Below are 144,179 nucleotides of genomic sequence, written 5' to 3' on the forward strand. Positions count from 1 at the left end.
TTGTGGATGACTACAAAAAGGTTGTCATAATCAATGTTTGGGACAACAGAGACATCCTTAAAAAGGGTCTCAGTCAGACAGATGTGGTGTCAAAATTATGGCCTTGAGCTACAGTCATACAAATACCACATAGGTGCCAACACCCTAAATATGGAGGTAATAATAAGGGATCTATGGACACATGTGGATAGTCATCTCTACTTTCAGAAACACATTCACAAAGTGGTTAGAAAATCATGCTATATGTTCCCACAAATTGCCAAAGTATTTGCATGTAGGTCAAAGGAGGTTCCCTCTACTCATCAGTCATCAGACCCATCAGAGAGTACCACAACACACTTGCGATGAATCTGACTAGGCACCTTCAGCAGCTGGAAAGACCACTGAAGTACCTCAACAAGAGGATTACTGGCCTCAAACAGTTGCCCCATGCAACAAGACTGAAGTAACTCAATCTGTACTCTGTTGCATACTGTCTACTCAGGCGATCTCTGCTCAACAGACAAGTCCATGTCCAATGCAGAACTGATGTACATGCTCTATCTGAAGTAAACCCAAGCTCACTGTGCCACATGCTCTAGGGATATAATCATCACAACAATAAATAGAACATGTTGGAGGGCTACATTACTAACTCACAGACATCCTTTGCTTTGGAACAGGCTTCCAACCTACATTAAGCTGAGTCCCTCACTGACACTCTTCCAGAGGAGCCTTGATGAGTGTATGTGAAACTGAACTGTCTCACCATGGATCACTTCATCAGCTCTACTACACCGAGGCATAGGGAACTAACCCCATGTGTGGTGATAGCTGCACACTCTGGCCATACTAATATATGCCTTCAGGCAGATAGCCTATTACCTACCTATGTACCAATATATGTAGGGGGAACACAGTATAATAAGCCAAAGATGGATGGGCAGAGATGTGTGTAAGAGGGTGGCCATGACAGGGAGCCATCCAGGACTGTCCCACCCAGCACACATCCCAATGGCACAAAAGACATGAGGTGCACATCTCACCCACTGTACATAATAGCCACCAGTATCTGTAAGCATTACAGTGTATGTGGTGCATGTGCCTGCTGTACAACATGACTGTACAGTGAAGTACACATCTACTATCTGTAGACATGTACCTGTCACACAAGTTCATAGGTATGTAGTAGACTATCTTCATGAAAGCATATATTAGCCTAGGCAAGTTGTGCAGCTTTCACCACCCCATTGGTTAGTCTCCTAAGCCCTAGTTCTAATAGTTAGTACCATAAGCCCCTTTCTAGTTGGGCTGCTGATGTGATGCCTGGCGTGAATTGTCTGTTTCCCATCCACTCATCAAGGTTCCTATTGAGGAGTGTCAGCGAGGGGCTCTGTCTGATGTACATTGGGACTCTGTTCCACACTAAGGCAAGTCTCTGGGATGGTACTCTATCCCACCAGCATGTTGTATTCATTGCTGTGATGAGGTTCATATCCCTGGAGTGTGTAGTGCGACTCAATTTTGTTATCCTTAGATGGAGCATGTTCAACGGTTATGTGTTGGACATGGCTCTGTATGTTAGGCAGAGTGTGCCTCTGAGTAGGCGGTATTCAACGGAGAACAGATTTAGTTTTACCAGTTGTGTTGCATAACACAACTGTTTGAGGCCAGTAATCCTCTTGGTGAGGTACCTCTGTGGTCTCTCCAGCTGCTGGATATGCTTAGTCGAGTACATCCAAAATGGTGCATTGTACTCAAGGATGGGTCTGATTACTTAAGAGTAGAGGGCCACCACTACCTCTTTTGATCCTGATGCAAACCCTTTGTTGATTAGGTGGGCCATATAGGATTTCCTAATCACTTTGGCAACATGGTTGTCAAAGGAAAGATGACTATCTACTTTTGTCCCCAGATTCCTTATTACCTTGTCAGTTTTTAGGGGGTAACACCTATGTGGTAGTTTGTGGGTACTTTGTTTTCCCCAAAGGGGATTACTATGCATTCTTTCACATTGAGCTTGAAACCATGATTCTGACACCACACATCTGTCTCATAGAGTCCCTTCTGGAGAATATTTGTGTCATCCGGGGAATCCGTTATGGCAAACACTTTACATTTCCCAGAAAACTTAGTCAACCACACCCCTCCTGTGTTGCCATGTACTTCTGAGAAGTCTATACCAAACAGGAGGGGCCTCAGGACTGAACCCTGTGAGATACCAGTTGTTACCAGTTTAGAGTCTGACATGTAGCCAGCAACTCTTAATTTGTGGGATCTATCTGTGAGCCAGTTTGCAATCCATCTTGTGATGTATGGATTTATGCCCAGGTTGGTGAGTTCATCTATGATACCTGACTGGGGAATGGTGTCAAAGGGCTTAGTGAGGTATAGGTAGGCTGTGTGGAGCTCCTTTCAATCATCTGTAGCCTGGATAACTGTCTCAAAGAAATCCACTCAGTTCAGGAGGCATGATCTGCATTTGACAAAGCCAAACTGGGTGTGCTCAACTGTGTGAAGGCTCCCAATGTCTTTATTGTTGACTTCCATTATGATAGGCTCCATTGCCTTGCAGATCAGACTCGTCAGGCTCATAGAGCAGGAATGCCAAGGGTCTTTTGTGGCCCTACCCCTGTGGAGTGGGAAGAACATTGCTGTGCAACATTCTATGGGTACATATCTTGTAGAGAGGATGTAGAGAGAGGTGTAGGTATCCTTGATGAATATGGATACATCCCCAGCTATATGCTATGATCCAGGTTCTGATGCTGGAAGGTATGGAATGAGTAGTATCCTGGTAGTGCTGGTGTGCTCTCTGGAGCCTTGAACTAGGTTACAGATACTGCACAGATATCAGTATTCTCCATACTGAGAAGTGCCTCGAGTGTGTGCATTTGGAGGCTGAGACTTCCGGCGATGAGTAGCATTTAGCTCACTTTGTGGTTATTTGTGCTGGTTACGGGGTTTGGTTTGTCCTGAGTGACTGGTGTTCCACACCTGAAGTCAACGCCTCATCGGTCCGATCCAACCATAAGCTAATTACCGTACATATCCACATTCTGCCCCCACCCCCCATTTAGGAAACCATGTTAAAAAATTTCTTCAAAGCCAGCTTCATGCTTCTTAAGACAGAAGTGGTGAACATCATGACACCCATGCAGATGGGCAATACAGTTATGACTACTGAATCCTACACAATTGCACTTTATAAGCACTTACATGAGTGCATGGATTGTGCTATCCCAAACAGAACCAAGACGCTATCCTCCAAATAAAGGAAGCCAATCTGGTGGTCCCCTGCCATAAACAAACTGTACAACAGAAGGAAGAAACTGTTGCAAAAGAGAGTAAAATCCCATGAGTGGAGGAGCTCCCTGGTCAGCCTCAGTAAGAAGCTGTGATCCCTGATAAAATCCTCCAAAGCTAGTTATGAAAACAAAATCACCACTGATTCTAAAGACAAACACAAAGCATTCTATAGCTATGTCAAGAATCTCAATGGCAACACTCAGATCTGCTCCGAGTTACAGCACAATGGCACTAAATATACAGACCCAACTGATATTGCCAACATCCTGGCAGATCGGTTCAGTGCTAACTTTACCCCCCTCTCAACCATTAAAGAGCCCATCTCTATACCGGAAGAATGCAAAGTTCCTGTAATCACGGCTGCACAAGTAAAAACCACACTCTCCAAAGCCAGGAACACAGCATCCATGGGACCAGACAACATCCCAGGCTGCATTCTACATGAGCTACAGAATGAACTGGCACCACACCTAAGTACCATGTTCAATCATAGCCTCACCTCAGGCTTTGTGCCTGCTGAATGGCACACAGTGACGGTTATCCCACTACACAAGGGGGGAGCCACCACTGACCCCGGGAACTAGCGCCCCATTAGCCTGATGAGCCTGGTCTGCAAGGCCATGGAATGCATCATCATGGAACTTATAAACAAAGACATTGGTAATCTCCAAGCTCTGGACCCCAACCAGTTCGGGTTTGTAAAAGGCATATCATGTCTCCTAAACCTAATAGACTTCTTTGAAGCAGTCACCAAAGCCGTAGATAAGGGTAAGGTGGTTCACACAGCCTATCTAGATCTTGCCAAGGCTTTCAACACCATCCCTCACTCTGGAATTATAGATAAACTCACTAAACTAGGTATAAATCCCTATGTCACAAGATGGGTTGCCAACTGGCTCACTGACAGAACCCACACTGTGAAAGTAGCAGACTCCAAATCCGACTTCAGACCAGTGACAAGTGGAGTACCACAGGGTTCAGTCCTGGGTCCTGTCTTGTTTGGTATCTACTTCTCTGAAGTACAGGCTAACACAGAAGGTCTTTGGCTAATGAAGTTCACAGATGACTGCAAACTAGGAGACATAATCGAAACTACTAATGATGTGGATATCCTACAAAAGGGCCTCACTGAGACAGATGCCTGGTGTCAAAGCCATGGCTTCAAGCTCAATGCCAAAAAGTGCATTGTCATCCCCTTTGGTAAAAACTCTGTACCCACGAAGTACAATATAGATGGTAGTATACTTAACACCGAAAGTGTGATAAGAGACCTTGGGACACAGGTGGACAGTAGTCTCTCCTTTGATAATCACATCACCACAGTAGTCAGGAAATCCTTCTACATGGCACACCTCATCACAAAAGGTTTCTCATGCAGAAAAAAAGAGGTAATTGTTCCCTTCTACTCATCACTCATTAGATCCATTATAGAGTACAATGCCCCTTTTGGTATGTACCTCACAAGACATCTACAACAACTGGAAAGGCCGCAGAAATACCTCACAAAGAGGATTACCAGCCTCAAACATGCCCTACACAGACCGTCTCAAAAAACTCCAGCTTTACTCTGTTGCATATCGCCTACACAGAGGTGATCTCTGCCTAACATACAAAGCTATGTCAAACCCAGAGCTGTTGGACATGCTCCACTTAAAGAAATCCCAATCCCTCAGAGCTACATGCTCTAGGGACCTAAACCTTGTCACCACAATAAACAGAACATGCCGGAGGGATAGATTTCTGTCCCAGAGACTTCCCATGCTCTGGAATAAACTACCTATCTATATCAAACAAAGCTCCTCATTAGCACTCTTCAAGAAAAATCTTGATGATTGGATGGGAAATAGGAAATTCACCCCTGGGATCACTTCTGTGTCTCTGCTCGACAGTGGTACAGGAAAATAAATTTCTTGGGTGGCAAAAGCCAGGGTACCTTTTTGGCTGGGCTTGTATAGGCCACTGGGCCGATAACCTAGTACCTACCTATGAACCTATGAACCTTTGAGCCTTGCTAAAAAAGGTAATATGGGGACAGCAAGAGCCTTGGCCAGTATTCAGAAGCATAGGGGTGACAGTTGCAAACCATCTCTAGTGAAGCAACGAGGCTTGTCTATCATGTCATCACAGGCAGACAGAGACTGGATTCCCTTTGAATGACACCAGAAGCTCAGCCAATTGTTGAAGTTTATCATCTTTCTGTTATATTGTAGTATCATATAGGTGAAGGTAAGATGCTACTCAGGGTCAGGGTCATACCAGCCTGGGCTACATGATCATAGAGCTGCTATATATCTCTTGCCATGTTGTCCTGGGAGGTATGTCTTAGATCATTCGCACTGACATATACAAAGAACACGTCATATATGTACCTATTCTGGAGTGATGTAAGTGCTTGTGTTATGTAGAGGATCATAGCACCTGACAGAAAACTGACAGTAACCTTCCCCTTGTCCAGCCGAGTGAGTGGAACATATGTGTGCCTGACTATGGAGTCACCTATTGCTAGTTTGTTGGGTAAGTTGTTTTGCCTTAGGGCCTGTTGTGAGGCACACTGCTTTGGTGTATTATGTGCTTTCTGGCGTGTGCTTGGAGGTGCATGTTGCTTGCTTGTCTGCTTAGTAGGACACTCTCTCTTTTTCAGATTAATATTTGTATTCTCCGAGTATGGTAATGTGTATTTATGTGTGTGTTTTGCTGGTGCTTATATTGTAGGTCTATGTGAGACTGTTGGTGCTGTGGTTGTATGACCCTACTCCTCTTGACTGTATTGTCCAGTATTGGGTTGACAGAGCTTAGCCACCGGTTTTACCCTGTGTGTGCCAGCATGTGGTGCATCAACCCATATATGATATGATCATGGCCTATGCCTACAATATACTCACAATACACCCAGTATGATAAGACTGCTGAGGTTAGCAAATGTAAAAAAACCTTTGGGCAAACTGTCAGCAAGTAATGTCTGAATTGCACCCTGTAACTCCATATTGTTTGCTGAAGTGTAAAGACATACTTAGTTTGGATTAAGAACCCTGCACTTGCCAACTGTGTGTGTGTGTGTGTCTCTCCCTGGGGAGAGAGCAACCTTTATGGAGACTGCTCACACCCCTTAAAAGTGATATACTCATCTTTGTCAAGTCTGATGGTGTCACCATCCTACAAATATACCTGTGGAAAGATAAAATCCTGCTAATGTGTATAGTGCGTTGTGTAAATGTGTATTGCTGTAGTATCATAATGTAGTTAGATAGGGGTTTGAATCCTGCACTTGCCAAGTGTGTGTGTCTCCCTCGGGAGGAGAAACCTTTTTGGAGACTACTCACACCCCTTAAAAGTGGTATACTCATCTTTGTCAAGTCTGATGATGTCACCATCCTACAAATATACCTGTGGAAAGGTTAAATCTCAGTAATGTGTATAGTGTGTTGTGTAAATGTGTACTGCTGTAGTATCATAATGTAGTTAGATAGGGGTTTGAATCCTGCACTTGCCAAGTGTGTGTGTCTCCCTCGGGAGGAGAAACCTTTTTGGAGACTACTCACACCCCTTAAAAGTGGTATACTCATCTTTGTCAAGTCTGATAATGTCACCATCCTACAAAAATACCTGTGGAAAGGTAAAATTCCAGTAATGTGTATAGCATGTTGTGTAAATGCATACTGCTGTAGTATCATAATGTAGTTAGGGAGGGGTTTGATTCCTGCACTTGCCAACTGTGAGTGTGTGTCGTTCTGGGGAGAAGCAACCTTTTTGGAGACTACTCACACCCCTTAAAAGTGGTATACTTATCTTTGTCGTCTGATGATGTCACCATCCTACAAATATACCTGTGGGAAGGTGAAATCCCATTAATGTGTATAGCGTGTCGTGTGAATGCATACTGCTGCATTATCATAATGTAGTTAGGAAGGAGTTTGAATCTTGCACTTGCTGACTGTGTGTGACACCATTGGTCAATGTTGAATGGGTTTTGATTTTTCTAGTGTATGACATATCACAATGACAACTGTATATGCATTACACATGTAAGGTAGCTGTGGGGCAAAGCCATATACATAAATGTGACCTCAATTATTTTATAGGTGGGTACTCTGCTTTCTCCATGAAAGCATCTGTTATATTTGCCAGAGCATGCTGGCGCTTTCCAGACCTTAGGTCACTTCTGTATGCTTGTGACAAGCTTAGCCACTGCAGTGATCCCTGGGCTACGTCTTCTGTTTCACATCCCCTCATCACGGTTTCTATTGAAGAGTGTGAGTGAGGGTTTATGCTTGAGGTATATTCGAATCCTGTTCCAAAGCAAGCAAAGTCTGATAAAGATGACTAATCATTATAGGTGTGCAACAACCTCTGTGGATCTGCATGCAAACCCTTTATTGCTTATGTGCTCCACAGAGGGATTTCCAAAACCCTTTGGTAATGTGATTATCAAAGGAGAGATGACTAAACACATGGCTCTATGTATACATTGGTACCAGTTCCACATTTTGGGGGCTACTACCTATGTGGAACTCTGGGGATTCTTTGTTTTCTAAAAGTGGATAACTATGCTTTCTTTGGCTTATAGCTTTACAGCATGAGTTTGACACCAGGTATCTGTCTCTGATACCCTTTTGGAGGATGTGTGTGTCATCTGGAGAATAAAGTATAGCCCACAGTATGCATTTTCACCAAACGTGGGCAGACATATCCCTACTGTGTTTGCTTGTACCTAAGAAAGCTATATGCCAAACAGGAGTGGTCGCAGGACTGAGTGCAGGTGAATATCACATGTTACTGGCATAGAATTGTACATGGAGGCTGCAAATGTTACTGTGTGTCCTACATCTGTGTGTCAGTTGTCAATCCATCATCTAACAATCGTTTATGGTCAGTCTGTTGAGGTTATGTATAATACCAGAATGTGGGATGGGTATGAATTGCTGGTGAGCTATAGCTTGGCTGTGTGGTTTCCCCTCCCTCACCTATAGCCTTGTTAACTGGCTTGAAGTCTACTAGGTGTAGGAGCCATGATCTGGCCTTTAGAGAACCTAAGTGGGTATGGTGCAGTGTTTGCAGGTTCATAATGTCTCTGTTAATGAGTTCCATAATGCTGTGCTCCATAGCCTTCCAGATAACATTTGTCTGGCATATAGGGTGAGAGTTTCCAGGATCTGTTGTAGTTCTACCCTTAATCAATTTTTGTTAACATTTGCAATGGGTGTGACGAGGGTGGACAGGATTAGGAATAAGTATATTAGAGGGTCAGCCCAGGTTTGAAGGTTAGTAGACCAAGCCAGATAGGCAGGATTAAGTTGGTTTGTACATGTGCTGAGGAGGGATGCAGAGTATATTGTGAAATAGATGCTAAGGATGAAGTCGCCAGGTAACAGGAAAAGAGGAATGCCTAAGATGAGGTTTATGGCTGTGGTGAGAGAGGACATGCAGGTGGATGGTGTGACAGCGCAAGATGCAGAGGGCAGGAAGAAATGGAAACAGATGATCTACTGTGGTGATCCCTAATGGGAGCATCCAAAAGGAGAAGAAGACGTTGTAGCTCAACCCTTGTGGGCTGTGAACACCATTACCATGCGTCATTCCACAAGTATGTAACCTGTATAGAGGCTGCATCTGGACAGAGTGTTTAGGTGAGTGGTGACTTCATATGTCAGCTTGTGTATGACACAGCCAGGCTCACTGTCCAGTACCATTGCCACTGTGGTTTGGACTTTGGTAAAGAGATGTTTTAACTAGTGTGTCTGTGAATCATCAGGTTTTACATTCTTCAGGTCTGAAAATGTGGCCCTTGTGTAACCACGGGGTGGTGAAATCCGCATTCTTACTGTCTGACAAGAAATTGATAATGTCAGTCAGATAAGTGTACTTTGTGACCATTTACATTAACTGTGACCTGATCTGAGATATCCCCTGTAGAGTATAAACAACACTAAAGAAAGCTTTAGTGTTGTCTTTAGAATCCTTGCCATTTTGTATTTTGAAGCTTGACTTGTATGTTTAATGAGGGCTTGTATTTTCCCAATGATACTGACCAGAGAGGTTATCCCTTCTTGGTATGTAACTCTTTTTTGGTACAACTTCATACCTTCTATTATATATTTAGTTTATGGCAGGGGTCCATGAGACTAATGCGCTTTTACTGTATAAGTGAGAATTTCTTGTGTTTGTGATAGCACGGTCCATGCAACCCTGTAGGTGAACAGTGTGCATTACTAAAGGATTATGCAGCTGGGACAGTGTTAACCTTAGTAATGTAAACCAATGACAGATAGCAACAACAGCATCATCCACAGCACAGTGGCAACCCGTGTCATACACACACATGCGTACTCAAGTTCCAAAATGTGTGTAGTACAATGCATACTGGCCACCAATAGAAACTATGGAGTGTTAACACTGGCAAATACAGGGCATGTCACCCTGCCCGTGTGTCCAATATGCATGTACATGCAGACAGTGGACCTCCACCATGTTAACAAATGGACACCTGCAAACTTGTGTTGCACACACCCCACACTTACTGTCCACTGTATAATGCATGCTGACACAACTATACACATCAGCCAAGTGACACATGGGCAAACAAAACACAATTGGAATAAACACTGGTGAAAACAATACAACATTGCTAATTACAGCTTTAATGCATCATGCTTGCTCAGCTACAACTTCAAGGATATCATTACACTTTACTGCTGACAACATGTACACATCCAACCATTGCTATACTTTATTAAAGTCACCCTTTGCATCAACACCATGTTAGCCTGTTCCTGCATCAATGTTACAGATGACAGGAGGTGGCACAGGTTTCATCATATGCACAGGGTGTGTTGTTGGTTTGCCAGAGGCATACACTGAGCCATACAACTGACATGTGTGTGTGAGTGTGTGTGTGTGTGTGTGTGTGTGTGTGAGGGCCATGAGTACTGTTATGGGCCAATGTTGATGTCACGTGTGCGGGTATGTGTTTGCCCTAGGTTTCTGGTTTATGTGTGTGTGTCTGCATGCACACAGTTCCACCATGTGGCTGCCATATACGGGGATTTGTGAGACAGCTACAGACTGTACCTGGCAGGCTTTACAGATCACCGTCTCTGGCCATGGATATGGAACCTGTGCCTGGCACGGGTGCTACAGACAGTATCAGGTACTAATCCAGATTGGGTACTATCCGAAGATGTTGACAAATGTCCACTGGATCCAGGTCCCTGCTGGGACTGGCCAGAGCCACATGCACGTGGCCTGCCAGGATGGTCTATGGACAGCTCCACAACATTACTAGGGCTGGTACTGGCACTATGGGAGTGGCTGTGACTTGCTGGACGTCCATGGTGACCTCCAGCTGGTGATATTGCTGGCATACATCCACGTCAACATCTCAACCATCCTGTACTGTCCTGACACATGGACATGACATTGTGGAGGACATCCAATGTCTCACAACAACGTCTATCAATGACCTCAGTGTAGTTACGTATGGCACCTGCTAGGTCACGGATACTGTCATTTACAAAGGTGTAATGAGCCCTCTGTGCCCTTAGCCTCTGTCTGGTGTACCGCTCCATTCGTGTCTGTGCCTCCATGACAGCCTGGAACATGCGTGTGGTAGAAAGAGGTGTGGCATGTCTGCCAGGGACATGATGACCAGCAGTGCTCTGACGAGAACCCCTGGGCATCTGCCTATGTGCTACCATTCCAGACATCTGGCTATGGCTGCTGTGTCCTGACACATGTGCCATAGATACCACACTGTCCTGGCCAGTGCCAACCGTACACTGTCTCTCAGCTAAAGGCAATGGTGATGATGGATGTACAGGCAGTATGACTGTGTGCATGGATGGGGTGGAGACTTGTGTACTGTCAATTGATGGCCCAACAACAGACCCCAACAAACTTGCCTGTGCCTCAACACACCTATCCTCATGATCACTGTCTGTCTCAGTGACATCAGGTTCCCTGCTGTACTGAACCAGTCCCACCTCGCCACATGTGAGAGGAAAACAGAAAACACACTTTAAGACCCGAACATGACTTCAGACCACATGCACACATGCACACATGCGTACATGTGCACATGCACACATGCACACATGCACACATGCACATATGCGCACATGTGCACATGCACACATGCACATATGCACACATGTGCACATGCACACATGCAGACATGCACACATGCACACACACAAAACTACACTCCTCCCGAAAGCAGACACACACAACACCAGCAATCACAGAACATACACAATAGCAGGTGATGGTGGGGAACATTATCACAAGCAAAACAGTCATATCACACATGTCAGCATGCAGGACATGTGTTGCTCAACAGCATGCAGTGAAAGTGTAGTCAGTCCTTGTTACTAACAGTATACATGGCTTTGATGCATGTGTTTTGTTATTAGGTAATGGCCCTCCCCCTGGAACACAATGCATACATGGACACAACATTGCTGTGCAGGTATTCATAACACTGTGATGTACTGCTCACCAGAACTCACAGGTGTACATACCATTGCTGGATGTGTAACTGTGTGTCAGATAGGTATCCAATGCTGATTACAGCCTCTGTGTCTTTAGCAAATAATTGTGGACACATTTTTAGCACATGCATGATGAGTATTTACACAACATCATCAGTGGTGCATGGATAATTGATGGAATACCATTTAGCCACATACCCAATGTACGGTACTTATGGTGAGTGTAGATCATATTGTGGGCATACCAGTCTCATCCATGACATGGCATGCTAAAACACAACTGCATATTTAAATACTACACATACCTAATATGTGTCATATGACCTAGCCACTCAATAACATCACAAAACATATATGTGTCAGTTGTGCAAATGGTAATTGGCATGCATACTGTTTAGAGGTGCATATGTGTGCACACACGCATCATTATGGTGTGTAGCAATGACAGCTATGTGTAGAACTGGGGTTACAATAACTGGATGGGGTATAGTACCGTAGGCCATCATCATGAAGCATCAGATGGTCACTCAAGGCTACAAATGTTTCACAAACCAGCACTAATCATGCTGTGCCGGAACTGTACTACCTTGGCTAGATTCACCATTTCACAACCAGTTATTACGTGAGTTTGTAAGGAGGCCAATAAGGAGCATTCCCTGACATGAATGTGTAGTGTGTTGCAGAGTGTTTAAATGCCCCAGGATAGGCCTCTACCCCTCAGGTATATTATGTGTAATGTATGGATGAGATTTTGGATACTGGAGTGTGTCTTTACAGAAGGTTTGGGAATCCTTTATGTGCAGCATGTTAAAATGCTCTGTGTATGACATAGATGTGCATGTTATGTGCATGTTGAGTATCAACTGTGCCTACCCAATGGTCACTACAGTCTAGCCACATTTGGTTGAGATGGTCTGGGTATTGCATGTGTTTGAGGCAGCTAATCACATTAGTGAGATGTGCGTGCTCTTACATGAAACATGCACAGCATGCATTATGGGTAGATGTGTTACATGTGTACATGGCCTACACCTTAACTATGATATGCACTTTTTATTTTATTTATTTATTTTACATTTGTTGACCGGGTTAGTCTAGCTGGATACATGTCCTTTTTCAGTAGAGGCCCGGGGAGATAAGCTCCAAGACATGGTCTAAATACAATAGTACAAGTTAAAAACAACACAGAAAACAAATATCAATATACTAATAAAAATAGCAACTTTAAAAAGGAAATAAAACTCATCAACAATGGTATTAAGTAATTAACAGTACAGAGTTTGTAACAGAATATATTATTGAGGAAAAAAATCATAAAACAGTGAAATTTCAAATATGGAGACATATCAGGTTAGGTCATAGTTAAACAAAGGAAGTTAGGTGAGTAGTAATGTAGCAAAGGAGTTACTTAAGAAGAGAAAGTAAAAAGAGGATATAAAAAAAAGAAAAGGGGTAGATAAGAAAAGTATGATAAGATGGAAAAACAAAAGTAGCAGAGGCTAGTAAGGACTGGATAGGTTAGATAACGTAGAGGTAGATGACTAGTCTGGTTTTGAACAGGGGCACAGCCAGTGAGTTTTGAGGAGAAGTTTAAGTCTGTTTTTAAAGAGAGATAATGAGGTGAGTGAGGAGAGGTCACAAGGGAGAAGATTCCAGGATTTACCTACAGAATTAGAGAAAAGAGAATCCCCAGCTCTGTTGTTAGGTTTAGTGGTGTGGACTAGTAGTTTGTGAGATGAGCGTAAGGACTTCAGATTTGTGTAGGGGGTGATTAGGGTAGATAAACTTGGAGTATTAGAAGGTTTATAAAGGATGTTGTGGGCAAGGGTGAGTTGGTGAAATTTAATCAGGTGTTGTAGTTCTAACCATCCTAGCTGTTTTAGGTTAATGCAATGATGGGTTCTGAATGGGTTGCCTGTAGCAAATTGTGCTATGTTATTATAAGCCATTTCCAATTTGTTGAGGTTATTCTTGGAGAGATTAGTAAAAATGGGAGAGGCATAAAGGAGTGTTGAGATCAAGTGTGTGTGGGCAACTGTAATTTTAGCAGTGGGGGAAAGGAAGGGTTTTATCCTGTAGAGGGTACTGATTTTTTTATTAACAGTCTTTATGGTATTATTGATGTGGATGCCAAAGTTGAGATTATTGTCAATGGTGACACCGAGTAGTTTGGTGGTAGAGTCAGGAGATATAATAGTATCATTGGTAGATGTTACTGAGAATTGGAGAGGGGAGGATTTATGAGTAGGCGTGAAGAGGAGAAGTTTTTTTTTTTTAGGGTTTAAGAGGAGGCAATGCTGAGAGAACCATTGTTCAACTATGTTGAATACTTTTTGGGTGAGAGCATGAAGGTCATGGGATGATGTAGCTGAACATAATAGGGTTGAGTCATCAGCATATTGTATGCAGGTGGCTTGTGGGATAGCTAGATGAAGGTCATTAATAAATATAGAGAAAAGAAGAGGTCCAAGTATGGATCCCTGAGGGACTCCTAAGGTAACAGGTAGAAGGGTGTACAATAATAAATGTAGAACACACTCACCAGCATCTGTCTGCTGCCTTGATGTCACCCCAGAGGTACCTACATAGAGATGAGACAGTTTGTCTCACAACTGTGGCATTGCTACTGTGTGTTTGCAGTCTTACAGTACAACAACAGTTTACATTCACAGGGCTACAGATTATGTTCCAAATGATCAGTATTGCACAACAACAGGCTCCACATCTTTGAAAGACACACTCCACATCTCAAATATGCATGATCTACCAATACAGATAACAGTAGTCTACAGATATGCCATGTTACCTGCATGCTCTATGTGTGCTTGCTGGGTGGCTCTACACTCCATCATGGTGTATGTCTGCTGCTGTTGTTGGGCAGGTGCCACCAGGCTCATGAGCAGCTCCTCCACTCTGGTGAGGGGGGGGGTGGATATTAACACCACCCCCTGTTGCAAGCTGTTGACTACGCACATCAGTGGCACGCTGACGGACATGTCTGAGAAGATCATTGCAGTGGTGGCGTACCTGCTCATATGTGTGGTTATGCAGGCCTACCTCATTGACCCTGTGGACAAGATCTTGCCACATTGCAGTACACTCCTGCTGGTCCTGGCTGGTTTGTGAAAACATGAGACGGTAGTGCTGAATCATACTGCTAGTAATGATATCATCTTCAGCACTACTGTAGCTCGGGTTCCTGTGGCGGGCCATGATCCCTGGAAGACATAAATACAAAAATATGTCTGAGCAAGTCATATGGCACATTTAACATTATACAGTACAGATATCACTGAACTGCCATATATAGCAACCTATAAGCTAACCAAGAGTGAAACACTGTAACTGCCATTTATTACTGCTCACCCCACAACTGCTTGAAAGTGACTTGCTCACTCTATCTAATGAGCCATGTTCTGCACAGCAACAAAATAAAATCACTATATAAGACTATACAAGAGTACCTGGCACACTGTATGCAACACAATGCACCACCTAGCCACAGCAGATATACATCAAGCTGATGTGTAAAGAAATATATCATTCATCACAATCAGTGTAAGGTCCAGTAAATGTATTACTATTATATCACACAACTTGTTAATGCCAAACCCGTGGCCAAAATATGTGCACAATTGGGAATATAGGTCACATACTGCTGTAGTACACTATGAATGTTACTAGATACGCAGTTATATGTATTACCCCACATATGTCAAAGGACATGTTACAGACATACCCACACACACATCAGACATAATTACAGGACACAAAGGTATGACAACCCAGATAAGCTTTCAGTGTGTACTATACAGTACTGTGTGTCAGTACTTACACAACCTTAATCTTGAGAAATGTAATCTGTGATGAATACAGGGACCACACAAAACAGTGGATGCAAGCAATGTGGACATACACCATACTTTGCTGTACAGGCCCAGAGTTTCGATTAGTACTACAGTACACACAGGATTTGCATTCAACATCAGTACCAATCAATAATCATAGATGTAGTGCTTTAGCCTCCAATGACACACCCTAGTTAAAACCAAGGGACTTAATCACATTGTATGCAATAGCACTTGTTCTGCCTAGCAAAAGAATACACAGCTTTTGCTACAATCAAAGCAAGGACCAATAATACCATAACATAAACAGTTTCCCACTAAGCTATCCCACAGATACATATCTTTGATGTATTCACAAACATATTGACCATCACAGTCAGTCAACAGTACAGAGAATCTATTGCAACAAGTAGATGTAGGTGTGTATGAGTAAATATATATATATATATATATATATATATATATATATATATATATATATATATATATATATATACACATCCATTTGTCTACATATACACACACACATATATATATATATATATATATATATATATATATATATATATATATATATATAAGCACATATACATTTCACCTTTCATAGTGAGAATATCAATTATACAAAGGATGTAAGGTGTACAGTAATGTAATAAAATCGCACAGTCTTGGGATAAATGCATTGAAGGTGTTCACAGCCCAGGTAGCTTTAGCAGGCCTTACTGGCTTCAACATTGCAAACTGAACAAACCACCCACAGTGTTTAACCACCACATGTCATATACCAGCACTGTATGCTGTCTTGTTTGTCACACACTAATACCTACATACAAATATGTGCATACTAACATTCACCAACATATATATCTCCCCCCTTCGCAAACAGTTGCAATATGTCCCCTGCTCTATGCACATATACAGATGTGAATATATATGACACATATATATTTCTCCGTATGTGTGTGGCATACACGCACATGGTCCACACTGTTGTAAGTCCCTGGACCTCACAGCTGAACTGTTGGGCCTTGCTGCAACACAAACAGGTGTCACATATGAACACAGACTAACATTGGGGGGGTATATATGGCAACAGATGGTAGATAAGCATAATAGACTGCTACAACAGTTGTCAGTGCTAAGCTACACTTTAATATGACTATCATGCATGTGTTGTTCTGTCACACCCATGTTTATATAATGTCAGCGCTAATCCCCTCAACAGCCATTGGCCACACTACTGTACAGAACACAGATAACATGGATCAGATCTTTGACATTTAATGTTGAGCTTCACATTTCACAGGTATGTCCCACTGCCCACAAGTACACACAGTATTGTCCATAACAGTAGTTAAGCAGAACATCTGTGCATAAAGAAGTACTGCTGCCACATATGAATGTTTCACATTATGAAGACTATTCTTCAATAACATCTACTACATGCCAGTAAATACATATGCGTCACATACCTTTCCTTTGTATAATTTGGTAATATTTATTTTTCCTTCTCTCTCTCTCTCTAGGAATTTGTACATGAGCATGTGATAGCCTCTGCACCAATTAGTGGCCACCATTTGCTAATGGCATGCAGCCTGCTGTGTAGTAATTGCAGTAATCACTGTCATAGCAACCCAGGACTATAAATTGCTGTCTCATGTAGGCGTGGCCCTTTCAGCTTTCCAAGATGGAGATCATCCTTGTTTGGTGTGGACATCATTGTTTAAGACAGAAGGTTGGTATAGCTCTTATATCAGAAGTCAGGGGTGTAGCCAGAGATTTACATTTTGTACTCAGACCTAATGTTGCTGCTTCCAGTACCCACTTGTCAGTGTAGAAATGTACTCACCCCTCAAAATGCTACCCCAAGATACATGGAAAGATATACTTTCTTTTCAACTGTTACAATTAACTGCCATACAAAGCTAGTTATAGAGATGTATTCCTTTGGCACAAGAATTGTTTGTGACCTGCTATACTGTGAATATTCATTTACTCAGTTCTAAACAGTTTGTGCTTTTTTAGTGTTGACATTAGCACGAGCTGCTCAGAAAAAATGGACACATTTTAGTACGGTGAGTATGCTTACCTACATCCTTGGTAGACCCTGCACACACAGGTATATTCTACATTTGGGTAGGGTTGCAGAAGTACAGAGAGCATAAGTAGTATTGTGTGGATTTTATCTTGCTGGACTTACAGGGTTGCTGTGTACATGTTAGTTTATCAAGGCAAGTAGTCTGCTTAACTCCCAACTGTGGACCTATCCACATGATAGCCAGAGAATAGCCTGTTATTTTTTGTCTGTGCACCACACAGGTCTTTTCAGCAATAGAGCAATGGTATTCTTACAGTTGGTTGCTACCAGTACATGGCTACATCCTTTTGTATTTCAGTGTTGTATTCCTACATAAGGGTATGCTTCCGAAACTCCTTCCAAAGCTATTTGCACAGTGTGCAACAGCAGAAAGGCTAATATGCCTCTGTGTTTCTGCCCCTGCCAGACCTCTCAACCAGTCAGGTACATATTTGAACAGACTCAGGGAAAAGTCAAGAAAAAGTCAGGGACAATCAGGGACACCTTTAAAATAATAGTGCCATTAAGTTAAAACATTGCGAAAATCAGAGCATATGCATTAATACACCTTTTCTGAAGTAAAAGAAGTGTCTAATTCTTAATTATTGTCATTATTCATTAAATGTAATTCACCACATTTCTGCCCAAAGTCAGTAGTTTTAGGAGGGATTCAGAGGGACAGAGCTAAAATTTGTCAAAATCAGGGACATCCCTGAAAATTAGGGACAGTTGAGAGGTATGGCCTCTACCCTAAACAGATATGCCAGTGTTTGTCCTGCTGTGATACTGTGTGGGGTAGTAAAGTGATGGTGTAACATTATTTACTGCTAGAATGGCTGCTTCTCTTATCACAGTCATGTAATGTAATCTCACAACAACTGTTGGTCAGCATCCACAGAACAAGTTGTGTGGTATGGTATTCCTAATTTTCCTTTACATTCACTCATTCTGATGCATGATATAATTATTTAAGCAGCAACTTGATGTATATCTAATGTGGCTTAGTGGTTCTTCATGTTGTGTAGTGTATGCAAGGTCCGGGGTTCGAGACTTACAGAGGTGTTTTATTTTGTTCCTGAGCAGAACAAGGGCCCTCACATACAGAGTGACTAAGGCACTTTTAAGCAGTTGTAAGCGGGTTTGCATGGGTTTGCACATTGCTGTGCATTGCTTAGCCAAGCATAAACCTGCACAAACCCACTAACTACTGCTTAATAGTGCTTACTCCTGCTCACCTCCACGCTAATTTCTTTGAAAGAAAAGAAAAATGGGGAGATAGGAAAGTGGTGAAAAAGGGGCACAAAAAGGGAAAGACAATATGGAAAATAGCTCGGGATGTGCAGGACGGGTGTAGGGAAAGTCCATAGCTGCCCATTTCTTCGGCAGCAACAACAGCTGTGCATATGCAATAAATTTGGAGGTAGGTATGAACCCTTCAACACCTGAGAGAGAGGTGAGGACAACAAAGTATTTTGTAATGCCAATTAAATAACATTTCATGTGTCCAGTGGACATGTGTCCAAAATGGGCAGCTATGTATGGGGCGTAATTTTTTTTTGGGGAGCAGATTGCCCTTTTTTTTAGGTGAGAGTGGAATGTGGGGTAGGGGAAATAGGTATACTTGGGGAGGTAGGTTGGGGAGGTAAACAGACAAGACAAACAAGATGCATACAGGGGCAGTATATGACATGTGGTGGGTGAACACCTTTGATGGGGAGGGATGTTTGGAAATCACAAGCCCATGAGCCCCCAGATGGAAACAGTGGGACTGAGGTCCCCAACCATGGGCAGTCACCACTGTACCTTCATGACCCAGAGGGTGGCTGTGCTGAGGGCTGTGTAGGAGGGGCAAGCTGACCCAGGAGTTGTGCCACTTGGGCCTCAAGCTGGCATAGAGGTTCTGCAACAGAATGTTCAATCTCTCTACGCACCACAGCCTGGACCGTTCGAAGGATGCTAGGTACCCCTCCTCCCCACGCGGGCCCCATCCCATGCAGTGCATCCACCCAAAGGTGGCACAGGGCCAATGGAGGAGGAGGTCCCTGGCTGGGCACCAGATCTGCTGGTGCCAGGTGACATGGCCAGCTGTGGTGAAACAGGTGGGTCCGCTGGGACCGGCCTTCCCATACGAGCTATGTTTTGGAGAGTTTAATAAAGATATGGGTTAGTAACAGTCAACAGCATTCCCAATTAGTTATAACAGCATGCAGAATTATTCCCATTAAACCAACACACAAGATTTTCAACAGTTGAAAAGCAAGCATAACACATGCATATATAGAACAATAGCGTACATTACAACAGCATGCAGGTTGAACTGATGGCAACAGGCCACCAATACTGTGGTATTTTTACAGGGCACATGCATAGAAATAAATGCAAATATTTATAAACCAATAGGACATAGGTCCCAACAAATGTTTTGAGATTAGACATACCGATTGAGGTGTGGAATTGCATTTTTTATGCACATACAGTTGGGTGGGAAAAAATAGCTCAATTAACAACTTATATAGCCTTCTAGTTTTCACTACATTTCTATTAACTGCAGTTATATGTCCCTTACATGTATTATTACACTACCCAATGTCCTTATATTGTGCAAATGGATTTTGCTAGATCATTATATACATGAGCTGTATCTTACATACAAACTGTCCAAGATGCAGATGTTACTGCAACATATTTTGAGAATTGTTTACACACACTACTGCTAAGATGGTACACTGACAGATCTACTTCATATAATTATCTAGATATGTTCAGGTGAAAGTATCAGTTATATGTTAACAGCTCCCTACATTTCTGGCACCACATTGACATTTCTGGGGAACACAATACGAAGCTACTCATGTGCTAGATTAAGATGTACATGCTGGGCATGAACCAACAGTTGAGGGCTGTAAATATGCATAAAAACTACTGGCACTCCCTTCATCCACATTATATGAGCCTACCCAAGTGTGGGCTGACACTGCTTAATACAACAGTACTATTTGTAGAATGCAACAGTACAACAACATATCAAAGAAAATTACACAGATGCACTCCAGGAATTATACATTTATTAAAGGAGTATTACACCTTTATTTATTGGGTTAATTGACTTTTTGAAGGCTCTCTCATTTATTTTAGATAACAGTACATGCAGAATACTTAATAACCTGCCTTGTGATGCAGCCTTTGCAGCCTATCTTCATGGGCTTGCAGGTTCATAGCCCGGTCACCTGCAGCTGTGAAGTAAATGCAGTGATACTGAGACAAACCTATCTATAGTATAGACAAGCATAGCAATTCTTAACTACTTAATACAATGGATACTTACTCAGTACTGGGGCATTAGGCATCGCACGGGATTCCTTGATCCACTGGTCCAGTTCATCCCCCCTACATCGATTCAGGTCAGAATTATGGTGCCTGACCTGCTCACCAGTCCGAGGAACACCAGTGGCACTGGTGACATCATGGGCAAGATGGTTCCAGGCCTCCGTTTTATATTGGGTACCCTGGTATTGGCCCCACAGGAGTCTTTTCTCGTGTTTGTGGACAAGGAGCCAAACCATAATTTTGGTCTCCTGGATGCCCCAGCGTTGCGCTCTAAATCGAGTGCCTTCACCAACACCAGCCATGCTGACTGCAGAAGGAAGCTACAACCAGTGATAGCAAGTATTCCCACCTGTGGAGCTTAAATATGCCTCATTTCCCGCACTTATTTGTGATTGGCCAGTTTTGGAAAAACTCAGCTGTAGGCATGCCTGCTTAGCTGATGTTGGCAATGTTTAAAATTCCTTTGATAGATATGTGTCTGTTGAAAGTGCATGTTTGTGAAATGCTGTCATGGCTTAGTGGTTAACTACTGTGACTATAGTGCACAGTATCCTGATTTCGAGCCCTGTCACTGCTTTTTACTTTTCTGCTGGGCAGACCTGACTGGTTAAGGAACAGTAAAGCAGGTGTGAGAGTGTTTACCCGACTTTGCTCAACTTTGCCCGACTTTGCTTGACTTTGCCCAATGTTGCTCGACGTTGCCCGACTTTGTGCTGGTTAGCGCACTGCACAGCTACACGCAAATATGGTGCAGTTGCGCTGGTTAGTGCGGTGCACAGCTACTCGCAATTGTATTTAAATATGCTCAATAATGGTAAAATGTGCTTAGCAGTGTTTTATATTGCTTAACATAGGGTACTCATGCCTCAGAATGCATAACCATTTCACCTTCATATATATATATATATATATATATATATATATATATATATATATATATAAAAATTTGTTCAGTACTACATTTAACATTTCAATGCTTTTTACAAAACTTATACATAAAAAAATCTCAGGAAATATTTTTGTATACAGATTTCCCACAGAAAATGGAACGTGCAGTAGTGGGACTCGAACGAGGAATGCCTCCTCTTTGTGCGAAGGCTCTAACCACTACGCTATCACTATGTTGCTTAATGTGCATATATTTTTCTTATTATCCTCTTCTGGTGTCTAAGCTGCTAACTGTAGCTAAGCAATGGGCAAACCCGCGCAAACCCGCGCAAACCCACGCAACTACAGGCAGCTATATCGGAAGAAAAAATAATTAATTCTTTTTATTTTTAATTTTGTAAATTGTTTAACATATGGGGGAGTGTAGTGTTACATTGTACACATGTGAGCGGACTCGCTCATGTAACTAGAAATTGCGGCATTTCTTCATTGCAGGGGCGTGGATTTTGGGACTGCTTGGCAGTCCGACACGCCCCCTACACTTGTCCATGTGATGTGATATATTAAAGATTTACCCACTGTTGGTGTGGTTTAATCAGGAGGATGAAGCCTAAGTGATTAAATGAAGCCAACCGTGGGTAAATCTTCAATATACCACAACCACAGAGTCGGTTATTGCTATTATACAATGACACTATTTAAGAAAAAAATACTTACTTTTCTTAACTAATGTCTTTGTATAACGGCGCATTACTGTTCTTCTGCCGGTGGTGGTTGTCAGAAAAATATGTATTAATGTGTGTATGCTTAATGCTAATTAGAAGCTAAATAAGTTAACACGTTTTTCATTCTATTTTAGATGAACTGTTTTATATAAATTGAGTTTCATATGAGACTGAAAAGATGCTTTTTGAAACTGCAGTGTGCTTTCTGAAACTTGCAAGATGCCCTCTGACCTAGTAATTGCCAGCACAGCAATATTCATGCTTATGCCTTTTGGAAATGTACTTGAGAAGCAGGTGCTTATCTGCTAGGTCAGGAGAGAATGAATGAACAATGCTATATCCTGTAAATGTAATGATTTTAAACAATCAGCTCTGTTCGAAGTATGGGAACATGTGCAGCTGCAGGAGCTTAGAGATAGTGTAGATAAAGGATTGTTAGAGAAATTAACTGCTTGCTTTGTGCTTGAGTTAGCCATAGTACCTTGAATGGTAACATTGCATGTATCTAACCGGTGGTAGCCAAGGCCACGTTATTTTCCTTAGAAAATTTTTCACAAAAATTGATAAATCAGCAGAATTTTATGAAAGCAATTATTAGTAAATGATGATGACAAGACTTGTGATTCATTACGTCAGCTTGGTAGGCGATGTCTTATTAGAAAGTGTATAAAAATGTAAGTATTTCCTGTTTCTAGTTAGACAAACTCTGTATTAGCACGTTTTTGTCTCCTTGCTGCAAAATTAAAGTGCCTTAACCTGAACCTACCGTGTTTTAATCATTTTTAAAGTATATTTTTTCCTTTGACAGTGGTATACTGCTTCCTTGTGTTGATGTACTGCGCATACGTATGGGACTTGCGTTCCCATGCATACCCAGTACATCCATGCTTTGAAACGGTAGCAATCGAGAAAAGAAAGTCTCCATTGTTCTGTTTTTTTTTTTTATTGTTGTTTTGTTTTTTTAAGTTTTGGACACCGTATACCAATGGAAAAAAGTTTAGGTGACTAGACATTTTTCCGTTGGTATATTGTGGGATTTACAACGGGCACTCTGGCCAGTCAGCATGCACGTTTTGGAATATTAATGGGGGGGGGGTCATTGTATAATTTCTTTTTTAATACCTTTATTAAATTATCTCTTAAGACATAGACAACCATACATTAAGAGAAAAGAAAACAAATCATATTAACATTTTTCCATTTACATACATCCCACATATTTTCTTTATTTGTAATTATCATCACTCCAACAATACATGAATTGATGAATTTATGCATTCCCTTAAACCTTGCTCATCCTCCTCCTGAACATTATTCTGCATGTATTGTTCCCACAATTTCTATTTATTTCTATGCAATTTGCTTTTTCCCTTTTCTAAAGATCCATTTCCCAGTTATTTTATCTATTTTATAATATTCAACACTTCAAATACAATTGGTTTAGACTCTGATTTCCATTTTCTAGTAATTGCTTTTTGGCAGGTAACAGAATTAAACTTAACAAGGCCTGACTATGCCCAGACAATTCAGATCTTGTGTCCCAGCTCAAAAGAATAATTTCTTTAGTTACAGCTATTTGCTCAACCAATAGGTCTGACAGATTACTCTGTAGGGATTTTTTTGTACAGTGGCATATTTATGAACAGTCCTTGTACTGTAATCTTTCTTCATTTTTTTCTGTTGCCTGAATATTTGGTTTCCACAATGCAAAAAGTCCAAAAGCTTTTTTGAGGCCCCAGGTCAAACAAAAATAGGTGGATGTAAATGGTATTAAGATACATGCCTACAGAACACTGTATGGTACGAAGCCAGAGATAATGCCATGCTAAGGGGAACAGTCAAAATGTAATGTATGTTATTTCTTTCTCTTCTCTCTTGTTCATCTGCAATTAGAGTGTTGTTATTGTGGCATAAGAATGCGTGGCTTGTCTTTTTGAAAACAGATTCATAGACAAATACTAGGCTAGCTGCCCTTGTGGGCCATTTTAAGCCTAACCAGTTTCCCTTGTGGTGTTTGAATTAGCATATCCCATTTGATGTTAGACTGGCCTTACCCATCTCATGCTCCACAATATAAAAGGACTTTCTTACAATAAAGGACACATGTAGGTTGAAAGCTAGGTCAGTGTTCACCTAAGTTCCCAAACCTCTAACAAATGAGTGAACTCTTAGGGGCATATTGTCACTGTGGTAGTTCTCTGTGATTGATGCCCTCTCAAAGGCTACGATAATGCATTTTTTTGGTATTAAGTTTCTGTTCATAATTTTTGCATCAATTTATTTGGGACAAACTTTCCTGCAGGATTGCTAAATCATTTCAGGATACAATGACTGATCTTAGCTTGCAGTCATCTGCAAACTTAATCAGCCATCTCATTGGTATTGGTTTTATTTGGAGAAGTAGATGACAAACAGGTAGGGTCCCAGCATCAAACCATTAGTATAAAATATTCAAATATATACATATATATATAAATATAGTATATTTTATAAATATAAAAGAACAGGGAATGTATTTCAGATCTCCAGACTTGCTGTCTCCTCTTTTGAATGTAATAAAAAAGAAGTAAAAAGTCCAGGAAACTGTATTTTGAGATGTAATTGCTAATGTACTTCATGACTTGCATATCATTAAGCTGAACCAGGGTGGAGTCCTAGGACAGGAAATAGACTTGGATATGTATTGGCAATCTTTCTATCCATCCATCCATGCACAACCACTTTTCCCATTTTTTTTCACATGGGGTTGGGCTGTCTCTTCAGCAGTGACAATCACCTAGAGCCAAGGTTCACACAACTGGGTGGGTAGCCCTGCTGCTGCTGTTCTTTCATACCAGACATCTGCACAACCACTTTTCCCATTTTTTTTTCACACGGGGTTGGGGTGTCTCTTCAGCAGTGACAATCACCTAGAGCCAAGGTTCACACCACCAGGTGAGTAGCCCTGCCTCGGTTGTTCTTTCATACCAGACATTTGCACACACATTCACACCTATGGCAATTTAGGGCGTTCAATCCACCTATTGCATATCTTTGTAATGTGGGAGGAAACCAGAACTCGCAATGGAAACCACGTGGACACAGGGAGGACATGCAGACTCCGCAGAGAAGGCACCCCAGCCAAGAATCGAACCAAAGAACCTTTTGCTATGAGATGAGAACGCCATCCACTGTGCAACTCTGCTGCCCTGACAATCTTTACTGTTGCTATATGACTAGAATAAGTGATCTGGCTGCTTGTTTTCTCTGAGACAGTAACATAAATATGAGGTCGTGTGATGAACTCTGGCAGCTGTGGAAAATGAGTGTATATAAGGAGAAATTATAAACTTTATCTTGACTTATTATCCGTGTGGTGTGGTGTATTCTTCCGGGAAAGGTAAAAATTGTTTATTAATGTATGATAGCTACGGATAATGCATACACACATATACAATCTGTACAGTATAGAATCTTAAGACTTTCTATTGTGAAAAATAAGAAACTATGTTATTTGTTAATCTTCTACGAATTAAAAAGTGCTATCTTTTTTAGTGATTGGACATGTAGATATATGCTTCTAACAACGTAGTTTATAAGGAGGTGGGTACATTACAAATAATAATGTAGCGGCTTGCCTATAGCTCCAAGCAGATAAAGTAATACAACACGACAATACTCGATTGTATACAATTAGATCGTGTGTACCTATGCACAACATGTGATTACTAACGAGTAGACCATAAAGCAAAGATACTGCGTACTGCGCCTTTAAATTTTCTCCCGCCAGGAACAAAAAGTTTAGGGTTGAAGGTTACCGGAAGTGTTTGGCGCTTAGACTAGTTTTTTTTTTTTTTGTTACTATAAAGGGCGCCAAGTATAGTCTAGCCCTTTCATTTTCCTGGGGGTGTAGAGAGTGGTTGTGGAGGCTTTTGAGGTTCAGATTAGCTTTAAAAAAATAAAGGTGCTTGTCCTATTGCTTTGTTTTCTACTCTCTGTTTTTCAGTGGCGATGAAACCTACCGAAACTAATAAAGATTGCACTGCTACAAGTGACAAGGAAAAGTAAGACGTTTTGTAATGATACACTCCTTGGGTAGCTTGCCTTGTGGTAGTGTGCCTTTTTAAATGTGTGCTGTCAGGTGAGCTTGTTACAAGCGGAACACTGTTCTACTAACGTAGATTGCACAACCGTGTTAACACTGGTATCTATATTGTGTTGTCACCGGTAGATGTCTAATGTAACTTGTGGATGATATATTATGTTCTGTAAGGTGAACTGATGGATGAGGTGATGGTTTCCCATTTGATATGTTTGGGTAATTTAAATATCTTTTCGTACTTTTCTGTTTAGTATTTAGGAACTACAGAAATTAAGGTTCAAGATTATTCACATTAGTTTTCTCGTTAGCTGTGGTGTGCCGCCAGAAATAACTGGGGCAATATATTGCAACTTAATTTGGGGTTGATAGCAAAAGCGAATAAGCACTTTCTATAAACATCAAAATAAGCCCTTATTGCCTCCCACTTCGCTCTTCTGCTTTGATCTCCCCCTCCCCCGGCGCTTCTTATGACATGTTAGTAAAAGGATATTGTATCTGAGGAAAATTTTAAACCATGCTTAACAGTAAAAATCATATTTGTTAAACTAATGTAGCCACCTGCAGTATGTAATGCGGTCCGTAATTTGCCTGTTATTGTTCAGTATGCAGGAACAACCGAAGGTAGAGTCCGGTGCTGCTACGTCCACGTCAGTTGATGAGAGGTGAGTGAGCTTGCTTTTCGTTTTAACTTAAACGAATTATGCATGGTTTTTATGAAGCTTTTTGTATGGTGCTTGTATTTCCTTTTAATGAAGTTGGGAAGGTGTGGGAATTGGGGTTGGGGCTTCTCTGGCTTAAAGTTGCATTTAAACAATTGTATGGATGACTCCGGTTTCTACGCTACTCTAGTGAAAGCCTTCAACGGGGCATGAGATTTTTCGGCTTGTTTTGTGGGTGGAATCATTGCCATGTTTATAGCTGATCCTCCATATGAAATTAAAGTTACTCCAGTGCTCTTCTGCAGAAGCTGTTTAAAGCTCCAGTATGTTCAACTGCAAAGATTATGGCTTCATTAAATGCTTTAAAGACCTATTAAGATGCAATCTGTCTGTAGGCTGGAGCATTGATCTGGATACACTATCGTGATATAAACTTAACTAGTTATCACACAAGTTATTGTGATGGGTATGTTGACTAGGTCATGATTTAGTTACCTCTGATTTCCTATCCTCTGGTCCTGGTTCAGGAAGGGCTGGGCTTATGGATGGTAAGCCAATTTCTGAACGTTCCCAATTAAATGTATACCTGTTACTCTAATATGACTGGTCATAAGCAGAATATGACTATTTTAATCTATTTGCTGTGATTCATGAGAACAGAGCACAGGGTAGTGTTTGTTTCAGATCTTGCTTGAGCATTAGTTTAGTGACTGGTCAGGAAGTAATTAAGACTGAAACCTTGTACCACTGAAAGCAGCAGACAAATGGTACATATGTAGAATAGAGCTGCAGTGGGCAAGTTGAATACTTGCATACCCCAATTTGTGTACTAACTGCAGAATTTGTCCAAGATTGGTACAGCTCTCCCTGCCATGGCAATCTGTTAGCAGTGCTCTAAACCCTACAGAACAGATGGCACTGGCAATATCTGGTCTTTCCAATGATCATACTTACCACATAGTTTTCTGGGCCTCTTACATCTCCAAGGAGCCATTGCCACAAGTTTCCTGGCAATCTCATGGGGCTGTCTGGCCTATGGGAGGCCCAAATGAGTCCTACGACCTTTGACATAGAATTTTGTTTACTGGGACAGGCCACTCTGGCACAAAGGAGGAATGTAAAACTGCATTTTAACATTTACCCCATCCCTAGCATGTCTGTCCAGCTGACCCTAATGCCATGGTGGGAAATGTTCACCCCACCAATGCTCAGTAGCTTATCCATGCAGCTATAACTGCCTAAACTGACATAGACCCCCTTAACCTTAATTTGCTGCTAATGATATTCAGGGATTATCACCAGAGATCAGTTATGTACCTCTTACCATGAACTCCACTAGCTCCTATTGGACACTGGCAAATGTTACCCAAGTGTAGCAATGGCTGGTGTGTTCCCAAAGTGGCTGCCTGGTGTAATACTGAAATCAATTTATGCCATTGCATGCTTGATACCCATATTGCATCATAACCATTAATTCCATATCTGGGGAGAACTGGCTTGGCTTGAAATCCACTACTGAAGTTTCAGAATGAAATGACCTGCCAACCAAATGTACTTCCTGCTGAAATGGAAAGGCAAGTTATATTTGCACCTGACATGCTTTTTAAGCACTGATTTCCACTTTCCCAATCTTGTTAGCCTGTGATGCTTCTGTTGCATGCGAGTAGTCTGACCTAGAATGCACCATATCTGTCTAATCAAGATAGTTTAATAGGCTCTTGAGACTACCCTTACCTGTTGCTGTGTAGCAGCCTGCTTGACAATGAGCCATTTAATATACCCCCTGTAGCTGTGGTACTCCCAACATGACTGGGTAACCACCCTCACCCACTGATCTTTCCCTGTGGTTTAGATTTGGACATGTAAACCAGAGTGTCATCCCCTTCAGTTGAAATGCTTGCTGCTGGAGGAGCCTGCAAATGTCCTGTGCCCATTGACTGAAAAATCCTCCCAACAATGTCTCCCTTCAAAGCTTATAGCCTGGAATTGGGTTTGGATTTAGTGATATCTAGTCAGTAAACTGAACACTAAATGTTTCAGTTGGCCCTTTAACAATTGTATATGCAATTCTTGCTCTGATTTCCCCTCAGCCTTGATACCTGGCCTCCTTCCCTCCAAGGCTCTGCTGATGTCCTGACTACAGGCCTCCACTTCCCAGGCCCTGCTGTGAACCACCTGCAGGCTGTAAATGTCTGAAGTGATGCCACTGCCTGGCTTAACTCTTGGGCTGTTCTGTGAAACTGCACTTACAGGGTTCAGGATAAAAGCCCTACTAAATTCCTGACTACCCCTTCCTCATGCCTGCTCACAGGCCCTGACAAGTGACTACTAGTCCTCCCCAGGTCTGAATTGCAATTAATGCAAAAATGTCCTACAAAAAAACTGCCAAATGCAGTCTTATGCTGACTTTAGATTTTCTAGCCCTCGGTTATCTCCCCCAGCCAAGCTGGTTGTATCTTTCTAGCTGTAGAGCTGAAATAATTTTTGAAGCCAAAACTGTTTGCCTCTAATCACTGCTTGTACTGTACCTACTGCTGAAATTGATGCCTACCAGGAGTTCCCTTCTATATCTTAAGATAAAGGGAATGCCTACATTCAAAACACCCATGCTGAAGAGAAGCTGTCAAGGTTGAAGTTGGGACAGGCTTCCTTTTCTCTGCCTTCAGTCCCAGGACTGCTTTACCTGCCCACACCTCTTGTCCTACCTATTCCTCCACCTCCCCTCCCTTCTCAAAGCAGTCTGTGCTGACCTGCCTTGGACAAATTGAGTTTGCTGCCACCTGGCTAGCCAGCAGTTATTCTGACAAGGTGCTGAATGATCAGAAGCTTGGTATCTGAGCAAGGGTATAGGAAAAGTACTACATTGGTCCTAATTGTGAACTTTCCTAAGCAATTCATTGGCCATAACAGTTTAGTGGGAGTTTCAGAGGTCAGAGGTGCTAAAAGTTGTATCAAAATTCAGCATAAAACTAAATGCATGTCAGTGACACCCCCCTTAATGAATAAAATGGTGCTTCCTGCAGGGGGAATCTAGTAGCTTTTAAATTTTTTTTCTTTAGAATTGAAATTTTGTTTGCAAAAATTGTATGCAAAAATCCAGGAACTCTGAAGGTCAAAGGCTGGTGAAAAACCAACTCTGTAAATTCAGCTTGCATGTGAATTGAGTTTTACTGTCTTCATGGTACAAAACAGAAGTTAATGTTAAATGTTTTATCTTTATCCTCATCTGATTCAGAAGTTGTTTGCAACCTTGTTTTGACAATCTGCTCACCTTAGTTTCCCTCTTGAATAAAACTTTGATCTGTATCCACCCAAATTGCTATTTGGATTACCCAAATTGAAACTAAATGGGCCCATGTTGGCATTTACTTCCACTGACTCAAGATCACCCATACTGCCTTTCGCATTGCAGAAGCAACTGTTCATCTCTACTGGGAATAACCTCTGAGAATTTGAGGGGTTTTATTGGCTATTAGATCTATAGTTCCTTGCATAAGGCTGACCTCTAGATCCAGCCGAGCTGTCTACCCTAAAAGATGTAAAATTGTGAATGCCAACACAGGCCCACTTTAGTTTTAGCAATTGGTGTGGGGGCCAGATCAAAGGGAACTGAAGTTGGGCAGGTCAGGTCAATCAAAAATGAGGGCACAAACCACTTAAGAATCTTCAATAGGACAAGCAGTAAAACTTTTAGCATTTAACTTGTCTAATGTGTTAACTGAGTAAATGTTTTGAAGTTTGGGTTCAATTTTGTTCCCAAGAGCTGAATACAGAAACTGCTATTTACTTTAGACATACATACGTAAGCTGAATTTGTACAGTTGTGATTTTTCATCAGCCTTTGACCTTCGGGGTTGTTGGATTTTCCTAAATTTTATTCTTGGTTTTCACATTTCTTGGCTGTTCTCAAACTTATCCGATGGCCGAGGTGGTAGTGATCCATGGCTGACATTCAAGTCTTTGTCTACTGCCTCCTAATGTGAAGGGTGAGAATTGTCAGGTAGTTCAGATTACCAGGTGACTAATGGAATATAGTACTAATTCCTCAGCACTGCTAAGGGTAGTTACTGACAGTGAAAATGGATATTTACAATATCTGCTCAGTTTTGGACAATAGATTTGACCCTTTCAATAACATTACAGAACCACTAGGGCTAAAGTGGAAGAATAACATAATGCGAAGTTTAGTGGAATGCTAAAGAAATAAGTCTCTACCAACCGGTACTTCGAGCATTGTATCGAACTATCCCTTGTACCAAAGGGTTGAGATTTTCAGTCCAAATTACATAGATTCCAGCAACCCTTTTAATGAACTTACTGATTTTTTTCAATGAAGGGATACAATTGTTACTAATTTGAAAACCATTCTAAAAAGATGGAAATGTTGAAGGGTGAAATTGACAGCTGATGGGGAAGTCTTTTTCTTGTCTAAAGAAGTTAAGTTTAAGGAGGACTGAACAGGTTTAAGTGATGTGGAGCAGCATGAGAATGATGAGATTATGAGAACAAAACTCATCCTTTATTCCAGAAAAACAGTACAGCTGGTTTAATAGTGGGAATTACAATGGTACATCTTTTAGGGTTAACAGTTCAGCTGGATCTAGAGGTCTACCTTATGCAAGGAACTATTGGATCTAATGGCCAGTCGAACTTCAGCTTCTCAGCCGATGTTGTTTCTGAGACTGTTGCTTCCACAACATGAAAGGCAGTATGGGTAATCTTGAGTCAGAAGTAAATGCCAACACAGGCCCATTTAGTTCCAATTTGGGTAATCCAGATCAAAAGTCTGTATCCAAGAGAACCGAAGGTGGGCAGGTTGGTAAATCAAAACAAGGGTGCAAAAACTTCAGAATCCTCAGACTTTCAGTAAGAAACCTGAAACATTTAACATCGACTTGTCTAATGTTTTTAACTGAGTAAACTGTGTAGTCTTATCTTGCTGTAATTCTTGCTGGATGGGGTTGGAGTAGATATTTGGCTCCAACTCTGCCTATACTAAAGCTAGAGCTTTTTACTCGCTTGAGGCCAGCTCCTATCCCATGGTGCCTCACAGCAATTCCCCCATATCTCATTTGCCACGAAATCTTCAAGGTTGTCTTACTGGCTCATTGGCTAAAACAATTTTTTACTTGGTCTTCTACCATCTTCTGTCAGACATAGTAATTTCTTCTGTATTGTTTCTGTTGAAAGCTTCAACCCCTATTCCCCCTTAGGACTGTATGGCCTGTTTAAATTAGAGGGCTGTAGTGCCTGTTTCCTCCCTGTGTGACAGTTAAATCTTATACTTTTTATTTTCAGTCTTTAGCTATGTCTAAAGTGTAAAGGGTCTCCCTTCAGGCTTCAAAAAATGTGACTGGTGTGCACAAGTCTGAAAGCCACACCAGTTGGATATATTGTTGGATATATTGTCTCGGCAAAGCCTATTTATAGGAACCTTGCACCTTCTGTCACTCTTAGTACAAGAGTGTTAAACGAAAGGGTAAGAGCTTATTGACAGGGGTCTTATGACCAGTTCCTGGGACAGCTGGAACTTGGTCAGGCAGCTCAAATCTTCAAAGAAAATCTGCCCTAACTTGAGCTGACCAAAAAGTCTAAAGTGTCGGAACCAAGGAGTTCCAGTTCAGACTGGTACCAAAGGTTTTGCCTGACATTGAGATTCTCCTATTTTGGAGAGGAGGTCTTGGTTTCCACCAGATCCTCCAGGACCCTATCAGATGACAGGATTAAACATGTTTCCTTGGAGCCAATTACTCTAGCCTCAATGGCTCAGTTTGGAGCCAAAGGTTCTGGGAGCTGATGCTCGTGTCAACCTGAGGGGGACACCCTCCCTCAGTCTTGGCTCTACTCAGCTCTGCTGCCTAGGAGCTGTTCCCTCTTGCTAGGAGTTGACCATCTGCATCCTCAGCAGATGTCTTTGGAGTGGGGGGAAAGGCCTTCAAAACTAGAGAAGGCTTTATCCTCTGCCAAAGCCATTCCTTTGGAACCTGTCCCAGCAGCAGGCAGCAACCTCTTTCTCCCCCAGAGTAGGGAACCAGATGCCCAAGTATCCCTTGTTGGAGGTGCCCCCTCTTCAGACACCTCCCTAGATGCTCCTGCTGGAGCACTCCCTCAGAGGTTATGTAAAAGGAAACGTGTAGACTCCTGAGTCACATCTGACTCTCTCCAGAGGAATCTGAAGGGTCCCCTAGATCTCCCTGATGTCTCCTCAGATATCCTACAAATCCTTGATGTCTCCTCAGATATCCTACAAATCCTTGGAGGGTTGATTGGAACACCTCTAACCCTACTGAGGATAAATCTGTATCTTGAGGCCTTTGGCTCCTGACCTTCCACCTCTTGGGTGACACCACCTTACTTTTGGGGGTCATTTTGCAGAAGGCATGGAACTCTACAGATTTAGTGGAAGCAGTCCTGAGGAGGCCAAACAAATTTGACAGCACCTGAGGAAGTCTTTCCTTAGTAAGGGTTCCAGTTGATGCTGTGGTGGTAGCAGCCACCAAGAAGGAATTATCTGATGTCTTCTAATATCCTAGTCCAGGATGATGGGGAAGTGTACTTTTCTTCAGCAGCATTTACATTAAGATCACTGAATTATCTGCAGAGGTATCAAAGTTGGGAGATGCCTTCCAGGGTTCAGTAGCTCTGGCTTCCATGGACAAGGTTTCCACACAGCTCTCCACTTGCTTTCATAGCCAACTCCTCCATGAGGCTGATCTCCTATGTGGCAGATGGAGCAAGCAGGACAGCTGCAGAAGGAATAGCCCTCAGACATTCATGGATGCAGCTCTAATTTTACAGAATCCTTCAAGTCTTCACTAATGTTACCTTTGATTCATCTTTTTGGACCCCAAGTGAGACTTGGGTGCAAGCAGGAAGGAAAAATCTTATCTGCATAGTCCATTTTTCTCCTGTCCAGACCCTATCCCAAGGGTAATACAGGAGGGAAAATGGTTCCACAAATCTCAAACCTTTTCCTCTGGCACAAGGTCAACCCTCCCCAGGGGCAGAGGGGGAGGGTATAATGGAAGAATCTACCTTTGTGGCAGAGGTCTGCATATCAGGGAGGCAGAAGCTTTCTCTAATCTGCCCTTCAAGGGGTTGCCCAACTGTCTCTGGAGGCAGTCTGGTCATATATTGCTGTACCCAAGCACCTTGCAACTCTTTATCATTGGGTACACAGTAATATCCAGAGGTTACTGGATTCCCTTTATTTCTGAACCCCCAACAAACCAGTCTTCCAGATGTGCCACCCATCCAACTAGACCGTGCAGCATTAGAGGTCATCTCATTGCTACAAGTAAAGTCCCTGCAGAGCAAGTAGAATGTAACTTGCACTAGATTCCTTTTAGTTCCAAAAAGACAGGACTAGAGATCAATTCTAGATCTCAGCAGAATCTAGCATGTAAGAAGTTCCGAATGGTCACTGCAGTCTAAATTTCCTTTATCAGGGAAGGCAACTGGATGTTTTGCATCTCCAGGATGCATACTACCACATCAAAATGGGACAGGCACTTCAGGAGACTTGCACTTCCAGCTGGGAGCTAGCCATTTTCAGTTCAGAACACTGCCGTTTGGCCTCACTACAGCCCCAGAGTTACCAAATGCATAGCAGTGGTAATGTCTTGTCTGAGACATCTATGTTTTCAGAAACACCTGGAATCCTTGACTGGCTCCTCACTATCACCATGCATCAACTCCTAAGAATCAGGGATAAGACTGTGCCAGCCTAGGCATCCCTGTCAAATTGCAAAAGTCAATCTCATCTCACTTGCAGCATATTGTATATCTAGGCTCAAATACACAACCGCCATGTCAGTAAAGCTAACTCTGGGAAAGAGTGGAATCTAATCAGATCCTTATTAAACAGTCCAGGCCAGAGTAAGTCCTAGGGGCTATGGCTTCCATCTTGTAAGTTCCTCTTGCTCATCTACATACAAGGATTCTCCAATGGATGCTGTTTGCTTATCTCACCAGATATTAAACTCATGCAGAAGGGATCTGACATGGTGGTTACACAAACTTGTCATAGGTCATCCACTCTTTCCAAGAGAAAGCAGTTTTGACCACATACCCTTTCCCAGATGCCCCCCACACCATCTGGAAAGATGGTCCAAGGTACTTGGCAAAACCAAGAACCACTTGCACATCAATGTTCTGGAGATGAGAGCAGCACTGTATGCATTGTAAGCACTTCAGCTTGATTGTGATTCAGTCAGGCAACATGTCTGTGGTACACAAGGGGGAGCTGGTACATAAACAAGGGGAGCAAAGTCTTACCTGCTTTACTGGGAGGCCTTGAGTTTGGAAATGGCAATGGATACTTGACACTTCCTGATAGCAATGCATATCTTGTAATAGTGGACAAACTCTGCCAAGCAATCTGCCTCACGAGTGGCCCTTGAATCCAATGGTTGCAAAAGCCTTCACAAATGGGGCAGCCTTGCTGTGATCCATTTGCCACTCACCTGAACACCAAATGCAGCAGGTGTTTTGCCCTAATTCCCCATACATGGATGTCACCCAGGGATGCTCTAGTTCAGTTGGCCCCTGGGACTTCTCTATGCCTTTCTTCCTTTTCCAGTAATACAGAAAGCAAGGTAGTTCCTTGATCCTCATTGCTGCTTACTGGCCTCTACAGGTTTGGTTTCTTTTCCTGTGGCCCTACCTTTTGGAGGAGCCATGTATCTCCAGATCTGATTCATAGCAGGTGTTACCTTATCTCCAATGGTTAAACCTTCCACTCTAATTTCATCCCTTAAACCTTCCACTCTAATTTCATCCCTTAAACCTTCCACTCAAAACTATTCTAGCAAATGGGGAAAACATTTTCTCTTTCGGCTACAAACCTGGGCTTAGATCCATATACAGCTCCTTTAGGATCCATTTTATCCTTCCTATCAATTTTTCATGAAGGAGCAGCAGCTGCTACAGTTGAGTTCAATTGGCTGCAATTTCCATATAGATTTCATGGGAAATCCAGTCATGCAACACATTCTAACTCCATCTTAAAAGGAGTTCTTAACATTTAGAACCCTGGGACTTTATTTTTTTTTTTTAGTCCTTTGTCTGCACCCTTTGAACCATCCTCGTTGTCAGACTTAATTCATGGAAAACCCTGTTCTTGGTAGCTATAACATCAGCTAGTCTTAATTTCAAGCCGTAACTATTCAATCTCTTTCACAAGGATAGTCTCTTAGGACAAACCTTTCCTTTCTCCCCAAGGTATGCTCGGAACACAACCTGAATACTACAATTGAGCTACCTGTGTTTTTTCCAAACCACTGTATAGACTTCACCAGCTAGATGTCCACAGGATACTTGTAGTCTATATACACAGGGCCAAAGAGTTCAGGCAATCTGATTCTGACAAAAGGCTTGCCTGTTTCAAAATTACTTTCCAAAATGGCTTTTGGACTGCACATCCTTTGCTTATCAACAAGCTGGTAGACTATTGCCATTTAAAAGCTAAAGATCACTCTACTAGGGCTGTAGCTACTTCATGTGCCTTTAGATCTAGGCTCCCAGTTGATACTAGCAGCAACTTGGGCAAGAGTTTTGTCATTGATTACAAATTGGATTTGGCCTCATGGGACTTGGCATCCTTTGGGTTCACTGTGCTAAAGTCTAAGCCACCCAAGATAAAGGTGATGGGGACGCTGACCCATCCAGCAAGATGGCAAGATGGGACTACATGTACTTAACATTCCATGTTTGTAGTCCATCTTGCCTATATTTGTCCCTCCCTCCAACCCCCTTTCTGCTTCTTGGGGATCTAGTGGACCTTTTTTTTTTGGGGGGGCTGCCTGACTCTGCTCTCTTCCACCTGGAATGGATTGTTTCTAATCCCTTCTGTATTTTACAACTTATTACCTGATGGGTGTTTATTACTTTCTTGCAAACTAGATCTGGGGAATGTTTGAGCCAAATAGCTCAAACCCATCCAGGAAGAATAAGTGAGATGGACTACAAACATGGAAAGTTAAGTACACAACTTTAAAGTTTGGCTTCAGTTTTGTTCCCATAAAGAGCTGAATACAGAAACTGCTAGTTACGACAATACACAAGCAAGCTGAATTTATACTGTTGTGGTTTTTCACTAGCCTTTATTGACCTTAGAGTTCCTGGATTAGTTTTTTTCTTGGTTTTCATGTTTCTTGTATGCATTAACTTCCTGATCTTTAAGTGTTAACTGGAGTACAGCAGTTCCACTTTATGTGGCTTAGCTCTCAAACAGTAAATTCATTCTTTGATGGTACCTCTCCCATAAACAATACTATTGGCCCAGTGAGAAGGGATTTCACAAGCTACCACAACTTTAAATCATTAATGCTGTTTCCTTTCTCATTTAATCCACCTAAAGCAGTGCCCCAATATTTATATCCCACCAACCACAGAACTGACCTGAAAGTCAGTTCTGAAATTGCACCCAAGATGTCCAAACTGTATTGCACTCCAAAAGTCTTTGGGTCTATGAAGTTGACCCCCCTGAGGCTGTCTTAGTGCTGTCTACAAATGGAGAAAATCCAGTTCCAGTATCAATCTAGTTGAGTCTGAAAGCCTGGACCTAACTTTAGTCAATGTTGCAGTACAGCCAGATACCATTGTTGAAACCAAATGGTTAACTCTTCAGCAGTGAATTCTTTACAAATCCTTAACCTGCTTCACTTCATATCTAAACACATTTCAAGAAGATGCTTAACATCTCGACACCTAGTTGCACTTGTCTGATTCACCATACTGAAGGCAGCAATAGACTTCAGGTTTTGTGCCTCCATTCTCTGTGCATTTGACTTTGCCAGGCACTGGCAGATCAGAGTTATAGGTGTTGTGAATGTGGATAAAGGTAGTCTACTACAGTAACTCAGACCTGTCCAAAGCATTGGGTCAACCATAAACTATTCTGCTTTGGAGCTTAATCCTCTTTCCCACATATTTGAGTATAGTTTTAATCCTTTAGTCACTAAGGTTGAATGAGAGCTGATCTGTGGAATCCCAGCTTCTTAAGGGTGCACTCAAACTACCAGTACTTCTGATCTTTGGAGTCTTTCTTAGACTATGAAGTGGTTTACTCTGAAGGTAGGGTAAGTTTTGATGTCTGAACACTTTCATGTGAATAAAAATTGCTTGTTTAGGTTTGTATGCTGTCCATCCCATGATTAACGAATGCTGTATTATATTGCACCTATAGGTCTAGAAGTTAAGTAAGACTAAACGCTGATCATAATCTTTCACTGCATGTTGTACCTGTACCACTCAAGAAACTGGGGATGGAAGATTGAGTTAACCTGACTTCTGACTTTTTTTTTCAGTGACAGTCTTGCTGAGGCCAACAAGCTGGTATGCTCTGGCAACAAGCATATGGTGCTGGGAGATTATCCGTCTGCTGTCAATGTATTCCAGGAGGCTTGCCAGTTGCTGTAAGTTAAACTTGAGACTGGTGTATAGGGAACTTTTCAGTATTGCAGTTTGGATGTGCTAATGGGCATGTATTTTGGGATGTGGGTGGCACCAATATTCCTTGTGGTTTTAAAGTTATAATGTAAAGCTTGAATCTTCAGCATATATCTGGGAGTGCTGGCCTCTCCATTTACCTTTAAGAGGGTAGGGGCAGCAAATTTTAATATTTTGAAGGCCTTTGCTATAGCAAAGGGCAAGGAAGAGTGTGGGTATTTTATCAGACTTGAAACAAAGTTCCCTTGTGATCAGAGTTGGCGGTTCTGGATATCTGTCAGAGGCCTAGTCTCAGTACACTTCATTGAAAGATGATTTGGAGTCTGCTGCCACCATATTGCAGACCTGCAGTGAACATGCAGGAAGCTTGATTCTGGTAAGATTAGCTGTCAAATTAAAGGTGCATCTCCATGGAGATCTCCATATTCAGAAAGTGAAGCTAGACTCATGGAAGTCTTGGTCCACTAGATTTGAATTTGGGGTGTTAAGCTAATGGCCCAAAGGCTAATATGAGAACCTGGACAAATGGTAAGCATGGAGACTCCATTTTGGTAATGGTCATTCAGATTAAAATGGCAACAGCAGTGCATATTGAATATCTGCATTTGGCTTTAGCTAGTATTGATGTAGCTGTAGTGGGGAGGGTGTAATTTGGGAGAATCTGGACTAAAGATGCTGGGCCATGGTAGTGCAAACTATTTGGATGACTTGAAGGAATAAAACTTTATGTCCATAGGCTTGGTTACCAGTTAAAGCTAAAGTGGAGATGCTGGGCCATGGTAGTGCAAACTATTTGGATGACTTGAAGGAATAAAACTTTATGTCCATAGGCTTGGTTACCAGTTAAAGCTAAAGTGGAGCTGACTATCTGCCTTTCCTCGAGGGAATAAGTGCTGAGGGGGCTATGTTCTTGTGGGTGCTACTTCGCCAAATCCCTGGTATATCAGATTTTCATGGGTGTCTTTCTTAAAAGGGTTAGGGCCAGGTTGTGACTCCAGCATTTTCTACATTGTAGAGATTGATGCATAGTTTCCTCATTTCAGGGCAAGTTGCAGTAATCTAAGACTTCTGTATAGCTTCATTTGGGTGTTGGAACTCAGAATGAAACTCTTATGTTCATGCAGGTTTTAGTAATGCCATAAGCCTTGCTGCCCTGCTCCCAGGTTTGGTAAGCCAGCATCTTTCCTTGGCCCCAATCCATTAAAGCTGGTACTTGCCCTTTATGCCAGAGACTAGAGTATTGCCAACTGCCAGTTTAGCTGGTTAAATCAACTAAGACTTTGTAGCATTGAAGCTTTAAATGTAGTGCCTGATTATCATGAGGCTTTATACAATCTAAAAACCTAGCAGCACTAACCTGATCTTTATTTAAATGCTGTCTGGCAGCTGGTTGCTGTCTAAATTAGTGTGACCAGAACTGATCTTCACATAGTATGTTTGCTAGAACAGACAAAATAGATTAACCATCTGCATTAAGGTATTTTATCTGGGCATAATTTAACTAGCTGCACAGTGGATTTTAAAGCTATTTGGTGCTTAAGGACATAATGCGGTAGCACTGCTGGGTATTTACCAGAGATTCCACACCACCAAGTGAGGGGTTGACAGCTGTTCCAAAGCTGGACTGCAAACTTAAATCTTGGTATATTGTAGAGCTAAATTCTGGTAGGAAACTTGGACCATTTTGAGTGACTGCTTCCAATCACTTTAGGAGTTATTGCAGCACACCTATTACTTTATGCATGTTCAGGAGTTTGCTTTGGTGAGTGGGGAAACTACTAATGCTGGTAGTCTCTTGTCCCAGTTTAAAGTGGATAAGATTAGAATGACTTCTGAAGCTAAACTTTTTTTTTTTTCCTTTAGAGGCACCAAGTATGGCGAGACTTCAGACAAGTGTGCTGAAGCATACTTTCTGTATGGGAAGGCTCTTCTGGAACTTGCAAGGTATGTACATATTCATATTGAATGCACGTTTAAATGTCAAGGCAGGCTCCAATCACTGCCCTGATTGCCCAGCATTTGATATGTCAGAGCAGCAGAAAGCCAGCTTGACTGATTTGACTTCACTTCCTTTTTTAGGGTAGATGTCAACTGTTTGGTACATCTGTTAACACTATTTGAGGGGGGGCTCACATGGTGGATTAGTGAGTGCACAACAGTCATTGTGGAAATGTGGGTCATAATGTCTGCATATGTTGACCCACAATGCTCTTGGGTCTATTGTACCCACTCCTGGTGTTGCCTCTAATCATGATTTGCATGTACACAGTGGGCATACCTATTGCAGGCATCTTGTGCAGTTGAAGTTGGTGGCTGTGTACTTTAGCTCTCCACTGCCTGTACAGTTGGAGCATCCACACTGTTGTGTGGACCTGCTTTGCCCACCTTCACAATGTGAACTGTATACTTTAATGTTGTCTATAGTATCCCATACTACTTGTATTCCATTTTTAGGATGGAAAATGGTGTTTTGGGTAATGCCCTTGAAGGTGTAGATATGGAAGATGAAGCAGATTCGTCAACTCCTGCTGAAAATGCCCAGGCTGAAAGCACAGATGACTTGGATGGTATGTGTTCATAACTCCCTTTCTCCTTTTAGCTGTGCTGTCTCCTACCTGATTGGGGTGGGGATGTTGCAATGCTGCATATCAACTTTGCATGTAGTGTGTTGCTTTAGAATGCTATTGAGTACCACCTGCTGTAATAGTTTGAAGCATGAATAGTCAGTTTCATAGCATGGGGTTAATGGGATTGGTGCTGGTAAATAGATATATAGTACATATGAAAATCCTTTGTCATTATTGAGGGTTATTGGGTTATTTTTATAGCCTGTAGAAACTGAAGGTGGGTGGTATGGGCAAGGGAAGCTTTTAATCAGAGCACTGGTATTCAGACAATGAAGAATCTTAATGCTTAATGTTCCTTACAACTATGTAGACGAAAAAATAGAAGAGCTGAGGGAGCAGGTTTATGATGCCATGTGTGAGAGAGAGTCTGGAAATGGCCTGCCAGTGGAAGGGAAGACCTCAGAGGCTGTAGAAAATGGAGATGTGGCTATGGAAGTATCCAAGGCAGATGACCATGCTGAAGCAGGAAGGCTTGCAACTGGCTCATCAGTGGAAGAGAAGACTTTAGATGTAGAATCTGCTACAGATGTTTCTGGCCAGGCTGTGGCTTCTGACCATTCCAAAGCTGTGGATTTGGAGGAAAAAGCTTCTGACCAAGCTCCAGCTTTAGAGGGAAAGTCTGAGGAAGCCATGACTGAAGATGAGAAGGTTTCAGCTACAAAGTCTGAAGATGCAGAGGGTAAATCTGAGGTTTCATCTTCAGTGCCTGAAGACCAGGAAATGAAAGAGGAAATTGTGTCTCTACCTCCTACAGGTGTAGAAACAGCCACTGACAAAGTTGAAGTAGCTGAGAAGGAAATGGACTCTGAACACACCAAAGCAGAGGTGCAGAAAGCATCTGATGCTGCAGATGGAGAAAAAACACATTCTGATCAGCTTATGGATGACACACAGGTTGAAGCTGTTGAAGCAAAAACACATTCTGGTCAGCTTATTGATGAGACAAAGGTTGAAACAAAGCTATCAAAGCCTGAGGTGCTTGATGGTCAGGTTGCAGCTGAGGAGGCAAAGGAGAGTGGCCCTGAACCAATGGATGGCAAAACAAAAACTACAGGGGGCCAACCTGAAACTGAAAAAGTTGATGGCGGAAAAGGTGAAGAAAATGGAGAGCCAATGGAACAGGGAGAAGGTAAATAAGGGCATAACAGTGGGGAAAGGGGTTTTCCACAAAATGTGGCCTTCCATTTAAATTGCCTGATTTGTACTTGGTGTACTATAACTTTGCCTATAGTGCATAATTTGCTTATTTGAAGGGTGGTTGGTCAGGAAGTCTCTTGTATAAAGCACACTGTTTCAGCTTGTAAAACTGCCAAACTGCATCAGGCAGGTTTAGCCTGCTTCCCTTCATTTCAAAATTAAATGGGATGTGCAGCAAAATAAATGGATGGTCACAAACTTGCACAGATGGCTGATTTTCTTTCATGGTGGTTTTATGTAGTCTTTGGCACCAGGGTTGAGTGCAGTCATTCCATTCATATGGAATTTGATTGCATAGCATTAGCCATTGTTTTGAAGTGAGACTAACCTTTCCAGTCTGCTGCTAATCTGGTTTTGTCTTCTAGATGATGAAGATGAAGAGGGTGCTGAGGAGGGAGCTGCTGAGGAGGGAGCTGCAGAAGACAAGGTAAGTGAGGTAGTGGTGAAAATGTTTGAACTGAGCAAGGGCTTTATTTGTGGGTTAAGCTACAAATGGCAGGCTCTTCTAGTCTTCTAGTATGTGATTTCTGACTGGTTCTTGGAAGGCTGAACTATTCTGTAAGTGGGGGTAATGTGTAGAAACTTGAACAAAACAGGTTCATGCAACTAACCTGACTGCAGGATGAGGTAGTGCATTGCCACAAGTAACATTCTGGATGGGTCTTTGCATCAATGTAGACAATCCTCTATCATAGGAGTATTCCAGCTAGGAATAGTCTTTGTGCAATGCCCTTAACTTAATTTCTGGTGAAGACTTGTTGCATGGGCTGTAGTTGACCTGCACAGTGTGGGATTGGATTGAGGTATAATGCCAATTTAAGCAGGCTGAGGTTTAGTCATGTGACTACTGCGTTGTAGAATATATATTCCAGGTTTGCTTGGGAGCAGTTGCTACTGTATAGGGCAAATGAGTGGATGGATGTGAGTTTAGTCCACCCTTCCTACTTCCTGATTTTACTGCAGAGTTGGACATGCTTGGCAATTAAAGATGGTTTCTAATGAGCTGACAAGCTCTGCTACTCTGTGCAGCACAGTGGGTTATAGAGGATGTAGCTAGATTAGGAATGCAGGTTTTCTGCATGGTTAAATCTTGAATGTAGTTTTGGAAAAAGTGACGCACTAATTGGCTCCAGTATCAACTATAGAATTCACGTGTTCAGCCTCAAGTCTGGTATTTTTAAGGTTAGGGTAGTAGGTCATGATATTGGATAGCAGCTGCTTTTGTTTTAATTCCATTGTGAAGCCACTTGACCCATTGGTCTTTTTGGGTTATGACTGTTTTCACATGTGGAGGCAGCTTTACTGTTTACTGCATTTAGTTGTCTCACATGGAAGCTGTCCCACTTTGGGACTTCCATTGTACCAAATGTAATTGGGCTTTTAGAATTTAGACTTATGACAAATGTGAAACTGGTTCACTCCTGGATGCAGTTTGGCTAACACTGGTCCTTAACTCTAGAATACCCTGTTTGCAATCCTGGCATTTAACCTTGAGTAATGTGCTTCCTGCATTTGCATCACATGCAGTATTCCAGAACTGAGCAAACCTGTTAGTGAAGTATGCAACTCAATACAGTTTTGTGTGAATATTTATTAAATGGTTAGTATTAATGCTGTCCTTGAAACTGAAGTGAAGCTATGAACTTCAGAATGAGTTCAACTGTCCCTTTGAGGCAAGTGTATAGCTTGCATTACTCTTGCCCTCCCAGTAAAGGTGTGCAAGGACTCCAAACGTATGTTTTTTGAAGATGAATACCTCTACTTGGTGATAGGGGTGTTACTAACTTTCGTTCTAATTAGCAGTGGCTTCCTGGGTGTTACTAACTTTCATTGTTCAGTGGCTTCTTGAACCCTCTGCTTAATCATGCAGCCAAGGCTTACTTGGCACTATATTCTGTCCCAAGCAATTATGACAGGCTAGTTGTCAAAAGTAGCTTTCATGAAATGTACCAGTAACCTGGTAAGTTGGTCCTGATTGTACGTCAGTTGAAACCACCTATTTAAAGATTTTGAAAATTAATCTTGGGAGCCATTTGGCACTGTGGGTAGCTGCTGGCTCACTCACAGAATGCATACTGTCAAATATGGGGATTCCATCTCTACCAGTGGTGTACCACAAGGATCTGTGCCTGGTCCTCTACTGTTGAGTACACTCCCTCACCAGATATCTGCAGCAGCTAGACCACAACTCATTAAAAACTAGAACTTAAAACTAGGAACTTAAAATATTTCCTACATGGAAAGACAGTCTGGTCACTGTATTCTGTATTATGCCTGGCCTACAGATCATTCTCTGGCCCTGCCCTAATGGAAATGTTGCACATCTGCAAATCCAGTGGGACAGATCTTACTCCAGAGATCTCAAACCTAGCCTGTGACATGCTGGAGAGATGGATATGATTGCCACTCTGGAATAAACTAATTCATGTGAAGCAGAGCATGCACAACCTAGACAAATGGATGTGAGACTGTATTCACCCTGGGAGTGGCACCCATGCCCCTCATGGACGGGGACAGCTGGTGCTTTTAATTCAGTTAAAGAATACTGGCCTAACATGGCTAGGCATGTAAAGGCCCTAGGGCCAACATTAGCCTAGTAACATCTCTCCTTTAACCACCACAGTAGTCCAGAAATCCTTCTACATAGTACACAATCACAAGGGTTCTCCTAGAAAAGTCATTGTTCCTTAGACCCATTAGAGTACAATGCCCTGTTTGGTATGCATCTCAAGACAAAGGCCACAAATGCCTCTGAAGATTACTGGCCTCAGATGACCTATGCAGACAGTCTTCACTCCAGCTCTACTAAGGTCACATTACCTACTTGAGGCAATCTCTGCCTAACATTGTCAAACCCAGAGCTGTTGGACATGCTACACTTAATCCCAATCTCTCCCTAACATTGTCAAACCCAGAGCTGTTGGACATGCTACACTTAATCCCAATCTCTCCAAACAGTCCAGGGACCTAAACCTTGTCACCACAATAAACCTGCTGGAGGGATATTAATGCCCCAGAGACTTCCCATACTCTACTACCCATTCATGTCAAGCAAAGATGCTCATTGCCAGTTTTTAAACCTTGACTGTAGGGGAAATTCACCCCAGGATCACTTCTGCAGCACTGCTTGACAGGGGTACAGGAAGCTGGGGCATGCCTTTTCCTTACAATCTGGGAAAGTTTCTATAAAGTAACTAGGGCATGTTTACTAGCAATGTAAAACCAAACTGCATTTCTGGATCTTAATGTTCATGTAAAGGAATGTTCTCCTGAAAGCTACTGGCAGAGTAGGTGCATGAGGTTGGAGGTTGATCCCCACTAAATGGTACTTAATCTTTAAGTGAAGATGCTTTCTGCAAAAGTATTGGAAGTATAGCTTGTAATGTACTAGTTTTGCCTTCAGTTGTATTCATTTGCACTTTCTTTCCTAGGAAAATGAAGAGGAAGTTGGAAACCTTCAGCTGGCTTGGGAGATGTTGGATCTAGCTCAAGTAATTTATAAAAGGTAGGTGACTGGTTCATTACAGGCTGTATACATTTTGCAACCAAGTGTTTAGGGCTACTCTCACTGAAGAGCTAGAAAGGCTACACCTGGAGTAGCCTTAAATTAGTGCTCTGCTTTTGTCAATTTGACTCCTTTTAAATAGGGGAAGCTTGCAGTGCAGAACTCTATAGCGTTCTTTGAAAATGCTATTGTGGGTACAGTAGCTTTGCAGCCGACTCATCTTGCTTACTAAACACCAAATTATAGCTTTCAACATGGCCCATATTACAGAAACTTCAAGCTGCTAAGTGATTTAATGAAACTCCACTTACTAGAATCACCATGCCATACTCTAATATCCTTCCTGTAATTTGAGCTTTTGTCTAAGCTTCATGGGATGTGGATAAGTTTTTGCCCTGTTGTACTCCTAGCGCATCTTAATTTTGGCTGGTAGCACCCACATTACTTAGGCAGTGTAAGCACACATTTTAACTAACTGTACTGTTACTCATAATGCCTTTTATTTGCAAATTTGAATTATCAACTAGTTGCATGTTGAGTATTAATGTTTTGAGATTTCAGCTATCCACTGGTTTCATTATGGTACTTACTAGCTTTCTGCAGCAGTTATAGCAGTATTGAAACTTCATGTACATTTTCCACACATTGAAAACCACTGCTAAAAATGAGATGCATTTCCATGGTTCCCTAATTACTAGTGTGGTGTAAAGACTTTGAATTCTTGGTTCATGACTGTTAAAGCAGCCTTAAGGGCTCCTCCACTCTCCCATACTGTAGAATCTTTTCAACCTAGGTAGCTGGCAATGGATGCCTTTTTTTAAATGGTTGTCCTAATAAACCGTGCAAGTCTATGTATCTGAAGGTTATATTGTCTGCTTCAAATAACTTCTTTTCTTACTTCTAGGAACGCCAGCAAAGAATCACAACTTTGTGCTGCTCAAGCTCATCTGAAGTTGGGAGAAATTGGCATTGAAAGTGGTAAGTGTCACATCCTGTAAAATTTACTTTTTAGTAAAAGTTAACTTGTTCATAGAACTTGTGCTAGTGCTAAACTTGTGTGGTGGGGATGGCTTCACTGAATTAAAGGGAAACTTTAATTCCATTGGGTTGTATTTAGTTTGTCCTTCAGCTCCATATGCAGCTGTAAGGCAATGAGAGCCTTGACCCTTCATGCTCCTCTGCAAGAATTTAAGCTCTTGGCATGGCAGGAAGCTGTACTAGATGCTTGAAAGCCACATATGGGCCACCTAGTTTGTGCACAGAACTCTAAGGGCTTAATGTTTGACTTGAATAGTTACTGTGGCAGTTATGCCCTAGTCTTGAGTTTACCAGTCTTCTACCTGTAGTTGCACAACTTTGGACACTGCTAGCTAACCTTGGGTGTAGCACATTAGATCTACAAATTAGAAGTATACAAGTCTAGGTTCTTTAATGTTAACTGCATCTAGTTGCAGTTAATGGGCTAAAGGGGAAGTTTGCCAACTAGTTTCTAGAGCATTTTCTAGAAGCAGGCATCTGTTTTGGTGAAGCACTGAATAGGCAAGGGCACAGATGTGGAAACTGCCAGTCCACTTTCCAGATTTAAATGAATTTGTCAGTTTGACCCAATTTCCTTTGCGAATGCTTTGCAATAGCACTAATATTTATTGCAGTGATGAAGCAAACTTGGGTTTTGTTACAAGAGAGGCTCTAAATCCTAGGTTTAGACCTAGGATGAAGTGTTCTACATTGGAAGGTAGAAACCACTTTAAAAGGCCTGTAGGACTGTCAAACCTTACCCATGGTAGGGATGGGCTCAATAGTTTGAGCTCTGTATGGAGTAGCTCGGTATGGAGTAGCTAACTTGAGCAAAGGTTTTCCAGTCACATGTATGCATGCTGCAAACACCAATTGCTGACACTTGTTTGAGTACATCATACAACTTTGTAACAAGTGGGAGTCTGGACCCAGTTGCTTTAACTTTCAGACCAGTATATTACTGGTGCAATTACTAGTGCAGCACTGAGCTTTTGTTTCAATGTCCAAATCACCTTGTGTATATGTTGGAACCTGCTCTTGAGGCTTGGGATCGGGTACCTTCTGCTTTGTGCCATTCTTAACCTGTTGCCTGTAGCACTGGCAATTTCTTTTTGGTGGAGGTGGCTTCCCTGTAAGTCTCAGTCTGAGATTGGTGGAGGTGGCTTCCCTGTAAGTCTCAGTCTGAGATTGGAACTGTCAAATTAGTACAAGTAACCGGTGTTGGCAGGAACCTGACTGTGCTGTGACTACTTGCAAGTTTCTTGGGCTGTTTCTGGATGTGATGGCCAGATGTATGGGGAGCTTGGACCTGTGTACAGGTAATTGAACATGCTGCTAGACCTCTGAACACTGCAGTGGTCTGGTTCCTGAGTTTAGAGGCTGAAGGGTGTTTGCACCTTCTGCCTAAAATTGTCTTTAAGACATGCTAGATCAACACTAATACTAATTAGTAATGGTACCAGACTGGAATTCATATTGCACTCTTCAATGCAGTGGTGTTTGCATATTCATAAAGGATATGCACACCTCCAGACTTAGTTGTACAACTAACGATGGGTAAAACTGCAATCTGGGCTGTAGCCTGCTATAGATCCCCCCAAGACTCCTACTCCACTTTCTAAACACCCTTATATTGGGAGACTTTAACTACCCCTCTAACTAGGAAAATTCTTGTACCAACACTTAAATTAATGGAATTCCAGAGGACATTATGTCCTGGACCAACTCATTCTTACCCCCACCAGAGGTAGAAACAGCCTTTACCTGGTTATGACTGTTGCTCTACACCAGTAATCTGATCTCCCCGTCAGATCTGACAAAGTAAATCACCATGGATATCCACATCCCACCCTCAAAGGAAACCAGAAAGTCTTCAAAGCCAATTTTGGGCTTCTAAACTTCAACACCCATGCAAATGGAAAATGTGCATGACTGAATCTTAGTGAGCACACCAGTGCATATAGGCCATACCAAACAGAACCAAGACTCCTCCAAAAGGAAGCCCATCTGCTTGTCCCCTACCACAACAGAAGGAAAACTTGTTGCAGGAGAGTCCCAGTACTGGAAACTCATCTGTTAGCCTCATCAAAAACAGATCCATCAACAAAAACGGATCCATCAAATCCTCAAGCCAATTGAAAACAATTGCTGCATATTCTAACCACAGGGCAGTCTCTAGTTGTCAATCTGTGGCAATACTCTGATCTGCTGTGAGTTGCAGCACAGTGGCGATGCAGAACCAACTTATATTGGCTGACAAGTTCAGTGCCAACTGTACTCCCTTTACACCCCTAAGGGGCCTATCAGTACTGAAGGAATGCAAAGTCCCTATTAACACAGCTACATAAACTGTCCAAAGCAAAGAAATACAGCTTGCATGGGACCTGAATATCCCTGGCTGTGTTCTACATGAATTCTGTTCAATCACAACCTCACTTCAGGCTTTGTACCTACTGAATGGCACACTTTGCAGTTGTCCCACTCCACAAAGGGGAGTAACTACAGACCCTGAACTACCACCCCATTGGCCTGAGTGACATGCAAGGCTATGGAGCACATCACAGACCTTGTAAGGACATGGGGAATCTCAAACTCTGGACCCCATGCAGTATGGGTTTGTGAAAGGTAGGTCATGCCTACTCGACCTGAGATTTGAGTGTCTTTTGCTGGTGAAGGCAAGGTAGTTCACACAGCCTACCTAGATCTTTTGACACCATCCCTCATTCAGGAATAGGGGTTTATGCCTAGTTTAGGGAGTCTATGTAATAACCCACACTGAAAGTAACACTCAAATCTGGCTACTGACCAGTTACAAGTGGTGTCCCACAGGGATCAGTCCTAGGTCGTCCTGTAGCTTCTACCACAAGTAGGTGACAAAGGACTGGCTGACCAAGTTCACAGCAAACTAGGGAGACATTGATTCTCCAACTGTAGACTTTGTACAAAGGCCTCTGACCAATGGTGCCAAAACCATGGCATAAAGTTCAATGCCAAATTGCATTCATTCCCTCTGGGGGAAAATGTAGTGCCTATGAACTACCACATAGGCAATTCTCTAAACTGAGTGTGAAGAGACCTGGGGGGCACAGGTTGACTGCAACCTCTCCTTTGATAACCACATTGCCACTGTAGTCAGTCATGTGGCACATCTAAAGGTTTCTCATCCAGTCCCTCTCCTCAATTCCTCATACCTCAGAGGATGGGCCTTAAACGTGCCCTATATGGATAGACTCTACTCCAGCTGTACTGTCTCTTTGCCCATTTGGAGGTTATCTCTGACCTACAAAGCCATGTCTGACCCAGAGCTGCTAGATATGTTACACCTAAAGAAATCCCAATCCCTCATGCCACAAGCTCCAGGGACCTTAACCTTTACCACTAAGCCCAGAGACTTCCTGTACTCAAACTTCCCATTCATGTCAAGCAGAGCACTTCACTGGCCCTTTTGAAGAAGGCTTGACAAGTGGGTGGGCAATAGGAAGTTCACCCCAGGGATCACTTCAGGGGCACTGGGAATTAACTTTGGGCAGCATGATGCCTGGAAACCTTGGGTTAGGCTTGTATGTGCTCCAGGGCCATAAGTTCATAGGTGTGTACTAGGCCAATCTAATTCTACTGTTGTGTATATACAACCCCATGAAGGCTCCATATGAGCTAAATATGGAGGAGGAAGGGCATGGCAGCAGTGCTTGCTATGCATCTAGTTCATGGGAGCTGGCTTTCAGTGAGGTAAATTGCATTCTTTGGATGTGGCCACCTGTTCACTGGTTTTCAGCATCCAACCAATGTCTTGGGCTGGCAGTTATTGCAGAGCCATTTTGCAGTATGTATTGGGGACTTTGCCAATAAGAGCTTGGATCAGAAAATGGGGGGGGTTGAGTTTGCTTGGTGTTGCCCCTGCAAAATGCCTGGCTTAGTTCATGTATTGGGATTTTTTAAACTATGGTGGGGGTACTGTATGGATGGAATGGACCCAGCTTAACTTTTGTATTTTTAACTGTCCCCTTTTAAAGGAAATTATACCCAAGCTATAGGAGACTATCTTGAATGCCTGAAAATACAGCAGCAACATCTGGATGCCTGTAACCGACTTCTGGCAGAGAGCAGTTATCAGCTGGGCTTGGCATACAACTATAACAATCAATACAAAGAAGCAGTTGAACACTTTACCAAGTCTTTAGATATTATAGAAAAAAGGCTAGGTAAGTTTCTGAGCAGCTGAAGACTTGTGATTTTTATTTTTTGCATGAGTGCATCAGTCCCTTGTCAAAATGGTTAGAGGCTTGATCACTTGTATTGCTAATGACTTGCAAGTTACAGTAAATCATGTGTTAACAGTGTAATGTCTATTTGCAGCTATGGTGTCTGCTAGAGTGGAGAAAGAAGGATCAGAAGATGATAAAACAGAAATTGAAGACTTGAAAGGGCTGCTTCCTGACATAAAGGAGAAGATTGAAGATGCAAAAGAGTGTATGAAAAGTGGGCCTGCAGCAGAGCTGGCTCTCAAACAGACATTGGTTAGCATTGTTTACCACCACACTTAATATGCCCTTCTGGCAACCTGGTGTGCATTTGCCTGTTCTGTTAGCTTGTGTGGATGATGAGAATCATTTTGCGTCCCTGTATTTGATTATCTATTTCAGACTTTATGGCCTCATTTGTGCCTTGTCACAGGTTTGTGAAACTGCAGCTTGTTTGCAAACTGCTCTTAAAAGGTTGTGATGCCTCCAAATTTCTTTTGGATGGAGTTTTGATGCTTGCAAAACCCACAAGTGTTTGGGAACTGCAGCAGATTTGCTTTGTTTGGCTGAGACTGATAGCTTAACATATTGGTGATCATACCATTAGGATTTCTGCATTGGACTAGATAGCTACCTGAATTGTGGCTTCACTGGTTTCTCATACTTGAGTAGCCAGCTAATCTTGGATTTCTTTATTGGTTTAGTTTTCCCCTACAGTGCTCCAAACTCATCACAGTTCATAGTAATGTGGCTACAGCATCCATTTATGGAATGTCTTCCACCTTGGGTCAGTAGGTTGCATAAGGACCCCATCCGACTGCAGTAACTAAGCTGGTCTTCCAGGCATGGTAGGTATACAGGTACCCAGGATGGGTTCCTCAGATTTGGCTAATTACAAAACCTTGGTCAACAGTGGCATTGAATTATCAGTTCAGATGGGCTTGGGTACTTGGTGGTCTGAGCAGCAGATTCTTTATCCCTTTTCTGTAGATTGTTGCTTGGTCAGTGGCAGGTGGGGCCACTTGATAGCTCTTCTGTAGGTTTTTGGTTTTACTCTAAGCTTGTTTGGCTGCTACAGATTCCAACCATTGTAGACCAAAGGTAATGTACAATAAGACTTAATGGGCCAACTGTTGCACATCTGTGGAGGTCAGTTTCTGAACTGAGGACAATGCACCCTTGCCCTCCTGGGCCATGGCTGAGGGTGGTAGCTTTGAGGTTGCAGCAGGTTGACAAGGGACAAACCCTTCACTTGTGTAGGGACAGACTAACTGCCCTCCTGAAAGGAGCCTAGTTTGAGCTTTCCAATTGAAAGTTTCCCTCCCTTCCCCCACCCCAAATGTTTGCTCAGTTACAATACATCAAAGGTTTTAAGCCCTGGATGCCATTTGTTCTAACTGCAGCTGAAAGCCCTCCAGGTGTAGCATCTTTGATATTTTCTTTTCTTAATGTATTTCCCCACTGTAACTCTGTCCCTGCATAGAGTAGTACAGTAGCTTTCCAGTTTTTTTATTTTTGCTGGTATAGTTAATTGGATATTAGAAGCTTGTTTTTGCTTGCTCCCAATGTCTGTATACCGGATTCAGAGTTCCTGTAAATTTAGACTAGTCACAGTACTAGATTAGGTTATTCCAATAGCTCCTTTCAAAAAGGGCATGAATATAAGCTACTGTGGCTTCATGTAAAGCTTTAACTACCTGTTATGTGAACTTTATTTTTCTTTCCTCAATGTTGGTCTTTCTCCCAATACTTGGCTGCCCATTGTGCTGTTCCTTGATGGTCTAAGAACCTACCTACCTGGTGACAAAGGATCCTATCAAAATACCTGTAGTCTCATCTAACAGCCTTATTTTCCCTGCACACTCAAGGAAGCAAGAAAGTATGTGGTTGTCAGTCCTTGTAAAGCTGACAGTCTATTGCTTCAGAGGTTCTAAAGTACACTACAAAACAGCCAGCAGCCTTTACCCCCTCCTATCTTCCCTGTAGCCAACAAACCTACTTTAATAGCCCCCTTTACTAGCTATCCTTCCCTAGTTCTAAACCAACTAGCTCCCTTACATACCTGCAATACTAGATCTGCCCACTAGGTGGCACCCTTGTCACATCCTTCATCTCCTGCTTATCCCTCTGTTTCTGTAGTTACACTAGTCATAGATCTGCTCTTTTCTCACTTACCCTTTACTTCAGCTGTCTACACCCACCTGTTTTCCTCTGACTTCTGTTTTCTCTTTCCCACTCATGACTTGCCTAACTTTCCTTCAGTTACTAGCATTGATAGTTTCTTTAGATTCTCCTTCACTTCTCTACCCAGTCAGTTTGCCCTGTGGGCTCACTCCACCCACCCCAGGGGTCCTAATGTTTTATAACTTTACCTCAGTAAGCTTATCTATATAAAGTTTCACTAACCATGTTAACATCTACACCCAACTATCTAATACCATAGGATAGCACACATTAGATACGACTCCCAATCCCAGAAAGTCTCTACCTCTTTATAGTAAATTCTTAAATCCTAACTTCAAAACATTGCACTTGTTTTTAAAAGATGGAGATATTCATCCATACCCAGGCTCAACTGCTACTCCTCTATCCATTCCCTTATCAAACCACCTAACTCACTTATTGGCTCACCTCAACATACATAGCATTAATAAAGTTGTACAACTCCATGCTCTCTTGGAAGTCTACTCCTTTGACATTCTTAACAGAAAACTTGCTTAAAATAAGACAAGTCATCCCACCCAGTTATAATTTGACTACCATGCAACCAAAAAGGGTGGTGTAACTGTCCTATTTAAATCTGAGTTACAAATTACTACCTATGACTAAAGACTCCCCATGCTGAAGTTCTTGCCAAGCTTCAACTTAACACGTTCAAATCCATCTTCCTCCTGGTAACCTTGCCACTATAGAAAATATCCTTTGGTTATCCCAAAATGGTACCCCAAGAAACCGTAATCCTAGGTAATTTTAACATTGGAAGTGTTGTAGCAGTAGCCACCCTACCAGCCATATTAATCTTTTTGGTTTTTCTCAAACCATTACCTCCCCTACCAGGATAAACGAGCCTAATAAGAAAGTACCTTAGATGGATTCTCGTGTCATCCCCAAACATATATAAAGCTGGAACCCTCCCTGGTGTAAGTAACCACTCACTAACCTACATCAGGCTTAAATCCAATCTACCTAATCCACCTATATCAACCTCTATCTCTTCCAGAGAGAACAAAGAGCATGTAACTGGTCTCCCTTATACCTCACACTGGAGGAAGCTGTTAGAATTAACTTCCTAGCCATACTAGACAACCATGCACCAACTCTCTATTAGAACTAAGTCTGTCCCATGGCTTTCAAAAGAAACCAGGAAAAAACATCTTTAATACTGGAATAAATCTCTACTAAACCCAGTAGACCAACAAAACTTCAGACAGCTGAGAAATAAACTAAAGCTACACTGTCAAACTACCTAAAATTCCAGCTGACTCCATAATAAGCCACAAGCTCTGGCTGAGTTATCACACCCAGGTCAATCACCAAACCCACAAGGCACAGACCAGGAGAATCCAAAGCAGATTAATGCCTTTAATACCTTTTTCACTGAGGCCATTCAAACTCTTACCAGTCAGTTATCTACTCTGAACTTAACTACATCCAACTCTAACCCATCCCTCTCAATTTCTCTTCCAACCAGCCCAACATACTTACCCTTACCCAAAAACTGAAACTGCACTCCGGCAGACCACCTACTCACTGAATATACAAAAGGCAGCCAAATCCATCACCTATCCCATTTCCATTCTAATCAATAGAACAGTCAGTGAAGGACACTTCCCTAAAATCTGGAAAGTTTCCCATATCCCCCTCCACAAGGGTGGGAACTCTACTGAACTCTCAAATTACTGTCCCATAGCCCTACTTTCTCCCTTGGCAAAGATCATGGAAAAATGTATCCAGACAATTGCTAGACCACCTAATCCAAAATGACTTTCAAACTCAACATGGTTTCAGACCTTCCCACAGCACTACTGCCCTTTCCTTTACTGACTTAACAAAAACTAACTTCAAATATGCTTTCCTCTTTACTGTTTATAGATCTAAGGAATTTGTGGTAAATCACCAGATAATTATAAATATCCTCAAATCCCTATTTGTGATGCACTAGCTATAAAATGGTTCCAGTCCCACTTAGAATGTTGTGCCAAAGTACAGCCTGTTTTTTCTATCTGCCTGTTAAACATTGGTGTTCCTCAAGGGTCATATTAGGACCTCTCCTAGTTTCTAGATTTAACCACCTTCACCTAGCAATCTCCAAGTTACATAAATACAATATGCAGATTCCACACTTGTTCAGCTGCATCTATATCTAAACTTCACTCCCTTACCCAAAATGTGTTTTTCAGTTGAACAATGGTTTACACAGCAGTCTCCTTCTGAACCCCAAAAAACTAAAGTCCCCCCCAATAGACTTCACAGTAACATCTAATATCCCCAGATCCAACTACCAGGTATCAACATGGATAACTAACTTCAACACCCATATTAACAATACTCTAAAATTTCTTAAACTAGGCTTTCTACAGGATCAAACCCTTCCTCTCCTGCAGCTAGAATAACTTGCTCACACCCATCTAATCTCTTCCTCTGCCTCACCCATGTATACTAATCTCTAAAAACCTTAAAATGGAAAACTTACAATAACATAGCCAGATTTGCTACAGGTAACCCTTTCAGAACCCACCACTGTTACTCAAGCAGCTAGGATGGCTTGAGTTACAAAATCAGCTTAAATTCCACCAACTGGCAATTGCCCGTAACACTTTCTTACCAACATACCAATGCTCCTATACTATCTACCTGCATTACCCCCTACAACAATCTAAAGATTTTACGATCATCACAAACTTGTAAATATTTGTTAATCAAACAGGGCTGGGGACTTCTAATACTGTTGGAAAATCCTAGAACCTTCTTCCTAACTTTCCTCTTCCCTCTATCGCTCTAAAACCAAATTGAAACACTTCCTCAACACACTGGTTGTGCCCCTGTACTAAACCCAATCAACTAGCTCTTTCATGGTTCAACCTACTCTCTTGGTAAAGTTCTTTTCTTAACTTACCTTCCTTCTATACTATTTTCAGAATATCATTAAGGAGACTAATGTGTAATTTCAGCTCCTACTTTTTCTTTGACTAGTGTACTAATTGTATAATTCAGCTGCTGTCTTCATCTTTGATATATTGCAACTACATTTTGTGTTGTACTAATTGTATCTATTGCACTGTTATGAACAAATGATCTCTTCTCTGTATTGCACCCGCAGTGGTAATTGTTTACATTGTTTCCTCTGAGCTCATCTCCCTGGGCCTCTATTGAAAATGGACATATATCCAGTTAGACTAGCCTGGTCAAATGTAAAATGAGATCCCTTCAGAGTAGGTGATATGCTACAGAGTAAAGCTGGAGTTTGAGACTTAATGTAGGGCATCTGGGCTACTTCTGTAGCCTTTCCAGCTGCTGACCCCCCTGAAAGATATTATAAGGGTGGGGTCATAATGGGTTTGGGTTTGAGTAGAGGGAAACTATCTGATATGTGCTGTGTAGCATTTCCTGACTACTGTCCACCTAGGTCCCCAGGTCTGTCACATGCAGTAAGTAGACTGCATGTGGTTCATGGGTACAGTTTTTACCAAAGGAGATGACCATGCAATTTGAGCTTGAGGCCATGGCTGACACCAGGCATCTGTTTCAGTAGACCTTCTGTAGGTTGTCATTTGGGGACTACTATGGCTCCTTTGGGGACTACTATGGCTCCTAGTTTGCAGTAATCTGCAAACTTTGTTATTCAAAGGCCACCTGTTAGTCTCTCCTTCAAAGTAGATACCAAATGGGTCCCAGGACTGAACCCTGTGGTACTCCACTTGTCACTGGTTTAGAAGTGTGAGTTGGAGTCTGCCACTTTGTGGGTTCTCGGTAAGCCAATTGGTAACCCATCTTGTGACTTGAATTTATACCTAGTTTAGCTATAATTCTGGAATGGAGGATTGTCAAGCCTTGGCAAGGTCAGGTTAGCCTGCATGAACCCACCTTACCATCTGCAGCTTTGGTGACTGCCTCAGTCTCTGGTTCGGGAGGCATGATCTGCCTTTAACAAACCTGAACTGGGTGGGGTCCAGAGTTTGGAGGTTATCAATGTGAGTTCCATAATATGTCCCATGGCCTTGCAGACAAGGCTCATCATACTAATGGGGCAATAGTTCATGGGATCAGTGGTGGCTTCCCCTTTGTGGTGGGATTTTACTGGTGCACAGCCTGATGTGAGACTACCACATGTGGGGAGCCAGTTCTGAAGTTGTGTAAAATGCATCTTGGAATGTCTGGTCCCATAGATGCTGTGTTTGGCTTTAGAGTGCAGCTTTTACCTTCATAGTTTATTACAGGGGCTCTTGTCTTTCTGTATAGATATGGGCCCTTTTGGGGGGTAGGTTAGCACTGAACCCATCTGCCAGGACATTGGCAGTACAGTTGGTTCTGTAATTTTCATGCAATTGTGCTGTAACCCAGAGCAGATCTGGGTGTTGCCATTGAGATGGCTATAAAATGCTCTGTGGTTGTCCCTAGAATCGGTGGCTATTTTCATAGCTAGCTTTGGAGGGTCCTGTAAGGGATCTCAAGCTTCTTACTGAGGCTGACCATAACTCCACTCATGGGACTCTCTTGCAACAGTTTCTTTCTGTTGCAGAGTTTATGGCAGGGGACCTTGCTCTGCTTTTTTTTTTGTGCTAGCATCTTGGTTCTGTTTTGGGATAGCATGATCATGCACTCCTAGTGCTTAGTGCATCTGTGTAGATTCTGCAGTTAACTGTTGTCCATCTACATGGGTCATGAAGTTCACGTCTGTTTTGAGCATGAAGTTGGTTTTAGTCTTGCAGTGATTTCCTTAATGGGGTGATGGGGGCAGGATGTGGATATCTAGGGCAGATTTGATTATGGTAGGATCTGCCCAATGGAGTTTACTTCAGGTGTGGAACACCAGTCGCTCATGTTGGTAATGACTAGGTCTAGGATATTGCCTCTGGTGGGGATGTGCAAGTTGATCCCTAGCATTGCATTTATGAATTCCAGAAAGTGAGCAAAGGAGTTGGTACATGAGTAGTTATCCATTTTAGAGTGCTGTGGAGTGCATTGAGATTTAGACTTGTAATGTTACCCTCAGTTGCTTACCTGTTAGTGGTGAATGACTAGACACCAGAAGCTTAGCCAATTGGAAGTTAAATCCTTTTGTCCTTGTACTGCAGTACAATTCTGGGTGATGGCAGGATGCTACTCGGGGCTGGGGTTATACCTGCTTGGGCTAAGACTGGAGAGCTCTTCATGTCTCCATGTATTCTAGGTCCATATGTTTAACTTCCCCTTGTGTTCTGCCCTGGGTGTTGGGCATTTGGGGCCCCAGGACAGTTGTTCCCCTTGGAACAGTGTCCTCTGAAATATATTCAGGAGCCATTCTTTACAAGCTTGTCTTGAGGGTACAGTAGGTGCATCAGAACAATATTACACTTGGTTCCTGCTTTTTCTTTAACCTCACTCCAAAACAAGTTGTGTTCCCACAATTTTCTATAATTCCTACCATTTTCTAAATATCCAACTTGTGTTCTATTTATGGTTGGCTTGGACTTTCCATTTGTTTGGCAGCCAGCAGAATTATTTTGCCTTACTGTGTTAAGGCAATTCAGATTCTGTATCCTAGCTCAAAACTGTTACTCGTTTGCGTTGCCCAGTATTCCTGACAAGTACTATAGGAAACTTTAGTCTAATCCATTACACCAGAAAAGTTCCCAGGTACTATTTTCTTCACCTCCGTTTGCTATTTACCAGAGGCTAAAGTATGCAGTCCAAATGTCTTGGCCTCTCTGCTATTTTCCTTTGTTCCCAATACCTTGGTTCTTTTGCAATCCCACTCATGTTTTCACTTTCATCCCTTTCTGCTTGTGTTGCATATAAGCCTTAACCATATAGCTATGAAAATATCCCTTCAAATCAGGTAGTCCTAAACCTTACTGTAGTCAAATGACTCTCTTGACTCTTGCCATATTCCCCTCCCTAGATAACGTCTACCAGAGGTGATGTGGATAGTAATATGCCCTGTAACATTTTTACTGCTCCTTTTCTTGTTCCTAGGAAAGCTTTGGTTTTTCAGTTTCTTTGGTCTCTTCCCACATGCTTTGCTACCATAAGTTTTCTTAACAAATGCATGTCCCCATAAATATGGATATTGCTTAACCTTAACTTTTTTTATACAAATTTCAGAATGTTGCAATATTAAGCTTGGACTGCCACCACTGAAGGTTCAAACTGCTTAACTTGAGTTAAGAGCTGTTACTCTGGCAGTGTGCAGGATCAGACTTTGCTTGTTCTTGGCTTTAGTGGCAGCCCTTCGTTAAATGCCTCTAGGATGCACAAATGCCTTTAGGATGGCATAAGTTTAAAGAACATTTTCTGGCCTTTTGAGCTGTTGTACAGTAACACTACCAACCAGGTACAGCATTAGCTGCTCTAATTTTACATTCATGCATGCCCCATTAGTGGTATCTAGTTGCCACCAAAGTGGTGTTTCTGGATTACTTGCACTGCACCTTCCAAGTGTAACCAGTTTAATTTGCCTTTCAACTAAAGCCTCAAGTTTAGTTGAGGTTAAGCACGTGACCCCTGCATGAAGACTTTACAAGTAAGCAAATGTCTAAACTATAGTAAATAGTGCAGTTGCTGACTGTTTGGTAGGATACACCACCTGCTTGGGTTTGCACTAGTTGTAGCTGCTGGTGGCAGGTGAGTTACAGCAAACCTAAAGTGCATTAAGGTCTTTCCATAAATATGGGGGTGCCAAACAATTTAGGCTTAATTTTTAACTTTCAGAATAGTCTACATCCCTGTCCTTTTACAGATTAAGTAAAATGTCTGCAAATTTAACTATACATACCTGTTGTATCCTGACTACATTCATTGGGTAGTGCCTATCTAGGTCAAGTTTTGCTCTTTAGGATGTTTCCTACCACTAATGGGTAAACAGTAGTTGACCAGTGCATCCATGGCGTTTCTATACTTCACTTTAGAAGTAGTTTAAGACTTTGCCTTGTCTTAGACATGAACTGGCTCTTTTCAAAGTATGGAAACCTTGGGGTGACAATTGACTTGCTATCTAAAGCCTGCCCCATGTAACCTTTAAGTATTGTCTTGGTACTTTTAATGTGGACTTGTTATCTTTTGCAGGGTTCTGATTCTACATCTTTTCCTCAGCAGAATGGCAGTTCATCTGCTCAAGCCTCAACAGTAAGTTTTTTTTTTTTTTTTTTTTCAGTATCCTTTACCTACAGGTTCTTTTTAAGACTTGCTTATTGAGTTCCTTTTTTTCAGATTTCTGTAAGAAAGGCTCCTGAGGGGACTACATCAAAGCCTGCAGCTGACATTTCCCATTTGGTAAGAAAGAAGGTATGTAGATACTGGGTTTTAAGTTGGGAGAGGGGGCTTGTGCAAATGGACAAGTAATCAGAATTTTCATTTGATTAAAACACTGCGAGTGTACTAGTCTACACTGCATTTTAAAGGCTGCCTCTAAATGTTGCAAGCAGTAAAAGGTACTCTATAGAATGCTACCTTCATGAAAAATGAGTAGGACTTAGTACTCAGGTTTTTGGTGTAAACTGCTTTAACTACCCCGATTTTCCTTGCTATATACTTGTCATAAATTGCATGTCTTCTGCAGAGACTGCAGGTGCATTGTTGCATACCACTAATTTTAGACTAGGGGGGGTAGAGTTGACTGGTACTTATGCTTTATACTGTCTGCATAACCAGCTTGCATATAGGCTAATATTGCATTGGCACACCCCCTTCTGTTAGTAAACTGACTAAGACTTTTGAAAGTGCATGTTTCAGATGTTTGTCAGCCTGCACTTTCCACTCTTCTGGATAGAGGCCTGGCCATGTGCATGGTTGATGCTTGGCATGCTAATCTGCTTACACATGGTTGGCAGTCTGTTGCATTCAGTGTTCACTTGGGTGTGCAGAGCTAATTACTTGATGTGCAGCACTAATTACTTGATGCTGTAGTCCAGTTTAATCGGTGCTACACCTGTTGGCTTGGTTTCCCTCATGAATTTAAAAGGCTGTCTCAACATGGTTGTCAGTTGTGGGATCTCAATTGCCACACAGGCCAGTTCTGACTTACTACTAATGTAGAGTAGATGTTTCCCATTAATTCTGGGACTCTGGGGTAAAAATTGCTTTCTTGAGGGGGGGCAACATTTGAATTGGGGTATTCATTTCAAGTGGGGGGGTTGTATTTAGTGCTTAGTATTTTTACAAAAGCTTAGTCCCCATAATGTGGCTACTTTCAAGTTCAGCAACCACTTGTAGGTGAAATTTCAATTTCATGCTAAAGATGCTCCCCATATTTCTAATGTTCAGTATTTGTGAAATTCCACTAATACAGGGGGTACAGAATAAGTGCTAAGTTGTCCTCGTTGGCTCTTGAGGACTGGCAGCATGCACGTTCTGGCACAACTCCCTTTGTATCTTGTAAAAATTCTTAATGACCATATTCAGTGTGCAATGCTGCATCCTCATTTTTGTGAACACTCATTGGGTAGTTTGTCACTTTGTATTTCTGTGCAGGAGTTTCTACTTTTACTAACCATATGCACAGAACTCACAGGACAACCACTATTTTTGGAGTGCTTGTCTTGCTTTAAGTTGTGTACTGCACCTCCCAGTGATTGGCAACTTTTGTAGTAACTGCCAATGGTATGTGCCAGCTTCAAATTAACTGCTGTTGGGACACTTCTATGTGAAGTGATTACCTTCACAAACTACAGCTGGATAAGATTTAACAAGTTAAGCCTCCAGTGGCTTAACACTAACTGCAGGACTTGCTAAATTATATGCATAACATTTGTGGCATCAGACATCTGGTAAGCTGGCAGTGTATTATAAAATTGCAATGCATCCTTGGCAGGGCAGGAGCTTTAGGTGACTGGTTCTGATCAGAAGGAACTGCACACTTCAATCTACATATAAATTGTAGTGAATCCTGGAGACCAACTGTAAAAATGGTTGGTAGAATGGCTAGTTCAGTCTAGCTCTACCAGGCTAATGGGGGGGGGGGTTGCTGTCCAAAAGTATATTCCCAACTTAACTTGTACAGGCCCACAAACTGGCAGGTGTGATTTCAAGTGCATGATCCAGCTTGGATCATACTCTTGCGACTAGTATAATTGAATGTGCAACAGTGGGTTACTAACTCTGCTGTTGCCAACAGATATGCCCCATTACGGGTTGGATAATGCAGTGGGGGATTTGAAGGCAGCAATTCAGTTGCTCTTTCAGATGAGGGACCATTTCATCTGGTGCTAAACTTGCCCAGACATGCTTGTAGAATGCACCCTGTTGCTGCTGTTGGCAGCACTCCATGGCTTTATGCTGTAGTTTTCTGTATGGTTTTCCTTGTTTTAGCTTCCCAACTTTAGGGTTGTACCACCAGTTGGGTAGGGAAATCCTGTCTTGAATGCCTTTAAAGTAAATGGAAGGCTGGAGGAACTATTGGTCTCTTTCCAGACCACTGAACCCACTTCTGCTATAGTGGCACCCGTTTTGCTTTTAAAGGTGCTTTGTCATAAGGTATGTCATCAGTTATATTGGAAGGCTTAAACACCAAAAAGCCACAAATTCAACTGCCGTAAACACTTCCTAAAACACCTTTAACTTTGTCTTAAAACAATTTGCAAAAGTGCGCTCAATGGAACTATTAAGATTAACCCATTTAGTCAAATGTCCAGATTTTAAATCTGGATTTTTTAAATTTTTTGCAAGGTATTTAAGATTATGCCTTAATTTTGAAGTTTCATGTAGTGCTTGCCAAACATCCAGTTTAAGTTTAGTGTTGGCTATTTAGATTTTAGACATTGGTAGGCTTGGATAAAGCCGCATTCTAGACTGCTTCAGAAGCATGGTGGGCTTTGCAAGGTATAGTTCATGGACTGACTAGTGCTGCTTGGCACTTCAGTAAGGCATGTGCAACAAGAAGCTAATCCTACAGCAGTCCTGACTGCCTTTTACTCTAAGCTTTTGAGGACCCTACTACAGCATAGCATCCCCAGAAAGCCTTTTCTGAGCTCTGTCTTGCAAAATTGACCCATTTTCTACCCAGTGCACTTGCAGTGTGATCATTCTTCTAGGGGACACTGCAGCTCATTGAATCCTTGTAGTTCTGCTACATTGCACCAGACATGCCCTCTGCTTCATGACTACCCTGTGAAGTGGTAAATCCATTCACTAGCATTAGGCTTGTCAGCTACTCTAGACCTAATGGCCATAAACATGGGCAGTTTCCAGAAATTGTCAATCCCAGTGCAAACAGATGGCAGTAACCTTCAGTGGATTTGGGTTGTGCTGCACTTGTCGTATCAAGCTGCCTTAATATGAAAGGGTTGGGCAGTGGAGGGCATCTTGTCAAAGTGCATTAGATGGGTCTGGATTATAATGGGAGAAGGTTGTCTTGTACATACTGATGAGAAATATTGGGTTTGTTTATAAAGCTGGTTATTTACTGGTAGTTGTACTATTTGGCAGTTTAGTTTCAGCACTTTACTAGCCTTGCTGATTTGTTTGAGTGCTTTATGTGCTATGAAGTGTGCTGTAAAACATGTTGGGCTGACTGTCATGGCTAGTGCTTGGGCAAATGCTAGTTCTGCTGTAATCCATACTGACTTATTGGTTGCTCTATGCTGTAAGTATAGCTGAGGGTTTACTAGGTCAATCCCCATTTATGTAGTTTCTCCTCTACCTGTAACAAATGCTTGGACTTTTGCTAGACCTTGGAACTGTTAATTGTGGGGGGTATTCTGCTTCAGTCTGCTGTTGTATCATTGTGCACTTTAGGCTAGATGGTTCTTGGTGCTGGCTTTTGATATGTATGGCCTGAACTTTCCTTCAGCAGGTTTAGTACCCACTAACCAAAATACTTGGGCTGTCTGCACACTACCATACAGCTTAAAGCTGTGGGGGTGTTGAAAGCCAGAGTAAGAGGGGGACACCAGTGAAGGCAGTCTGTTTGGGGGGCTAGCTAACAGGGTGTGGTTGGGAACTAAGGCTTTCTATCCCCTGAGAGCTGATGGCAGGTGACCAATATGGTGCTTTTTCTTTGCAAGTACTTGGCAGTTTGTTTGCTAATGTTTCATATAACTGTTGTGGAGCTTAGTGAAATGTCAATTTTTTGTATTTCAGAGGAAACCTGAAGAGGTGAGCCCACAGAAAAACAGTGATGCTAAGAAACCCAAGCAGGAGGCCACTGTAAATGGCAGTGGTGATGCTGTTCACAATGGAAATGGGGTTGCAAAGACGGTGGGTGGTTTTCATTCTGTAATGTGATAATGGTAGTGAAGCAAGTGTAAATACCAAAGTTCTGGCCTGTTTAAAAGGCTTTACTGTAATTGCCAAATGGAACTTTTAAAACTAGGTGAGGTAAAGTGTACATATCCCAGTTGGCTTCATGGTAAAGGCACTGCAGAGTTTCCACCTTTAGTTACTGAACTGACTAGCACAGCCAGTTGCAGTCCATGCTAAGTAATGCCAAGTAATTTTTTAAACATTAGTTCTGTCTGCACTGTAGAATGTTCAGATGCCACAAGACCCAAGATCATTGCATGAAAGCAGTGCTGTGGTAAATCTGTTTAGAAAGGCCTTGACTCTTTCTTTTTTTTTTGAAAATCTTTTTATTTTATTATCTTGACAAACAATACAAACCACAGAAGAACACTGTACAAACCTCAACAAAAACTATATACAACTATACATTGCCCATATCATTCACAATATATACAACAGATAATACATTAAGGAGATATAATACAAAAATAAAGTGTTTCAGGTTAAAAGACAATCAAAGAATACATTCCAAAGAATTTTCAGAACAGAACTTGTGATTACCTTTATAAGATACTTTTGTGCCCTAATATGCCTAATTACCAATTCCTTTAGACCTTCCCATGTTAGTGCGGCTTGGCACTTCCAATGCAATGAGATATAATATTTGATAAATATGACAATTGAAATCACCACCTTGAGCTGAGCTTTAGTAATATTATCAGGAGGGATATGTAATAAAGCAAATTGCCAAGAAAGTGATTTTTCGTATCCCATTTTCTCCAGAATAACTAAGGGCACACCATAGTCTGTACACATTTGCAACTCCAGAAAATGTGATGTATATCGGCTACTTGATCCTTACAAAATGGACACAGAAGACTAGTTGGGATGAATTTTATTAATGATTGCAGGTGTTAAATACGCATTATTGGTGATCATGAGTTGCGTATAAATTTTTTTTAAAAGGGATCTATTTAATACTTGATTTGAAAGCCTCTTTCATTAGTGCGGGAGTTATACTCGGGTCCTTATCTGACCAGAATTTAGAAAATACTGGCAAATTGTTAGATCTGATAGAGATTAATAACTTGTATACATTGGAAGTAATTTCCAAATAACCTTGGCAATTTCGATATTTTCTCTAGATAAGTCAGGATGATCATAGTATGGATTCAATAGTTCAAAGATTTGTCTAGTTAAAGTATATTTATTGGATAAATTAAAGGTTTGCCTGATCTCTGATAACTTCAGATGTTTAAGTCTGCCATGCACTTATCCTTAAGGGGGAAATTGTACAGATTTATCAAGTTACCATTTAGAGTTAAATTGGGATTTAGATGTATTGGTTGGAGGGAAATGAACGCCTGCAAAAGTTTAGCGAAGACAATAGTTTATGAAATCTGATGGCTATATTTCAGGCCATAAAAGATTTTATATTTGTCTAGACTTTCTTTGCTCAAAGGTAAGGCGGATGGATTGAATTTAAGGGATCTAATATAATTGAAGTAAAGTAATACCCAGTTAGGGTGCCAGGCATCTGAGGTATTAATATAGTTTGCTATCTTAATAATTCTACTACTTTGAATAATATCATAGTAAAGTTTGAAGTCTGGAAGAGAAACCACCCAAATTCTTCGGGTAAGTTTAGAATACGAAATTCTCACCGATTTAGGAGACCAAATAAACTTGGAAGGTGGAGTGTAATTCATTGAAAAAGTATAGAGGGATAATCGAATTAGTATTGTTGAAAATATACAAGAATCTGGGAAGGATATTCATTTTTATAATAGTTGCACGTGCCATAAAGGGAAGCTTAAGTTGAGACCATCTCTTTAAATCCCATTGCACCTCCTTCCAAAGAAGAAATGTTCTCCTGATACGAAATAGATTGATCAGTTGGGAAAGTTACCCCCAGGTAACGAAGACTTGAATTAACTGGAATAACATCAGAGGAAAATTTTAGGGGATATGGTGATGTGATATTAACCGGAAAAATTTGAGATTTGTTTTTAACTTTGTAGTTGGCAAATTTAGGGAAGATATTAATGGATTTCATGATTTCTCTAAGTCCGAATTTGGTAAAGAGGTAAATATTTAGATCATCCGCAAATGCCAAGAGGGGGATACTAGTTCTAAATAGCTTGGGGATGATCTGAGTCTTTTGTTTAATAAGAAGGGAGAGAGGCTCTATATATAGATTAAATAAAGGAGAGAGGGCAACCTTGTCTCGTACCATTAATTATGTTAATCCTCTCAGATATACCATTATTATGTAGTGTTTTATAGGCTTTGTGGTAAATGGTCTCAAATTTTGTGAACTATGTAGGAAAGTTAAATGGAGGTAGAATAGAGTAAAAATTTCATACAAGGCCTTGACTCTTTCTGCTGCTTGTCTCACCTAAGATGTATGTGAAAAAGCTTAGACACTAAAGCTACATGGGAGGGGTCCAACTTGCAGTTTAACAGTATCCCAAAGGGAAAGGAATGCAAAGCTTTGAGTTTGCACTGCTTGGTATATCTGAACTGGTATTGGTGCTTTGCAGCAGTACATCTTTCTGCGGGAATTTTCAAAACCTACTAGCACTTTTTTGTATGATGCATTAAATGTGGGAGGAATTTGTTTAAAACATGACTAGTATTTTTAGAACAAGGTGCCACAGGCATTATCTGCATCAATCTAGTCCAGTGTTAATACATCAGCAGTTTTCTGGTAGTGGCTGAACTTTCTGATTTCATGCTCCTCAGTGTCATCTTTCTGACCTTCACAGGGAGCATGCCTCTACAGCTTGCTTTGCATGTAGAGTTGGCTCTGCATGTTTGAAGGAGGATAACTTGCGTCTTGCAATGGGGTTGCTCATTCTTGCCCTGTTGGAGTGGATGGAGTGTGACCTAGCAACAGTGCCATGTTACCTACTCTAAAGTCCAAACCTGTAGTATTTACCTTCTGGGCTCTGTCACTCAGAGCAGATTCCTTAATTTTGAGAAGCTGGTTTATAATGCTAGGTAGGCATTCTGATGTGGGTGTGATGCATCCACAAGGTTTATTTTAGATGGACCTGGGTAAGGACACTTTTGGATATTAGACCATCCTTCAAAACTGGAAAAGCAGTTTTGTCCATTGCTCTTGGGCTGCAGACCTTCCCATGCATAAAGATGAGCTTAGGCTTGGAGTGTCCCTTTCCTCCAGCCTCCAATACCAAAGGCTTTGTCCCTAAAAGGAGGAAATGGGTGCTAAACATCCAGGGATTATAGGTATGACTTGCAAAAAGCATGGATAATGGCTTATAGGTATGACTTGCAAAAAGCATGGATAATGGTTTATTCCCAGTTTTAGAATTAAAGTGATTCAAGGGCCACAGCCCAATCCCCAGTTGACCAGAGGTCAAAGGCTGTTGTGCCAAAGCCCATAAGCAGAGGTTGTGGTAGCTCTACCTCCAATGCATCAACATTGTCTGAAGCTTGTAGAGGTTGCTACTAGGTCACCCACTGCTATACCAGGAGCACTTGTGTCAACCTGTTTCAGGGTGACTGCCTCAGCTGCAAGGTTGCTCTCACCTAGATCCTCTTGGCTTTGGTGGGAGTAGTATAACTTTAACAGCAACGATATAAAAGGCATCTTCCAGAGTCTTGCATGGTTCCCCATGGTGCCACTAGCTTATTCCTCAGCAACTACTGAAGTTGTATGGTAGTCCTCTGCTGTTCTAATCGTGTTTCATATGAAGGGGTAACTACAGAATTGGCCTGGTAGAGATGCCTATCCCAGAGTCTTACTCTAGGCTGCTCAGACTGAAACTATGGGGCTCTTCTAGCCTTGGACTATGGTCCTAGTCTCTGTATTGAACATGGCAGTAATTGGCATTTTCATGGTTGAAAAATCTTAACTAGTAATGTGGTACAGGGAGTTTGCAAGTAAAGTGCTTTCACCAAACATTGGCTTCCTCAGACTGTAATAGTAAAACACTTGCATCACATTTTAAAGGGAAAGATCCCTTTCAATAAAACTTTTTAAACCTGAAGTAAGATTTAACTATTCCAACTGGTAAATGCATCCTATCTAAGTAACCCCCTCTTGTTAATATCTAGAGATGGTACTAAGATCCTCTATCAGCTCAACTGCTGGATCCATCAAAGTTCTGCCTCACTAGTTCTGTTCTTGATATTCCCCAACCTAGCACTCATTTGCAGAACTTGTATAGCCCTAAACTTAGTTCTATCACTAGTTGCATCTAGCAAAGGCATTTGTAATGTTTCCTGTATGTTCCCCTCATATGCTCTTTAAGGGTGCAATCTTGTTTTCCCATTGTAATTTTACAGCACCCACTATGGTTGCTGTATAAATATTTACATAAGTATTTGAGAAACCAGAGTGGGCGAGCATGGGCTCAGTCTCCATAACTGGCTGGGAAATGGAAAATGCATCTCCACCCATGTCCATGCTGGACAGTGGCATCGGGTGCTGATTTGTCTGTAGTAATGCAGCCTGTCCTTCAGATTTCTAGCAAGCATAATGCAAAAATAGAGCCGTATCCAAAGTAAGCACTTTCACAATCGCTTCCTCGGACAACTAAAAACTAAGTTAATTTTATATATGCTTACTAATCCTTAATCATACCTTTCTACCTAGTCAATTTCATCAAAACATTACAGTAAAATATCTGTGCACACTGATGTCCAAGGCTTCTAGCTATAAGGAATGGTTTGGTACATCTTTGTTTATGCCTTGTATTTCTGCATTATACTTGGCAATCCACCTTTTCAGCTGCTTCAGTACTATTCATTCATCGCCCCCTCTTGTCCCTTCTGTAAACCTCTAAAACATTTAAGTGTGGTCCCTCCCTTCTGCCTCAATGCACTATTCTTTCTGTCTTGTAGTAAACACTACTGGCAAAAAACTGATACTACATTCTTGGCTCAAGTCAGCATAGCATTTAGCCTGAAATGCAATTTGGATGTGAATAGTGCAAGAATGTATATTCTTGCATGCTGCAGTTTCTACATCTAAAAGTTCCCAATCTAGAGGACTGCAATGCCTTAGTGGGACTTAAATATTCAATCAATTGAAATCGGACCTGACTAGGGTGGAGGGGGCATTGTGCTAGATAAAGAATTTATATGATGCACATGGAAGTCACTGCTTGGTGACCAGTACACATGTAAAAATTAATGGGATAGAATTAAAAGCTATTGAGGTATCCATCTTGACTCTCATACGATCTCAAGAGTTGGATTACAACAGATACTCCTATGTAGTGGACTACCCAAGTACACAAGGATGCTAAGAAATCCACCCGTGAGACCTAGTGTCAAGCAAGGGGTGGGAGAGTTCCACATTTGTGGAGAAATGCCTGCATCTGGTATTGGACACTTATGAACATAGAACCAAAATATTTATACAGCAATTTTATAATGGGGATTAAGTGAATATTTTGTAATGTAACAATCAGTTTTAACCAAATGATTGGGGTAGCTATGGGCAAGGTTTGTCAATAGCTATGCCAATCTTGCTTTGGTCCACTGGAAACTATCAATCTGAAGTAGGGACTTTGTCGGCAACCTGTTAGTCTTGGTTCTGATATCTGATCCGAGCCAGCAATTATTTATACAGCTATGGATCTGAGCTCCTAGCTCCTCCCCTCACCCATAATCCCTTGCCAACCCCAATTGACCTTGGATCTAGTTTGCCACTTTTAGAAGACACAGCTGGATTGCAGAGCTGGCGACTTTCAGATAAGTTCTCAAACTTGTTTAAAAACAGAAATCTTTCCTTTAACTTGTGTGTTTAGGATCCCTTAGGTTAATTTTATTCCTTTTAGTGTATTCCCTCCCCTCGCTGGTCTGTTTTTTGGGGCCTGGTGTGCTTGTGTAGTCCTTTTCCTTCAGAAATGTCAGAGGCCCCAAAGCCTATTTTTTCTAAGTGCACTGAGTGGCCATAAGCTTTCACCGGCTGATGGCCACACTGTGTGTTTGGTGCCTTGGGGTTCAACACCTGTCCTCAGGATGCACGATTTGTGCAGGGTTCAACCCCAGGGCAGAGCGGAGGTCGAAGCTGGTCCTGGCAGAACTTGCCCCAGAGTCTGCTTTGGCCTCCGCTACTCCCATGGTACCTCCCCAGCCTGTGGTGGTTGCCACTTCTGCCAGGATTCAAAATCCCACTAAAGCACCAGAGGATTGTTAGGCCAGGAGAGAAACTGGGGGAGAAGCACCACAAGCAGTGGGCCAGCTAAGCGGGCTTCTCCCTCCACTGCTTCCAGGTCTCCTCTGCTCCGATCACCTTGCTTCTCCTTGGGACTGGAGGAGACCTGATCTCTGAGGTCAAGGTGGCACTCAAGGCCTGCCTCGGTGGCTGATGCAGACTTGGACCAGATGATAAGGTTCATCCAGGCCCAGCTGCAGATGGGAGCGACACCCTTTTTTGCTCATAGCTCCTTCTCCGTCCCACTTCACTGGTTTGGAGTGCTTGGAGCCAGGCAGTGTTGGAGTTGGGGGTGGATTGGCACCAACAGTACTGGGTACTTCAGATCCGACCCTGCCTTCAAGTCTCAGTTCGAGCTTTGGATCTGAGGGATTCGGTGTGCCTTCAGCTCTGTCCAGGTCAGAGCACACTGGTCCCTTGAATCTGATGGTCCGCTCTCAGAGCCCAGGAAGAGCGGCTCCCCCTCTGCCTTCAATGTAGTGGAGGGCTCTCAAGGGCATCCAGACCCCTGGCCCTTCTTTGCTCTGCCCTGCACTCCCTCTCTGCTGGGCCAGGCTTCCATCACCCGGCCACAGGGACAGCCTGCTTAAATGTCCCAGGTTGTTCCTCGAACAGGACATTGCTGGCAAGACCTCCTCTGACAGCCCCCCAAGGAAGTGCCTCAAGCATAAGTGTAAGAGGAGGCACGTGGACTTCCACTCAATTAGGACTCCCTGTATCTCCTCTCCAGTCAAAGCCATCTTGGTGGCAGCACAAACCTTCCACCAGAAAGCTTTACCGCAGTAAATGGAAGTGCTTTTCCGTCTGGGCAGAGCATGTGGACCCCTTCACTGCTCCGCTAACATCAGTTTTAGACTTCCTTACAGGGCTTTTTCAGCAAGGGGCTAGCTGTTCGACAGAGGTACAATTGGCAGCCATCTCCCATTACCATGTAGGACATGAGACTGGTCCCTTTGTCAGCTAAACTATGTAAAACCTTCCTCAAGGGTACCTTTTTGCTTAGGCTGCAGATCAGAGAAGCCATATCCCCCTTGGGATCTATCGCTAGTTCTTCAGACCTGCACTGCTTCCCCTTTGAACCAGCTGCCTCTGCTGGTCTTAAATACCTGTCTTGGAAAACAGCATTTCTGGTAGCCATCACGTCTGCAAAAAGTTTCAGAACCTCAAGCTCTTTCCATAAAACCCCCTTTGGTTTTTCATCAGGATAGTGTACCTCAGGACCAATCCATCTTTCCTACCCAAGGTGGCCTCAAACTAATATCAATCGGTCCATCAAACTGTTTTCGTCCCTAATCTCCAAAATAAAGGAGAATACAAGCTGCACTTAGATGTGCACAGGCAGCTGCATTTTTATATTCATAGGACTGCTGGTCAGACAATCTGATCAGCTGTTCTAAATTTAATTTAGGTAAAGCCGTTTTGAAGGTCACCTTATCGCACTGGATTTCCTGATGCATCCATCTAGCTTGAGGCTTCTGAGAGGCCCACACCTCAAAGGGTCCATGCTCACTCCATATCTACTTCTACTGTGTTCGGATCTAGTCCCTTTGGATGATTTGCTCAGCAGCCACTTGGGCCTCATCTCATACCTTTATTCACCACTACAAGCTGGACGTCACCTCCAGAGGTAGAGCATCCTTTGGCCACGCAGTGCTTTAACATCCTTCCATGATGGCCGCCCAAGATTCAGGTAGCTGGGGACAGTCCCACAGGTTGCTGACAAATTAAGTCCCTACTTCAGATTAAGAAGGTATGTACTCACCATAATGTTCCATCTTGAGTAGGTGACTTCATTTGTCTGCAACCATCCCCTCCTTCCTCCTGGCCTTCAGAAAAGTTGGATGTTAGTAGTATTCCTGCCTTTTCCTTTTTGGGATACCTTTTCAGATATATAGGAGGGCAAACTTGATCTGAGGTCAGTTGGGGTTGGCAAGGGATTATGGGTGAGGGGAGGAGCTAGGAGTTGGATCCATAGCTATATAAATTGCCAGCTCTGATCCGATATCAGATCCAAGACACAGGTTGCAGACAAATGTCACCTACTTGGATGGAATGTTATGGTGAGTACACTTTTACAGTTTAGCGAGTACAAACTGGTACACCTGTTCACATTTTTTCTGAGGGAGGTTCTGAACAGTTACCCAAATTTTTGCGATATCTAGAGACCACTGTTTGCATGCAACTTCAAGTGAGCATACATTTCCTTAAGTTAGGAAGTCAGACTAGACTGTTTATACAGAACTGACTAGAAGGAATGCTATATTGCATAATATGCATTTCAGCCAGAATGTCATGAAAGGTCAGATTTGAGAATCATGAGATTGCATAATGAAACAGTTGGCAACAGCACTAAATCTCAAAGTTTTAGAGGCTATTCTAAATATGAATTGGACAAATGTATAGAATCATTGAAAGGGGAATATAAGGAGCAAGCTTATTGAAAGGAATAAGGGGTAAGCTTTTGCACAGCAAGCAGAACCTGCAGCTGATGTGAACAGAATGGATATCTTAGCTAGTGTTGCCTTCTGTGAGGTAATCTTGACAGCAATAGATGAGCTTAAAGATGTTGGAACAGACAACTGTTAACCTTAAAATAAAAGATTCCTCCATTATAGAACGCAAGTAGCTCAGCCATCCATAGTGTTTTCTAGATTGAGAACTTTCATGCTGCACACTTCCTACATATAAGTTTATACTTTCTTGCATGACTTTTACACACCCAGTTTGATAGCATTTCAGTCGAAATGCTATGCTGACTGAATTGGTTAAGTGTATGTAAATGAACTTGTCTGAGGAAGTGGTCATAGAAATCATGAAAGTGCTGGTTTATACTTGGCTGTGGTGGATCAGGCTATATTTTTGCAATATGCTGACTTTGTCTATGCATGGGCTAAACTCGTGGCTAGGCTTGTGAGTATTGTCCAGAGCCCCTTAGCCCATCTGTGTCCAAGGAGGCTTGTTCAGTGTACAATAGCTGGGTGGCAGATTCTGAGTTCTGCTCCAGACCTCTACATGAGTTGGATAGATTTGCGGATCTAGTTTTACACTTTCCTAAAAGTTAAGGGAGGACAGACTATCCGATGTATTGACATGGATTTTGTGCACTTGGACCTGACTGAGCTGTTTGAATTGCTGTACTGCTGCAGGTCTACAGCAGTTTTTATGAAAGTCTTATGTCTTTGCAAGTTAGGCTTGGGGATCAACAATTAGTTCCTCCACTTGCCAGAAAAGATCTTGTGCCCTTTATTTGAACTGTTCATCTAGATTTTAATGTGACTGCTGCATGTCCTGCCCTCGTCTAAGGACTGGCAGAGGATGACAAGGTGACTACAAATTAAGGGATTTGTATAGGGGAATTGGCATCTGTCCAGCGTCTTGGATATTTTTTGTAGAGCTGGGGGAAATTGGGAGCCTGTTGCAATGGTCCCTAGGCAGAAGTCTGCCCTGTAAGGTGGCATTGGCAGTTGGGTTAGTGCTCTTCTAGCATCAAGAATTTTTAGTTGTGGTAGCATAGAGGGGCACTTTCTAATTGCTCTAATCAAGGTTAAAGGAATGTTTTGGGGGAGTCTTTTTAAAAATGGGCTAGATATTCTTGGGAGTACTGTTGGGAGTCAGGCTAGGCAGTTGTCTACAAAGGTGTTAATGTCTCAGTATGGGTACTTGTAATGTAAGCTGGTGTTTAGGTGACAAACTTTGATTTAAACCTACTTCTAATGCACCATTGCATGGGTGTGCCTTTGGGTTAACTGAGATGCTGGTGCTGTTCAAGGTGCTGGGCAGATGAATCTACTTTTGCTAAATTTCACCATGTGGGTTTATTAGGAATACTGCATTGCTTGAGCCTTTAACGATCCTCATTTTTGGAGGTTGAATATTTTGGTTGTATTTTAGCTTTTGCTGCAGTTTTGGTTGTGGGTTCTGGCAGCTTCCTCTTGGCACTGACGGTTTGCTTGGGCAGTTTAGTTTCAGTATGGAGATTATGGCTACATGGCTGCCAATCTACAGCTTGTGAAACTTTGCAATTAAACCATATTGCAGGTCTAAAGCAACAAATATGAAACTGCTGCATGTTCTGTGGCTCTTGCAGATTAGGTTTTAAGCTGTCTGCAGTTACTTTGGAGACGCCACTTCAGTATCTGATCTCCATATAGTGCATATCTAGCTGAAAGATTTAACAGATGTGCTCCTTTCATGCCATAAGCTTTTTGAAATCTGGTAACTGATTAGTGCCTTGCCTCTAAACAATATGGTTTCCATAAACAATTGTGGTGCTTTTCTTGACCTAGTTAGCATTGAACATTCCATTTGATTGTTGATCCTCGTTCATTCTTTACACATGGCCAGCTCATTTCAGAAGTTGGAACAGATGCCCATTTTCCATGCTCACATAAGCTTCAAACTCTAGCTTAACTCTTGCCCACAATCCCCCTCGCCCTGTTGCCTCATTGTTTGCTGTGTTTCGGTCATGTAAAGTTGCTTCTCGAGCGAAGTACAGTTTGTTTTTCAAATTGATTTTCTGTCAAGTTTCTATTTCATTGTCTCTTACCCTGTCGCATCTAGCATACATCAGGTTTTTCTGCTCTTTACCTTTTTACCGCAAGGCATTCTCTTTACCATCGTTGGTAATCCTTCCATTCATACCTTTGGGTATTTTTGTACCATTGTAGTCTGGGGAACTTCCTACTTCGATGCACACTTTGGGGGCGTCCCACTTGTCTCTGCCCTGTACTATCTGAATTTCTCATAGTACTTTGTTGGAAAGGAGAAAACAAGCTGTTGCTGTTGGAAAGGAAAAAACAAGCTGTTGCTGAAGGGACTTTTAAATCTCCCTTTTTCAGAGGCCATTTCTGAGTCTAAGGCCTCAACCCCTTCTAGAGCCCATAGGAAAATCTTGGCTGTTCCTACAAAGGCTAAATCTTTGCCTTCGTCCCCAGCTGGGGACTCCCGCCAACCAAAACCTGAAGTTTCAGCTCTGGAGCTCAGTCAGCCCCAGTGCTTTTGGTGCCTAAGACCTTCAGCACAAAGACCTTCAGCTTAATTGGTGATCTCAGTCTTCTGCAGCCTTCACTATATCTGCACTGAGGGGCTTCTCTGTTCAGACTATTACCACTGTATCAGCACTGACCTTGACCATGCCAGTTCCATCCCTAGTTCCAACATCCTCTGAACCGGCACCTTTATTGACTCTTGTCAGTTCCAGCTTTGGTACAGACGAACGACTACTTCTGCACCAACCATGACCTCAGCACAAATTTCTTCAGAGCAGACACCAGTAGTCCAGTCTCTGCACCATTGTCCTCTGTGCAGACTGGTGAGATGGGAAGAGTTTGCTGTTTCTGAGGTCCACTAACCTTTCTGAACACTATGTATTGCATCTTGTGGATTAGGTGCTCCTGGCCAAGAGGTATCCCACCCCTTGAACTATCCTTCCTTGAGAGGTTATCACCAGTCTCCAAATACCCCTTCTCCATTGCCTTTCAAGTCAATGGATAGTCTCCCCCTTCTGCGATCCCCTTTATGGATCTCACTAAGGAACTGCAGCTGCCTTCGTGGCAGAAAAGTGTTGCTACGACCCAGGATGTCAGTTGAGAGTTTGCTGCACCACAGCCATCCAGGGACTCTGGCAGGCTGAGCCACTTGGGGGAGGGGTGACCCCTGTCCTAGACATTCACTTCTCAGGTGGACCAGCCTTCCAACTGAAGTCTCACTACTGCTGGCAATGGGACTGTATCCCTCCACGCTCTGGTACACTGGTTTCACAAGTCACGCCTAATGGACACCAGGTGCAAGGGTCTCAAACATATTCCCACAGGAATCCCCTTTTCCACCATCTTCTGCAGCTTCAAGGATTCCAGGTGTTTCCATACCTAGACTGGCTCATTTCTGCCCCCACCAGATCTACTGGAAGAAGCCCTGGCATACTCCTTGCTGCTGAATGGGCTAGGCATAACCATAAACTGGCAAAAATCCAATCTCCCAATCTCAGTTGACAATTCATATGGGTTATCCTGGACAACTGCAGAGCTGCTATTCCAGGGCACAGAATTTTAAGGATTAAGCAATTCCAGTAATTTCAAATCCATGGCTCACTGTTCTACAGCTGTTGGGTTCCATGGCAGCTTCCACCATTGTTCCCCTGGCCAGGCTTCACATGAGGCTTCTACAATGGCTACTCACCCAGTGGTATCCTTTTCAGCATCCTCTTTCAGCCATGATTTGAGTAACCCACAGATGTGAACAGGATTTAAATTGGTGGATGACCATCTGTCACAATGGTCTCACCCTTTCTCCCCCAGCAACCCAAGGCCACAGTGACCACAGGCACCTCCCTGATGGGGTGGGGGGCTGTTGGGCAGTCAAAGGCACTTGGTCCAAACTGGAGGCCCATCTGCATATAAATTTTCTAGAGCTGAGGGCAGTGCTAGCATTGCAAGCATTCCATCCCCTGCTGCAGACTGGGACAATTGTGATTCAGTCTGACATGGCGGTGTGGTACATAAGCAAGGTGGAACTAAATCTTACCAAGAGGCAATGGGTCATGGCTGCCAACAGTTTTCTTCTAGCAACACACATTCCTGGGGGTTCCAACATGACAGACACTCAAGCAGGTTGATTCTTCAACCTCGAGTGGTCCTTTAATTCCTTGATAGCAGCAATCTTCCACCCCTGGGGTCATCCTTGCTGTGAACTCTTTGCATCCCTGACTACTTCACCCAGATTCCCCTTCTGTGATGGTCACCCAGGAATGCTAGTCCACTATTGGCCCTCGGGTGGTCTTTACACATCCACCCTTTCCCTGTTTCTGAAAGCCAGTCTGAGCAAGGGGATCCTTATAGCACCATATTGGCCTCAACAGATTTGGTTCCCCTTCTTTGGCCTTGCCTACTAGATCAGTCATGGTTTCTCCATCCAACCCCAGAGTTGATCTCACATCCACAGAACCTGACTCATCATAACTTGAACAGCCTGAAACCCATTGCTTGGCTACTCCAATTCCCTTGATTGACGGGCAGAATTATCTTTACCAGTATGATCTCATTGCATCTCAAGTCTTCAAGACTTCAAGATTTACTTATCTGAGCAAGTGGAAAAGATTTACCTGTTGGCTGAAAGATAAAAAAGTAGACCCCTTAGCACCAGTGTCTAATACTAGACTATCTGGCTGACCATTTCCAGTCTGGTTATCTGCCTCTACCATTATTTGGCTGCAGTTTCTAATTTTCATGAAGGTGTGATTCCTCATGTCCCACGTGCAAGACCATCATAAAAGGTGTGAATCTGAAGCCACCTTTTAGAGAACCCATTCGTCCATGGGATCTATCATTAGGTTTACAAGCTCTCCTTTTGAACCAGCCTCTTGCGACCAAGTATTTGTCATGGAAAACCTTTTATTTTGGTCGCCATTACTTCTGCCCGATGTATTTGAGTGAGCTTCAAGCTTTATGTATCAAGAGTCAATACTTTTCATAGCGTCTCTGACTAATCCATTTCTGCCTAGTTCTTTGGCAATTCAATGGCTTAATGGACATTTCAGTTCTTTCCCAATCATTCAGAGGAGAGTATTGCCTACATAAACTAATTTGCCTGTGGATATCTAGGCTAACAGGACTAGGCCCTTTCATAAATCTGACCAGTTAGTTTTGGCCTTTTCTGGATCTAGATTAGGATCTGCTGTTAAGGTCACATTAGCTAGATGGTTGAAGGACTGACCATACACAGCGCAATGTCTTACTACCATGAAAGCTCATTGCTTAACATGACATCTGTGCAGCTGCAACTTGGGCTACATCATACCTTCAATCATTACAAATTGGATTTGGCCTAAGCATCTTTCAGCTCTATGGTGCTCAGGAATGTCCTTCCATGAGAGCCTCCCAGGAATAGAGGTAGCTGGGGACTGTTAACCCTCATTCCTAAGTGGTCTTGCCATAATGTTCCATCTGTATTGATCCTCGTTTAGTCATTACAACCTTCCCCTCCTGTGGCTTAGTGGATCTCACCATCCTGTTAGGTTATTTGACCAGTTGTAGCCTCTACCTGCTTTGACTTGCAAATTCAATCTGAGGTAAGAGGGGGGTTGTGGGCAAGAGGTTAGCTTTAGTTCCAAGCTGACACTAGCTTGGAAAATAGCTGGCTCTGTTCAGAGGTCAGAACAGATACCCATGTGTAATGACTGAACGAGTATCAACAATACAGAACGTAATGGTAAACTTCCAGTTGGGAATTGGCTGCATAAAACAAGTCTGTTAAGGGAGGAGAAGCTTTTCCTTCTGGTAAAGCTTGTGCTGTTGCCAGAAGCATTCTGCAAGCTGACTTGTGCTTGTAATGCCCTGTACAAATTATGCCACTACAGCAGTCCTCTTGCCCAAGAACATGCTAAGCAAGCAAGCTCAAGATGTTCTTAGTGTTTCACTGTTGCAGTCATAACTATAGGGTGCTCCTGCCAGCAGGCAGCCCGAGGTCGGCCAGAATCCCAAAGTCTGGGTCCGGCGTCAGCTGTACAAGCTAGTACCCTGACGTCAGTACGCTCTGGTACTTGGCCCTTGGCCAACGCCATCTTCTCCAGTCTTTCTTGCCAACGCCATCTTCTCCAGTCTTTCTTGCCAACGCCATCTCTTCTCCAGTCTTTCTTGCCAACGCCATCTCTTCTCCAGTCTTTCTTGCCAACGCCATCTCTTCTCCAGTCTTTCTTGCCAACGCCATCTCTTCTCCAGTCTTTCTTGCCAACGCCATCTCTTCTCCAGTCTTTCTTGCCAACGGCATCTCTTCTCCAGTCTTTCTTGCCAACGCCATCTCTTCTCCAGTCTTTCTTGCCCTCCAGTCTTTCTTGCCAGCGCCATCTCTCCAGTCTTTCTTGCCAGTCTTTCTTGCCAACGCCATCTCTTCAGTCTTTCTTGCCAACGCCATCTCTTCAGTCTTTCTTGCCAACGCCATCTCTTCAGTCTTTCTTGCCAACGCCATCTCTTCTCAAAGCTAAGTACCCCGTTGGGGAACCTCTTTCTTGTTCCTCCGATGTCAGAAAAAGTTAATTGTATAACATGTGGGAAACAAATATTTTATAGGGTTCCTGACTCTCATTTATTATTTAATAACCCTTCTGCGGATCCTGAAACTTTCTCAGGGCTCTAAGGCTGCTAAGGTTGCTACTTAAAATCCTATTCCCTCTGAGAAGGATTCTCGTGCTTTGGGGAAAAAAGGTATACTTCTGCTACCCTGTCTGTAAGGGCTTTAAATTGCCAGTTTCATATGTTTAAGTATCAGCAATTTCTTGTCTGTTAAAGCAAGCTTGCTTCCCTTCCTGCATGTGCAGAGGATAAGGAACTTTAGGATCACTTGCATGCTACTGAACAAGTGAACAAACAGTTTACATTGTGGTTTTGATGCTTCTTGCAGGGCTGCAGCTTCTGGTACTGTTATCAGGAGGCATGCCTGGCTTCGTGAGCAAAGTTTACCTGAACAGGTTAAGGCTAAGTTATTAGATGCCCCTGTTCAACATTATCTTTTTGGATCTAAGGCTGAGGAAGTTATTAAAAAGATGGAAGAAAAGGCAAAATCTATGCAGACTGTTCAAGTTCAGCCTCCTAGATTTTCCAGAAATTGCCCTTCTAAAAATTGGTCCTTTCCCATGTTTGACAGGCCTCAAAGGGGAAGATAGACGCTCCAGAGGTCGTGGTCAAGGTCAGGCCTCTTACAGATCTAGACAATGGACTGCTTCACCTAGAAGGGGAGAAGATCCCAATCTCAAAGAAAGCAGACTCTATGACTCTCGGTTGGGCTACAGGACCTCTTCACCTGGATGCCCCTCAGAGGAAAACTGTCTCTTTTACAGAAATTGGACTCATTACCCAGGACAGATGGGTATTGGACATGATTTTAAAAGGTTACAAATTCCACTTTCATACTTTGCCAAGGGTTCAACTTTGCCAAGGGTTCACTGTTGGCCAGATCTGCCAAAACATCAATGGTCAGAGGCCTTAAATCAAGTGGATGCTCTTCTGGCCATGAGAGCCATAGAGCCTGTTCCACTCTCGGAGATGGGGGAAAGGTTTTTATTCAAGGCTGTTTCTGGTTCCAAGAACTCATGGAGACCTATTCTGGACCTTTCTGTTAACACCTTTTTGGAAATTCCAAAGTTCAAGATGCTTACTCTGCAGCAACTAATTCCAATGCTCTCTCAGGACGCCTGGATGGTGACATTGGACTTAAAGGAAGCCTACTTGCACATTCCCATCAGGCAGGAACACAGGAAATTCCTCAGGTTCAAGGCAGGTTCGGGGCACTTTCAATTCTCTGTACTGCCCTTTGGTTTATTCAGGCAGACAGCAAAGATCTTCTACTTCAACATCTGAACTTTGTTCAATGTCTTCTCCTCCTACTGGAATTCTCAGTGAACACAAAAATCACATTTGATCCCTTCTCAACAAATGGTATTCTTGGGAGCCCTCAAGTACAACCTTACAAAGGGCCTTCCTCACTCCAGAAAAACACAGCTGGCTCCTTTTTTCAACACCTTGGCAACTCTCAGCTCACTGCAAGGAAATTCCTGCAGACTCTGGGCTACATGGCTTCCTGCATTCTGTTGATTCCAAATGCAAGGCTTCATATGAGAGCTTCAATGGTATCTGAAAAGTGTATGGTCACAGCATTACCACGATCTGGATATTCTGACTCCTCTGATCCCCTGCCTCCAGAGGGAGTTCCTCTGGTGGTCCAGGGCATGTGCTTTAAACTAAGGAAAGCCTTTTCGTCTACCTCAACCTACTCAAATCCTAACCACGGACGCCTCTGATTATGCTTGGGGAGCACACTTTCTAGACAATTGCCAGCAGGGAACCTGGACAAAGTACCATCTTCACTGGCACATCAATCTGAAGGAAATGTTGGCAGTTCAAAATGCTCTTCTAGCCTTCAAGAACCTTTTGCAACCAGGGCCTCTGCTAATTCGCACAGACAACACCACGGTCATGTGGTACATCAACAAGCAAGGGGTTCTCATTCGTACCCCCTTTGCAGACTAGCTATGGCTTTATGGAACACTGCTCTAAATTTGAATCTACATCTCCAGGCTCAATTCATTCCAGGGGAACAATCTCTTGGCAGACAGCTTGAGCAGAAACATTTCAGATCCTCACGAATGGATGCTGGACACCAACTTATTCAACAGGATTACTGCAGTTTGGGGATGTCCCCAGATCTGTTTGCATCCCATCTCATTTGGAAGTCTAATACCAATCCTGCACCACATTGACCTCTGCCTCATTACCACAAACAGTGTGCTGGAGGAACAGGCTCATAACCCAGAGACTGCCCATACTATGGAATAGACTTCCCATGCAGAGCACCTCTCTGGCCCTCTTAAAGAGCTCTTGTAGATGGTAAATGGAACATTCACACTAGATCACTCCAGTGACTTGAGGCACAGCAGTTTGTCCCCCTTCCCAGGCATTTGAGGCAAATTTTAACTGATATGCTTTAAAGCTGGATGTGGGTGGTATGGACAAGCAGTCACAGGTGCAAGAAATTGAATGTACTCACCCAGTTTTCTCATGGGTGGTGAACTAGTTCTACCTACTGAGCTGTAGTAACATTTTGATCCCTTTGAATTCACTGCCAGGTTGAGATTTCATTCCACTCTTGCAGCCAGTGTTCCAGGAGGTGAGCTGTACTTAAAATACAGGGATAGAGAGGGTGGTAGTGGCCTAGAAGTTTGGTTCAAATGACATGTCTGAGTACTTCACTTGGTTCCACAACCCCTCCTACACAGTTCTCCTGTGGTCTGTCCCAGGAATTCAGCCGCAGGAACATGGGCATGTGTACATTGCTCACCCCAAGGTGGTGAGCCAGCAGAGCTGAATTAATTTCTCCATGTGCCTGATCTGGCCATTATCCATGGTTACGTGGTAAACTTTTAGAACTGCCTGAAGAATCTTACAAAAGCCTGCTTTCACAGACTAAGATTCTAGTGGTTCACTGCCTGTATGACTTAGCTTCCCAGGCGTGCTCTGCTTCCCTATCCAAGCTTTAAAGTAAGCTCTCTGGGCAGTAACATATAAGATATTGGAGGTCTGGAAAGGCTAACTGTTAGCCCTTTGAACCAGAACACTAGCAGTCTGCAAGATCTGAGGGAAGTGGTAATCTGTTCATGGGCTTTCCAGTTGTGTGTTTGAGGGAATAGCTGTCTAGCATTGAGTACAGAATCTATACAAATTATACAAAACTGTCAGATAAACTAGCAATGGCAGTAGTGAGCCTTAATCTCAAGACTGCTGTGTTCAGCTGTAGTTTTCACAACTGATTTTCCAAAGTGTTTAACGTCCACTGCTAGAGTACACTATTGGAATCCTATTTTATCAAGTTAACCTGAGTGTTTAACTTTCTGCTAAACATCTCAATGCCAACCATTTCATTTGACTATGTACCTTTACCTGACCTTCCAAAGGACATGGGAGAACATTCTCCCCTAGACAAGGGGAGCTTCTGCATGTGTTTTTAGTGGGCTCTGGTGGTTTACCCCAACACCCACTATTGTGCAGTAAGTGGGTTAGTGATGCACTCAGACTGGACTTCTAGTTCCCAGCATGTATATGCTGTGAACAAGGAACACTAATAAAATGATTATCCATATGTAACTGGTGTTTGTGGCTCACCTGTGCTATGGGGTATTCTACTATGCCTGTTGGGAGGCAAGCTCCCTGCAGCTGAACACTGGCTTCTACAGTCCTACTTCGCAGGGTCTGCTGAACCTACCTTGGCCTCCCATGTGCTCTGCCTTACTGTAGGGAAAGTATGTTGCAGTATCCTATTGGTATATCATAATACAGCCTCACCACAACAGCTTCTTGAAAGTTCTTGTGGTAGTGCTCCTCGAACTACTTGCTGTTGCATTGTAGCAATCCTGATCACCCTCCCCTGCCTGTCCTACTTCCAGTACAAGAGTGCTGTCGCAGGTTGTCCCTCTTCTCCATGGGGGCTTGGTAATCCTGTGCCTTTTTGAATTCCCTTGCCTTAAGTTTGGTGCCTGTAATTGTGCATAATGTCCTGAACAGCTTGTTGGTCTGTCCTAGCACAGCTGAACTTTCCCAGTACAGAGGTCAAACATTCTGGTTAAAGGTGGAGCAGGTCTGCCATTCTTTAAGCAATCGATAGTTCCATCTAGTCTCGCCATAGCAACAGTAAATTTTCAGAACATCTTTACTTGATAGCTAAACTGAGGTCCATGATTCAAAAGCTTATGCAACCAACTCTCTGCTTATAGCCTTGGAGATCTCTACTAGCAAGTGACTTGCTGCAAATGGCCCACTTAAAGTCCCTTATTGAACCTTCTGTCCCAGTATTCTGATTTGTACCTTCATTACTTTAAATTGGGCCAGTTTAGTTAACAGCACCTCCTGGTATCCTATGGGTAATTTCTCAAACTTGGAGCCATTGTATCTAAAGTAGTCCTCGAGCAAGCTGTAGATGAGTGAAGACTTCTATCCACACTGCCTGCAGTCTTGCAGATTCAGACCCTTATTTGGTTTCTACCCATGCTGTAGATGCTTAGTTGAACTAGACATGTTTAGACTGCCTTTCTAGTTTAGAAGAGTATGCTGCTGATTTGCCTAGGTCATCATGCTAGTATAGTTTGCTGGCAGTTTTCATATCCCCCACTGAATTTGCAGTATTTGGGAGTAAACTGTCCATTTCAGCTTTACATAGCTCCTGAGCCTTTGCCTGTGTCCAGAAAGTTAATGGCATGTAATTTTTGTGACTTTAGCTTGACAGTGGCATGAAACTGGCTTATCCCTCTGAGGTCAGTGCAAATGCTTTCTTAGCAGTTTCACTTATTGGACAATTTGCATGGAAGACCAGGTTAACTTTACTTCACCTACCAATGTAGTTGAGATGCATTTCCAGGATGCCTATGCAAGTAGTTGGTAATGCATGACTAGTAAGCATCTGCAGCAGTGTTCCCTCCCTCTTTACTCTGCTTTATATGGCTGTGAATCCTAAAATTTGCTGTTGCGCTTTACCATGAATACCAGTTAATGCAGGAATTTGGACCCTTGAGAAGGTAATCTAGTGTAAAATTGCTTAATTTCTGACACTGCTAGCCTTGTTACAAAACTGGGCTCAGTCCTTTCACAGGCAGTCTTCACTTACTATTCTGATCCCCCTCAGCATTTTACTCATTCCCCATACTGGCACTGGAGCCGAACTTATCCACTACAAATAGAACTTGGCTACCTCAGCACTTGGGTCTACCTTGTCTTGTGAGTTGGTGACAAGCCATAACAGAATTGTGGATGAGGTGAATCACTGATCAGTAAGTCGTGTAGCAGTCAAATATGCCCCTAGCTTGTAACGGAGTTACATGCATTAACTTTAATTACAGCTTTACTTCCAGCGATTGAAGCATAAAACTGAGCTGAAGGTTGGTGATACTAGTTGACACCATGTATTACTTGTGATTTTTCTGCCAGCACAACCAAAGGACTGTACCCAGTCCAGATGGGGTAACCTAAACTTTAATGTTAAAACCTTGGGCTGTGGATAGTATTTCACTAACAAAGCTACCTGCAATGCAGCCACTCCTTTTTGGGAGGGAAGGAAAGCCTAAGGGGATAGCCATTCCACAGAACTGTATCCCATCTTGTGGGGTCCTCAACATACTAAATGGAATTTGTCTAGCCAGTTTTGGACATACTGATCTCTGAAGTAGGTAATTACACTAGCAACTGAAGCTAGATGTTCATCGTGTTTCACTGGCCGTCATGACTGTAGGGTTCTCCCCTGCCGGCAGGCAGTCCTCTGTCAGCCAGAATCCCAAAGTCTGGGTCCAGCGTCAGCTGTTCAGCCATGCTCCCTGATGTCACAGCACCAGGAGTACAAAGCTGACACCATGTTCTCCAGTCTTTCTTGCAGTGTGGTGATAGCAGTTGGCAAGTGCCAATCTGACTCCTGACAACTTTTTCTGAACAAACGTCAGTTCTAAGACTTTCTTCTACTAAGTACCCCATTGGGGAAACTTTTTTTTCTTGCTCCAGTCTGATGTCAAAGTTAATAATTGTATTTCATGTGGGAAGCAAATACCTCATGGATTTTCATTCTTACTGTATTCCTTGCTTAGGCCCTGACCACAACGTAGCTAGTTGTCAGGCTTTTTGTGCTAGATTCAATAAACATACAATTAAAGGTACAATTTTGCATTTCATTACTTCGGTAGGTGTTTTAATTGCAAAATGTCTAAAGCTACCGGAGTTCACAAACGACAAGGACAAAGACAGGCCTCTGAGGTCCAAATCAGACTATCATTCATGCAGAGCCAGCTTCAGGTTCAGCTGTCAGTGAGGCGCTTTTGCAGCCCCTGTTGTTGGCCATTTCGGAACAGATGGCCAAAACTGACTCCTAGTAGCCAACTAGGCCTTTGAATATTTCTGTTGCAGGACCTTCGGACAATGCTCCTTCGGATGGGTCCAGAGCTGCTGCGCAGGTACCAGCTTCCAAAGGGGTTTTCAGGCCTACTCAACTTCCAATAAAGGCAAAGACTCCCAAATCAGACTGCAACACAGGCCTCTTCTGATCTGGCTCCAAAGTCACAAACAGTTAAGATGGTGGAGGACTTGCTATGATTAGGGGTTCTCATCCCCCTCCAGATAAAAGGCCTAGGCAGGAAGTTTACTGACTCCTCTGATCAGGCTTCTGGTAAGTTTCTTCTGACAAAGAATATTCTTTCCCTCATGACGATTCTGATGCTGAGGAATCCATTCAGCTTCTCCCCTTGAGGACTTCTCTTGGGGAAACTTTGCATGAAATGAGGGAACATTTTCCACTCTGAAGGAGTATTCAGAATCTAAGAAAAGACTTGAGGGATTTTCTTCCCCAACATAGACCCCTGGCTATTCCTCCTATTTTGGATATTGTGGATGATTTTTTGGAGGCTAACTTAACCCCTGACTCTTCCTCCAGCTCCTGTTAAGCCTGACAGATCACAGGGTTCCTGATTCCCACCAGTTTTTATACAAGAACCCTATTGACCCTGAAACAATTTCTCAGGGTCCTAACAAGGCCACTTCTGCTAAAAACCCCATTCCCGCTGAGATGGATTCTGGATCTTTAGAAAGATGGGGCAAAAGTGTACACTACTGCTACTTTATTAGGGCTTTAAACTGTCAAGGTTTATGGTAAGTTCATAGCCTACCTATTTTTGAGGTGGAGCATGTCAATTAATTCTGGGTTGGACATGGCCTTGTATGTCGGGCACAGATCACCTCTGAGCAGACTATGCGACTGAATAGAGCTGGAGTTTCTTCAGTCAGGCAGCGTATGACATGTTTGAGCCCCTTTATCCTTTTGGTGAGGAACTTTTGGGGTATTTCCAACTGCTGCAGGCTTCGGGTAAGGTACATTCCAAATGGGGTGTTGTACTCAATCATTGGTCTGATAAAGTACAGGGGTACAATGACTTCTCCTGATCTGGATGTGAATCCCCATGATCAGGTGGGCAATGTAGAAGGTCTTCCTAACCACTTTGGCAATGTGAGTGTCAAGAGAGGTTACTGTCAACTTGGGTCCCCAGGTGCCTGATAACTACCATGTTTAATGGATTACCACCGTGTTTAATAGATTACCACCTATGTGGTAATTGGGGGCTACCTTGTTTTTCCCAAAGGGTATGACTATACATTTTTTGGCATTTAGCTTAAGGCCAGTGTAAGGCCAAGTAAGTGTACACTGTACTTTGCCAGTAGTTTACTCGTGCGGCAATAACTAGTTTTAGTCCCCATTGTGGAACTCTGCTTGCTGCTTGAGTGTCAGTAGCATTTAAAGTATGCCTAACTGCAGTCTGAATTAGTCTTCCTAATTCTTGGAAATGTGCAAGGAATGGTCAAACTTGTGCCAAGACAGCATTTGCATTCTTGCACCAGTATTTGACAAGTTGAGCTTCCTTTTAAGCTCTTGGCATGTATTGGAAAGGCTGAAAGTTATTGGCATAAGCAGTCATCGAAATGCTTAGTTCCTTGGCACTAGAGGGACCATCTAATGAGCCATGGCTATAGTGACAATTTCTTGTACCAGTTCCTCACCAGAAATTGCAGTCTCTCCAGTCTCAATGTGCTTACCACTAGCTAAGTGGTACAGTCCCTTTGTTTTGTGCAGGGTCCTTTCTTTTTTAGGATGCCTGAACCTAATCTGTTGCCTGCAGTTTAAGTGGTGGCCTAGCAAAACTAGTATGTTTGGTACCTTCACCCCATGTGGACAAACTTGCCCTGAATGGTCCCTTGAGAGACTGCAGAGGCACCCCCTTAGCCTGTTCAGGATGTAGTAATTTCACTTCTGGGCTCTTGCCCCTGCAAATTAGCATTATTGGAAAGTACAAAGGGCTGACTCTCTTTGGGTTTGGAAAAATAGCAGAACTAGGCATTGGTGCTGTTTGCCACGTTCAATTTGAAGTAGATGGGTGAAATCTGGACACTATTCATTTTCTTAGGTCAGGAAGCAAAGCACTTTGTTTACTTGGAAGTGAGCATGGCTGCCTCTGGATTCAGTATGGCAGAGCCTTTACCATACTTGCACATTGGATAAGTATCTGCTGTTTTCCCCATATTTGCAAGGGACAACTGTGGAACTGCAAGAGTAGAATCTTAATTGTGGCTCTTACTGGTTCTGTTAACTGCTTGCAGAATGAGCAGTGGAGGCAGTGCTTGAATAGACTTGTCAGTAATGCCACTTCTGATGGGCATACTAAGCTGGATCTAAGCTGGATCTTTTGTGGGTATGCTTCCATACACCAGTGAGTCACTGGTTGCACTCGTTTCCAAAGTGAGATTTTTCCAGTTTCTAGGGCCACAGTAAGGCTCCTGGCAGGGTTATTGTACTTGCATCTTCAAATGTTTAGCTTAAGCTACAGGGAATGCATTTTTGAACCTAAGAATTGAGCATTTTGTTCACACTGCATTTGCCATTCCATTTAGTGAATTTTTGGAAGTGGACAGAAGTGAATTATCAAAGGGCAATAACCTCCTGACCACTGCAATTGACTGCCAGGAGATGAGCTGACTGCCAGGAGATGAGCAGACTGGCAAAGTCTCGTGGTAGGGAAGGCCAGCAAGGCATGCTTCTGTGGGAAACTGCTTTAAAAGGCCTTTTGGCTTTACTCGTGGCCTACACCCAGTTGCAAGTTCCAAAGACTTTGTTCACCAGTGGGAGTGGGGAGTACTGAGCAGCCTATTTGTCCCTAGAGCAGTGGTTCCAGCCAGAAACTTTTAATCTATTGGCCATTTTGGGTCCATTCCTAGCTCTTTTCAGCCCCCTGTAATAAAGCCGCTTTAGCACGCTTTTTTCCTTGTATTCAACTCTGCACTGCTCCTTGTGGTGTCCTGCAGAGTTCTACAAGCAGCAGAGTGCAAAAGAGTGACTTTTCCTGATTTAAGTATTTTTTTTTTCTGGCTTTTTGATTTACTGCTTGGCTACTGCATTTTCGCCTGTTTATACAGCTCTGCATTCTATTTAAACTGTTTTTGTTTAACTGTGTTGCACCTTTAAAAGTTATTTGCTTAATTTTACCTGTAGGCTAACAAGTGCACTAGCCATTTAAAAGCATTTACTGTTTTTCCTCTGCAAAAATAAAATCTTGTTTTCCCGCCTTACTGAACTAGAATAGTCCAGTCCCAGAGTTTGCTGATCTCTGGGCTTTGGCTTAGTTCCTGTGCTATTCCATATCCTTATTTGGATAAAGGGAAGCTTTGGATAAAGGGAAGCTTTGTTCACCAGTGGGAGTGGGGAGCACTGAGCAGCCTATTTGTCCCTAGAGCAGTGGTTCCAGCCAGAAACTTGTAGTCTATTGGCCATTTTGGGTCAATTCCTAGCTCTTTTCAACCCCCTGCTATAAAGCCCGCTTTAGCGCACTTTTGTGTGATTTGGCACTGAGTTGCCCATAGAGCACCATCGGGCAGTGCCGGTTAAACTATTTCTGGCTCCATAAAGTCTGCTCTTCAATTTAGAACTTCTCTACTTGCAATCTAAACAGTCTACTTGCAATCTAAACAGTCTATTCTCTATCTCAAAGCTCAGCACTTGCTCCTAAAGCATTTTTATATAGGTAAAGTACTTGTATACTAAAAGTACTACATTAGCCTAGAATCCCCTGAGTACCAATTTCCTATAGGTCCCTTCTGACTCGGTTACACAGCAAACTTTTTCACTTTTTCTAGCATGTCGAAGGGTCAGTTGCTAGCATCCTCTCCTGTTCAGCTGGTGAATCTGGGCATCTTGAGGCAATGTTACAATTGCCTCATGTACACTGGCAACCCACTCCTTCTCCCACAAAACACAAATACATGTGAGAGATGCAACTATATAGCCAAACTGGAGGCTGAGCTCAACTCAGGACTGGCAAGACCAGACAGGAGAAGGAAACCACGCACAACACCAAACCCAGTTTCACATAACTATCAACTGCAAAACAAACGCATAAACACAGACATACTAGAGGCACTGATCAAAACTCTACCAAAACTACAGAGGCCTCCAAAGCAGACACCCAAGCAACTGCCACCAAGACATAAGACATGCAACACATAGCTCTCAAAGTCAGTGTGCTAAAGTCACAGCCCTTAAGGCCAAACAATGCCAGACGCTTGTTATAGGTGACTCCATAGACACACTGACATCCCACCAGACTGAACAAGGAAAAGATCACAGTAAGCTGCCTGTCGGGCGCTAGAATCCACCACATAACACAAGCACTCGGGTCACTCCACAGCAAGTACAAGTATGACTCAAGTCATTGTCCATGCCGGTGTGAACGACCTGAGGCGTACCTCCCTGGACTACATGAAAAGAGACAGAGGAGCTCAGATTATGTAGCCCAGGCCAGTATGACCCTGAGCAGTATCCTACCCTCACCAAGAATGATGCCACAATACAGACAAAATGATCAGCTTTAATAATTGGCTTAATTACTGGTGTCATTCTAAGGGGATCCAATGTCTGACTGGGATGACATGCTTGACAAGCCACACTGCTTCGCAAGGGATGGCTTGCACCTGTCACCCCTGGGCTTCCAGATATTGGCAAAGGCTGTTGCCACCCCCATAGTGCCTTTTAGGCAAGGCTCAAATGATAAACCTACCGCCCTAGAAAACAAATGGAAAAATCTAGGGTAATACTGCTCAATGCCAGAAGTCTAAACCTCAAGATGCACACCCTCCTCAGTATAGAGAACATCGATGTCTGTGCTGTGACTGAAACCTGGTTCAAGGCTCCTGAGAGCAAACCCCAGCACTATCGGGTTATACCTTGTATCATTCATTCCGGCCCCAAAATCCAGACCGAACCACAAAAGGAGGGGGAGTATCCATATTCATAAAGGATACCCACACCTCCAGGTTAGTGGCAACGCACGAAGCATAGAGACAATCCAGGTGCAATTAACCATGGGTAAAACTGCCCTACAGTTTGTAGCATGCTACAGGCCACCCTCTCAAACTCAGGAAACCCACACAGCCTTCCTGAAGACACTGGAGAGTATGAATGTCTCTCCAAACACCATCATATTGGGTGACTTCAACTACCCAAACATAGACTGGGAACATTACTCAAGCCCCAACACCCTAGCCCAAAGGTTCCTGGAGTTCATAAACTCAAATGCTATGGAACAACTATTAACCATTCCCACGAGGAGAAAATATACTAGACCTGATAATCACGAACATGGGGACAAAATGCTCCACACTGGAAGTATATCCCTCATTGGTGAGATCAGACCATAAATTAATCTCACTGGAGATGCACATCCTGCCCCCAACCCCAGCAAAAGACCACAGTGAAGAACTTCTCAAAAGCAAACTTTACACTTAAGACTGGAGTGGTATCCTTCAAGGCCCCCGAGCCAGTGGAAACCACAACCCATGCTGCTGAAACCCTTACAAATGCCTTCGAGCACCTCCAGGAATGTAGGGATCAAGCAATCCCTAATAAAATCAAGACCCTTTCCACCAAAGGCAGGTGCCCAGTCTGGTGGACCCCAGCCATAAACTCTACAAGAGGAGAAAGCTACTACATGACAGAGCAAAATCCCTAAAAGGGAAGGAATCTCTGATCAATACTAGCAAAAAAACTACAATCACTCATAAAATCATCCAAGGCCAACTTTGAGAGAATCACTAAAGAGAATCACTAAAGACACAAGGCTATCATAAGGCCTTTAGTTATGTTAGAAACCTGGGTGGAAACTCCCAGATATGCTCAGAATTAGTCCAAAATGATACAAAAATCACTGAACCCACAGACATTGCCAACATACTGGCAGACTGGTTCAGTGCAAATTTCTCCCCAAAGGAGAAATGTCTATCCCAACAGAGTCTAGCCTCCCAAACATCTCGGATGCCCAGGTGAGAGCTGCTCTCTCTAAAGCAAAAAACAGCATCAATGGGACTGGACTGTGTCCCCGGCTGTGTGCTACACTAACTCAATGAGGAACTAAACCCACACAAGGCTGCTGTTTAATCTTAGCCTTACTACAGGATACGTACCCAAAAAATGGCGTACGGCAACTGTGGTCCCACTCCAAAGGCTGTGCTTCTACGGACCCTGGAAATTACCGCCCCATAAGCTTGACAGGCCTAGTCTGCAAAGCTATGGAGAGGATCATAATGGAACTCATAAGTAAAGACATTGGGGACCTACAGACTGGATCCTACCAAATTTGGCTTTGTCAAGGGCAGATCCTGCCTCTAACTTGGTCGACTTTTTTTCAAAGTCACTAAGGCCATTGAGGGTAAGGCAGTTCTCACAGCCTACCTTGACCTAGCAAAAGCATTCGACACAGTACCCCACTCGGGCATCATAGAAAAGCTCACCAGCTTAGATGTAAACCCATGTCACAAGATGGGTTGCAAACTGGCTCACGGACCTAACCCACAGGGTTAGAGTTGCTGGTGCCATGTCTGACTCCAAGCCGGTCACGAGCAGTGTCCCACAGGGCTCAGTCCTGGGCCCCCTTTTGTTCGGTATTTATTCTGAAGTGCAGGCAAACAAGGGGATTGTGGCTGACAATTTGCAGATGACTGCAAACTGGGCACCATAATTGACACTCCATCAGACAGACATCCTCCAGAGAGGTCTCATAGAAATGGATAACTGGTGCCAAAGCCATGGCCTTAAGCTAAATGCCAAAAAATGTATAGTCATACCCTTTGGGAAAAACAAGGTAACCCCAAATTACCACATAGGTGGTGTTCCATTAAACATGGAAGAAGTTATCAGGGACCTGGGGACCCAAGTTGACAGTAACATCTCTTTTGACTCACATTGCCAAAGTGGTTAGGAAGACCTAAATTGCCCACCTGAAGGGATTCACATCCAGATCAGGAGAGGTCATTGTACCCCTGTACTCTTCACTTATCAGACCAATGATTGAGTACAATGCCCCATTCGGAATGTACCTTACCCGACACCTGCAGCAGTTGGAAAGACCCCCAAAAGTTCCTCCCCAAAAGGATAAAGGGGCTCAAACATGTCATACGCTGCCCGACTGAAAACTCCAGCTCTATTCAGTCGCATACAGTCTGCTCAGAGGTGATGTGCCTGACATACAAGGCCATGTCCAACCCAGAATTAATGGACATGCTCCACCTCAAAATCCAAATCCACCAGAGCCGCAAGAGACTTGAATCTCCCTCCAGCACGTCCTATTTGTATCCATGTTGAGGGACAGATTCATCACCCAGACTCCCTACACTAACAGAATCCCAGTCCATGTGAGGCAGAGCCCCTCACTGACTCTGTTCAAGAGAAATCTTGACTAGTGGGAGATCGTAGGTTTACCCCAGAAATCATCTGTCACTGCTGGACAGAGGCACAGCAAACTAATGGGTATAGTATTCTCATCCTAAGGGGTGGTGAAAGCCACGCACACTTTGGCTAGGCTTATAAATGCCCTAGGGCAGATAGCTTAGTATGAACCTATAATTACTGGTTACTGCTATTTGATGCAGTTCTGCAGTTCACTACTAAATTCTAGGAACTATTCCAAACAGATCTGCTGCAGAAACTTCCAGAATTCTTTCCTGAATGGGCTGCAGCTGTTAGCAAGGGGCCTTGCCTGCTGCAACCTGCTCCATTGCCCTTGAATGATGGTGACCCTGGATGGACATACTACCATGTAAGGTAGTAAGCACAATTGGGTCAAGTCTTAAGATTGTCTTTCAATTTGTAGAAACTTCTAGATTTAATTATCAGCTGCCATTCCCTTTTAAGGAAGTGCCACTTGGGCACATGTTCAGGGTCATTGGCATTCCCAGAGTTCACCTGTCACTCCTTGGATTTGAAGCTAATTTGTCACTTCCAGAAGTTTTGCCCCACAAGCCAGTCTAAGCTGAGATTTACATAACGTACAAGCTCAGTCCTTGGAGCTGTAAAAGGTAGTTGTACACTGCTGCCTGCAACACCTGGCGGTCCTATTCCTTTGTGCACTAGGCTGCTTAGCAGTAAAATCTAGTACTGCTCATCTGGCCACCTGGTCAATTGCTCACTTGACCATACCACAACAATCTAATGCTGTAAAGGATTGGTCTAATCCTCCAGGCCTTGTATATACTGCCTTGATTTCCAGGAATAGCCCTGCCAGTACCAGCAACTAGCAACTCTTATGCCAACTAAATTTTGACTCCTTCACAAACTAGTCTCATCAGCTTCCTTGGAACTAACTTCAAAATACAAATTTCAATGTCTGGTTGAAAACGCAAGCTGTCTTGCCTGGCATTTGAGGCTCTGCTTAAACTCAAAGGTCAGCAAACTTGGACTAGGGAGTCGAGCAAATTTATCAATGTCAGACTTTGCTGCAAGTATGCTGAAATGAGCCTAAACAAAGGGCTCTTGGGGTTTAATTTATCACATTAGTGAAATGTTTAGTGTGGACCAGTGCATACACTTGCAGGCTTCCATGAAAGATCTGGTTCTCCATGTCTTGAGGCTGGCAATCATGCTAACAGGCTAAAACACTGGGCAGTTTTTGGATCAGAACTAGGGCAGTCTGGATACTTTTTTTTCCATACTTCTATGTTGGGAAGCACTTTCCCTCAAGAGGGATGCTTCAGTGAAGCCATTTGAAGGCTGGCATTTTCAACAATGGCAATGAATGGACAGCCTGTGACATTCATGAGTCTTAGCATGTTCCTATAGAGTACACATTATTGCACTCCAGAAAGCAGTGCAATTTGGATTACTTTTGCAGGGCCCATACTTTTAGAGACTTTACCTGTGAAATCTGCTAGAGTAGAAGTGTGACTGGAAGCTTGCACCTTGCATGTGGTTACAGTGGAGACTGAACAGGATTTTGTGGCTTTTCTGTCAGTTCTGAGATTGCACTAGGCTTCAGGATATCTTGGATTAAGATTTTTGCTTGCTTTAGTCAGTAAAAGCTTTGTCATGCCACCAATTTGGCCATAGAATAAACTTTGGAGCTGGCTGGGGATGCAAGTGTATTGCAGGATAAGAGGAACTGATTTTCTTTCACTGGAACAAGGAAATTGTTTCTGAGGGAAAGGAGGTATGTTTGGGGGGGGTGTATCTTGCATAGTACTCTCTACTGAAACTGTCTGCTTAGCATTTGAAGCCAAGCATATTCAAGTTCTGCAGTATTAATACTTTTTTCTCTTTCAGGAAAAATTGGCTGATAAGGCAGATTCAGAGATGACTGAAATTACTTCATGACGACGCACTTCTGATGGCACAAGCCTCCCCTCTCTCCCTCCAGGAGAAAACTTTGTATATATTTGTATTTTTCAAATGTTAGTTTTGAACTGTTTTTGTAAAACTTCAATAAAGGTTATAAGCAGTTTAATTCTGTTGGTGATTAAGTGCAGGGAGATGGTAACTCAGATTGCTTAGTATCAGCACCACTAACATAAATCTGCATACTAGTGACCTGCATAGTCTGTCCTGAGCTTAATGGGTTCAGATATGATCTTGGAGCTGACTCGCTCTTGTCCACAATGCAGACCAAATTACCTTTAAGGCAAAATACATGTCAACTTCTCACAGCCAAAAGATGTGGTGCCAACTTCTCTTGCAGCCAAGTGTTCATTCTACATATCTAAAATATCTATTAAATCTAGTTTACTTTATTGTTGGACTCCTTACTTTCCTAATTCTGTACTCCATATACTGTAAGTCTACATTTGTCAGATTGGTAAGCTCTACATGCCTTTACTAAAGTAGCAAGCCATTATCCATGGTTTGTCCAGCACTTTACCATGACAATTCCTGCACCAGGATATTGACAATGTACCACAGTTAAGCACATTTTTCCATCCTTGATTGTCATGGTTATTTGTGTAACCAGTTCAGTACATTGCAGATCTTTTTGAATCACTCCTTTCTGAATCCTGTGCAAGGCATTAGGTGGGTTAAATGGCCACAACAATCTGCCACTTACTGCTAGTGACCTTTCCTAATGGAAGCCAGTTGTGTATAAACATGCAGGAATGTCAGGGAGGCTATTTCATGGCAGTTTCCTGAATGCTGTAGAGCGAACAGCACCATCTATAACCACCCCTTCTGATTTATTTTTCATAATTCCTCTGAGCTGCCTTACAATCTGCTGAGGAGCCATTGTTGGTGCTGAGGAGCCATTGTTGGGCCAAGTACCTTGGCAACAATCCTTTGGGGCTGTCTGGCCTGTGTAAGGTCCAGCTGGTGTCCTGAGACCTTCCCACTTGGCTTCCCTTGCTTTTTCTGCCTTCCACCACAGAAGGGAGGAATATTCCTTCCAAGCATCTTGTAGGTTTATCTGGCCACCTGACCCAAATGCTAGGGTGAGGAATGCACAGCCCACTACTTGGCCATAGTGTTCTCTAATCTGTTACACTGCCTCAACAAACCTAGCCCCCTCCACCTTCTCTGTACCACTTCTGACCAAGCCTGCAGCCAGCATTCATGCATGAACTTTACCTGTTATCAAATTAACTAGTTTTTATTTGACACTGGCAGATATTGCCCCTAAATGCAACCACATGACTAGGTTTCCCACTTCTGGTAGTTGCAACTGCATGCCTGATTCCCCAAACCAGACTGCCTCAGACTTGTCTTTGGAAATAACCCTGGACCCAATGATGCAGCCTCCAAATGGCAAACTATCCATGTTCTGACCTCATTGGACTGTCATCTGCTCTGCCTCAATCAGCCTGTGATGCCCCATTGTGTGCTGCTTCTATCAAACCATGTGCATCCAAGTGACATGACTGTCTTAAACTGCCTCATCTTGCTGTGCAAGAGGGTGACCTTGCAAAGAATGGGCCATCTAACATACCCCTATACTTGTATTCCAACTGTAGCCAACTTAACTCTTTGGGGTAAACTCAACCCACTGACCTTTCCCCCTGTAATTTTAAGCACAGATCCAAATGACCATGTCTGAACCTTTTGACCTTTGAACAATCTGACCACCTAAATGTCCTGGACACTACATAAGAAAAGCAAACTGCCAATATGGCAAGGCATAGTTTGCATAGCACTGCTGGTCCTGGTACCCCTTGTCTAGAATCTTGGGTGTTTGCCTCCCCTAGCCTTTTTCTCAACCCTAGAGCCGGCTATCTTCTAACTTTCCATTAACAGTGTAAGCCCTGATTTCTTGGAATTGGCCATGCAGGTTCCCAGCCTCTAGATAATTTAGCTTGCAAAAATCACTATGCATTATATCTTACTCTCCTTTCATGGAGGGCATTGCATATTGGCCACAATTGTTTGCCCATAAATGTGGCAATTGAGTAGCTTGCATTTGGAGCAAGAAGCAGAGTCACTGTAAATGGTCAATTCTTGGCAAGTTAAACTTTTACTGAAACATTCCATGTTAAGCACTTAAGTAAAATGCCTCTGCCCAACACTTTACCCCAAAGTTTCTTTATGTAGTACACTGCTAACAGCCAAACCACTGTATCCTTATCTGCTCTTGTCATATTTCCAAGGCCACTACCACTGGAAGCTTTGTCTTTAATCGAATGGTAGTGGCTTAACTACCAAAGCCAAAAGGAAGGCACTGGTAAGGCAAGCTGGATATCTGTCAACTTATTGACAAGCACACTGACAAGAGAAATCCAGAAACTGTTCACTGCGTTCTCGTCTTATAACTTGGTCAGATGAGGATACCAACAGTTAAATCCTTTGTATACAAGCCAATCAAATGAACTGTTCTACAAAAATAAAGAACACCATTTCTAAATGGTCACCATCACTGTTTAAAAACCACAACATAGGTTTGAACATGTTAATACATCATAAACAAATCTAAATATGTAAATCCATATATAAATGCAATATATTGTGCTGAAACTTAACTAATAGCACCATAAGTTGTGAATTACAACTTGGCAGATCTCAATTTTGACAAGGCTTGAAAGTTGCATTTTCATTCAAACCAGGGTATGCATTTGATTCTAAAATTGTCAATATAGTTCCCTATATTAAAGAGGTTTCCCCAAGGGCCACCACTAGGATCTATAGGTAACACTTTGTAGCATAAAACCAAAACTGGCTTTAATACAAGTTTCTGTACAACACTTCTGTCATACATATGTTCATAAACCTGCATTTTAAATGGGTTTTCCTGTGTAAAATGCATTGATTGCATAAAGCTAAACTGTCATTTGTACTGCAATTTGCATACCCCTTGTTTAAATAGATTTACTACATTTAAGTGTCATTTCCCCTACTTTTATGTAGGGACACTGAGCACAGTTGTCACTTGTGTGCTTTTTTAGAATCTGTACTTTTAGCTGCACCACCTTCCAAGATTGACTGACCTTTCTAAATGCATTTAAAGGGGTTCTCAAATATGCTAGTATAGTTAATCAAATACTGGCAAACTTTTCCCATCTATTTTGTAAGATTTCCTTTTAGTGCCTCCATACATAATGCTTTTATCTCCATTCTTTTTCAGGCCAGTGTTTAAAACACCTTTTCCAATATATAGGGGCAAACCTTGTGCTCATGGCCTCAATCTTTAAAGATTTATTAAATACATTTTTTGTAACTTTCAGTATCAAATCATCTTAAGGCATACAAATTGTCCCTTCATCTTTGGTAAAGGGGATGTGCACTACCATGTAGTTATGAATTTGTGTTCTTTCTGTATATATTTTATTTGAACTGTCCCCAGCTTTTGAAATCTTCCAAGTAATTTCATTTCAGGTTATTTCATATGTAAACCTGATTCTGTGCTGTTCAACTCTTCAGAACCAATCCAAAAAGGCAAATGTCATGCAGAAAACCATAAAGCTTCCAAGTTAGTAACTTCTCCCAACATGGTTAAATTATTTGCAGATGTTGGTGCACAATGTGCTCTCATGGCTACCCCATATTCACCTTCAAAATAAAAATCAGAACCATATCCATGGGGGGGTTATGGGCATCTTTGGATCTTTGATCCCAAAAATGGAAGGGACCCTAGGTCTTTCCACATGAAGGAAAGCTGAACCTGCTCCAGTTTACTACTGGAATATTAGCTTGTACATATGCTTTCCAAATTTAAGTAAATTCTGAATACTGATGTGTGCCTATCCAAAGGAACTTATCAATTCAACCTACTGTCCTAAAACTCCCTGTCCAAACTGCAATCTTGTTTAGTCTCCACCAAACCTATCCCTATAAAAACTAATTGCACTGGAGGAAGTGGGGGTGAGAAACCCTTTGCTTGCAGCAGCTAGCAAGCTAGTTTGTTTGCTCTTGCATAATACTGTGATAGGATCCTAGCTTGAATTCAGCAGCTAAAATTAAGCTTTTTGCCCTTTTAGAATCCCCCCTCCCTTTTCTTGAACAGGAATATACTTTTAAATCTGTACCTTCAAGCCACTTTGCAGTGAAACTATCCAACCAAAGATGTCCTGTCTTGCCTTCATTTTTACTGGTTGGGCTTTGAACCGATCCTCTGCCACATTTTAAAGCAGTCTTCCACTTGGCTCATTTCTGAGCACTGTATCCCATGATGCAGTGGTGTGCTCACCTAGATCTTGTTTGCTATGAAGCAAGTTGAGTTCTCCCTTTTGGCATTGGCCAAGTCTATCCAAATATTTCTCAATTTTTCTAGTAGTAGATTTATCCGATAGTGTGTAGCTTACTCTAATGGTGAGCTCTTTTCCTGCTTGCTGTTTTATAATCCTTGGCCATAGTTTTCTCCCTGTCCCATTATAGTTTGTTTATCCATACAAGTCAACTTGTATTTCTGTTTGCTGTGGTTGTGTTCCCTGAGCTGCTCTAAGTTAGAGGGCCTGGTGCTCATTTAAGCTAGAGGGCTACCCCTGTCCTTTAGTTTTACACTAGGCAAATCTCTAATTTGGAGGAGCTTAAGCTCCAGCCAGTTAAATGCACAAGGGGAAGACTACGGCCGTGCAGCTTCCCTCTTGTATTGTGTGCTAAGCTTAGGGGTATGTGCATATTGTGTTCCTATAGGTTAGTGAGTTGAACTAGAGCCGTAGATTTCTTAGGGACTTAACTTTAGCATTTGTTCCTATAATTTCAGGAACAGAGGTTAAAAGTATCTGGTTTCAAGAAGTGCTAAAATGGTTGCAAATATCCATAATTGGATGGGCACACTATTTGTCTTGGTGCCATGCATCTAAAGGAATCTTTTCCCCATTACTCCTTCAGCTCCAGAGTTTTACTCCAAGGGACAAGTTAATTGTTGGGGGGCTTCTGAAAATGCCCTTTTCAGAAGCTTTGGAAAGGTGGACAACCTCCAGCAAATCACCTAAATCTGACCTCTAACAAGATTGTAGTCTTCATCTGGTCATTTGGAGCCTGCCAGAAGTGTCCAAATCTACTCTGATCCAAATAAAAATTGAAGTCTTCATCCTCTTGCCAGAAGTGTCCAAATCTACTCGCTCTGATCCAAATAAAAATTGAAGTCTTCATCCTCTGCTCCTAAGTTTTTGGAACTTATGGAAAAACATTTTCAGAGCTGGTCTCCTGAATTGACACTGGTCTCCCTGACCTTATCACCCATATTACAAAGGCACATTGCAGACCTTAGTCTCTGTCCTGAACATTCAGACTACTGTGGATAGGGTGGTGCAAAGGCTACTGGAGTTGCCTGTGCAGGCCAGAATGTCTGCTCCATCCTATTCTGACCAGGCGACAGTAAAAGATTTTCATCTATGATTCTGCCTCTGAGCCAACCTGGATTGTCTGAGCAGGAATGTGTCAACTGATCATGATGGAACAATCTGTGCCAAGACCTACACTTGGGATTTTGAATAGTCTGCTTTGATCTTTGTGCTATCTGGGATGTCTAGGGGTCAAAGCTCTCCTGCCTGGTCGGGGGAACTCTGGTCCAACACTTGGGTCAGTTTACCCTTCTGCCTCAGCATGGGTGAGCTAGGCACCTACATCAGATTTGGAGCAGGCTCCCTTTGTCTTGGATTTCCTCTGCATCTTTGGAGCTGGAGTGGTCCTCTGGTCGGGGAGAGGGGTTTGTGAGCAGAGTGCTGTCCTACACAGCTCTACACAAAGGTTGACATTCTTCCCCCTAGGGCACCGGCCTCTGTACCACCCCAACCACAGACCAGTGGAGATCCAAAGCCTCCACGTACTCCACTGGGTGAACTTCCCACTTCCAAAACCTCACCAGAATAGCCTTCTGAAGAGGGCCCCTGGAAGATGCTTTGCAAGAGGAAGCATATTGACTCCCTAGAAGGGCCCCTGTGTTTGCCCTGAAGTATCTCCTTTGCAGATATCCTAGAGGTCCTTTAAGGTGGCTGGAAGTCCATCAAACCCCTCTGAGGAGGAGTAAAGTGTACCTGAAAGCCTTCAGATCTCACCCTTCTGCCTCCGGAGTATCTCTGCCCTTTGAACTTTTAGAACTAATTAGTCTGAAGGTGTGAGTTCCCAGACAGTGGAACCAGTCCCTCTGAGGCCTAACAAATTTATTAGCCCAGATGTCAAACTTACTTTCTAAAGGTGTTTCTGTGGATGTTATGGTGGTGGCAGCTTCCACCAAGAAGGAACTGGCCAAAACATCCTCTGTCCATCCACCCAAGTCTCATGCGATGGACAGATATGGGAAGCATGACTCTTCAGCCAAGTTTGCTCAGATCGCTGAATTACTTGGCACATGTCAAGATTACAGATCTGAAAGAGCAAGAAGATGCCCTTCAAGGTTCATTAGCTGCAGGGGTCTCTGATAAGGTGACTTTGCTATCCACCTTGATCTCCTTAGTGACTTGGTGAGCTTCATGACTCATTTCATATGCAGCAGATGGAGCGAGTAGAGCAGTGGGTTTGGGAGTCTCCCTCAGGAGATGCTCTTGGATGCGTTTGTGTAAGTTTGTAGAACCCTTTGTTACCTTTGTCAACACCCCATTCGATCCTCTCTGCACCAGAAGTTAAAGGTACTCACCAGATGTGAGCAGGACGGTAAAACTCTGCTGTTCAGGCATTTTTCTGTACCCCAAAGACCATACCGTAAGGGTCTGAGGGGAGAGGGAATGTGGTTCAAAAAATTCCAGGGAGCTTTTCAGATGTATGAGGTGAATCCTTCCCCAGGGGAAGGTAATGGTAGATGCCATCCTCACAGCAGAGGGGGTTTGCAGAACCCGGGCGACAACTATTCCTTTTGTGGTAGGCCCTTTCAGCACTCCTGAAGGGAGGCCCACTGCCTGTCCCCAGAGGCAGTTAGGGGTCATTTGTCTTTGCACCCGGAAGCTTGGTGAGAAATTACGAGACACAGATGGATACAAAGCCTAATATCCAGACTCTACTCCATATCCTTTACTCTCCCCATCCCAACCTCAAAACTTACCAGACATTCCACCCAGACAAAGGGATCAAGCAACCGTAGAAATTCAAAAGTTGCTAGACAAGAGTCCCCGCAGACCAGAAAGTATCTGGAACTTAGATTCTTTAGTGTCAAGAACAGGGGACTGGAGACCCATCCTGGATCTCTGCAAATTAAATCTGTAGAAAGAACCAAGTTCCGGATGGTGACACTGCAGTCCTTTCTCCCCTTTAGGGAAAGGGAATTGGATGTATACTCTACCTCTAAGATGTGTGCTACCACATAAAAATGGACAGGCCATCAAGGAGTCATCTGCACTTTCGCTGGGAGCCAGTCACTACCAGTTTTGAGCTCTGCCCTTTGGTCTCATTACAGCCCCTAGAATGTTCAAATGCATGGCAGTGGTTACAGCTCACTTGTTGGCTAGGATTTCAGGTGTTTCCATACCTAGGCGACTGGCTTCTAACTGCCACCACCAAGCATCTACTCCAAGCAAGGGACACCAACTTAACTCTGCTCACATTTGAGGATTACTATAAATTCAGAAAAATCTGCCTTGTTGCCATCGCAACATATAGTCTATATAGGAGCACACAAACTCTATGGCAAGGCTGCTGGAGGAAAGTTTTGCTACTCAGCAAATTCTTGATCTCGTGTCTAAGACCAACGTCAAAAAAAAAAGTTCAAATCTTGGGAACCATAGCAGCAACGATAACTTGTCTTTTGCTCACATGCACATGAGAATTCTTCAGTGCCTTCTATTTACCCAATGGTTGTTAGAACTACCCATGTCCCTCAATTATGATCGTGGAATCTTGCAAGAGGGACCCGAGATGGTGGCTTTTTCCAGCCATGTGATGGTGGGTCATCACGTTCTTCCTCAACAGCTTATCGACAGTGACCACAGTTGCCTCCCAGATAGGGTAGGGAGGGCAGTATCTGGGGAGGACCATCCAAGGCACCTGTCAGGATCACAAGGCCCACCTGCACATCAATGTCCTAGAGATGAGAGCTGTGCTGTTGGCGTTACAAGCACTTCAGAGTTCTCTCCCACTGGGAACGATTGCAATTCAGGCAAACACGTCTGGTCTGGTACATGAGGAACCAGGTCTTGCCCCCCTTTGTCGAGAGGCACTCTGGGAATGGCCACAGTCTTCCCAACGCTTTCTAGTGGCAATGCATATGCTGGGGAGATCCAACGTGATGGCACACTCAGGGCAGTACTCATGCCTCACGAGTGGTCCCTAAAGCAAGAGATAACGGGCTTTTTGAAAAGTGGGGCAGCCTTGATGCAGCCTCTTTGCCACCCCTCAACCAAATGCAGCAACTACTTTGCCCTAGTCCCCCCTCTGGGGTAGTCACCAAGGGACGCACTAGTGCATGATTGGTCCTCTGGATTTCTTTTTGCCTTTCCCCGTCATATCCAGTTATTCAGAAAGCCAAATCCTTGGGAAGCAGGCTGTCATTGCCCCATACTGACATCAAATCTGATTTCCTTTCTTATGGCATCTTCAGGAGGAACCTTGGATTCTGGACCCAGTTCCAGACCTTCGGACCCATTTATTGGGGAATGCATCACCCCTCCCTCCAGTTGACAGCTTGGCTGCTCCAGTTCCAAATATAGTCAGGCTTCCCACTCACACCAGCAGTAAAGCACACATTTCTTTCCTCATACAAGTTCTCTACCAGAAAATTATATCTAAGTAAATAGAGATTCTCTTACTGGGCTTCAGAAAGAAATCTTGACTGTTTTTCTGCACTTATCTCTATTTTGGATTTCCTGGCTGAATTGTTTTGTAAAGGTTCCACTGCCGTGACTGTCGGGGTTCAGTTGGCTGCAATTTCCAGTTTTCATGCAGGTGATATAACCCAAAATTTGATGTCCCATAAATGGTGCAGAGCAATTTTGAAGGGCACCTGCTTAAGACCTCCCATCAAGGACCCTTTCACCTTGGGACCTAAATTTTGTACTCTCGCCTGATCCTTCCATTTGAACCCACATCAACGTGATATAAAATTTTTATCATGGAAAACAATTTTACTGATTGCCATCACATCTGCCATAAGTCTCTGAGCTTCAAGATTTGTCAATCAGGCCTACTTATGATTTTCCATAAGGAATGGGTGTTTATGCGAGCTAATCCATCTTGTGCTCAAAAGCTAATCTTAAGAGCTTCCAGTTTTTTCCAAAATCTGCAATAAGGTATATGCTCCATCAGTTGGGCGTACATAGACTACTTTGTTTCTATTTACACAGAACTGAAGTCTTCAGGAAGTCTGATCAGCTGTTCATCTTTTCAGAGGCTAAAAAAGGTGATCAGATGGCTTTCAAATTGCATTACATTTATATACACTTAACAATAGATGTCTTCCCTTTAGAGTCAAAGGTCACTACACAAGGGCAATTGAACTTTATCTGCATTTCAGGCTGGACTGCCACTAGATAATGTGTGCTGTGGCTATGTGGGCCAAACCTCACACCTCATTGCAAGGTAGACATGGCCTTTGGTTCCACTATCCTGAAAAATATACTCCTGTGAGCCGCCCAGGATATGCTAGGGATGCAATCCCAACCAGTAAGAATGAAGGCAAGATAGGACAGCATATGTACTTACCATAACGTTCCATGTTTGTTGTCCATCTTGCCTTCATTCTTGCATCCCACTCTCCTACCCCCAGTCTAGAGTTTCTGGAGGACAGATGATTTTTTTTACCGACTTTCTAATGTGCTATAATGCTGTGCAAGTTGATACTAGGTATTGGCAGACAAGATCTGAGAGCACACCATTGCATCATGGGATAGGGTGTTCAGCCATGAGCCAAGTGGAAGACTGAGGTTTAGAATGTGGCTGAGTCTGAATAGAGGATCGGTTCTGAGCCCAACCAGTAATACACACATGCTCATAAATTAATAAAATATGCTTTGTTGTGCTAAGTAGTACCTTTTTAGTAATACTGGTAATTTGGAAAACAATCCTAGAAAAAAAAACTACACTGTAGAAAGCACTCTGGTTTGACGTGTTCGTAATTCACACCATTCCCAGATGCTGCTAAACTTTCCAGAAATTCAGTGAAGCTTTTTCATCATTTTCAAATTGCATCTCCTGATCATGCTGTCTGTCTTGATTAGCTATTGAAAGCTGCTAAGGTAGAGATCAAAAAGACTGATTTGTTCCCAGCCCTTTCAATACCATCCAAGAACAGCTTAATTCTCCTGACCTATCCTGTCCCTCCAACCCCCCCAGCAACCAGAATCTGAGCTGACCTGCCTCTGACAAATGATGGCTTGCAGCAACTTGGTTTGCCAGTTGCTAGTGTAGTTCTTTACCACTGTTGGTATGTCATCCTTTCTGTTGAATATAAATATCTTTTATAGAGTGCTTTTATTCTCTGTTCTCCCCCCCCCCCTGTGGCTGACAGATAAAGGCTTGGCTGGGTTTGTGTGGGCACAAAATTCAGTTTTTGGATGCCCACACATACTGCTTATGTCCACTCTACCTGCAAGAAAACTGTACCATCATGCCTTCAACCCAAGAGCTCTGGATATAAGAATAAGTTAATTTTGAAGGAATTGCTTCCTTCTTCCTTTAGTGAGGTACTATCTGGAGCTTCTCTCCAAGTACTCTTCCAAATATTCAAACCTATCTAGGAATAGGCCTTTATCAGATCTGGTAATTTTGGACCATAAACTTAGCTGATCAGACTTCAACTTTAGATCCTAAATTGAAAGACTCCTTGGATCCAACGTTGCCATTGGATCCAAAATCAAAAATGGCTAAAGATACTTAAGATCTGACAAATCATAGAATTTGATGCCCAGCATTTCCTATCTCCTGAGAACCAGATTCTTTCCATCCATGGACCCAGTGCTCAGTAGGGTCCCTTCTTTGGAGAGACCAAAATCCCCATCAATAGTTTCCATTCTCTTCCAGGAGCCCTAAAGAAAATGTGGAGAGGTTAGTGAGATTTTCTGCACAAAGCATGCCAAGTGTCCTGTCAGCTTACCCCTCTAGGTCAAGCACTCTGATCTCCCACTACACTCTTTGCAAGTTCCTCCTCCAACTCCCTACTTGGTCTTGATGTTTTTGGATCAGACTTTCTTTACCTTCTGATTAAAGCTCGCTCTGAGCTGTTTGGTTCAATTGGATCCAGAGCGCGCTCAGAGCTAGGGCTACCCTGTTTGGGTCCAGGATGTCACAGCTGACTGAAGTTTTTGGAACTGTCTCTACACCTCAGAGCCTCAGCATGGGTTAGTTTCACTTCAACTTCCGTCTTGTGAATTTTCCTTGGAGCATGGAGGGACTATGGTCTAAAAGTTTGCCCTTATGGATCTAGGGTCCTCTTTTGTCTGGGGGGGGGTTTGCTTTTGAAGTCAGCCTTGTCAGCTTCCACAACACTGTTCCAGTCCCCTTGGATGCTCAGTCTGCAGGCCTGCCATCTCTTCACTTGGAGTCTTGTATATCCTCTCCACAGGGACAGCTGGTACCAAAACACCTGGCTTCCCAGCAGGGTATTCCCACTTATACCACCAAGAGCATCCCACTGAGGAGGTCCCCAAGAATAGAACGTGACTCCCCTGAGAAGTCTGTTACAGACGATTCACCTTGATGAAGGTGAAGGGTCACCAGTCACTTCCTGAAGACTTTCAGTTTTGCTACATCCTTGAAATCCTGAAGCAGAGAGGTGGCTAGAAGTCCACCAACCCTTCATCTGAGGAGTCTGTATTCCTGGAGGAATTCAATACTGCCCTGTCTACTTCCTGGGTGACTGCCTGCTGATGACATAAATCTGATCTTTCGGTGGGCATGGAAGGCCCTGGACATTGAGCCAATCCCCCCCGAGACTGGATAAAATTGACCACCAGAAGACTGGCAGTTTTGGACAAAAGGGGTACCTGCTGATGCTATGGTTGTGGTGGCAGCCACTTAACTGACTTCCACTGTCCATCCACCAATGGACAGGTTTGGGAAGCATGTCTAAGCTTCAGCGACCTTTGCCTTAAGGTCTTTGAGCTATTTGGCACATTTCACCAGGTTAGAGACCTAATTAAGGGACTCTGATTACCCTATCAAGATTCATTTCTGATTAGGTGCAGGTGTCTCACTTCTCAGTTAGCTACCCTGCAATTTCCAATTCCTCCATGAGGTTAATTTTGGTTACGGCTGAAGGAATCTCAGGGGCAGCAGGTTTTGGTATTTCCATAAGTGGGCACACCTGGATGCACTTGTGATTTTGTGGAGCCCTTCAGGTCTTCGTTCATCAATGTTCCCTTTGATGGAATGTCTTTCTTTGGCCCCAAAGTTAAGAACACTTTAGGTGTGAAAAGGATGGAAGACCCTGTCTGCCATGGGTGTATGTTTTTTCCATGCCTCAGATCTTTCTCCAGGAATCAGTGAGGTACTGGGAAAATGTGGTTCAAAAAGTCCCAGGGCACATCTGGACCTTTCCCCAGGGGTAGAGGGGAGGATCTCCAGTGCTGGAGGTGGCCTGCAAATCCCAGGGTCCAGAGATTTTTTTTTTTTTCAATAGACCCTCCCAGTGCTCCTGAAAGCAGGCCCGATTGTCCTCTTCTAAGGCAGTCAGGGATAGTTTATCCCTGCACCAGAGTGCCTGGCTAGAGGTAACAGGCACATGGGTGCAGAGGATCATTTCCAAAGTTATATAATACCCTTTTCCCTTTCACCTCCAATCTCAAACATCCCTGATGTTCCACCCAGAAGGGAACAAGCAAGTCTTCCAATATAAAAGTTGCTAGTCATCCAAGAGGTCCCACTAGACCAGATAGAATCTGGATTCCTTTTAGTGCCAAAGAAAACAGAGGACTGGGAATCAGTCTTTGATCTCAGCAACTTGAACAAATCGGTTCGTACCAAGTTTTGGATGGCCAGTTAGTACATTCTCCCATGTCTGGGAAAGGATAATTGGATGTGCTCACTAAACCTTCAGGATGTGTATTATCGAAAAGATGAACGAGTGGTCCAGAAGGTGCATATACTTTTGCCTGGGAGCCAGTCATTGCCAATTCAGATTTCTGAACTTTGGTCTCACTGCAGCTCCCAGGGTGTTCAGCAAATGTGTATAGCAGTAGTAGCAGCTCACTTGAGACTGCAAGGAATCTGGGTGTTTCCATATTTAGACTTGCTCATTACCACCCTGACCAGGCATCAAGTAATAGAGGCAAGAAGTCAGGTTATTCAGACATGCTGTTATATGGATAAACAAAACTATGAAAAGTCTTATTTGGAACGTACTAAAAAGTTGAAGTTTATAGGAACGCGCAGTCACTGACAGGTCCAGGGAAGTAAATACTGTGGGAAGAAATTGTCAGGGGAATTGTTATAGCTAGGCTTGTATAAGCCCTAGGGCCGATAGCCTAGCACCAACCTATGAACTGATAGCTTCAATGCATCCTGTGAGTTCAGTCCTTAAAAACACAGGTCAGGAAAATAATCTGCAGTAGCAAAGTTTCTGCCTGCTTGCTTTTTCAGGCTCTAAGATCAATAGCAGCAGCAATAATTCTAGTGCCATTAGCCAGGTTTTACACGAGGATTCTACAATGGATGATAGCCACACAGTGGTTGATATTTATCAACCCTGATATGTATTACTCAGATTTGCAAGAGATCTCAGGTGGTGGATGCAATTGGAAGAGGTTCTACAAGACCGTCCGTTCATTCCCCCTTTGGCCAAGGCCATAGTGATCAAAGATGCTTCTCTGGGTGGGAGGGCAGCACCAGTGGAAGACGGTCCAAGGCACTAGGTCCTCAAAGAGGCCAATTTATCAGTGTCCTGGAGATGAGCACAGTGTTTTTAACACTGTAGACCTTTCAAGAAGCTCTCCCCTCAGGGACGATTGCAGTTCAAACTGACATGTCAGTAGTTTGGTAAATCAGCAAACAAGGAAGGACCCAGTCTTATCCCTTGTGTTGAAGCACTCAGTATGACAATGGGTGAGCTCATCCAACTGCTTTCTCATCACAATGCACATTCCAGGGATGTCCAATGTGATGGCAGACAAGCTGAGCAGGTACATTCTTCTACCTCACGAATGGTCTCTCAAGAATGTGGCGGAGACCATTTTTGTCAGTGGGGCCAGCCTTGCAGTGATCTTTTTGCTTCTCCCCTAAACAAATGCAGTGTTACTATGCCCTGACCCCCCACCACCCACAAGGGGAGTCGCCAAGGGATGCTGTGCTTCACGATTGGCCCCCTGGCCTGATTTATGCCTACCCACTTATTTCCGAATTCTTGCAGAGCTGCCATGTTGAAGAGCAAAGTTATCCTCATTGCACCTTTTTGGCCTCGACAGATTTGATTCCCCTTTTCCTTTGGCCTCACTTGCTTCACCCACCATGGATTCTGAATGTGACTCCAGTCCTCCTGTCTCATCCGACAGGCATGATCCATCCAGACATATCGAACATCAGACTGACTGGCTTCTCCAATTCCATTAATAGCCAGACAACCTATGGTCTCCTCTCCAGTCAGTTGGATACTCAAAACTTCCCATAAACCTTCTACACAAACTCTGCCCTAGTAAATGGAGAAGATTTGCTCACTGGGCCCATCAAAATGTCTATCCCTTTTCAGCACCATTGCAATCCTTGAATTTTTAGCCTTACTTTTTAAAGGAGCTAGCTCCTCCACAGTGAAGGTCCAGCTAGCAGCAATATCAAATTTTCACACAGGATTTGAAGATTCTTCTGTTGCCTGCTATAGACTATGCAAAACCTTTCTGCGAAGTGCTCTTCTCAGGCCTCCTTTTAGGGACTCTACTGCCCCACGGGACTTTCTGGTAATGCAGCAACTTACTCAGCCCTGCTTTGAACCTGCAGCCAAATGTGACCTCATGTATCTTTTTTGGAAAACAATTTTTCTAGTAGCCATTACTTCTGCCAGTAGAATTTCAGAGATTCAGGCCTTCTCTTAGAAACCCTTACTTGATCATAAGGACAGGGTCACTTTATGAACTAATGCTTCCTTTTTTCCTAAAGTGGTTTCAGAGGCTAATATTAATTTGCTGGTGTTCTCCAGGTTTTCTAACAAAGGTGAATATACGTTAAATGTATTGGATGTTCACAGGCAATTATGTTTTTACCTGCACAGAACAGAAAATCAGGAAGACTGACCAGTTTGTCTTTTTCTGGCATGAAACTAGGAAAATCTGTTGACAAACTTACTCTAGCCAGATGTCTCACAGATTGTATATCTTGTATCTGCAAGAAATTGGGCATTATTTTATCAAAACCTTTACAAGCTCATTTCACTAGAGCTATGGCTACTTCATCAGTCTTCCAGTCTAGAGCTTCCATGGATGACATTTGTGCAGCAGCAGCTTGGGCTACTCTCCATACATATGTTATTGATTACAAATTGGATATGGTCTCCAGGGGCAGAGTATCATTTGGTTCAGTGGTACTCAAGAATATCCTTCCTTGAGTCCATCTGGGGATTTAGGTAGCTGGGGGCACTTCCATAAGCTAAGGTCAGAACAAAAATTGACATCAGCTAGTTATATGCTCACCATAAAGTTCTCATCTGTGTTGTCCATTTTCATTCTTCAGCTCCTCTCCCACCAACTCCATGCCCTAAAAACTTCTGGAAGAGCGATTGTTTAAGTATACCAGTTTGTTAGTACATAGCTCCAGATATAGTCTCCCCTCCCTAACTGCAATATTTTTCTTCTGTTATTAGCAGACAAGATCTGAGGTACTTTGGGTTGGTGCATTGTGGATAAGAGAGTAGCTTGAGAGTTTTCTGGTTGCCACAAGCTTTTGCAGTGGCAAAGTTGGATCCTAGTGATCGAATCCAAACCCATACGTTGGAGAGTGAAAATGAACATTACGGATGGAACATTTGGTGAATGCATAACTTTTTCATTCCAGTGTTGCATTTCACCAGGTCAGCATTTAATAGCAACCAGCTCTAGTGGCATCGGAATAAAGCCCTGGCTGTAGCCGAAGTGATTGGGAGTGCACAGTTCTCAACTATGACTGAACCTGGAGTTTGAAGATGGTTGTGTGCCTTTCCTGGGTTGAGTCAACTTTGCAATCACCCTGTCCTTTGGGGAATGGGGTTAGGATAACCAGTTGTGGGTAGGCATAAGGCTGTCCAAGCCAGTAGGCAATACCCTTCATAGGAAGTAGGGAGTATATCCATCTGCGGAGGGTATTGACACCTGATGGAGGGGTGGCTGATTTGCCCCTTGCCTTGGGGTGGGTTATAATGTTCTCCCAGCAGGGATACTAACGTAAACAAATAACCCTAATGCCTGAGCGACTGCCCCTTATGGCTCCAATTAATGTATCAAGGAGAACTCTGTTCCAAGGAGTAATGTGCTGTAGTCTGGGGAAGCAGGATGGTCCATATGCACAGAATCAGCTGCTGCCTAGGTATTCTTGCTAGAATTGCTCACTAGACTAGATATTTTACATTTCTCACTGCTGATGTAAATATAAGGAGGGCAGTCTGCAGGTGGCCTCAAGCTTCAGAAGAACAGCAAGTCTGTCTCAATGTGTATGTAGTAGACCAGATTATCAGTTTTGGGTTAGGTTGTACAAGTCTGTGGTGTTTCAGAAAATTTGACACTTGGGTGTCCATGACATTTTTCTGAATGTAATGGGCCCATTTTGAGAGTAGAGGGTGGCTGTTGCAATCTTTAGTGATAAAGGTGGCCAATCAAGCTTTCCCTCCTTGAACTGCCTTTCCCTCTCTTAGTTGGGCCATTGTTCAGTGTATCTGTCCATGTATGCACAGCTTCACCAAGTGTTTTGTTGGTTGAAGGCTTTCTGTAGTGTGGTACACTTGTTCATACAGTAATGTTTTAAGGAATGACAGCCTTTGACAATGCTTGCAACTCTAATGACACCAAAGTTTCCTATGTCTTTTATGTTGACCAGTCTGAAATCTCAGAGTACTTCAATCACAGCAAGCTGAGTTATTTGTATGCATTGGTAGTTGACACACAAGAGAATCTTCTGAAAGATTTGGAAGTGGCTCTGTTTCCTGAACCTCAAGCAGTCTGGTTAATTTTATCAGGGAATGCAAATGCTTCCATTGCCCTGCTCATAAAGTCTCAGCTTACTCTGTTTTATGCTTTCTCTGCATCAAGACCCACCAACAACGGTGGTATTTTCTTACTTTCTGCTTCCCTCTGGATCATCAGTGTTCTGCTAATGTTAAATCTTTGCCTCCCTTCCACAAAACCAAATTGATCCGTATCAACTTTGGCGTCACTTTAGCCATTCTTTTAGCCATTATAGACACTTTATAATCATGGTTTAGTACTGAAATGGGCCTGTATGAAGCTGGATCTGATGGATCTTTACCCTCTTTAGGTATTACAGCTACCAGTGCTTTCTTCCAGGATGTGTGTATTGCTCCTCTTAAAATACTGTTAAACAAAGCTTTCTGGATCTTTCATTTTTTTCCCTCCTAGTTTCCAAACGTCTACAGGAATGCCATCAATTCCTGGGGACTTTCATGTAGATTGGTTATACATCACCATGTTTCTCATCTCCTATCTTAATTGTTGGTAATTGAGCCTCCTCTGCTTCTAACCGTGGCATATTTAATGCTTCCATGAACATTTCAATTTGTACATTTTCTTATTTCCATATTTGCTTTATACAGACTTTCATAGAATTTTTGAAATATTTCCAGAGGATCCCTTGTCATAGGCTCCCTAAGCTTGGTGATGGCCCTTTCTACTTTCTTATGCCTGGACCATTGTGCTAAAAAAAATTGTGCTCTAGAGCTGTCAAAAAACAGTTGCTTAACAGAAATATGTTTAAATGATTTACTATTAAAATTGTGAAAGGAGATGCTCCACAGATGGAAAACTCGAAACATGGATGTTCTAATTTCCATCTTGCTGAACATCTCTGTATCGAAAGTTCGAAAGATATGAACATGAAGTACTGTACATAGATCGTGGTACAGTGCGGTTTGGGAAATTCTTCCCTTTCCTCACTGTAGTGTGATCTCGCACTTGGAATATATAGTTAGCGGGGGGATTCCCCCCTGCAAAAACGTGATGCAAGAGTTTAGTTTATCATGCGCTCTTACACAGATATCACATTATGTGTTTGATTTTAATGTCAAATTTTCTGAATTCATTTAGCTGATTTAACTTTGTGCTTTGGTGAATTTTTTTTTTCTTTTTCTCTTCATTCTTATTCAGTGTTCTGAGCAGGAATTATTTTGTCCCATGACATTTTGATAGTAAACCGTTTAAACTCATGCATATTATCGAGGTAATCCCTTATTTTGTGTTTAGCTTTCTACAGTTGGTCCTGTTCTTGTTCAGTGAGATTCCTTCTATTTTTCAATACTTTAACATTTGTCAATCCCTCTAAATTATTATTGTTACTTCTTAACCATATCTCCCTTTCTTTTATTTCCAGCCTATTTTTTAACTCTGCTTTAAATTTATGCCACTCCGAAGCTATATTTTCAGAAGAATTTTTTATCTTCTCTAATAGCTGCAGAATAATTTCCACTACCCATTCCTTAAATTCCTGCCTTTTCAACAGATAGGTGGGAAAGTGCCAGTGTATCATTTTTATTTCATTACCCTATGTTTTTGTTTTAGTAGTTGGTACATGATCTGAAATACTGTCTAGCCTAGCCCAGTTTTTATATTTTGGGGAATATATAAATCCACTTTGATCTCCTACTATTGAATTCACATCTTCCATGCAAAATATTTTCATAACTTTTTAAAAAAAAATATACCCTCCTTTTTTATATTTTCCCTTTTGGCCTCTCCCTAACACATCATCACTATTGCAAATCAAATTCCAGTCCCCACCATACCTCTCAACTTGGAAACTTCAAAAATCTGGACAAAGGCTTATGAAAAGTAGGTACAAATCAGGATGCAGATAACATAAAATTTGCATACATATTCATGCAACTCAGCCCACTCCAATAGAATTGAGGGATATCGACATGAAGATAGAAGTCTCTAAACAATAATAATGGCACACATTTGAATTTCAGGCTTCATATCAGTCAGAATATACATAATGCAAAACCTGTTATTTTAGCAACTATCCGAGTTTAAAGAAGCATTATTTAAAACATGTCCCTATTTTAGGCATTTGTCCCACCATTACTTTTGGTTTTGTCCAGATTTCTTGATATGAGAGCTTGAAAGGTATGTTAGCAAGTAATATCCCAATGAAACACATGTCTAAACTGAGCAAGCAGCTCAAATTGACAGGGAAACAGTGTTTACCTATACATTGTGCCATAACTTTGCCTGCCCTTGTCAGTCAAGAGTTTGAGTTCCTGCTTGGCCACACTGGCTGCACCTGCCTGTGTCCCACTCCCAACTACAGAATGCCCAGAGCTGAGTTCATATATGCATGGAGCAGGTCTGTTCAAGAATTCAGCCTCTGAAACTGTATCATAATTAAACAGTATGCCTACTACTAAATTTAGGTCTTGACAAACTGTAAAGTCTGTGCTCACTCTCCCACCAAATTGAAAAAAAAACTTCTTGTTCTGCCATCGTGGATTGTTAGTCACAATATAACCCCCCTAGCCCTCACTTGTGCCTGACAGAAACCAAGCGCATTAAAAGTACAATTTCACCCCACAAATGTCGATAAGAAACAGTACCAACAGCTTTCGAAACACCAAATAAAAAGACAGTGTGTTTAATCTTAACGGCCAGAGAGTTCCCAGCAAGAGGCTTACCTGTTGGATGTTTTGGACATTTTGGTTTAGATTTATCTTGCTGGGTTTTTCCTTGTTCTGTTCTGTGTTACCTTCACCTTTTCCTCCCTTTTCTTCTCTGATAATGCTGCCACTCAGTGGCGTCAGGTAATTAATTTGCCTGAGCCATTGGATCATCTCATAGGCCAGGTGCTCTCTCTCTCAGCCTGCAATTGCTTACTCCACAGGAGTTGAGAATGAGATCCCTCCCTGATAATAACAGGAGATGTTTATCCTTTATAGTTGAGTTTTTAACAAAAATACTGATTTCTGACAGTTGCACTGTTATTTTCTTGTCAGCTGTCATCCAGATCCAAACTACTATATTCTTCTGTGCTGTATACTAAAGTGAAGCGCTTTGCAACTTAATTTAAAAACTTTCTGGTAATCTTATTTGCCTGATACTATCAGGTGGCCACACAGAGTTTAAATCGACAACATGCACATATGGAAAAAGCCTGTCTGATGTCTAGCCAGGAGCATGGAGGGCAAAGGAAAATTTCACTCTGCTATAAAAATGTATATTTCTGCCCCACTTACTGTTGAGTAGCAAAGCAATGTAAGTCATAGGTTCATAGTTTGATACTAGGCTATCTGCCCTAGGGCATTTATAAGCCTAGCCAGAGTGTGTTTGGCTTTCGCCACCCTTTTAGACTGTGCCTCTGTATAGTAGGTCACAGAAGAGATCCCAGGGGTAAACCTACGATCTCCCATCCACTCGTCAAGATTTCTCTTGAAGAGGGTCATTGAGGGGCTCTGCCTAACATGGATTGGGATTTTGTTCCAGAGTGAGGGGAGCCTCTGGGATATGAATCTGTCAATCCAGCATGTCCTATTTACTTCTGTGCTGAGGTTTAAGTCCCTGGAGCGTGTAGCTCTAAGGGATTTGGATTTCCTGAGGTGGTGTATGTCCATTAATTCTGGTTTGGACATGGCTTTATACGTCAGGCACAGATCGCCTCTGATTAGGCAGTAAGCAACTGAGTAGAGCTGGAGTTTCTTTAGCCTAACTGCATAGGGCATCTGTTTGAGTCCCTTGATCCTCTTGGTGAGGTACTTTTGGGGTCTTTCCAGTTGCTGCAGGTGTCGGGTAAGGTACATCCCAAATGGGGCATTGTATTCAATTATGGGCCTGATGAGTGATGAGTAGAGGGGCACAATGACCTCGCTTGATCTAGATGTGAACCCTTTCATGATAAGGTGGGCTATATAGAAGGTCTTTCTAACCACTTTGGCAACGTGATTGTCAAAGAAGAGATTGCTATCTACTTGGGTACCCAAATCCTTAATTACTTCTTCCATACTTAATGGATTACCACCTATGTGGTAATTTGTGGGCACTTTGTTTTTCCCAAAGGGGATGACTATTCACTTTTTGGCATTTAGCTTTAGGCCATGGCTCTGGCACCAGTTATCTGTCTCTGTGAGACCCTTTTGGAGGATGCTTGTGTCAGTCGACGAGTCAATTATGTCACCCAGTTTGCAGTCATCTGCGAACTTGGTCAGCCATAGTCCTCCCGTGTTAGCCTGTATCTCAGAGAAATATATACCGAACAAGAGAGGTCCCAGAACTGAGCCTTGTGTGACGCCACCTGTAACTGGTTTAGAGTCTGACATGGCACCTGCAATTCTGACCATGTGGGTTCTATCCCTGAGCCAGTTTACAACCCATCTTGTGACATAGGGATTGATATTTAAGCTGGTGAGCTTATTTATGATGTTCGAGTGGGGTATTGTGTCGAAGGCTTTTGCGAGGTCCAGGTAGGCTGTGCGGACTACCTTCCCTTCATCTATAGCCTTGGTGACTGTTTCAAAGAAGTTGACCAGGTTCAAGAGGCAAGATCTGCCCTTAACAAAGCCGAATTGGGTAGGATCCAGTGTTTGGAGGTTCCCAATGTCTTTGTTTATGAGTTCCATGATGATACGCTCCATAGCTTTGCAGACCAGGCTAGTCAGGCTTATAGGGCGATAGTTTCCAGGGTCCATTGTGGCACCACCTTTGTGGAGTGGGACCACTGTTGCTGTACGCCATTCCTTGAGTACATATACTGTAGTAAGGCTGAGATTGAACAGTGACTTTATTTGAGGGTTCAGTTCTTCTTGGAGCTCATGTAAGACGCAGCCCGGGACACCGTCTGGTCCCACTGATGCTGTGTTTTTTGCTTTGGAGAGGGCAGCTCTCACCTGTGCATCTGTGATGTCAGGGAGGCTACACTCTGTTGGGATAGACATTTGCTCTTTTGGGGGGAGGGAAGGGGGGAGAAGTTTGCACTGGACCTGTCTGCCAGGATGTTGGCAATGTCTGTGGGTTCAGTGTATTTTTTGTCATTTTGCACCAACTCAGAGCATATCTGGGAGTTGCCACCCAGGTTCCTGACATAACTAAAGAAGGCCTTGTGATTATCTTTAGTGTCTTGTGCAATTTTTCTTTCGAAGCTGACCTTAGATAATTTTATGAGGGATCCTAGTTTCTTGCTAGTACTGATCAGAGATGCCTTCCCTTTTTGGGATTTTGCTCTATCATGTAGTAGTTTCCTCCTTCTGTTGTATAGCTTATTTATGGCTGGGGTCCACCAGACAGGTCTCCTGCCTTTGGAGGAGCGAGTCTTGGTTTTATTTGAGATAGCACGATCCATGCATTCCTGTAGGTGTCTATAGAATGTTTGTAAAGGATTCTGCGGTTTGGGCCGTATTTTCCACTGGCCCGGGGGCTTTGAAGGATTCCACCTCAGTTTTGAGAAGTGTGAAGTTTGCTTTTGAGAAGTTCTTCACCGTGGTTTCCTTGGCTGGGGGTGGGGACGGGATATGGATGTCCAGTGAGATTAATTTATGGTCAGATCTTACCAATGAGGGGTATACCTCTGGTATGGAACATAGAGTCCCCATGTTGGTGATGATCAGGTCCAATATGTTTTCCCCTCTTGTGGGAGTGGTGACCAGTTGTTCCATAGCATTTGAGTTTATAAATTCTAGGAAGCATTGGGCGAGGGTGTTGGGGCTTGTGTAGTGCTCCCAGTTTATGTTTGGGTAGTTGAAGTCGACCAATATGATGGTGTTTGGAGAGACCTTCATATTCTCTAGTGTTCTCAGGAAAGCTGAGTGGGGTTCCTGAGTTTGGGAGGGTGGTCTGTAGCAGGCTACAAACTGAAAGGCAGTTTTGCCCACTGTTAGTTGCACATGGATGGTCTCCGATTTTTTGTGCAGTGCCACTAACCTGGAGGTGTGGGTATCTTTGATGAATATGGATACTCCCCCTCCTTTTGTGGTTCGGTCTGAGTTTTGGGGCTGAAAAGCATGGTATGAGGTATAACCTGGTAGTTCTGGGTTGCTGTCGGGAGCCTTGAACCAGGTTTCTGTTACTGCACAGATATCGATATTCTCCATACTGAGGAGAGCCTCGAGTGCATGCATCTTGAGGTTTAGACTTCTGGCATTGAGCAGCATTACCCTTAGTTTCTTTTTCCTTGTGTTGTCCATGGAGGTGGGTTTGTCTTTTGAGCCTTGCCTAAAAAAGGCATTATGGGGGTGGCAAGAGCCTTAGCCAATATTCGAAAGCCCAGGGGTGACAGTTGCAAGCCATCCCTAGCGAAGCAACGTGGCTTGTCGAGCATGTCATCCCAGGCTGACAGACACTGGATCCCCTTGACACCAATACTTTAGCCAATTGTTAAAATTGATCATTTTGTCTTTATACTGTGGCATCATTCTTGGTGAGGGTAAGATGCTACTCAAGGTCAGGGTCATACCAGCCTGGGCTACATGATCAGAGCTCCTCTGTCTCTTTTCATGTAGTCCAGGGAGATACGTCTCAGGTCATTCACACCAGCATGGACAATGACGGAGTCATATTTGTACTTGCTTTGGAGTGACCTGAGTGCTTATGTTATGTGGTGGATCCTCACTCAGTGAGCCCTGTGTTTAAGGTTGTCCCTTTTAATACCACTTGGAAGCTCTCTGTCTGCCCCCAGAAAGAAGGTGCATTAAATAATTTTACACACGCACATTATTTTTTTTCCTTGTTTGCATCTTTTTGAACAGGTTAAGGTCTTCATTTACAAAAGATCTAATTTCCAAGATGTGTTAAAATGTTTCTGAATCTGATTTCCCCAAAAAAAGTATTACTGCACTTCACTGCAAAATATTTCTGCATGTATTTACTTTATTTGGGTGCACACTGTTATAAGGAGCACCCACCTCCGTGCCCATGCATTTTGGTGCTCAGTTCTTGGCCTGGACACCCAAGGCACTCCATGGTATCCTGAAGCCTAAACAGGTTCAACATCACATGTTTCATTCATGAAGATAAAGGCAGTATTCTTAAAGTAGGGTGAGTTTGTGAGAGACTGAACATCTGCAAGCCTTCTAACAATGTTGTGTTTATTGTAAGCATAGTTAAAGTAATATATAATAGTCCATTCCTATACAAACTGTAACTGCTCAGAATCAAGTGCTGGTGAGTGCTCTTTGCCCAATGTAATGAATAGCATAGATGGATCATCATGGAACTGAGAAACAGAGATTTACTTTTTTACTGTTAACCTTTTTAATGTACGTATTGATAAAGGAGTCAAACATGAAATAGTGTCTCTCTCTCTCTCTCTGTAACATTTAACAACAGTACTTCTCCTTTGGGCTGCTTCCACTAGAACACTGCATAAGTGGCCCATAAAAACAAATCATGATTTGAAGGGGTCACTCTGGAGTTCATGGCACCCCATTATTTTAACCTTAAAACCAGGAAATTCCTAGGAATTCAGTACAACTGAGAGGTATGGTCCCACCTATAATTAATATTCCTTACTGAAAGCTGATTTTTTCACATAATTTTCTTAAACTCCATTATAGCAGTTTTTGGTGGAATACAAATACATGCCAGTGTAGTCCACCTCCCTTGCCAGTAGTCCCTTAGTACTACAAATCTACCATTGTTGTCTTTTTTATCCTCTTCTATTACTATTGGAACACCTCTTGCAATTAATATAAGTACTCCTGTCTCCTTTTGCCCCAGGTATTCCACTGAATAACCATCCTGAGAACCCTTCTTTATCAAATTCTCACATGCTCAGTTCTTTCCATGTGTGCCTCCTGTAGTGTAACTATTGGCACTCTACATTTTTGTAATACAGTTCACTAGTCTCTTTTTTCTATTTATCTGTGAGACCATTAATGTTTAAAGACATTGTAGAAAACATATTCTTGAGAGATGATTATTCCCACCTTTTATGTATAACAGATTTTTTGTTAGATGTCTAGTTTCTGCTTTTGTGTTACATGCATGCACTGTTTGGCAGGTTAATCTTTTATACAATTGTTTATTGTCATCTCCTTTTGAGGGTATGTCACATCTTACAGAACTTTTTGTTTTATTGAAAACCCTCAACGAAAAATACACCCAATACCCCCTAAAACCTGTTAACACACAAAACTATGTACATCTTTAAATATTGAATTTTTAACTTCTTAATGGGAACTAATATTCCAAACTGACAGCCAGACACACAGACTCGAGCTAACCTAAAAGAACAGTTATCCATGCTAAAATGCATGGTATAGCCTGTGGTTCTATTAAGTGCTGTCTGGTTTACTGTAGCTCTCTCAGCCAGGAAACACTTGAATGCTTTCAGAAAAAATTTCTCCAAGCCATGTTTCTTTATCAGGTTGTCTACTAGAGACATGATAACCAGACACAAAACTCTTTACTGGAAAATACTTATAATATTCAATATTCTTTTTCATTTACTTGTTTTCTCATAAAATGTGTTACTACTAGATTAAGCTAATGGCCTTAACCCAGTCATTCACCTATACAAGAATGAGAAAAAGCACACTAATTTTTTTTGTTGTCATGTTCTTTTAACCAGATTTTTTTACATTGCAGTGCCTACATTTCTTAAAACTAAACAAGAAAGAGAAGGCAGAAATAAATAAAAAAAAAAAAAAACAAAAGAAAAAAAAGAGGAGCACCTATTTACATTCTATCCCCATAACACTTAAAAATAACCAAAAAACTTTATAACATGCAAAGAAAATCATACACCATTTAAATTGTACTATTAAGAAAAAAAGTTGTTTTACTTACAGTTAGCTTTCTCCCTCCTCTTCCCCTCTCCTAAGTATTTTTCTGAACATTAATGACATGAAGTAGGGCATATGCTTTAGAGTCCCTTACAAGTTTAACAAAGTCAAAAAAAAAATTCCAATATTTCCAGATTTTTTTTTTGTTCTGTCATGTTTCACAGATACAGTTATTGCTTTGTAATCCCACATTTGTCAATTTCCAAGTTACTGATTTTATTCTCCAATTGTTAGTATCACAAGGTATGGCATATGCTTTAGAGTCCCCTACAAGTTTAACAAAATCCACAAGAGTCCAATATTTGCAGATTTCCTGTTCTATTCCTGTTCATTTTCTCCCAAAGCTAGTCTCTGCTTCATTTCCAATGTACTCGATTCATCAAATCAACTCGTGCTTTTTTCCCTCTCTTAAGCACTTTCCATTGAAATACTGGAAAAGGTTTTACTGGCACAGTCTCTCTGTGGTGTTTATTACCAGAAGAACAAGAATCAGACTCCTGTTTTACGGCTCACATTTTGTTGGACAAACATTTGTATTTCTTCTTTAGCATGTATTTCATCCTCCAGGGGAAAATACAGTGGATATAAAAAGTATATTTCAAAACATTTCCCACCTTTAATGTGACCTATAACCTGTACAAGTCAATTGAAAAACAAACAAATCTGTTAGTTGGAAAAATATAAAAAAAACATACAATAAGCTGGTTGCATAAGTGTGCATACCCTTAAACTAATACTTTGTTGAAGCACCTATTGATTTAATTACAGCATTCAGTCTTCTTGGGTACACACCTGCCATCAATTAAAGAGACTCTGATTAACCCCAAATAAAGTTCAGCTGTCCTAGTAGGATTTTCCTGATATTTACTCAGTTACCTGTTACAGCAAAAGCCATGGTTTGCAGAGAGCTTACAAAGCATCAAAGGGATCTCATTGTTGAAAGGTATTAGTCAGGAGAAGGTTACAAAAAAAATTTCAACAGCATTGGATATACCATGGAATACAGTGAAGATAGTCATCAAAAAGTGGAGAAAATATGGGACAACAGATTTGATATGGTGTAATATTTATGCAAAGGAGAAAGCCAAATTAATCAATGTAAAGCAGGCAGCCCCAAAGATATTTGAAGAAAAATACAGGCAAATGCATCCGGTTATGGAAAATTTCAAAATAAAAAATATTACAAAAAAATATATATCACAAAGATGGAACATGGAAAAGAAAATCAATAAAGTAGAAGTTAAAAAAATAGAAGTTGAAGTTGTGGATTGTCTGCGAAGTGAAGGATTTGATATAGAAGATCTAACACAGGTTACATCATAGCAGGATGGAGTGAGTCCCCAAAGCAGGGAGAAAGAGGAAGATCAGGAAACATCTGAAGAAGAAATATGGATATGGGAAAGAAAAAGAGATTTAATATGGTGTAATATTTATGCAAAGGAGAAAGCAAAACTAACCAATACAAAAAGAGCAGCACCAAAGCAATTTGAAGAGAAATACAGACAAAGGAATCCAGACATAGACAACTTTACAATACAAAAAAAAAAAAAAAAAGAAGACAAAGAGGAAAACTAGAACAGGAGAATAGTAATGGAGAAGTTAAAAGAAACAGAAACTGAGGTTATGGAGTACCTACAAAGTGAAGGATTTAGTGTAGAAAATTTAATTCAGAAAGTAACACAACAGGATAGAGTAATGGATATTGAAATTATGGGGATACCAGTGGAACAGGAAGCAATTGGTTATGTGCCATATGAAGATAATTTGGAGCCTTCCATAGGAAACCAGTATAAACATTCACTTGAAGCTAGATAGAAAGGGAAGGAACAGGAAACTGTGATAGTCAATGTTGAGGAGTGATAGGCCAGTGAGTTCCCATATGATAGATCAATGGATGACACAGGATGAAATTGAGACTGTGTCACAGGAAGATGCTATAGAACCTTCTATAGAATGCCCGCAATAATTTGAAAACAATGGATGTGCCCACAGTTTGGAAGAAAATGAGGTAAGAGAAGAATTGCTTGATTTAATAGACATGGACAGATATATCAAGATCAATGAAAGAAATAGACTGCAGAAGGTTAATAAAACCCAAAAAGTCAGAAGTCTGATAAAGCAAATGAAAACAGTAATTAGGACTGTTCATATAGATCCATGTGATATAACAGAAGTAAACAGGATATATTATTATGCAGCTAAATTAATAACTGATAAAGTTCTACCACAAGAACACAGGGTAGTGAGGGAAAGGAAGGGGAGAATTCGAATATCATCATGAAACTATCGAATAGGGAAAATTATAAAGCAATTGTCACTGTTAGAAGACTATAGAAGAGGGAACAGATCAAAAATACTAATAAAGATAGATGTGATAAAAGCAAAGCGCAATATTAGAACAGACCAGGATCTATCATGCACTATCGCAAATAAACTAAAAATTTCAGCGCAGGTGGAAAAACTTAGAAGATACGAATATAAATGTAAAGGAAAAGTGCACAATAAGCAATTTATCGAGGACCCAATAAGGTTTTATACAGAACTGGGAAATACGCCAAAAAAAAGAAGAAAGAGATACATTTTGGAGAATTATCTCTGACGATTCTGTGGAACATAAATATGCTAAATGGATAAAAGTAAAAGAAAGAAAAAGAAGTTTAAAGGTACAGGATATGAAATGGGCTGAAGTAACAACTAGATAAATTGAAACGAAGTTAAGAAAAGGCTCTAATTGGAAAACCCCAGTCCCAGATGCAGTACCTAACTTCTGGTTAAAAGTATTAGCATTTTTGCACAAAGATTTAGCCATGCATAAGAATTATTTATATGTGCACCCAGAACAGACACCAACCTGGCTAACAGAAAAAACAATGCTCCTACTTAAGAGTGAACCTGCAAGCTACCCTAAAAATTATAGACCAACAACTTGTCTTCCAACGACGTATAAACTATACATGGGAATTGATGCTTATAGTCATTTAGAAGAAAACTCAATTATGACAGTAAAACAAAAGGGCAATAAAAGAAAGTCATATGGAACAAAAGATGATTTGTTAAAGTCATAGTGGAGAACTGTAAAAAGGGGAAGAATCTAAGTATGGCATAGATTGACTACAAAAAAGCATTTAATAGTATCCCTCATTCGTGGATAAAAGAGTGCTTAAAAATGTATAAGATACACCCCACACTGATCGAGTACATTACAGTGACAATGAAACAGTGGCAGACCACTTTGCAATTAAGACATGATAAAGGACAAATTATCATCCCAGGGATAAAAATTCAGTGGGGGATATTCCAGGGTGACTCTCTGTCACCATTACTATTCTGCCTTGCCCTAAATCCATTAAGCTGTTTACTCAACAGCTTAGGCCATGGCTATAATCTGGTTCATAGAAAACAACAAAGTGTAATGACTTCTCACCTTCACTTTGTCAATGATTTAAAACTGTATAGCTCATCAGATGAAGAACTGAAAGCACAACTGCAAGTTGTCAAAACTTTTTAAGATGATATAAGAATGTCATTTGGACTTGATAAATGTGCAAAAGCAACCTTTAAAGCAGGAAAACTGCAACGCCAGGAAAACATCAGTTTGGGACAAGAATGTGATATAAAAGAAATTGAGCAAGAAGGAGTGTATAAATACTTGGGAATTGATGAAGGATCAACAATAAAACACGAACAGATGCAAAGAAAACTTAGTAAGGAATACTTCAGAAGACTTAAATTAATCCTGAAAACAGCAGACATCTATGAACAAAATCCAAGCTATAAACTGTTTGCTTTTCCTGTCCTAACTTACAGTTTTGGAGTGATTGACAGGCCCCAAAACATGTTAGATAGATTAGATAGGAAAACAAGAAGGATGCTTTATGCTCACCAAATGATTTATAAAAATCAGTGCATACCAAGATTATATATTCCCTGTTCTGAAGGACGGATGGGCCTCCTTGAAATTGATTATATGTATAGATCTGCAATCGTGGGACTCCACACATATCTGCTGACCTCTCAAGACCCAAACATAGTGAGTTTTGAAACATGAGGAGAATAAATCTAAGATGACTTTTCTGCTTAATCTAGCAAGAAGCTTATTGGTGTCAAGCAGGAATGGAAATCTAACCAGAAGTATAGACTGTTGCACTGGGGATTGTGCAAATATTATGGTACTTAAGTGGCCGAAAAACACTGGAGACATGAGCCACAAAGCATCATAAAAAATGAAAAAGTCTACATCACATGGGATCATCCATTACCAATAGTTCAAAAGATAGATGCTAAAAAATGGATATAGTGGTCCAAGAAAAGAAGACAAGAGTAGAATTGATCATTGAAATGACCACACCCAGTGACTACAGTGTCTTGCATACAGAGAGACACAAAGCCATAAAATACCAGGATCTGCAGGCGGAAACGAGAACAATGTGGAAGAAAGATACCCAGACAGTCCCAATAGTAGTAAGAGCAACGGGTCTTATAAAAAGGAATTTACAATCATATTTAGATATCTTACCAATACATGTAACTCCATACAACCTGCAGAAGGAGTCATTACTGGACACATTGTGGGTGCTGAGAAGAGCACTACTGGCTGACATCAAAGATTGAAACAATAATATTAATTTCATGAACTTTAATCATACTTTGAAGTAGAATGGGGTCCATTCCCATCATGGTATTAGAAACCCAAAAGACTTGGAGAAATTAAAAAAATATTGAAAAGTATCAGTCAGGAGAAGGGTAGAAAAAATTTCCACAGCATTGGATATACCATGGAACACAGTGAAGACAGTTATCAAAAAGTGGAGAAAATACGGGGCAGCAGTGACATTGCAAAGAACTGGATGTCCCTCCAAAATTGATGAAAAGACAAGATGTAAACTGGTCAGGGATGCTGCCAAGAGACGTGCAGCAACACTGAAGGAGCTGCAGGAATTTCTGGCAAGCACTGGTTGTATACCGTGTGTGACAACAATCTCCTGTATTCTCCTTATGTCTGGACTATAGGGTAGGGTTGCAAGACAGAAGCCTTTTCTTACACAGAAAAACAACCAGGCCTGGCTAAAATTTGCAAAACAATACATTGTCTCCCAAAAGCATGTGGGAAAAGGTGTTATGATCTGATGAGACCAATGTTGAACTTTTTGGCCTCAATTCCAAAAGGTATGTTTGGCACAAAAACAATACATCACCAAAAGAACATTATCCCCATGGTGAAGCATATTGGTGGCAGTATCATGCTTTAGGGTTGCTTTTTTCAGTTGGAATTGGGGCTCTAGTCATGGTGAAGGGAATTATGAACAGTTCTAAATAGCAGTCACTTTTGGCCCAAAACCTTCTGGTGTCTGTGAGAAAGATGAAGAGGAATTTCACCTTTCAACATGACAATGACCCCAAGCATACATCCAGATCAACAAAAGAATGGCTTCACCAGAATAAAATTAAGGTTTTGGAATGGCCAAACAAGAGCCCATACCTAAATCCAATAGAAAATCTGTGGGATGACCCAAAGAGAGCTGTGCACAAGAGATGCCCCCGCAATCTGATAGATTTTGAGCACTTTTGCAAGGAAGAGTGGAGAAATATTGCGAAGTCAAAATGTGCCATGCTGATAGATTCCTACGCAAGAAGACTGAATGTTGTAATTAAATCAAAAGGTGCTTCAACAAAGTATTAGCTTAAGGGTGTGCACAGTTATGCAACCAGGTTATTGTATGTTTTTTATTTTTTATATTTTTCCCCTAACAAATTTGTTTTTCAATTGAATTGTACATGTTATAGGTCACATTAAACATGGGAAAAGTTTTGAAATGATTTATTGTGGTTTCATTTTTTATATCAGAAAAACCTGGCATTTTAACAGGGGTGTGTACACTTTTTATATCCACTGTATTTTAAAGATAGATGGGTACAGCAGTTTGAATCTCACACCTACTTCTTGACATTTCCCGAATAATAGGATACATTTTCTCCTCTTCTGCCTGGTGTACGAATAGTCATTCTGCGCAAACACTCTGCTGTCTCCCACTTTTAGTATTTTGTCCTTCTGCCACAATTTTGTCAGAATTAATTCCTGCTGGTAAGATTGCATCTTTACTATTAAAGTTCTAGGGTGTTTTCTCATACCCAGGTTTGGAGCATACACACAATGTGCCCTTTTCAGTTAAAAATTCCTGTTGTGGAATACTAGTCCAGTTGCTTATTTGTGCTTTCAAAACAATTAATACAGTCTGTTCCTTACAACTTCTCCGGTGCAGCAGAAAATCTAAGCTTTATTTTTGAAACATCTCTTATTGTGCAGTATCATTCAGCCAGGCTTTTCTTCATTTCAGACTCTGACTTTTGCAGTTTTATCACCTTATCCGAATATCTGTTTAAAGCTTCTTCCAACTTTCCAGCCTTTTATTGTTTGAGTTGATATACTTCATCGATGTTTTGTTTAATTTAGTCAGGTCTGTGTGCAGTTACCTTTTACTTTCCTTGAAGTAACTGGAAGTTATGTCTAGAACTTGCACTGCTTTTTGCGGAGCACCTACAGCAGTTTTCCCAGTCACTGTTTTTTCATAGCCTTTTGTAGCCGATTTTCCTTCAGGTCCTCTGTTTCTTTTTTCCTGGCATCTAGGCAGTGTACTTATCAGCCAGTTACTGAAATTTACTCAGAAGTCTAGGTTCACTGGCTTTCTCTGCTAGGTTTCTGTTTTCACTTTGGGAGAGCTAGAATGAAGCAGTTACTCGATGTGCAGCCATCTTGGAAGTCCGAGTTTACAGTAGTCTTATATATGACTACCTCATCATATTGGTTTGTCCGGTTCAAAGGGTCTGTTATCCTACTTGTGTCTATATGCTGCAACCTTCAGCAATCAAAGTGTTAAACATCCATCTTGGTGTCAGCCTTTCAATGCTGTATTGTTCTCTAGTCCAGCTCCAGTTGACTTTGCTGTGCTTCTGGCTTGGTCTTCTGGCCTTTGCTTTAAGACTGGTTCTGTTTAGAGCACTTTATCAATTTTGGATAAGTGACATGGGTACACATGCAGTTGTAATGGTCAGTTTCATGCATTATATGGCTTTTCTTCCAATTTAATTTGGATTGCCAAAGTCCTGCCTTCTGTAAAATTACATTCCTGAACATGCTGTATGTATTTCCAGATTTCACTTCTGTTTGTGCCTCCCCTTTTTCTAAAGGACCTACCTCCAGTTTGATATTGAGTAATTATGGTTTAGTTTTTGAGTTCAGTTTTGTGTGAGTTGCTTTTAGACAGCCAACTGCATACAACTCAGTTGGGACTTTCCATGTCTAGGCAATTCAGATTCTGTATGCAAACTGAAAAGGATCACTTGGTTAAATCTTTGACAACATTTCTGACAAAAGTACCCCAAAGGGAATTTTAAAAATCTAACTCATTACATTCCCAAAAACATTCCCAAGCATCTCTCTTTCCTATTACTTGAAAAACTGTCTACCTGTGCAAATTCTTTTAAGTCTATTTGGTGATCTAAATACCCATACAAACACTACCATGCAAAATCTAGGTTTAGGATTTTTGTTGCACATTTTGGGACCATACAAATCTTTCTATTTGTATACAACTTTTTTTATTTTCCTTTCCCAGTCCTTTTCTAACACTTGATTCATACTGTGCATTTTATATGCCCTAATTGCTAACTGCAGCTTCTTTTCTAAAGTGTAAATTCAACCGGAGATGGTCTTAATGGCTCCACATCCTTTTCTGTTAACCTGTATGCTGTCAATAGCAGATAGGGAAGGAATTTCCAACCAAAAGTCCCAACTTCTGCTTGGTTCCGTCCCTCTGACTTTTCCCAGTTTGCTCCTAATACCTTGGTTCCTTTGCAAGTTTTCTTAAATTCCTGATCCCTCTTGTGTATTCTAGGCCCCTTGAATTCATCCATTATTGGTAAAATCCTGTCTCCATGTCTGTGTTGGCTTAGTTCTCAGAATACTTTCTGCTACCCCCATTTCAGTATTTTCCACTTTGATTTGTAGTCTTCTGCTTGTGTTGTATTTATGAGCCTTAGCCATGTAGCTGTAAGCATCCCTGGTAATCTTAAACCACCCTGTTCCATAGTGAGAAAGTACAGTTGTGTAAATGTTACCATAACAGATGTCCTTCTCTTCAGTGTTGCAGTATTCTTTATTATAGAGATCTCCCACCTGGGCCAGCCCAGTGTTTGGCCAGTATACCAAAGCCTTATGATCTTGCATGTGCAGTAGTCACGCACATGCTCCCCACACAGGATGTAGGGTATAAGTGACTTATGGGCACAGTTACCCAGAACTGATTTGCCTTAGTAGAGAACAGTCTCCATAGGACAAAGGAGTCCATGCACATCCAGAAGGAGAAAATGCAGAAGAAAAAGGTGAGACCATCAGCCAGAAGGGAATCCAAAACAAAAACTAGGACAAAAGAGAGGGTGGAGGGAGGGAGCTAATACTGCAACAGTGAAGAGAAGAACATCTACTGTTATGCTAAGATTTTACACAACTGTACTATGTCCTTCTATATCACTGTTGCAGTATTCTTTACTACAGGGAGAGTAATAAAGCTTGAGAAACAGGATGGTAAGTGGAAGGCTGAGTTGAGCCTTCAACCCGCTGTGGCCCTAGAAATCATATCCAACTTATAATGCTTAGTAAAGCTATGCACTTGATGACCAAGTAGGAGCTTCATGGATGGTATTGGTGATCAACCTCTTGACGAAAGCACCAGAAGAGTTAATAGCCCTAGTGGAACGAGTTCTAGCAGAAGTAAACAAAGATCTGCCATGAAAAGAATTACAATGAAATGGCCTTAGATATCTAGGAGGAGATGGTTTGCTTAGAAATGGCCAAACCCAATGTCCTGGGATGAAAGGAACCAAAAAAAAAAACTGGTCAGACTTATGAATGGCCTTATTTTTATCCAAATAGTACCTGAGCTGTGTGCAAATTTGAGGTATGCAAGGCCCTCTCACTAGCAGACTGAGGAGAAGGGAAAAAGGAAGGGAGTTGTACTGACTGATTAAAGGGCAACTCATGTACTACCTTGGGCATAAAAAGGATTAGTGCGAAAGAACATCCTGTCCCTGTGAAAAACCAAAAGGAGGAATGGCCATAAGGGCTTAGAGCTTATAAACCCTCAGCAGAAGTAAGAGCCATCAACAAAACAGTCTTCTAGGTACAATGTTGCAAAGAATCAGAATCTGCAGGCTCAGAAGGAGCTTGAGTTAATTTTCCCAAAACAAAATTAAGGTCCCATGGAAGAGGTATAGGTTTCCTTGAAGGCCTAAGATGTAGGACACGTGTAAGAACAGAACAATAGGCCAAGCTATACTGGAACAAAAAAAAACATAACAGGGCACTTATCTGATGGCTAGGTATTTAGGACAGCAACAAGGTGTTGTATGCTGGTAGCAAAGAAGTATGTCACTTTTATGTCCTACGTCGTGTGTGGGGCACATATATGTGATGTATGGCTTGTACAAGATCGGGTGCATATATGTGATGTACGGCTCGTACAAGATCATAAGGCTTAGTTGTACAGGCCGAATGTTGGGCTGCCCTGGGTGGGAGAGCCATATAATGAATACTGCAACGATGATATAGGGCATGTTATCCTTCTTAACTCTTTCTGTTTCCCTCCCATATTCCTTCAGTTATGTTCACAGCTTCTCTGGTTGCTAGTCCTCCTATATAGTATTAAAGGGGCTTTAAAAGTTTTCACTACTTGGTATCTGTATCCATAGTTGAACTTATAGCATTTTTGTATCTGTTTCTTCCCACATATCCTTGGCTGCAATAATAGAACCATTTTTAAAACAAACACCTAAGTACTTCACCTTGTTTCTCAATACATATGGATATTGCTGAGCCATTTTATATTTGGGAAAATTGACTGCATTAGCCTTTGTTTTATCTTCATTTTATATTCTGAAAAAAAGCATAAAATTGTATGTCCCGCAACACTTGTGAATTTATCAGGTATAAAATATCTGCAAATAAGGCTGTTTTTAGCGGGTTCCTATTACATGATTGAAGTTTTACAACTTTGAGCACCATATGGTTGAACCCATATGTTCGAAGTTGTAAAACTTTGAATACTTAAAAAAGAAAAAAAAAGTACTTGACTGTTTGCCCCCTGCACCCTCCCCCCTGCTCTTTAAATATACTAACTCCGAGATTGCACTACAGTGTAGGAAAGGGAAATCTTTCCTTTCCTTTCCTCACTGTACTGCATTATAGTGCGGTCTCGGAGTTGGTATATTTAAAGAGTGGGGGGTGAGGGGGGTGCAGGGGGGCTTGCCCCCCTGCTTAAAACAGTCAGGTGAGTTTTTCTTTTTATTTTTTAACGTTTTCAAAGTTTTACAACTTCGAACATATGGGTTTGACCATATGGTGTTCGAAGTTGTAAAACTTCGACAATGTAATAGGAACCCGTTTTAGCTTGTGTATTACACCACTTGAATTTGCAATTCTCTTATTTTCTTTCCCAATGACTCCAAGTATTAGACATGTAAAGGGGAATAAGACACCCCTGCTTGCTTCCTCTGAAGCACCATTTGTCAGTAAGACACCCTGCAACTTTAATTCTTGCCTCTGATCATTCATTTTTCTAATTAACCCTATTTTATCAGGAAACATGCTGCTATTGCTCTACTCATAAAATCCTAGCTAATTGTCAGATAGCGTCTCTGCCTCAAGACGTACCAGTAGCAGGGTGGTCTTGAACTCTGCCGCCCTCTAGATCATCATTATGGCAGATTTTAGTCTCCTCTCCAATAAAACATTGATCTGCATTCAGTTTTGGTAAACCCTTTGCCATTCTTTTTTCTAGTATGTCCAAACACTTCATAATCATATTTCAGAGTTGAAACTGGTATAAATGAGGTTTGTTTTAAAGGGTCTTTGCCCTCAGAGTAGTGTAGCCACTACAGCTTTTTTATAAGATGTTGGTTTTGTCCCTCTTAATATTCAGCATAACTTTCCAGATCTTCATTTTCAAAACTTCCACGGAATAACAAATGTTCCTGGAGACTACACATCGCCATTTTCTGATCCGCTCCCATCTTGAGCTATGTCTCCCCTGCACATTATTTGTACTGCAATTTGTATAATTCCTGACACTTTGCTTCTTTTCCATAGACTCAATGCCATTCAGTGTCTTATTCCGTGAAATAAGGCAGTGATAAGATGCTACTATTATAGCCTACAGTTTTTGAGAGGGTCCAACTTGTAACTTACATGCACACAATGCTTGGCAGGATGATCTTGTATGTAGTTGCAACTTCTCATCTGTTTGGACCTGTCACATTTTTCCAGACTTATAGTTTCAACAAAAATGCTGAAAACAATGTGCTCTTTTTAACTTAAATCAATATATACAATCTGGTGTTTTCAATCTTCATTCATTCTTGACTGTTGAGTTCAGTTCCGATCCTCGGAACCAACTCGGCCATTATATCAAGCTCGCGCCAGTCAAATACTCTCAAGCTAAGGATACCCGTACTACCTTTCATCCCTTTACATCGGATTTTGTTTGCTGCGTAGAAAATCAGGCATGTCAGATGCGCTCTCAGCTAAGTGCTATATTTTTTGGATTATATAGCTCTATTTGTCTAACCTTTTTTTGCTTGTTTTCCTCCTTTCTTACCTTCTAAGGTTGTCATTAGTTGTGACTGATTTGTATCTACCCTTTTTTTTCCCTTCTAGGTTTTCTGACTTACCATCGTTGGTATAGGCCTTTCCTTTTCCTCTACCTACTGGTAAGTCTTTGATACCATTGCTGGTATCCTTATGCCCCCCTTTTTTTCCTGTTACCCTGTTTGTGGGTAATCTCAGGTACCATTGTTGGTGTGTGTGTGTGTGTGTGTGTGTGTGTGTGTGTGTGTGTGTGTGTGTGTGTGTGTGTGTGTGTGTGTGTGTGTGTGTGTGTATATATATATATATATATATATATGTATATATAAACTTTATTCTGTGCTTCTTGTTTTTCTCGAGTGTTTGTGTTTGTGTCTTGTGTGTGTCTGTGTGCGTGCCTTTTTCTGGCTTGCAAATGGCACAAAAGCAGAAGGGAACCACAGGGTTCAAACAATGTGTGGACTGTAGCAGAAAGATGCCCAATTCTGATGGGTATCTTTCATGCGTTTACTGCTTGGGTGTCCATCATCTTGAGATACAATCCCCATTTGAACTCTGCAAGGGTTTTGGCGCTCACACCCTTGCAGAGAGACAAAATAAACTTCTTAAGGGGTTATTAGAATGCCCATTCAGGGAAGCTTTACCTGAAGCAGAGACATCTAAATCTCCCAGGACAGATTCAGAGAAAAGGAGCCATTCGGTACCATCATCTCCCAAGGTACATGAATCTAAGACTCCAAAGTCTCAGGTTCTGACTCATCCATCAGAACCAAAGCCTAAAGTTCCTAAGACTACACCAACTCCTCCTGTGGTACCGAAACCTGTAAACTCCCCCATGATGCCGTGTACTATTGAGACTACTTAGACTCCCACAGTGCTGATCTTGTCTTTGGTACCAATGACCTCCCTGACACTAACAATAGTCTCAAATATTTCGGTTCCATCTTCCCCTGCCAAGCAAATTTCTGTTCAGCAGACCATGGTGCCAAAGGTCGAGATACTAAGCACCCCCAAGACTAGATACTCCCCATCTATAGACCCCTTTTTGGGTCAGCAGTTAAGACCCTTTGTAGATAGACCGGAATCTCGGGGATGTCCATCCATTCCTTCAGGAGTCTTTCAGAACTGGGTGTAATTAGATTGGTGGATCAGTTCTTGGCAGCCAGAGGTCTTCCTGCTCCCACTTGGACCTCCCTCCCTCCCAAAGCTGAAGTTTACTCTCCGAGGACTCCCACATATCTTCCTCCTTTAATCTCTCTGCAGGTCTTGGAGCCCACGACTTTGACATTCCCGGTGCCAACTACCTCGGTACTGATGGTGGATTTCACCTTGGTATCAGAACTGACTCTCTGGTCTCGGAGCCATCACATCCATGGGACCATGATTTGGCTTCTGCCTCTGGGATCCTTAGATTAGCTCCGATTTTTTTCTATGGCACCATCTATGGTTCCTGGTGCCCAGGCAGTTACTAGCCCTCTTGTGGCTTCTACTCTGGGAGGTGACTCATCAGAGCATGGTGTGACCCCAGTTCTGAGTTTGTCTTTCTTGGTTTTGGGCTCCTATCCCTCCTTGGGCAAGCCTGCCTTCCAGATTATGGAGAAAGCCCTAGCCTCAGCAGGCTCACAGTTGGCACCATCATCATCGGAGTGTCACATTTAAGTATCCTCTTGTTCACAGCTGTCACAATCTGCTACCTCAGGACAGCGGGCACAAGAGCAGCAAGATACCTTAGTGCAGGGTCCCCTCTCTTTGGAGTCCTCCTCAGATCTCTCCCCTGAGGAGCCACCCCATAAGTGATTGTACCAGAGGAAGCAGCTGGATTCTCCAGAAGAATTGGTCACTGAAGATACAGATTTTGATGAAGGGGAAGGGTCCCCATGATCACACCCTGAAGATGCCTCCTTTGGAGACATCCTGGAGATTCTGAAACAGAGGGGTGATTAGAATCTGTCTTCTTTCAGGCTTTTTGTGCCCAGCCATTTACTTCTTGGGTTACTCCGCCTGCCGATGAACTAATTAAACTCATCATGCAGCATGCATGAAAGGCTCCTGACACCACAGAGCCAATTCCCCAGAGATGGACAAAATTATCTCAGCCCCAGAGGATCAGCCACATTGTTCAAGAGGTCTAGCAGTGCATGCCATGGTGGTGGTGGCAGCCACTAAAAAGGAACTGCTGAAGAGAGTTCAACTGTCCATCCTCCAAACCGAGAGTCTCAGATGATGGACAGATTTGGGAAGTGGGTCTTTGTTTCATCGACCATCACTATTTGATCCTTGAATTTCTTGGCACACTTCAACTGACTCCAAAGGGATCTGATAACTGAGCTTTCAGATGCTTGGCAGAAGCAGTGTCTGACGAGGTCTGGGATAAGGTTGTCTCCCAGCTTGCCACCCTAGAGTCAATCTCCAATTCATCTCTGCAGCTTATTGCACATACAGCTGAAGGGATGTCCAGAGCAGCGGGTACAGGTGTTGCCATTAGGTGCCACACCTGGATGTGCTTGTGTGATTTTGTTGACCCCTTTAAGCCTTCCTTTGTCAACGCTAATGTTGATGGTACTTCATTGTTTGGCCCAAAAGTCAGAGACACATTAGACAGGCATGAGAAGGATGGGCATTTTTCTACTCCTCAGCGACCTTACTCTAGGAATCAAAGGAGTGGAAAGATGTGGTCCAGGAAGACCCAAGAGCCTTTTTGGGACAAGTGGTGAGTATGCACCCCCCCCCCCCGTGGCAGAAGGAGGAACTCTTCGTGAAGATGCCCCTCCCATAGCAGAGGGGGCCTGTGCAACCAGGGTTCCAGGGATTCCTTTTCTGGACAACCCTACCAGCACTCCTGAGTGGTAACCACACCTCTGGAAGCAGTTGGGGGAAGATTTTCTCTGCACCACTCAGCCTGGCTCACAATAACATCAGATTCCTGGGTGCAGACAATAATTACCAGAGGTTACCATATTCCCTTCAGTCTTTATCCCAAACCACGAAGGTGAATCCCGGATGTTCCACCCAGTCAGAGGGATATAGCAGCACTAGAGTTTCAAAAGCTGCTTCAAAAAAGAGTCATCCAAACAGTCCCACCAGACCAGATACAGTCCGAATTTTACTCAAGATTCTTTTTAGTGCCAAAAAAGACTGGGGTCTGGAGGCGAATCTTAGACCTCAGTGTACTGAACAAATTTGTGCAACAAACAAAATTCCGGATGGGCACAGTTCAGTCTATCTATCCTTTTCTGGAGAAAGACCATTGGATGTGCTCCATAGATCTTCAGGATGTGTATTACCACATAAAGATGGACAAATGCTCCAGAAGATATCTCCACTTTCAGCTAGGAGCCAGTCATTACCAATTTCAAGCACTGCCTTTTGGTCTCACTACAGCCCCCAGGGTGTTCACCAAATGCATGGCAGTTGTGGCAGCTCACTTAAGGCTACAGGGATTCCTTGTGTTTCCATATTTAGACAAGGGGCTCCTCACAGCCCCCACCAGACATCTGCTGCTTTCTGACTGGACTCCGTACTTCATCTTGGCAAGTTCTTAGGCATTTCAATAAACAGAGAAAAATCACAACTATCTCCCACACAGGACATATAATTCATCGAAGCAAATCTAAGCACGAAATCCCGCATGGCTTTCCTTCCTCATCACAGACTGGTAAAGTTGAGGTCGCAACTTCAAGTGATACTCTCTCAAGACAACGTTCCTGCTTGTCTAGTCTTACAGCTTCTTGGGTCCATGGCAGTGGCCCTTAGTCCCCCTGGTGAGGTACCACATGAGGCTGCTTCAATGGCTCTTGGCATCACAATGGTCACTGTTAAATCACCCAATGTCCCATCTAATCCTCATAACAAACCGCTGCAGACAGGATTTATCTTGGTGGATGAAGCCAGAAGAGAATTTATGGAGTCGCCCTTTCTGCTCCTCTCAGCCCATGGTTATAGTGATCATGGATGCTTCCTTGATAGGGTAGGAGGGGGCACTTTCAGGGAAAGATATTCCAAGGCACTTGGTCCCCTCAAGAAGCCAATCTGCATATCCATGTCCTAGAACTGAAGGCAGTGCTTTTAATGTTGCAAGCATTCCAGTCTGCCCTTCCTTCAGTGACAATTGTTATCCAGTCAGACAACATGTCAGTAGTCTGGTACATCAGCAAACAGGGGGGAACCAGGTCCTATCCTCTATGTCAGGAAGCCCTAAGAGTTTGGCAATGGGAAATTGCCTCCAACCATTTTCTAATAGCAAAGCATATTTTGGGGCATTCCAATATGATTGCGGACAAACTAAGCAGGTGTATCCTTCTACCTCATGAGTGCTCTTTCAATCCCAACGTAGTGATGAGAATATTTCGTTAATGGGGTCAGCCTTGCTGCGACCTGTTTGCCTCTCCCATAAACCACAAATCAGCAGCTACCTTTCACTAGTCCCCCCTTGTGGGGAGTCCCCAGGAGATGCACTTCTCCACGATTGGCCCCCAAGACTTCTATATGCATTCCCACCAATCCTTCTAATACCCCAATTTCTGAGGAAAGCACAACGGTTGAGAAGCAAAGTGATTCTCATTGCACCTTATTGGCCCTGTCGTTTGATTTCACTTTCTCTGGCCTCACCTAGTTCACCACCCATGGACTCTGGATCCAACTCCAGATTTGTTCTCATCCTCAGGGCTTGTTCCATCCCAGCCTTCAAAATCTCAAGCTGGTGACTTGGTTTCTATGCTTCCAGTAATTGCCAGGTGAAACATTTTGTCCTTCCCAGTGCAAAATATACTTCTGGCTTCTCATAAACTACCCATTAGAAAACTTTATCTGACCAAATGGAAGAGATTTGTTATTTGGTCTGATAAAAATGGTCTTGAACCTTTCTCGTCTCCAGTCGATAAGGTCTTGGAATACTTAGCCACCTTATTTCAGTTGGGAGCCTCAACTTCTACCATTAGAGTTCATTTAACTGCCATTTTGAATTTCTGGATTTGATGATCATTCTTTGCTGTCTAACCATCTTTGCAAAACATTTCTTAAGGGCACTTTACATTTGAAACCTCCTTTCAAAGATCCCATAGCACCTTGGAATTTGACCTTGGTATTGCAATGCTTGGTTTGTAAGCCTTTCGAGCCAGCAGCCACCTGTAATCTCAAGTTTTTATCTTGGAAGTCGCTCTTCCTGGTAGCTATCATGTCTGCCAGGAGAATTTCAGAGTTACAGGCTCTGTGTGAGCAACATCCGTATATCATTTTTCACAAAGAGAGAGTATCACTCAGAACCAATCCTTCCTTTCTGCCTAAAATAGTGTCAGACTCCAATATCAATCAGACCAGTCTTCTTTCCAAATTTCTCAAACAAGGGCGAATACTGCTTGCATTTGTTGGATGTCCACAGACAATTACATTTTTATTTGGACAGAACAAAATCATCTAGAAAACTGGACCAACTGTTTCTATCCTTTTCAGGTATTAGATTGGGCAAACCAGTTTCAAAGGTCACTCTGTGAAAGTGGTTGAGAGACTACATTATATTTATTTATAGTCAAAATAAACTCAACTTACCTACAAAAGTTAGAGCTCATTCTACCAGATCTGTTTCCACTTCAGTAGTCTTTCATTCCAGAGCTTCCATGGATGATATATGCACAGCCACAACTTGGGCTACTCCTCATACCTTTATCACTCATTACAAATTAGACATGGTCTCCAGGGGAAGAGCATCTTTTGGCTCTATGGTGCTCAGGAATATCCTTCCTTAGGGCGATCCAGGATCTAAAGTAGCTGGGTACTCTGTCCCAACAGTCAAGAATGAATGAAGATTGAGAACATCAGATAAAGAAGTTATGTTATAAGAAGTTATAAGCGCTGCTATCTCCTATAGCAAAAATAATGGAAAAATGCATCCACAAACAGCTACTTAATCACCTTCTATACAATAATCTCCTAGCAAATTGCCAACATGGATTCCGTCCCTACCCCACCACCACCACACTACCTTACTAACCTATTGACTCATTAATAATAAATGAAACAACAATCTTCTTTCATCAGCCTTTGTTGATCTGTGAAAGCTTTTGACATGACATGAATCACTCTCCTTCACTCTTCCTTCAATTCTCTTTTCATTTGATATAGCACTCATAAACTGGTTTTACTTTATATATTCAAAAAAGAGCAAAAGGTGCTATGGAACAATATGGAACAACTCGCTTCTTTCTCGCTTCTTCTCTAGTTAGGTTCATCCTCTCTTATTAATTTTTATTTATTTTTATTATTAACCACCATGACCTACCTACACCTACACCACCTTCATTCTCTTACGCTCAATCATTTGCTGATTCATGAAACCATCTGCTCTTTCTCTCCCATAAAAAAATTCACTAAAATCGCCTACCTCTCAACTTAAAAAAATTTAAATCTAGAATCTTTTAAACCCCAAGACTCTTCAAACTTCCCTCTTTTCTTCTATGTTCTTACCATAACATTCCATCTAATTAGTCAATCTTCATTCATTCTTGACATCCCACCCTCTGGCCCCCTCCTAGGGACTCCTGGAGGTTTGGAACTAGTCCTGGGGTTCTAGTAGGGTTGTTGCTCAGACAGAGCTTCCATAATTTTCTTCATAATGGGTAAACCCGATCTGAGGTAAAGGGAAGAGAGGCAGTATGGGTAGCCTTAGCTTGAGAGTTTATGACTGGCACAAGCTTGATATAATGGCTGAGTTGGTTCTGAGGATCTGAACCAAACCCAACAGTCAAGAATGAATGAAGATCGACAACACAGATGGAACGTTATGGTAAGAACATAACTTCTTTTTTTCTAAACAGGAAAGCCGTTTCTTACATGGGTAGATGCCTCAGATAGCTACTCCCACAGGGTTTACCTATTTTAAAGTTGGATTTAATGCTAAAAAGACATGTTAGGGCCTGTGCTCCATCCTGCACCCACACCAATTCCTGTTCTATCTCCACTGCCCTCATAGATGAGAACCTTAACTGATTTTTAGCCTTTAAAAAAATTGATCTATCATTGAACAAATAGATTTTGCATTGTGATTTATACTGGAGATGTACTAGAAATGCATTTGCTTGTATCCCCTTCAATATATCAATGTATTTTCAGCAAACTGATTGTCACTTCCCCTTAAATACTATTTTTGTTTCCCCATACATATGGCTCAAAGTTCATTTCCTGGTTAATTGCCTGTGTACGCAGGCATTTTCTGTAACTGCTCTGTTGATAACATCAGCAAATGGTTATGCAGTTTTATGGCATGGCTCATCTTGAATACTAGAACCTATAATTTTACATGATTCTGGTGTACACTTCTACCTGCATGCATGATACTAAGGTAAACTGCGATAATTTACTACTTTCATTTCACTTCAACCATTCCAGTTAGCAGTCCCAGATCACAACCTTATACTGTTTATATAGTCTTTAACTTGTTTACAGTATTAATAAGTTGGTTCAAGTACTTTAATATCACTGACATTATCAGCAGTTAGTGATAAGACACCATACCTCACATTTAAAGTACCCCTGCATACTTTACAATGTAGCATGCACTTGATTTTATGCCATTTATTCTGCACATTCAGTTCCTTTATTATCCTTCTACATTAATAAAGTGAGGATTGCAATTTAAAGTGCTCGCACAGTTTAACAGTCCATCATCTTCATCTTTCTTTCCTTTTTGCTCAATTCTTGCAGAAGCACAGTTCTCATGTCCAAACTTCATCTTATTGCAATGACACTACTGTTCTGTTTTTTCCTATAACTTCATCTCAACAGTCCACTACCAGACATTAGTTTAAGTCTAAAGCTCTCCTGTTTGAGTCATCTCCTTAGGTTTTTTTCTCTGTCAGTCATTTTTCTTTGGAGCATTGGCAGGTTCTGTCTATGGGCTATACCATTATGAGAAGGATGTGAAGCCAAATCCTTTTCTATTTACTAGCTCACTTTTTGCTGAGTAAACATTTGCCAACATTATGTTTTGCATCCAAAAGTTTCTGCAATCAATCTCTGCGTGACCACTTTAGAGGAAGACATGCCACCAAACGCTAACACATATTATATGTTTCATATCAGGAAGCTGGTATTCCAGAAGTCAAATTTACCAAAGCTCCAGATCTCTGCATAAAATGGTGCTGTTTGGTAAAAATACAACAATACTGACCCTATTTGTTTATAAGCCTAGATCAGAGGAAGACCAGCAGGTCATCATGCAGCAGGAGATGCTGTCCTGCACTTCTTTCCCGAAGCATGTACACAAGATTGACATGGGCTAATGCCCCTCACAATTGTTAAAGGGCTCAATGCTCCAACTGGGTCTACTTATGCAATAATTTATAGTAGAGGGAAGCTCTTCACCAAGTAATAGCTCACAAGTTCATTCTCATCTTTCTACTTTGGGAACCTAGCCCATCAAAAGAAAGGACCTTCCTTTTTCCAAGAGTTTGTCCATTTCTGTACTCACCAATATATTTCTTGAAATATGTACAGCTAATATGTTAACATCAAGTGCCGTATATATAGATGTGGTGAAGTTCAAAGATTAAGGCTCCACTAAGAATAGTATTAAATATACTTGTGGTTTATATTATGTATTCTTTTTTCCAGTATGGTTTTGTAGATTTTCTATAGAAAAATTGAGAAACTCTGCCTGCTGCACAGCTTGTTCTTAATAGTGAATACATTGGCTTTCTTTGAGATCTAATGAAAATATATTAGAAAGCTGCTCCCTAAAATATCTATAATGCAGCATTCTTTTGAAATGATTTTAAATCTTTTCTGGTGGGCTTAACTTTATTGTATGCATTCCTTCATTCAGGCACAGTTCAGTTATGTTAGCTTACAGGAAATGAAATAAGTGGTGGTAACCTATTTGATTCACACAATCCAATTCACCAATTAGATAACCTTAGCCTCAGATCACACAAATCTTTTCTGCTTAAGTGACATAAAATAAGGTTCCTTTAGCAGTACTGTCCGCATTTCTCTTCGGAGAAATTCCTGCTACAGGAGCTGCCTTGAGAGATGTGCAGTGGACAGCCAACAGCAAAAAATTGTTACAATAGAAGCAACCAAGCTGAGCAACACAGCAGCCCCAGATCAGAGAAACAGCACAGAACCCTGGAACAGTGGGATCACCCCTGCAGCAATTGACACATCTGACCAATTGTGGTAAGCATCATAGCCTGGAAGACCAAGCTTACTTTACAGGACTTGCAAACATAAATGATTACTTCTGCATAAAATAGGAGTTGTTTGAAATAATTCTTCCTAATATTCAGTAATACGACAGAATGCTTATGTTTGACAGACTAGCTCAACCATAATCTGTTGTGTGGGTGAACTGCACAGCATCTGTCACCTTGATCTTGTCTGCAACATCAGGATAGATCGCAAATGTTAAATCATGATTATAATATACACAGCCTATGACTGTCAGTCCTAAAATTGCTGAAGAACAATCTAGAGTAAAAGGCAATAAAATGTTGAAAAAATGAGATGTCTATTAATAGATCACTGTCAAAGTAGCTGAAGCTTTATGGATTATATCCTGTTAAGGATATGAAAACTGACCATTATTCATATCCTTATGATACCTTCCATGCAGACTAACTGGTCAAAAGCTCTAGGAGAAATGCATAAAATCAATGGTTAGTTCAGTTTTTCAGAACTTTCTTCCACCTTCAGGTCAAACTATAACAGAGTAATCCATTTATAGTCAGTACAAAGCAATTAACTGAGAGGTACAAAGTGGAACAGGTATTCTTTCACTTCCGGACTGCAAGAACCTGGCAACTAGGGAGACTAGGTAACCGGCACATGCATTGTAATCTATTCATCAAGAGAAAGGAAAGTGGCCCACTTAGTAAGTAGCCCTTAGAGTGCAAGGACTATTCTTTTGGAAGGGGGTGTTAAAGTCAATTTCCAGCACAGAGTAGGCATGTATTTGAATAGTTAAAGTTAATACACAGTAAGGTTCTTCAAGTTAAATTTGCTTATATTGTACAATGAAAAATTCTCAGTGAAAACTTTTGGAAGTTGGGCCTTGCGGAGAAGACATCTTCAATAAAGATTTATCTTCCAGCCATTTCTGCTTGTCTGTAGATCCCCCTCCTTTCTAACCAGTCTCAAGTCAAGTAGTTTCTGAAAGGGGTTTTCCATATCTGTCCACACAGAAAACTGATGGTTCCTCCCTGGGATTCCAATTGCTATAGGAAAACTGACATGTTCTCCATTTGGACTAACTCATTAGGCTGAATTGAGGTTCTAACATGTAAAACAGTGTTACATATTGCTCCAGCTTCTGCAAAAAATAAAATTATCTCATTTTTTCATAAAGATAGGCTATCTTTGAATCCTTCATTTATGCCTAAAGTGGTTTCAGAGTTTATGCCAACTCAAGATACTCATTTCCCTGTATTCTTTTCAGAACCTTAAAACAAAGGAGAAATATTCTTCCATACTCTGGGCATCTGCAGACAGCTCAGACATTATCTTGACAGAATTAAAACCTTCAGTAATTCTGATCAACTATTAATTTCCTATGAAACTAAGAAAAAAGGACAACTGGTATCAAAACAGACAGTTTCTCAATGGTGGTCACATGCTATCACCTATTGTTATAGCCGCCGTAATAAGTCTCTTCTAGGTAGGGCAGGGCCCATTATACCAGTGCCTTGGCTTCTGCAGGTTTTTGGAAAGGGGTGGACTCAAGGAGTATCCTCTGTGTAGTAAGTTAGACCTCTGCACATTCTTTCACAAAACATTACAAACTAGATTCATTTTCCAAATGTAAGGCAGGTTTTTGCTAGGACCATTCTCTATGGGCTTCTTGGGTGGCTGTGGTGGTGCAGCGGATAGCGTTGCTGCCTCACAGCAAGAGGTTCTCCGGTTCGATCCTTGGCTGGGGTGCCTTCTGTGTGGAGTCTGCATGTCCTCCCTGTGGTCACGTGGGTTTCCTCTGGGTGCTCCAGTTT

At 42.2% G+C, this 144,179-nt stretch overlaps 1 protein-coding gene across 7 annotated transcripts; it reads left to right on the top strand.

Annotated features, from left to right (window-relative positions):
• The first annotated feature begins 26,468 nt into the window (after positions 1–26,468).
• On the top strand, positions 26,469–95,849 carry LOC122813547 (nuclear autoantigenic sperm protein). 7 transcript variants are annotated; one of them, XM_044085926.1, is made up of 15 exons: positions 26,469–26,679; positions 27,320–27,379; positions 38,686–38,793; positions 40,691–40,771; positions 41,282–41,394; positions 41,765–42,583; positions 43,017–43,078; positions 46,083–46,156; positions 47,061–47,134; positions 51,187–51,375; positions 51,530–51,690; positions 60,679–60,738; positions 60,823–60,897; positions 64,690–64,704; positions 95,669–95,849. In XM_044085926.1, the coding sequence occupies exons 1-15, from the start codon at positions 26,627–26,629 to the stop codon at positions 95,717–95,719; spliced, it is 1,995 nt and encodes a 664-aa protein (XP_043941861.1). In that variant the 5' UTR covers positions 26,469–26,626; the 3' UTR covers positions 95,720–95,849. The 7 variants fall into 7 exon arrangements, with proteins under 7 accessions (XP_043941861.1, XP_043941862.1, XP_043941863.1 ...); XM_044085927.1 differs by having other exon boundaries at positions 60,823–60,885; XM_044085922.1 differs by having other exon boundaries at positions 26,470–26,679; positions 64,690–64,806.
• The last annotated feature ends 48,330 nt before the right edge of the window (positions 95,850–144,179 follow it).

This window comes from Protopterus annectens, chromosome 10.part0, assembly GCF_019279795.1.
Source record: "Protopterus annectens isolate FY-2018-M chromosome 10.part0, PAN1.0, whole genome shotgun sequence".
In the NCBI taxonomy this organism is placed as follows: domain Eukaryota; kingdom Metazoa; phylum Chordata; order Ceratodontiformes; family Protopteridae; genus Protopterus; species Protopterus annectens.

What these genes read in the sequence shown, in the direction of transcription:
- LOC122813547 (XM_044085922.1), top strand. Translation starts at nt 26,627, where the DNA reads ATGAAACCTACCGAAACTAATAAAGATTGCACTGCTACAAGTGACAAG. An exon ending in GCTCTTCTGGAACTTGCAAG is followed by an intron (nt 40,772 to 41,281) that starts GTATGTACATAT and finishes TTCCATTTTTAG; the next exon opens with GATGGAAAATGGTGTTTTGG. An exon ending in CATCTGCTCAAGCCTCAACA is followed by an intron (nt 60,739 to 60,822) that starts GTAAGTTTTTTT and finishes CCTTTTTTTCAG; the next exon opens with ATTTCTGTAAGAAAGGCTCC.